The sequence below is a fragment of the Neophocaena asiaeorientalis genome, unplaced genomic scaffold (genome assembly GCF_003031525.2).
Source record: "Neophocaena asiaeorientalis asiaeorientalis breed wild unplaced genomic scaffold, Neophocaena_asiaeorientalis_V1.1 scaffold22, whole genome shotgun sequence".
Lineage (NCBI taxonomy): Eukaryota > Metazoa > Chordata > Mammalia > Artiodactyla > Phocoenidae > Neophocaena > Neophocaena asiaeorientalis.
The window spans coordinates 312,900-440,267 of NW_020174422.1; the positions used below are offsets into that span (position 1 = coordinate 312,900).

The following is a 127,368-nucleotide window of genomic DNA, read 5'->3' on the forward strand; positions in this document are numbered from 1 at the left end:
CGAGGAGTGAGCACGCCGCAGTGTCGGTCAGGAAAGGGGAGTGAGGAGGCGGGGGGCACACATCCGCATCAGGTTAAAGTTCCTTTTGTTTCTCTTTCCCTCTGCTACAGGAGTTGGGATTTACTAGTTTTATTCGAACACTCCGGGAGGGAGACCATGAGAGACTAGGAAAGAAGAAGGAGGAGTTGTAATTTCTGCCTCAGAGAAAGCTTTTCCATTACACTGTGAAGGATACCTGTTTTGCTGTTGTTTCTGAATTTCAACGTGTTCTGAAGATGAAGTTTTTTATAGCCGCTTACGGCCGTTTTGTACAATTTTGAAATAAAATTAAACCAGTTGTTTGGTGGTGTGGGTTATTTCCAGGGAGCCTGTTCTAACAGATAGATACCCGTGTTCTCCCTCCTTCCACGTCCTCTCCTGGGAGGTGGAGAGCCCCACGCCAGCCCAGAAGGGACTGGGGGGCAGAGGGATGAGGAGGGAGGCATGGGCTACGGGCCCCTGTCAGCCACTGGAGAGCAGGACAGCGGAATCAGACCACAAAATATCCTGTTGGAAAATGACTGATTTTGAGGGGAAACACGTTAAGATGATCAGGGAAAATGGGATTGTGAAGCTGACGGGAACCATTAGCTTTTTCTGGATCATTGCGGTTTCAGTTTTGGCGTTTTCCTGGAATGCATTTACATATTTCTCTTTCTTCGGCTATTTCTGTCTTCTCTTGCTCTCTCCATTCCCTCCCAGCTCTCCCTTTAAAGAAAAGTAAGTCTCCACTTAGGGATGAGTGCAGCTGTCAAGCCCAGGCTGGAAGGGGCATCTCAGGTGGACTGGGGGAGGGGCCTTTGTGCAGCTGCTTGCGCGGCACTGGCTGGAAGGGACGTGTGTGGGACGTGGTGGCCTCTTCTCCGTGTGCAGATGCCGGTCTGTAAACCAGCTCCCCTCGCCCCGCCACAGGAACCTCCACATCTTCGCACTGCATTCTCATGGATAGGCGCCACCGAGGCCTCGCTCTGTCTCTGCCACGTCTCTCTCCTGACTCTTTCCCACTAGGTCTGCTTTCTGCATCCCTGCATGACTAACACCGGGCCTGTGCCCAGTGATGCTGCCAGAGCCGTGGTCCTCCTCCATAGGGAGAAGAAGGGAGTAGAACAGCTTCACTCCCCTGTCTTGACTTCGTGGTAAGCGGCAGTCCTAGCCTTGGGCTCCTCGGGGAAGTTCAGAGGTGGCATTGCCAGAGCTGCAACACTGGGCAGCACACTTTGGTGGCCTTACAGGGGAGTTGGCCTGTGGGCACAGCCCTATTTCCTGGACCGGCCCGTCCCTTGCAGCCCCTGCCTTCTTTCTGATGTGTCCCCCAGGTGGGGGGTGAGAGCCGCAGAGTTCCCCATGGCGCCCTTGATGGAGTGCCACTGCACACAGCGCTGTTAAGTGAGATCAAAGGTTTTGAAAGCCCGTGTCCCAGCTTCCCTAAGGTCAGCCTTTTCTTTTCCCTAAGCACCCACTTTTTTAAGTGGCCCCTGGTCTCCCCCCAGGTTCATGGGTATGAAAGGAGCACACGTTTAAATGTCACATTTACTGAGCTCAGCTGGTGCCGTACGCTGTCAGAGCCATTTGATCCTGACGCTGAGTATCACGTACCCTCTCCTGCAAGGGGCTCATGAGGGAGTGTGTGTGCACGTGGGCACACTTAGTGGGCACTTGGAGTATTTCTGGAGGAACATATTTGTGCCTCCAAACACGTTGCTGTTTTTTAACTGCATCTTTAATACCTGACAAAATCCACTTCGGGCAGAGGACCATGGGCTCTCACATTCAAGGCACAGGGCTTTCTTTCCATCTGTTCCATAGCCTGGGTTGGCTTCTCTGTGAGGACTTGAAAGCATCAGGAAATGGCATCCTTTTCACTGTTGATATGCAGAACTTGTTAATTATGGGACCTTTGTCGGAAGGGCTAGTGTTTACCATTACTTTGGGCATGACCTGAGCAAGTTCTTCCCAGCTCTGGGCAGCTGCCTCTGCAGACAGAGCTCCCCTCCTCCACTCCCCCCGACCCCCACCCCTCAACCCTGTGCCCCAATTCTGGAGCTCTGCAGATTGGTTAGATCATGGCCCTTGGTTAGTTCCATTCCCGGTGACCTCGCTTGGTTCATTTGGGGCTCACTGATCTTCAGTGCAGACCCCGCCCTAGCCCTCACTCGAGGACCTGCCATTATCCCCTCGGTTCCCCTAGATCTTACCTCTGCAGGCTGATTTCTCTGCAAGAAGCAAGTGTAGAGTTAGGAGAGAACTGATTCCCAGTCTTCGTTCTGGTGGCTTTGGCATAACCTCAGTTTCCCCACTTTGGGTCGTTGCTTCTGTTTCCATTCCCCATGGGTCTCCCTTACTCTGCGTCCCGCATGCCTCTCGCCCACCAGTGATTCCCCATCACCACTAACCAGAGCTCCCGGAGCTGGCCCCCCAGCCCTTCTCCTCTTCCCCACATGGTGCCCTCCCTTTCTAGAGACGTTTGGTTCCAGAAGCTGCTCTGTGCCAGGCACAGAAAGGTGATGCTCTGGGTTCAGGAACTGATTTGCTCCACCAGTGTAAAAAGATGTGGAATCGCATCTGGAAAGCACTGGGCCCTCTTATGTATCAGAGGTGAAGCTTGTGGCTCACGTGACTTGCCCAAATCACACAGAATGGAGGAGGGGCCAGTCCTGTTCCCAGTTAGAGTGACTGGGCATTGCTGGTCACAACTGAGCTCCCTGCCGGTATGCTCTTACTGTTTACCATTACTGTATTATGTTAAGCCTGGAAAGATGAAACTGATATCCTTGGGCTACATGTGAAAATCAAATTACTGTTACGAGCCCACCAAATATACGCCTCCCTCCAAATCCTTTATCTTAGGCCTAGAATATCCAGCACAGTGGCCATTAGCCACAGGTGGTTATTAAGTATTTGAAATGTAGCTGCTGCCACTGAGGAGTGTGTGTGTGTGTGTGTGCGCGCGCGTGTGTGCCTTTTTGTGTTGTAAAACACACATAACATAAAATTTACCATTTTCAAGTGTATACAGTTCAGTGGCACTAAGTACGTTCATATTATTATACAACCATCATTAATATCCACCTCCAGGACTTCTTCGTCATCCCAAATTGAAACTCTGTATGCATTAAACAACAACTCCCCGTACCCCCGTCCTCCCTGCCTCTGGTAACCACCATTCTACTTGCTGTCTCTATAAATTTGCCTATCCTAGGTGCCTCATATAAGTGAAAGCATGTATTTACCCTTTTGTGTCTGGTTTATTTCACTTAGCATGATGAACAAGGTTCACGTTATAGCATGTGTCAGAATTTCCTTCCTTTTAAGACTGAATAATATTCCATTCGGATACACCACATTTTGTTTATCCTTTCATCCGTCAGTGGACATTTGGGCTGTTTTTGCCTTTTGGCTATTGTGAATAATGCAGCTGTGAACAAAATTGTGCAAATCATCTGTTCGAGTCCCTGCTTTCAATTCTTTTGAAAGTGGAATTGCTGGATCATATGATAATTCTATGTCTAGTTTTTTGAGGAATCATAATACTGGCTGCACCATTTTACATTCCTACCAGTAATGCACATGGGTTCTGATTTCTCTACATCCTTGCCAAAAGTTGTTTTCTGGGTGTGTGTGTGTGTTTTAATAATAGCCATCCTAATGGATGTGAAGTGGTATCTCATTGTGGTTTTGATTTGCATTTCCTTAATGATTAATGATGAGCATATTTTCATGTGCTTTTTAGCCATATGTATATCTCCTTTGGAGAAATGTGTATTCAAGTCCTTTGTCCATTTTTGAAATGGATTGTGTGGTTCTTTTGTTGTTGTTATTGGTCCCATGTAGGAGTTCTTTATGCGTTCTGGATATCAATCCCTTATCCGATATATGATATGCAAATATTTCCTTCCATTCTGTGGGTTGTCTTTTCACTTCCTTGATAGTGTCTTTTGACGCACAAAAGTTTTTAATTTTGATGAACTCTGATATTTCTATTTTTTTCTTTTGTCTCCCGTGCTTTGGGTGTGATTTCTAACAAATCATTGCTAAATCCAATGTTGGAAGTTTTTCTCCTATGTTTTCTTCTAAGAGTTTTATAGTTTTAGGTCTTACATTTAGGGCTGTGATCCAGTTTGAGTTAAGTATAAGGTAAGGGTTCAGCTTCATTGTTTTGCATGTGGATATCCAGTTTCCCCAACACCAATTGTAGAAAAGACTGTCTTTTCTTCATTGAACAGTCTTGGCACGCTAGTCAAAAATCATCAAGCTCAGTTCCCAAAGATTTTCTTCTGTTTTTTTCCTAAAGTTTTACATTTAAATATATCCGTTTTGAATTAATTTTTATATAAGATGTGAGACTCAAGTCAGGGTTCATATTTTGACCTGTCAATGTCCAATAGCTCCAGACCATTTGTTGAAGACTGTCTTTCCTCCACTGCATTGCTTTTATATTTTTGTCAAAAATCAGTTGGCTGTACTTACAGAGGTCTATTTTGGGGTTCTCTGTTCTATTCCATTGATCTATATCTATCCCTCCACCAACACCATACAATCTTAATTACTTGTATCTATATAGTAAGCCTTGAAATCAAGTAGACTGATTTCTCCCACTACCTTTCTTTTTCAGAATTGTTTTAGCTATTGGAGTTCCTTTGCCTTTCCACATAAATTTTAGAATACTCTTATCTATATATGAATTTTTCCTGGGATTTTAATATCCTTTCAAATGATTCAGAAAAAAATATATATGTGCAAACACACACATAGATAAGGCTAAAGAGACAAAATGTAAATAACTGGTGAATCTAGGTAAAGGGCATATGTGACTTTTTACATGGGAAATTACATCAAAATAAAAAGTGCTTCTCCCCAAACCCCCACACCCCCCCAAAAATTACACATGCCCTAAAAAGAGCATGCCCTAAATATATAAACTAAGTGACCCAATTTAGCAAAGTGGGCCTGACTTTTAACTCTCTAGGCAACCCTGCTTCCTGTCTGGCCAGGACTCAGAGTTCCTCTGTGCCCACACAGAGGGGTGCAGAAATGGGCTGATAATCTAGGTAATGTGCTTACCAGAAGCTGTCACCTCAGTGAGATCACAGGCTGACCTCGGGGGTCCACAGCACCAGCGGGAATGAGGTGGTGCCCCAGCCAGGTCTAGAGAAGGAAGGAAGTGCATGAGCTCAGGCTTTAGAAACAGACAGCAACAGAATACCCCAGAAGCAGGAGGACCCTGTGACCCTCAGCAGCCACCATGCCAGGTGCAGCCTTGAGCAGCAGGGGGCGCTAGGATCTGCAGGGCCTGGTGTGAATCTAGGTCCCTCTGTCTGTCAGTGTCACTTTGTCCACACCTCGTGGAGAAGAGGGGCTTTGAAAGACTGGACCTTTACCTAGGGAGCCATCCTAGAGTTACCTAAAGAGAACTTTCAGTTTATTGGATCAGACTAAGGTAACCACTTCTACTAAATCAATTAATAGGAAAATACACACACACACACACACACACACACATACACACACACTTTTCTCTGTATAAATAGGCAGAGTGTAAATATACATCTTCTACATTCCTGATAAAATGTGATGGCCAGTCCTGAACATAAGAGTCCAGGTGAGACCTGGCCAGCACAAGGGGGAGAGGACCATGAATCACTCATTCCAGATCTTATAGGCTATATCTCCATTAATGTAGTCTAAGATTACAGGCTCACTGTCAGCAAAAACCATCAAAACTTTTTCACACTGCTCACAGAAAAGACCAATCCTTGATAATTAATTTTCATTGAATATTTTTCTTTACTTATTTTCAAGGTAATATATGTTATAAGAAACTTTGAAAAATGCAGAAAAGCATGCAAAAGAAAATTTAAATCATTCTTAGCCCTGCTACTCATCAATTACTATTGATTAGCGTATCATCTTCCAATTTTTAAAAATCACACACAAATAAAATCTCTTAGTATTTTATAACTTAAAAAATTTACAAAATGTATAAACACTCTCCCGTATCATTTCCTGTCATTATCCTTTCTCCACATAATTTTTAAGACCATACAGCAGAGTTTCTCAACTATTTCTGGGCCCTATTGACATTTTGGAACAGATAATTCTTTGTTGTGGGGAACTTTTCTACACACTATAGAATTTTTAGCAGTATCTCTGGTCTCTACCCGCTAAATGCCAGCAGCATCTCCCCTTCCCCACAGGTTGTGACAACCAAAAATATCTCCAGACTTTGCCAAATGTCCCATGGGAGCAAAATTATCCCCAGCTGAGAATCACTGCTTTATAGTACTTTATCCTATGTAAATACTATCCTTTACTTATAAATTCATACCATTAGATATATATGTTATATATAGTTATTCTCTATCATAAATAATGCTGGGATGGCCAGCTCTGGTTTTGTTATTTTATGCATCTTACACATTTTCAAAAGTGGCTTTCTGGGTCAAAGAATATACTTGTTTTTAAGGCCTGTTTTTTTAAGGCCAATGATATATATTGTCAATTTTCCTTCATCAGTGTACCTATTTATACTCTTACCAAGAGTTTATGAAGTAACCTGTTTTCCTAACCCTTGCTAGCTCTGGGATGTATATTTTTGTAAAGATCTTGGCACATTTTATTTTTGATATACAGTTGACCCTTTGACAACACGGATTTGAACTTTGCACGTCCACTTATATCTGGATTTTTTTCAGTAGTAAATACTATAATACTACACAATTGATCCACGGTTCCTTGAATCCATGGCTACAGAACCATGGATACAGAGGATTGGAGAATGTGGGGGGCCAATTCTACGTTACACGCTATTTTCAACCATGCAAAAGATCGGTGCCCCTAACCCCCAAGTAATTATAAAACACAGTTATTCTAGTTACCTTTTATCTTGAAAATTCTTTGTTTTAGCCTGCCAGGATGTTTTAGATTGGGTTTCTGTCTCTGACAAGTTTTCCGTCTTTAACTTCATGTCCCTTGCAAATTTAATGAGAATTAAAACATTGCAAAAGATAGAGTGTAACCTAGACTCCTGTATCAGGCCAATAGAAATTTCCTGTCAGTCTACTAGTTCAGCTTCCCTAGGCACAGTCATTCCACAAGTTCCTCACTTGTCCCAGCATCTAACTCATATTTTCCAGCCTTTCCTAAAAGATACAGTGGAAGATATTGTCAGATGTTTTGTTGAGGTCTGGATATACTGTGTCTACCACATTCCTCTGATGAACCAATCTAATAACCCTGTGAAAAAATAATAATCCTTTACCTGTGCACAGCCCCTTACAGTTGGGAATCATTTCTAGGACCCTTTCATACAATGCTCACACAACTCCATGATGTTGCGATGAGGAGGCCAAGGCTCTGGGAGTTTAGGTAACTCATGAAAGTTGACAGAGGTGGTAAGTAGCGGAGCTCAGATGCAATGCAGTTTTCCTTCCTTACTTCCAAGACCAACAAAACTTTCTGTTGGTGATGCTTGCTTCTAGTAATTATTGCTTCCTTTCCAAGCCCCACTAGTCAGTATTGAGCTACCCAGCATAATGCCAGCTCAGTAAGTCTTCCCTTTCCTGGCCTATGACTTAGACATGTCTCACATTCTTTCAGGACCCTGAGGGGAGATTTGTCTGGGTCAAAAAAATCTGAAATTATTGAGAGCATGCAAGTGCTTTTCTTCAAACTGTTAACCAGTGTTGATTTTTTACAGTTTTTAAAATTCTATATATCTTCTCTATAAAACTAAATAAACTAATACCTAAATACATATTAAATATATATTATATATTTCTATTATATATAAAATATGTATTTAGTTATTAACTTAGTGTATATATATCTACATCTACATGTGTATCTTTCTCTATATATATAGAGAGAGAGAATATAAATGGAGAGAGAGGAGAGAGAAACTGTCTCACCTTATTGCCCTCCAGTTTCATGCCCCAGAAATAACTTCTGTTAAGTGTCGTGTGTATCCTGCCAAGCATTTTGTCTGATTTTTTTAATATATATTTATTTGGCTGTGCCGGGTCTTTGTTGCGGCACGTGGGATTTTTGGTGCCGAATACAGGATTTTTAGTTGCGGCATGCAGGACCTTTAGTTGCAGCATGAAGGATCTAGTTCCCTGACCAAGGATGGAATCCGGGTCCCCTGCCTTGGGAGCGTGGAGTCTTAACCACTGGGCCACCGGGAAAGTCCCTGTAGTGTGCTTTTTATGTGTGTGTATGTATGTGTGTACATGTATATGTGTATGTGTATATAGATATATAGATTCAGAAAATTCTTTTCTACTCCAAGATCATATATATATATATATATATTTACTGGTACTTTTCTGGTATCTAAAAATATACCTCTAATTTATTTTGTTATAAGGAGTGAGGTAGGAATCCAGCGTTTTGTTTTTCAAAATAGCTAACCACTTGCCCCATCATCATTTTGATTAATTTACCTTTTCCCCACTGAAATGCCACTTTTATCATATGGTAAATTTCAAAATGTGTTCAGATGCCTTACTTTTCTGCCCTGTTCCACTAATCTATCTATTCCTATTTTATTTTATTTTTAAACCCCATTTTAATTACTTACTTTTTAAATAGAATTTTCTTAGCTGTTTTGGCTTTTTTTTTTCTTTTCAGTTAAAATTTCTATCTTGGATCTCAGTTCTTTCTAACCAAAGAGCATCCTATTTTATTCAGTGATCATGTTCTTTGACAGAGTAAACAGAAATAAAAAGTTGTGGAGTTTCACTTTCTTTTCTCATCCATCAAAATTATGCAGTTGGCTCCAAACAGTGAGCCCAGATGTCCCTCCCTGAACCTCTTACTCTAGACTTAATTAAAACAGCCCTTTCTGTTGTCATAGCTTTTTTTTTTTTTAACATCTTTATTGGAATATAATTGCTTTACAATGGTGTGTTAGTTTCTGCTTTATAACAAAGTGAATCAGCTGTACATATACGTATATCCCCATATCTCCTCCATGTTGCGTCTCCCTCCCTCCCACCCTCCCTATCCCACCCCTCTAGGTGGTCACAAAGCACGGAGCTGATCTCCCTGTGCCATGCGGCTGCTTCCCACTAGCTATCTAACTTACGTTTGGTAGTGTATATACGTCCATGCCTCTCTCGCACTTTGTCATAGCTTTTTGTTGCGAGCCTCAGTAGCTAGGCTTTCCAGGAACTCTCCTCAAGGCCTCTTACTGGTGCCCTCCTTGCTCCCTACGCTTTGTGATCTGTGCTCCTCCGCCACTGGATTCTTTTATGTAGATCCTCCTTTTCACTGAACCACTTCCAGCAATAAAGTCGCAGTCCCTGTGAGAATGTCCTCATCCTCTTGGCCCACATCTCTGACTCTGAGTATTTAGCTGAGAGGGAGGGCATCCTTTCTATGACAGTTAGCTTCACAGCCTGAGCTGAGAGTGGTGCCCCACAGACCCCAGATACCCTCCTATGTCAAGCCCTAAGTACCTCATGATGAGGAAGAGGAAGGAACAGGTGACATCAGCATGTTGTCACTGGAAACTGGTAACCCCAGGGGCTGAGTTCCCTGCAGTCACCAGTATTGTCTGCTACTTTGCTCCTTGGGAGCAGGAGAGATCACATTCCTGCCCATCTTTTTCCAGGTGCAACGGTTCTCAATCCTGGCTCCGTGATTAACCACCTGGGGAACTTGACAAGCTATCAGAGCCAGCGCCCCGCCCCCAAAAGAACTGAACCTGAGTGTCTGGGGATGGGGTCCTGGCACTGATATGTTTCAAAAGATCTCCAGGTTGTTCTGAACTGCAGCCGGAGTTCAGAAACAGTGGGCTGAGTACGGCAGGCTTCACCAGAGTGCGGTGCTTACTTGTATATATGGAACCAAGGCTGGGAAAATGGAAAAATGAAGGGAAAGACGTTTTTCCAACAACATTATCCTCCGAAAGGTTGGTAATTTTGCATTATGATTAAGTAATTAAGTTGCTTTTCATCTATTGCTACCTTTAACTCTCCTGAAAATTGTTTCTAAAAATCATTCGCTAGGGAGCTGTATATGTAAATCCATCCACATTATCGTTGCAATACAGGATCTATGCAGCTGAAATAATCTTGGCTCTAATACTCAAAAGGCAGCAAAGTAAGTGACAGTAATAATACCCCCCTCTACTTTTCCAGACCACAGAATAAGCAGCACGTGTGGAACATGGCATTTCAAACGCTGCCACATCACTGGGTGTTCTGCGTGGCATCCAGGGTGGGAGCGTGCTGAGCAAATGTCTCCTCTTACAGGACGTTAGAACCTCAGCAGACACAGACTTTAATTCCTTCATCATCTGACTGCTTTAAAACCTTCCACTTTCTGCAGCGTGGAAACAAATTGGTCTGGGTTTCAAAATTCTTCTGTCAAGAAATAAACGAACCCGTGAAGGCATAGAGGGGCTTATCTGAGTGCAAGCAGACCCTGGGTTTTCAGAAGACTTTGACATGTTAAAAAAAAAAAAAAAAAAAAAAGAGGTGTCTGAAGAAGGTAAATTGCTGATAGCAATAGCTCAGAGAATGAACTGGAGTAAACCAAGCTCCATCAGCCAGGGTGATACATGAGGTGGCGGTAGAATCTGGGCACATAACTTTTGCTATATGTGTATTCAACCCATCCTCTTGTTTCCAGCATCACTTTCAGATGTACTTGGGGCTCCAAATCCTTTTTGCCACGCCCCTGCAGCTAGTGGGATCTTTGTTCCCTAACCAGGGATCGAACCCGGGCCATGGCAGTGAAAGTGCCGTGTCCTAACCACTGGACTTCCAGGGAATTCCTGACCCAAATCTTAAACCTGCCCAGAATTATGTAACGTGAATCTGCTTCTGGGCTTTTCCACTGTCAGATTGGGCTTCTGATCTGCTGAACCAGTGACCACCCATCAGTATGGTGGAGTCTAAGGACTGACACTCAACATCATTCTCCCTTTAAGAGTTATGTCTGCCAGCCCCCATCGCAGAGAGCACTGTCAGCCACAGATTTGCGATTTGTGAGCACTGATGCCTATTCTATTTAGGGGCCCTCTTTAAGAAAAAGAATACAAAATTTGGGATAAAGGCAGACATTTATTTAGAATGGAAAGGAGAGGGACTTCCCTGGCGGTCCAGTGGTTGAGACTTCGCCTTCCAATGCAGGGGGTGCATGTTCGATCCTTGGTCGGGGAGCTAAGATCCCACATGCCTCATGGGCCAAAAACCAAAACACAAAGCAGAAGCAATATTATAACACATTCAATAAAGACTTTAAAAATGGTCCACGTCAAAAAATCTTTTTAAAACAAAGGATAAAAAGGAGAAATTTCAAGTTAAACACTTAAGCGGAAATCCACTACAAACAACACAAAATCCAGAAAAAATATATTGTATTTTTAATATTTTTTAAATTTGTTTCTTTAGATGTCTGCTCAGTTATCATCTCCTTGGGCGCCCCTCCTTCTCTCACCACCCCATACAAAGGAGCCAACACCCTTTACATTGTTCTCCATCCCCTCGCTCTGCTTTCTTTTTCTCTAGCACCTGTCCCTCAGGATGTCATATCTCTTCTTATTTGTTTGCTTATTGTCTTTCTTCCTCACTAGAAAGTAAGCTGTATGAAAGTGAAGGCATTTTCCGTCTCCTTCTCTATATTTCCCAACACCCAGAACTTACTAAGTGCTCGATGATTGTTTGTTGAGGAAATGTTGAAAATTTTTACACAAAATTCAATATTTTATAAAATATATGTAGAGTATGATCCAGCTTTTGTAACAATATGCATAGGAATAAAGACCAGAAATAAACAGATCAAAATGTTAAAAGTGATTATCTCTGGGTGATTTTCATTTTCTTCATCTTGCTTTTATAGATATTCCAATTTCTTTTCAATGAGGTATTACACATCTTAGATAAATTAGAGGTGAAATGCTTGTGATGAAATATGAAGTGAGAAAAGTTAGATACAAAATGTATCTAATAAGATCCTGATTTAAGTTTTTTTTTTTGCGGTACACGGGCCTCTCACTGTTGTGGCCTCTCCCGCTGCGGAGCACAGGCTCCGAACACGCAGGCCCAGCGGCCGTGGCTCACCGGCCCAGCCGCTCCGCGGCATGTGGGATCTTCCCGGACCAGGGCACGAACCCGTGTCCCCTGCATCGGCAGGTGGACTCTCAACCACTGCGCCACCAGGGAAGCCCTGTTTTGTTTTTTTTTAATGAAAAGAAGACAAAAGACATACCGGAATGAGTTAATAGTAGTTACCTCTTGGAATAACTGGTGGTTTTCAATTCTTCCTACAGTTTCTGTTTTTGCAGTCTTTGTAATGGGCATGAATTACTGTGATACTCTATGAAAATTAGGACAACAAATATTAATATAAAAAAGAATAGGAGTTATGAAAAATGAGATAACTAGAGACACAGCTAGATATTTGGTGGTGTTCAAAGAAAGGGCAGGGCAAGACAAAAGGAGGGGCACCCAGAAGGAGGGAATAAAGTGGGAATAAGGACCTGGATTAGATAAAGTTAAAAGAGTAATAGGGAAAGAAAGAAGGAACCAACCACAGGGAGGGATGAAAATAACAATGGAGGAGGAGAAGTGGAACAGAAAAATGCCCTCGTTTTGATTCAAATAAGTGCCCACCCTCAGAGCTTCCTACATTTCTAAAAAATCCAAAGTTAAGTGGTAAGTAAATGGATATCATTTTGTAAAAATTTTTTTTTAATTTCTTTTTGGCTGCATTGGGTCTTTGTTGCTGCCCACAGGCTTTCTCTAGTTGCTATGAGTGGGGGCTTCTCGTTGCTGTGGCTTCTCGTTGCGGAGCACAGGTTCTAGGCACGCAGGCTTCAGTAGTTGTGGCACAAGGGCTCAGTAGTTGTGGCTCGCAGGCTCTAGAGCACAGGCTCAGCAGTTGTGGCACGAGGGCTCAGTAGTTGTGGCTCTCAGGCTCTAGAGCGCAGGCTCAGTTGTGGCACACGGGTTTAGTTGCTCTGCCGCATGTGGGATCTTTCTGGACCAGGGCTCGAACCCGCGTCCCCTGCATTGGCAGGCGGATTCTTAACCACTGTGCCACGATGGAAGCCCCATTTTGTAAACTTTTGATAGGCTCTTTTAAAAAGCAGTGAAGAAAAAATGTGTTCTGAAATTGCCAAAATGCCTTCTTAACTTCGTTTTTTCAAGATAGACATCTGAATCCGGATATTCATGACTTGACTTAATTGTGCATTAATTTCAGGTGGCAATGATTGACCGTAACTGCAAGTAACTGGACAAATTCTTGTGGTCTCCAAGGACTACCTGAGTAATGGAATCATAATGATAATTAGGATGTGGTGAATCCACCTTCTCGCTAAGAAATAGAATGCCAAATAGAAGTAGTTAGTATACATTGAAAGCAGTGTGTGAATAATCAGATAAAAGTACTTAGTGAAGGCACAAAAACACTTAGTGAAAATCCTTTAACATTTATTCTGTAGCACAATACACAATAAAATAAAATGTGGGTTAATTTTTAAATTCATAGCTCATCTAAAGGAACTCCTTGGGACTTATTGGCTATATTTAAAATTACTTTAAAGAGAGAAATAGAGGCCATATTACAAAATGGAAAGAATCCAAAGCTCCTTTTTACTAGAATACACATTGATATGTAAAAGTGCTTTTAATTGGAGATAATTAAAATAATAAGCTATATTTAAAATAATACATACTAAAAGATGTCTACAAAATGATGGGAACTTGGCTATAAAATTTTAACATGAGCAATATCAAGATATAATAATACCTTATCTAAATGAATATTTTTTTTTACTAATTTATCTTTTCACCCCACTTGCCCTTCTGCTTAGGGGAAAAAAAAAGTCTCACTAATATATAACCCTGATTCAACAAGTACAGAAGAAATTTACTAGAATTATATCTCTTTGGCAAAGTTATAAACATAAATTTACCATTGAAATAAAACTTGAAAGTAGTGCATCCCCTGAAATATATATTCGTATTCATATATCTATAAATATAGATAGCTACATATTTAATATATTACAGGCTTAACTGTGTTCCTCGCATTAAAAATTAACTTAAAAGGAAATGAAACCAGAACATCCCATCTATGTGGGCTGTTTAAGGAGTAATAAAATGAAATGCAAATTAAAACAAGAAGCTTTTTTAAAAGCTTAAATTAACAAAGTATTTTAAAAATGATAGTACCCAAAGCATCATCATCAATCATCATCAATAGCATTTCAGAGTGATTCAAATCTTTTGGAAAGTAATCAAGCAATATAATATTGAGAGACATGAAAAAAATTATAACTTTCAATTTAGCAATTCCAGTTCTAGGAATGTATCTTAAGGAAATAATCCCAAGCATGGAAACAGTTATAAGCAATAAAACATTAATCTATGCATTACTCATAATAGGAAAAAAGAAAAAAAGGAAGAGGGAGAGGTTCCAGAAAAAATGCCAAATATCTAATAAAAGAATAGTTATGTAAATTATAGTACATTCATTTGATATATTCTACAGCTGGTAAAAATGATAGTTATGAAAACTAGGGAGAAACATGGAAGAAATCTTACGGTGTGTTAAATTTTAACAGCAGAATGCAAATTTGTATATACTGTATGATTGCAATTCTTCAAAGATATGCTTAAAAAAAAAAGTCCCAGAAGAAAATACATTAAAATGACAATGATGGGGCTGTTATGGTGATGAGATTATGGGTATTTTTGTTTTCTCTTCTTTCTACATTTTTGTAATGTAATTATATTACTTTAAAAATGAATGTTATTAAATTTTTGGATTGGAGATTTGATTTGCTAGTTTGGGATTTTTTTTTTTTGCAATGTTTTCCAGCATCTTCTCCAATCCCACTATATCTCTGAAGCCTTGATAAAACTAAATAGCATAACCTTAAAGTAAAATTGGGGGGAAATTTTTTAGGTAAATTACAGGTGAAAATGCATATGATGAAATATGAGGCGAAAAAAATCTAGATACAAAATGTTTCATCTAATATGATTCTGGTTTGTTTAAAAATATTTTTATTAAAAATAAGGCATGACCTTCTTATATATGACATCAAAAGCACAAGCAACCAAAGAAAAAAAATTAATTGGACTTAATGGAAATTTAAAACTTCTGTTCTTCAAAGGATACCATTAAGAAAGTGAAAAAACAACCACAGAATGGGAGAAAAATATTTACAAATCAGATATCTGATAAGAGATTTGTATCCAGAATATTCGAGGAACTCTTATAACTCAACAATAAAAGAAAGAATCCAATTTTAAAAATAGACAAGGGATTTAAATAGACTTCTTCTCCAAAGAAGATATGAAAAGGTGCTCAACCTTACTAATTATTAGGGAAATGCAAATCAAAACCACAGTGAGCTACAACGTCACTCTCAGTAGGTTGGCTATAATCAAAAGACAGACAACAACTAGCATTGGAGAGGATGTGGAGCGATTAGAACTCTCATTCATTGTGGTGGGAGTGTAAAATGGTGTACCTGCTTTGAAACATAGTTTGGAAGTTCCTCAAAAGATTAAACATAGAGTTACCTTATAAGCCAAAAATTCCATTCCTAGGAGAAATGAAAATGTATGCCCACACAAAACACCTATACATGGATGTTCAAAGCAGCATTGCTAATAATAGCCAAAAAGTACAAACAACCCAAATGTCCACAACAGATGACTAGAGAAACAAAATGTGGTATATGCATACCGTGGAATATTATCCAATGAAATGAGGTTCTGATACATGCTATCCAATGAAATGAGGCTCTGATACATGTTCAGAAACATCATGCTAAGTGAAAGAAGCCAGTCACAAAGGACCACATATTGTGTGATTCCATTTATATGAAATGTCCAGAATAGGCAAATCAATAGGGACAGAAAGTAGATTAGTGGTTGCCAGAGCTGGGAGGTAGGAGGGTGGGGGAATGGATGCCGAGCATTTTTTGGAGACAAAAATAATCTAAAATTAGATGGTGGTAATGATTGTACAACTCTGTGCAGGTACTAAACCCACTGAATCTATAGGCTTTAAATGGGTGAATTATGTGGTATGTGAATTATATTTCAACAAAGCAGTTAAACAGAAAAAAGAATGACACCTTTATTTTGACCCAAAGCTGTTTTAAAAATGGTTGAAGGAAATAGAGCAATAAATTAGTAGCCATTACCTCTTGATAGTAGGATGACAGGTTGATTTTCATTTGCTTCCTATTTTTTGGTGTTAACCAGTATTCATAATGAGCATTGTCTTATAAAGTATATCAGTAATAACTGTTATGTAATATGAGAGGTCCAGCGAGGCAGTGCTGTTAAGAGCTTAAGGAAGCTCTGGAGCAGACAGACCTGGGTCACAGTCCTTGCTCCAGGCTGCTGATGACTAGTTACGCAACCTTGGGCAAGTCACCTGGACCTCTCTGTGCCTTAGTTTCTTCTTCTGCACAAAGGACATCATGATGATTTCTCCATACTGGGTTGTGCTGAGCATTAACATAGAAGAGTTTGTGTAAGTGCAGAACAGAGCGCGTGGCATGTGGCAATCTCAATAAATGCAAGTTAGGGATAGGAGTCGTAATAGTAGTGGTATTAGTACTAGTGGTGGTAGTACTAAGGGATCCACAATGCCGAAAAGGGTTAAGAACCACCACCCTCAGTGGCAAGGCCCTCTGTCTGCCAGTTGGTCATTCGTTGTTAAGTGAGGAGGACAAGGAGGGTACCTCCCTGACTCACAGAGCTTTTGCAGATTATGTTGAGAAAAGCATTCTTTTGGTGTCCTGGACATTTTGAATTCCTAATACTGGTTATTTTTTTCTGTGAGCTTTGTGGAATCCAAAGGGAGGCCAGGCAATGGTATTTTTTTCAGTTTTGCTGCTACGCACAATTAATTTGCTCCTTTTCTTTCTTTTTAAAATTCACATCCAAATAAATGGTTGAATTTTGAATTTTTTCAACTAAATAAAATTACCTTGTTGGGTTCAAGACTACACTTCAAGAGATACAGAGTAATGAACCTTAATGAAATACAGGTTTATTTACTTCTATCAGATCTGTCTCAACAGGAGCACCATAAATTCTACCATTTTACTGAGCTTCTGCACAACTAGGGGAAAATTGGGCTGGATTTTTGCTCTTTTTATTCTGAGACTTGCTGTCCAGATCAACCTGAAAAATTGGGATTAGTGTTTTTAATGACTAGCATTTTGTGTCTATAAATAAGTGGTCACATATTGTGTATTGTCACAAGCATCAGAAAGTAGCAATTTCTGGTTCCTTCAATAATTTTCCTGATACCAATTGTCTGGTAGAGGCAACACAGGGCGTTCCTCATTCTGTTTGTTCTTGGATGCTGGGGAGCAGGGGGTTCTGCATTTCCCAGCTTTCCTTATAATTATGCTGTGGGGTCTATGACTGGCTTCTCTGCAGTGAAATGCAGGGGGTGCAGTGGAAACAACCTTCAGTCTGACTCTTAAAACATCCTGTAATGATCCTCCAGCTCTCTCTTCCCTTGGATGCCATGTGTTCTAGATGAAGGAACCAAGATCCCTGGGTCCCCCTTTGGAGAAGAGCTGCTAAGGGAGCAGCCCAAGACACTGGACCATGACATGAGTGATACGTAAAACTTTATTGTGTTGAGCCTACCCTGTCTTATCTAAAACAAACCTGCATTTTAACACAGAAACTCCCGAATTCTCCCATTAGACGGTTGGTGTCATATCACAGTAACTGTGAATAATTTTGGTTTATATATTCTGCTTTAGTAATGTAACTAGGATCAGATGTTCACACAGTCTGCATCCTTACATGTTATGTGTAGCATCACTTGGATATTTGCCTTTACATTCTTTTCACTCCAAAACAAAAGAGGGGCTCCTGTTTACCCATGCCAGGGCTGTAACATCTTTCACCAGGCTCACTGTTCTCCCTATGGCTTCTCTCTAACCTGTGTGCCTTAGTTCTTCACTTGTAGCCAAATGTGACAGTTCAAAAGAGATGAATGCATGAAGAATGGTATAAACTATGAGATATCTTCCACTGAACGCATTATGATAGCCTTTCCCCCTTTTTGGAAAAAAAGTTTTGGTAACCAAATTACTAATGCATTAGGGTAACTCATTAAGTGAAAGATTACTGTACTATTTCTTTTCTTTTTTTTTTTTTTTTTTTTTTTTTGCGGTACGCAGGCCTCTCACTGTTGTGGCCTCTCCCGTAGCGGAGCACAGGCTCCGGACGCGCAGGCTCAGCGGCCATGGCTCACGGGCCCAGCCGCTCCGTGGCATGTGGGATCTTCCCGGACCGGGACACGAACCCGCGTCCCCTGCATCTGCAGGCGGACTCTCAACCACTGCGCCACCAGGGAAGCCCTACTGTACTATTTCTTTGGCTAAGAATCCAGAAGTTCTTAGCACCTTACAAGCTATCACATTTATATTACAAAATCATTTTTCCTCTAATTTATAAGCACCTTAAGATCAAGGGACGGTCCAGGTTGTTTTGTTTTTTTGTATTTTGAATTTTTTTGTAATCTCAAGTGCTGAGAGCTGGATTAATCTTATTCTTCAATTCATAGCAAATTATTGTCAGTCCATATAAGGTCCCTTTCTAGTTTTATATAATTTTATTTTTACCTATTCATCTCTACTCTCCCCCAGATAGTCATCCACCAATGCACCTGATATATGTTTTTTAAATATGCATGTATCCTTATGAAGTATGTGTTGTATTGTGTTGTGTGTGTGTGTGTGTGTGTGTGTGTGTGTGTGTAAAATCTTTGTTTCTTCTCCATGGGTATTAAATGACATTGTACAAAGTCTGATGCAAAAGTCTAGGCTAGTTTCTAGAATGTCAAATAGGCCACTTTCTCCACAGACTCTCAGATAATATGCTGATAATTAGACTGGGCAACTTTATTACATTTATATGCTTTTCATTGCCCTTTGAAATGTGATTAGTTCTTTTAAGGATCAGGGACCCATATGACACTTAGCTTATAAATAATTAAATCCAATTAATATTCCAGACTGAACCAAACCTAATTTATTTCAAGTTCTGGTTCTTAGCTAAGGAGACCTTGGTTCACTACTTTTGAAATAATTTCATCTTCCCTTCAATTCATATGAGTAGAAAAATACAGGTGACAAGAAAGGGGAAGTTATGCATGTACAATTTATATTAAAATATGGTATTTTCTAATATGTCTTAAAATAATGGTACATTTCCTTGGATTAAAAAAAGTGTGGGGCTTCCCTGGTGGGGCAGTGGTTGTGAGTCCACCTGCCGATGCAGGGGACATGGGTTCTTGCCCTGGCTGGGAAGATCCCACATGCCATGGAGTGGCTGGGCCCGTGAGCCATGGCCACTGAGCCTGTGCGTCCGGAGCCTGTGCTCCGCAACGGGAGAGGCCACAACAGTGAGAGGCCTGCGTACTGCAAAAAATAATAATAATAATAATAATTAAAAAAAAGAAAACAGAGGGACATTTTACAAAGTAACTTTCTGTTATTTTTCAAAAGTATCAAGGTCATGAAAAACAAGAAAAGATTGAGGAAATGTCACAGATGGAGGAGACTAAGGAGATATGGTTACTAAATGTAATGTGGGATGCTAGGTTGAATCCCAAGACAAAAAGACATTTTTGGGAAAACTTGTAAAATTCTCCGTAAGTCTATAGTTTTTTAGTTATTGCATCAATGTTAAATTCTGTGTTTTGATAATTATACTGTAGTGATGTAATTTGTTACCAGTAGAGGAAGCTGAGTGAGGGTTATGCAGGAACTCTCTGTACTATTTTTACAACTTTTCTGTAGTCCATGATTATTTCAAAATAAAAAGTTTAAAAAGTCTAGGCCCCATGCCTTGTGGGGGGTCAATTTTTGATTATTGACACAATTTTTGAAATTAGCTATTGGTCTATCTAGGATTTATATTCCTTCTCTAGACAATCTTGGTATTTTTTTCTGAAAAATTTTCCATTTCAAGGGTGTTTTCAGGATTATTGATAGGATATTAATTTGTATTATTCCCCAATGTGTTTTGAAATCTCTATTGGGTTTATATTTATGTCACCCTTTCCATTAATTCATTATGACAATATTCATTTGTGATTTTTCTTATCCTGTTTTCCTCTTTGAACAGGATGGCAAGAGTTCTGTCTTTTATTCACCTTTCAAAGAATCTGTTTTGGTTTTGTCGATCATTCTATTGTATGTTTACTATTTTCATTAATTTCTGGTTTTATCTTAATTTTTTTCTTCCTTCCATTTTTTTGGTGTTCATTCTATTACCCTTTTTCTCACTTCTTGAATTGAACGCTTTGCTCATTAACTTACCACCCCTCTTTTTTTCCCAGCATAAACCATCAGACAGTATAGTATTTCTTCTAGTTCTATTTGACTGCCTCACTCAAGTTTTCATAAGGAGTGTTTTCATTGTTGTACAATTTTAATGGTCATAACTTAGGTTATAATTTTTCCTTTAACCTATGGATTATTTATAAGTTGCCTTTTAGCTTGAAATATATGAAATAATAATTATTACTAATACTTAGTTTATCTTATTAAAACATAGGCATTCTTGTAGTCTAATATCACTGTCATTTGCCACAAGGCTCACAATTTTAATAAATACTGTCCATCTGCTGTTCGTCTTCCCTTCAAAACATAAATTGGTTGATTGAAATTAGGAAATAATGTTTCAAAATAACAAAACCAATAATTTTTCAAAATAGAGTATATATAACTGACTGACCTAAAATTTCCAATGGGCTCACCCTCCCCACACCTTTCCGACAATTTTGTATACTCACAAAGAGCAAAACACACCTTTAGCTTGATTTGTGATTCAGTTCATCATCCTCAAACAAATGATAGCCAATAAAAGTTTTCAAATTAGCATCTCCTCTCTGGCACTTGCAGGTATCAATGACATTTGTGTGTGGTTAGAGGTGATGGAGATTTGTGATGGTGCCAAAGAATATACGTCCAGAATCAGTACTTCTTACTGCTGGTGTTAAAGTATGACAAGCAATATCCTGGTGAATTTATATATTCCCACTGTTAGAAACACTGAGCTAAGCTGGAATCTGAAGGCAAGGTCAGTAAGTCACTCTCTAATATGGAACCTAATGAGGTTTAATATATAAGAGAAGGGAGTTTTTGTAACATATCCTATTTTGTGGTTTCGAGTGCTCTTTTCTATGAGCCCAAGATGTTAGAAGTAATGCCCCTAACTCATACAGACTAAAAAGGGAATCTAGCAGTGGTATCCATCACTGCCTGTGTTACTCAGGGTTGTCCAGAGATACAGAACCAATAGGAGAGATAGATGGGTGGATGGATGGATAGATAGATATATAGATAGATAAAGATAAGTCTGTAGGGTGGGCTGGCAGGCTGGAGACCCAAGAAAGAGCCAATTCTGTATGTAGTTCAAGTCTGAAGGCTGTCTGCTGGCAGAATTCCTTTTTGCTCAGAGAAGGTCAGTCTTTGTTCTATTTAAACCTTCCAGTAACTGGATGAGGCCCACCCACATCATGGAGGACAACCTGCTTTTCTCAGAGCCCATAGATTTCAAAGTAAATCTCATGCAAAAAACACCATCATAGAATAATGTTTGACCAACCACCAAACACTGTGGCCTAGCTAAGTTGACACATAACATTAGCCATCATACTGCCCCAAGAGGACAGGGCTGTCATGGGTGGCTGCTAGTATTTTGGTCCCTGGGAGATAGGGTGCCCAAAAGGAAAATTGCCTTGACGGAGACTTAATTGCAAGAAATAACTTATCCTCATTGGGAACCTTAAAATGAGTTACCTGCCCCATCTCTCTGAGCAGATATAGTCTTGTTCACTTCTCTTGGGCTTCCTTTGCTATGTTCTAAATGTCTGCTCCCCTGTGGCACTTCATAGACTCTCTGGCCCACCCTCTAAAAGACCTTGCAGCTAGCTCGATGCACGTGGCATCTGACCAACCCATTCTTTGTGTTTATTAGGTCAACTTCAGAGAGTCTGATTGATTGCTAGGTAGCCCCTTTGGCCACATGGTCCAATCAGCTGTGGCTAAGTGGGAATGAATCATGTAATTGACAGACTAATCCTTCCAGGAATATGAGTCCAAAACTTAAGCTGAAAGGGAAAGTTGAGAGTAACTACAACTTAGTCTCTAGTATGGTTTCCTAGCTGGGTCAGTCAACGCACCTCAAAGAGCTGTGCCTGCCTTCTGTTTCTGTATCCTCAGCTCAGTTTGCCTTCAACTCACAGCAGGCCTCCAGACTTGCACAGGCTGCCTTCTGCCCAAGTGAGAGAAGCCAAGGCTCCCATAGGCCTTTCTGCCCCTGGCTGCCATTTGTCTGGCCACTGGAAAAGCTTATCCACTACATTATGTGTCTCCCGATAGACTGCTATGATCTCTGGCATGGACTGGACATCTCTTGTCCTGCTTTTGTATCCCTGTCTCCAGTCTCAGTGGCTTCCCTGGTCATTGCCTCCTCTTCCCTCTACAGACCTGCAGATTTTGAGTGTATTCACACTCCCCTTGCGTGATCTTAGATTTCTTCCCTCGGGATGCTCGTGGCTCAGTGGTTTACTCCACTCCAGGGTGAACCAACACATAGATAACATTGGCTTTCTGAACTTGCAGAGCTGAGAGGCAAACCCTGACATGGCTGGATCCCCAAGACATGTGAAGTGTCCTAAGATGACAGGCCTAGCACAGCTCGTCTGTCTTCCCTGTTACAGAACTACCAGCTGCAAGTGGCAGCAAAGCATCACAGTGAAAAGAACCAGCATGGGAGTCAGCAAGCCTGGATTTGAATCCTGGCCCTTACATTCACTAACTGTGGGACCTTGGCCAAGTTTTCTGAGACTTACTCCTGTAAAATAATAATAATTATAATATTCAACGCACAGGTTTGCTAGAAAAACTAAATGAGATGGGTGCAAAGTAATTAGCACACAATAAAGGAATGGTGATAGTTATTTTTAATCATATTATCAGTGTTAATAGAACATTTCCTAGTCCCCAGGAAATGGTTAAAGGGGAGGGATTACTATAGCGCACAGGCAACTCCTCATTTCTGAAATAGGTTTTTCCCTCCACTCCGTCTATCCTACAAGGTCACTGCCCTATGGGGGCGGTGAAGAAATGACAGATGTATTTATAGCAGTTAGGGAAACGGTATTTTGGATTTTGAGAACTTCCCCCACCTAAAACCCTCTCCTGTGATAAAAGTTCAAAGTCCTCTCCTTGCAGCTTATTTTTTTTCTTAAACCTCAGCAGCAATGTCACATTGAGGTCTCTCTCTCTGAGCAATTACCGCTGTACTAAAACATATTTCGTACTGAATTTTGGCTGGAGTGAAAATTATTTCTAATTTCTATTATTTCATTTTCCCCTTTAGCCAAGAAGTATACATTAATTAAAACACTATACATAAACAAGAACAAGAAATAATTTATAACTTATGTGCAATCATTTCATTCTCTCATGAACTTACATATTTATGTATTTGAATAAAACCTATGAATACTAACTGCCTCTTTATTCCTGCAAACGAGACTGATGGGGAGTGAACTGAAGAAGGAAAATGTGGGGCATGTAATTGAAAAATAAGATGGAATGATGAACTTGAGATGCATGTCTGCCACTGAATCATTTTGTGACTCTAAATACTACACTTCGTGCTCTGAGTCTCCACCTGGAAGATTATGGTAATATACCTATCTGGAAAGTATGAGGTAAGAGTCTATTTTTTATAAACATAGAACATCAAAAAGATTTTTGGACTTTTGGATCCAAACAGGCAAACATTCAAAACAAGAGTCTGGGAAATTAGAATCCTTGTTTAACCTGAAACATTTTATCCTTGGTTAACAGAGTTTGTAATATTTGAAGATGCTGCTTTAAAGCTAGGGTTTCAACAGACTAATAGTACTCACACTTTGTTCAGCCAAAGAAACAGATGAATGGGCAACTTACAAAAGACGAAACACATTTGGCCAAGAAACACATAAAACAATTACCATCTCCACTAATAATATAAAAACTGCGAGCTAAACAACGATGTAGCTTTTTTTCACTTTCAAATAGGAAAAAAATTAAACAGTCTGATGATACAAATCCAGCTTTGGTGAGTATTGGGGAAATGCACACAGTACTGGTGAGAGTATAAGTTAGTATAGGATTTTTGACAGCAATCTGGTAGTAATTTTAAATCCACATGCCCTTTGACCAGGAAATTCCACTTCAAGGAATCTGTCCTACCTAAATACATATGACAGTCTTTACGATATCAATGTTTGTAATGGCCTGAAAAGGGAACCTAAACATCCATTAGTAGAAAGTGATTCAATCATTTACAGTAATCCATATTACCATCTGCCACTGTGAAAAAGAATGAAGTAAGTCCACAGATACTGACCGGGGTAGAAAGAGGGACTGTGCATGAAATATTGTCATAAAAACAAGTTATAGAACAATATGTAGAATATCTCATTTTTTGAAAAAGCTTTGTATGGAAGACACTAAAACAGTAAGAAGAAGACTGTATGCCACTGTGAAAAAGAATGAAGTAAGTCCACAGATACTGACCGGGGTAGAAAGAGTGACTTCTTTTTTTACTTTATATACACTATAATTTTTTAAACAAGTATAAATTACATTTTTTGTTAAAATAGTTTACAATAGCATGTAATTTTACATGGATAGGCTCTTACAGCTATTTCTTCCTCCATCTCCCGCATTGCACTGGGCCAATCTCTTTACTGGATTTTCTCTTCTTGTTTTGGGAGGCATTTTTTTAAAAATAAATTAATTTATTTATTTTTTGCTGCATTGGGTCTTCGCTGCTGCACATGGGCTTTCTCTAGTTGCAGCGAGCAGGTTTCTCATTGCAGTGACTTCTCTTCTTGTGGAGCATGGGCTCTAGGCGCACGGGCTTCAGTAGTTGTGGCACGCGGGCTTCAGTAGTTGCGGCTCATTGGCTCTAGAGTGCAGCCTCAGTAGTTGTGGTGCATGGGCTTTCTTGCTCCGCGGCATGTGGGATCTTCCCAGACCAGGGCTCGAACTCGTGTCCCCTGCATTGGCAGGTCGATTCTTAACCACTGCGCTACCAGGGAAGCCCTGGAAGGCATTTTTAATATACACAAGTTTTCCCTCTAATTATAATAAAAGAATGTCTATTTATTGGAGAAAATTTGCAAAATTCAGAAGTCTGTCAAATAAAATAAAACAACACTAATCTCACTGTCTAGAAATAAACTGTGCCTATTTTTCTGTATTGTCTTCCAGTCTTTTTAAAATAAATCCTTAATAATTAGAATTATAGATACGATATCATACAGTGATTTCTTTCTTTCTTTCTTTCTTTTTTTTGCGTTACGCGGGCCTCTCGCTGTTGTGGCCTCTCCTGTTGCAGAGCACAGGCTCCTGACGCGCAGGCTCAGCGGCCACGGCTCACGGGCCCAGCCGCTCCGCAGCATGTGAGATCTTCCCGGACCAGGGCTCGAACCCGTGTCCCCTGCATTGGCAGGCAGACTCTCAACCACTGCACCACCAAGGAAGCCCTTATTAACCACTTTTGACATAAGTATAATAGTTACATAATATACCATGTTGTAGATATACCATCAGTTATTTCATAGTGAACATTTGATAGTTTCTAATTTTTTACCATGGTAAAGAATATGTATATATATGTATATAAAGTATATATTCCATTATATCTCTTGATTGTTTCTTCAAGATAAATTTCTTAAAAAAGGAGGAGGAGTGCAATATTGGCATGAGTATTTTAAAGACTCAATACATATTGCCAAATTCACTCCCAGAAAGGCTGAATTAATTTGCTCTTTTACCAGAAGGGGATCAAAGTGAATGAAACTTCAACCATCCTACTCTGACCAGTGGCTTAATTTCTAATTTAAATAAAATATAAAAAGAAACCAAAATAATAAGAAGAAATCTATTTAACAGGTAAAAATGTTTTTCCTTTTTAAAATTTGTTTTTACTTATTGGTGTAGCTGAAAAAATTTAAGTATATTTTTTACTTCAGTTTGTAGTTTAAAAAAGAACTTCCCTCCATAGTAAAAAATTATCATAATAATTTCTTAATATTATACGAATATTTATTTGATAGTTAAATTGCACCAGTTGTCTCAAAAATGTCTTTGCTGGTTTGTTTAAAACAAAATCCAACCCAAGACCATGCATTCAACTTGATTATTATGTCTCTTAAGATTCTTTTAATCTACAGTTCCTTTATTTCTCTTTCTTTTTCCCTCACATTTCTTCCTTCCTCCCTTCCTTCCTTCCTTCCTTCCTTCCTTCCTTGCATCCTTCTTTCTTTTCTCCTCTCTCTCTCTTTTCATGTAGTGACTCTTGAAGAGATTGGGTCAGTTGTCTGTAGAATGTTTTATTTTTCCAGATTTGTCTTGTTTCCCTGCAGTGCAGTTCACTTTGATCCTCTATTCCCTGTATTTTCCGTAAATGAGGAGCTAGCTCTAAAGGCATGAGATTCAAGCTAAACATTTTTGGAAAGAATACATCACAGGTGTTGTGTATTTCTCATTGCATCATATCAGGGGTCTAACCTGTAACATCTTGTGGTCAGTCATTAGGAATGTTAAGGTTGACCCCTGATGACAGTGGTGACAACCTTCTCCCTCCATTGCACAAGTGGGTTTTCCCCTTTGCAACTGCTCAGTAATCTGTGTGGTGCACTTTTGCACCGGAAGAATGTCCTTTGTGTATCCACCATTCACCTACAGACTTTACCACCAATTGTTAATTTCTGCTTAAATCAGTGTTTTCATCTGGGTGGAAAATGATGATTTTATAATTCTATCATTCCTTCTGTTACATTTACTTCCTATTATTCTATTAAATAGAGCTTTCTCTCATCAACTGGGACCACTTGTTTACTCTGAAATACAACTCCTACTAGAAAGGTAAGATATTTATTCTTTTCTCTTTAATTACCACTTAAATATTTGTTGGCCACTTACAGCTCTTTTGTGAATTATCTTTTTAGTCCCTTGGCTATTTGCAGTGAAAATGTTCCTAATTCTCTTGGCATATACTTCCCTCAATTTGTTGTCTGGTTCTTAATTTTTCATGTACACATTTTATATTTTTATTTTATTTATTTTTTTTGCGGTACACGGGCCTCTCACTGCCGTGGCCTCTCCGGCCGCGGAGCACAGGCTCCGGACGCACAGGCTCAGCGGCCATGGCCCACGGGCCCAGCCGCCCCGCGGCATGCGGGATCCTCCCAGACCGGGGCACAAACCCGCGTCCCCTGCACTGGCAGGCGGACTCCCAACCACTGCGCCACCAGGGAAGCCCTATATTTTTATTTAATCTCGTTCCCTAATCTTTTTCTTTGTGGTTTCTTCATTGCTTTCATGCTTAGAAATCCTTCTTTATCCAAAGCCATATCCAACTTTATCTTCCTATAGCTGTTTTAATGGTTGAATTTTTTTTTAAACTATAGAACATGCTTATTTTTTAAAGCACCATTTTTTTTTTTTTTACAATTATAGAATACACTTATTTACCATTCCTCTGCTTAAAATCCTTTGAAGTTTGCAGGATAAAAGTCAAACTTGGCAGCTTGGCATATCAGCTCTTTGGAGTCTGGCCTTTCTTTTGGCTTCATCTCCCATCTACACTCCAGCAACCAGAGGCCACTTGCAGTTCCCTGAATTGTTAATGCTGTTCCATGTGTCTATGTCTTTACAAATATGGAGTCCCTTCTCCATGACTCACCACAGCTTGCCTGATTGACTTTCCTTCTTCCTCTTTATCACCTCTTTTTGTAAAAAGTTTTCTGTTTCTCTGCAGCTTAGTTACCCCTTTGTGATCCCCCTAGAGCCTTCTGGTCATATTTTTATTGACATTTATCTTATTGGATTATCATTGTCTTTATACATGTTTCTCTCCGCATCTCTCCATTTAATGCCTTAAAGGGGAGGACCATATCATGTTTACCATTGCCACTGCCAGCACACATAGGGCACACAATTTGTTGAATTTGTGAAAGGTTAATGAAAATATAGTTTTGGACAAAAAACCAAGATAACAATTTGCAAAAGCCTTTGCAGAGTGGTGGAAATGTCATTTCAGAATTTTCAAGATACAAATAAGAAGCTTTTCCCCTCCATTTCTAAGGTATATGGCTGTCAAAAACAGCGCTAACCTGAAAGAAAAATAACATCATATAAATATGACACCTATGTGTTAAGGATGGCTTTTTTTTGTTTGTTTTTTTGCGGTACGCGGGCCTCTCACTGTTGTGGCCTCTCCTGTTGCGGAGCACAGGCTCCGGATGCACAGGCTCAGTGGCCATGGCTGACAGGCCCAGCCACTCCGCAGCATGTGGAATCTTCCCAGACTGGGGCACGAACCCATGTCCCCTGCATCGGCAGGCGGACTCTTAACCACTGCGCCACCAGGGAAGCCCAAAACACTCATGATTCTTGATCACAAGTATCATGATTCCTTGTATCCCTAGTAGGAAAAATACATGAGTCTTGGTACCAAGGGGTAGAAGCAGATTGGCATCTCTTATTATGACTCTTAAAGACTAATAGAGGGACTTCATATTTCTTGTCTCCACAACCCTGGGCTCTGAGGGGTTTGAGTTCCTGGTCACCAAAAGTGCCACACATTTGGCAGGTGATACAAGAATCCCATTGGATTATGAGCTATGGCTGCTGCCTGAGCACTTTGGGCTCCTGTGTCCAGGGACCAGGCAAGAAGAGTGTCACTGTCTTGCCAGGGGTTATGGAGCATCAGGAAGAGGTTGGGCTGCTTTTACACAATTGGGGCAGGGAGGAACACGTATGGAATGCAGATGACCCACTTGGGAGCCTCAATCCCCTGCCCAATTGTGACTGTAAAAAATCAGGAACAGTAACCACAGCTGGAGCAGGGCATGTTGACCAGGGGATGGGAGTCTGGGTCATGCCACTGATTAGGCACTGAGGCCAGCAGTGCTGGAAATTGAAGATGAGGGCAACTAGAACGGATAGGAAGGAGGGGGATGATGATTACATCAATGGTAGCCTTGAGACCAATGGCATCAGCTGTAGCTCATCTCCCTCCCTTCCTTCCTCTAAGTTTTCCCTCCGGAAGAGGTCCACCATATTCCTGGAGAAGTGGGTCTAAGCAACACAGGCATTGGCTGTGGTAGACATGGAGCTAAGCTGCCTAGACCTCCCCTCCCCTCCCCCACCCTGCCAGTGAAGAAATTGCTGCCCAGCTTCAATGCGTGAAGACCCTTCAGGGTCCGTATCAGCTGCAGAGTACTGCCTCATCTGGGGTCACACCCTTCCCAGGGCAGCCTGCATCTGGTCACTGAATGAGGTGGGACTATAAAAGACTGGTCATTTTGTCCCACATAGGACACAATACTCACTCCAGAGCGCCCACTGGATCAGGGAAAGCTTTGTCAGGTCTGAATTGCAGTTTGAACTCTTCTCAATCCTGTTTCCACCCCATTTCCCTTCATAGGTGTTAATCACTAATACGCATTTTGCACTCCGAACTCTGCCTCCAGAGAACTCAATCTGTGACAGTGTCCTTTTCAGTGCATCACATTATGAAACACATAAAGTCAGTTTGTTCTATTTATTTATTTGTTTGTTTATTTTTGGCTGCGTTGGGTCTTCCGTTGCTTCGCGTGGACTTTCTCTAGTTGCGGCGAGCGGGGGCTACTGTTTGTTGCAGTGCACAGGCTTCTCCTTGCGGTTGTTTTTCTCGTGGAGCTTGGGCTTCAGTAATTGTGGCTCGCAGGTTTTAGAGCGTGGGCTCAGTAGTTGTGGCGCACGGGCTTAGTTGTTCCACGGCATGTGGGATCTTCCTGGACCAGGGCTCAAACCCGTGTCCCCTGCACTGGCAGGCGGATTCTTAACCACTGCACCACCAGGGAAGTCCTAGTCAGTTTGTTCTAAAATAGCGACATTAACCTTGGTGACTTGGTGGTGTCTGCCAGGCTTCTCCACTGTAAAGTTCCTGATTTTCCCTTTGTTTAGTAGGCAATTTGGGGAGATGTTTTGAGAATATATAAATACCCTGTCCCTTATTATACTTTTGTCTAGTTATGTTGGCATTGGCATCCATTAATAATTTTCTAAGTCCATCATTCTTCCTGTATTTATTACTTGGCATTCTACGTTAAGGAAAAGCTTTTCCTCCTCATCTATCTATCTACCTATTTATCTATCTATCTTTTAAATTTATATCAGTATGGACTCATGAATTATTTGTTTCACTCATTTTTATTCCATTCAAGGGGGGTTATAAAAAATTACAATTATTGTTTAGTTTGATACTGTGATAATGTCACAGGTTGGATCAGTGGGAATTCCTTCAAGCTAGCTCTTATGTTCTTTGGCACGTCTTTGCTTTCTGGCATAAGATGGCCCAGGCTCCTATTGTTCTTTCTGTGCCCCAGGCCTGAGGTCAACCTTTTTTCCAAAGATTTCTGGTCCCTTTTCTTGGAAGTGGCATTTTGCTCTCTTATTTTCAGATAACTCCTTATTTTTAACTCTCTTCCCTGACTTGAGAAACCTGTCTTCCATCATTCTCAGTGTATGGGCTTCTTTGCTCAAACCTAGAAAACAGAGAAATAGTTTCAGAATTGCTAATTAGTCTTTAATATTTGCATGACACTTTTTTCTCTTGAGGTAAAATTTACATACAATGAAATATAAAAATCTTAAGTGTACCATTGAAAGAGTTCTGAAAAATTGACACACCTGTGAAACCCAAACCCCTATCAAGATGACACAACATTATCACCACCCTAAAAATGTCCCTCATGCCCCTTTCTAGTCAACCCAACCACTAGAGGCAACCATTTTTATGATTTTCTTTTTCACTACAGATTAGTTTTACTTGTTTAGACTTTCATTTAAATGGAAAAATACAGAATGTACTTTTTAGTGTCTGGTTTCTTTTACTCCACGTAATATTTTTAAAATTATTTTCATGGCCCAGGATATGGTGTAGCTTAGTGAATATCACATGTGCACTTGAAAGGAAGGTATATCTTGCTGTTGTTTGCCTTTATTTCACCTTCATACTTCAAAAGAATTTTTGCTGGATATAAAGTTCTAGATTGACAGAACTTTTTCCTTCAGGTTTTACTTCATTGAATTCTGGCTTACTTTATTTCTGATGTGGAGTCAGTAGTACTTCTTGTCTTTGTTCTCTGTATACAACGTGGCTTTTTCTCTGGTTGTTTCTAATATTTTCTCTAATTATTGGTTTTCAGCAGTTTTGGGGTAATGTGCCTTGGTGAGGATTCTTTGTGTTTATCCTGTTTGGGGTTGGTTTGATTTCTTGTTATCTGTAGATTTATATTTTTCCTTAAATTTAGAAAAGTTTTGGCTATTATGCCTTCAAATATTTAAAAATCATCACTCCGCTCTTTCTGGGTCTCTGTTTATACAGGTGATATGTAACTTAGTATTGTCCTTCAGGTCACTATGGCTCTGTTCATTTTCTTTTTTTTTTTTTTTTTTTTTTTGCCACACTGCATGCTTGTTGGATCTTAGTTCCCCGACCAGGGATCAAATCCATGCTCCCTGCAGTGGAAGCACAGAACCCTAACCACTGGACTGCCAGGGAATTCCTCTTCATTTTCTTTTCAACTTTTCTGCTACTTGTGCTTTGGTGTAGATAATTCTTTTGTACTGTTTCCTCATTCTCAGATCTTTTCTTCTGTATTGTCTAAGCTGCTTTTATGCCCATCCAATGAAGTTTTCATTTCAGATATTGTATTTTTCTGCTCTAGAAGTTCTGCTTGGTTATTTTTATAGTTTTCATTTCTTTCACGTTTTCTTTTAGATTCTTGACCACACTTTTAACAGCTGCTTTAAGTCCTCTGATAATTTCATCATCACTGTCATTTCTGGGTCCATTGACTAATTTTTCTCCTGTTCATGGTTCTCCTGCTTCTTCACGTATATAATAATTTTTATTGGATACTGGACATTGTGGGTGTTACATTGTTTAGTGCCTGGATTTTCTCTTTAAAGACTGTTAAGTTTCGGGCTTCCCTGGTGGTGCAGTGGTTGGGAGTCCGCCTGCTGATGCAGGGGATACAGGTTTGTGCCCCGGCCCAGGAGGATCCCACATGCCGCAGAGCAGCTGGGCCCGTGAGCCATGGCCGCTGAGCCTGCGCGTCCGGAGCCTGTGCTCCGCAACGGGAGAGGCCATGGCGGTGGGAGGCCCACATACCGGAAAAAAAAAAAAAGATTGTTAAGTTTCATTCAAGGAAGCAGTTAATTTACTTGCAGATAAGCTTTTTTGGCTTTGTTTGAGTGAATCTAGAATAGCCTTTACTCTTGGGCTAGTTTAGCCTTATCTCTAAAGTGTGGCCTTTCTGAGGTCTTTTTACCAAATTCCCCAACTGTTTAATAGGGTTTTTCCATTCCAGTTGGTCAGAACTTGAATGTTTCCAAACTTTATTTAAGATCTAGTAGTTGTTCAGCTTACACTTCCCACAGTAGTTGTTATTTAACCAGCCTCCTGGAGTTTCATTAAACCTACACCAAAGATTCAAGGAGACTCATGCATATTTCTGGAGCTCTTCATCTGGTTCTCTGCCCTGCAAATTTCAGTTGCCTCCATCTCTCATATTTCCAATTTCTCTCTCCTCAGTTAGTGAGAGTACTGTATTCTGCTTAGCTTTCCTCTATCCTGTGCTTTGGCAAATATCGCCAGAAAGAAATCTGGGGAAAACCTTGGACTCATCTTAATTGTTTTTCTTCTTTCCTGGATCACAGTTCCACTGTGCCTATTGTCCAATGTCTGAAGACACTTGTTTCATAGATTTGGTTCAGTTTTCTATTGTTTGTGGTAGGAAGGTTAGTCTGGTACCAGTTATTTATTCATGGCTGGATCACCATAACATTTTTAAAATGTAAACTTTCTACTGAATAATAAAATGCATACTGAAAAATTGCATATATCTTAAATGTACAACCTGTTGAATTTTCTTTTCTTTTTTTTCCTTTTCTTTTTTTTTGTCTGCCCTGTGAGGCATGTGGGATCTTCGTTCCCTTACCAAAGGGATTGAACCTGTGCCTTCTGCAGTAGAAGCATGGAGTCTTAACCACTGGATAGCCAGGGAATTCCCAACTTGGTTAATTTTCATTAATTGAACACATGTGTAATCAACACCCAGATCAAACATTATTAGAGCTCCATAAGCCCCCTAGGTGCCCTTTCCAAACATTAATACTACCTAAGGATAACCAATAGTCTGATTTCTATTACCATATATTACTTTTGTATGTTTTTGAACATTATATAAGTGGAATCAAGTAATACACAATTTTTGTGTCTGGCTTATACCAGTCGATTTTACGATTGTGAGATTCATTCATGTTTTGCATGTAGTTGTTGATTGTTCATTCTCTTTCCTGAAAACTAGTCCACTATGTGGATAGTCTAAAATTTATTTATCCTATGAACATTCTTATATATGTCTTGTAGCAAACATACGAATACATTTCTGTTGCATATATACCTAGGAGTGGAATTGCTGGGTTAACCCACTCCAAAAAACACCAAATTTATATAGTTAGTCCAGACTTACATATCCATATCTGTTTGACACCTCCATTTATAAGCATCTCAAACTTAACATATACAAAACCATTTTCTCCTCCTTCTAGGTTGGCTTAATTCATCTAGTTACTAACGGACTCATCCTTAATGCCTGTATTTTCTTTATCCTTCTTGGCAAATCAATCCATTATTAAGTCCCTTGGATTCAACCTCTGATTTATATATGTCTCAAAATTATCCAAATCTTTCTGTCTCTACTGTCATTACCTTAGTTGAAGCCACCATCATCTCTGGCCTTGACTAATGTAACTGTCTCCAGACTGGAGACAAACTATCCTCTTCCAAACTATTCCCCACAAACAGCTTAAGTGAGCCTTTAAATATGTAAATCTGATCCTACTTAACACTCTATTAGCTACCCATTGACCTTAAGATACATTCCAAAATACAGTCCAAAATCTATAATGTGGCCAGTAAGAGCCTGCATAGTCTGGCCTCTCTGCCTCACCTCAGCTCAAGTTGCTCCCTACACCGCAACCACACTGACTTCCTTTCAGTTCCTAGAACACATCAATTTCTTTCATGCCCCAGCAACCTCAAACATAATGTTCCCTTGGCCTGCAACATTCTTTAAGGCTCTTTCATATGCCTGGAGCTTAAAAGGCACTTCTTCAAAGAGCTCTTCCCTGATAATCCTGGTTAATCTATCATCGCATCCACTAATTTTCCTTCGTAGAACTGATTACGATTTATAATTATGTAATGATTTATGCTTTAACATCTCTTGCTCCTATCACACTTTAGATCCATCGAGTGTTATGTTCACTCCTGTAACCCATTGCCTAACACTGTGCTTGGCACATAGTATGCAGTCAGTAAGTCCTTGTTTAATAATGCGTGATCGATACAAAAGCTGGAAGCGGCTGCAGGAACAGCATCTGGCATTCCTTTGCCAAGGATAGATGCCTCCCAGTGTGTAGTGGTAGGTGGGGCCGGTCTTTTTGTTCACTCAGAGGGGGCTTTTCCCCCTGCTTGTTCGATAAGTGTTTGCTGTAGGGCCGCGTAAGAAACAAACTGCCTCCAGATACAGGCGGCAGGCGGGAGAGATCAGCCTTATGTGCGAAAGACAGCGTAATCTGTCACCCGAGGATTTTGCACTCTCTTGACGTACAAGAGGGAAAAGCTGCCAACTCCCTTGGAGGGGGCGAGTCGGTGTGTCTTTCCCCGAGAACCGGATTGGCCCGGACGAGCCGAGGGAACGGGGGCGGAGCTTGATCTCGCCGGGCGCCAGCCACGTCTCACGTCGGGCTGCCCGGCAGAACAGCCACTCCCCGGCCCCACAATGCACTGCGGGCCGCGTCACTCGTAGCGGCGGGTTCTGGCTAGACAGGTATGGCTCGGCCCCTCACAGTGCTCGTTCGTCCCTTCTCCGCGTCGTTCGAACCCCTGGCTGGCAGCTTCCCTCGCTCGCCACGGCCTCCGACTCTCGCCGTCGGGACCACAGACCTACCTACCCCGGGCGGGAACTAAGCTCGTGGCGTGGGGGCGGGAGCGGGGAGTCGTCGGAGTCGCGGAGCTTTGGAGGGGTGGGATTACGGGGACTTCGTCCCCGACGACTTGAGGGGTCTCTGGGCCGCGCGAACGGCGGTTGCCCTTCAGCTGACCTGCCCTGATATGGGGCAACTCGTAGGGCGGTTGTAGGGGGCCCGAGGAGGAGGACAGTCGCTCTGGGCTGCCAGCGGTGGGGCAGCATTTCCTGGCGCCCAGGTGTCAGAAACACGGTGATCGTCCTAGGCTGTTTAGGTGGCCCAGAGAGCTTGACGTGGCACTTCCTATTTTTTAGGTAGGGTTACTTAGCCTTTTGTGGGGTTGAATGAGCATTGAACCCAGAGTTTTGCCCCCGTTGGCTCACGGAAACCTCTTAAGGCCTTGTTAATGGCACTTTGGGAACGATGTGGTGTAAAGGAGACCTGAGCAATTAGCTCGACAGGTGGAAGAAGGTTTCGAAATAGGAGGCTGAGCCCCAGCTGGCTTAAATCTCTCTGAAAGTGAAAACAGCTTTGGCTTTTTCTCCTATTTAGTTTCCTGGATCATCCACCTGAGGCAGTGGGAGAGCTTGAGATCCAGTTCCTCCTATGCCTCTTCAGCCAAGGCAAAGCCCAGAGCTACAGTGGCAGCCACCAGGCGGGAGATGTTGGGATCTCAGCTAACAGGTGGAACAGCCACTTTTTGAAACTCTCTGAATCCCATTTTGGGTTACTGGCATTTGCTCACGTTCTAAGATAATAAGGAATTAAGCAATACCTTAAATAGTACCTACAGTTTCTGGTGTATGAAGGTTGTAGTTCAGTATTTGAATATGACATCTGTGACCATGCCCTAACTTAAGGGACATCTGGGCATTTCCTGTGTTGAGAACCATGATCAGTTTAGTGCTTGTGTGTATGAATGATTCTTAAAAATCTAAGTATATTTTATACTGGTGTGTGAACAGAGCCTAGGTCTTTTCAAAGGGGTGCCTGTGACCTTCCTGTCCAGGTAGTTGAGTAAGAAGCTTGAATATGTTGAGAGGCAATGTCTCATAGGGTGGTTAGAATTAGGCTTGACTTTAAATCTGTCACTTGATAGTTTAGGGATTGAATAAATTACTTTTCTGGGCTTGAATTTCCTCAAAGGTAAAATGGAACTGATAATACCTACCTCACAGGTTATTGGAAGGCTTAAATGAGGTAATGTGTATAAAGTGTCCGGTAAATAGAGGGCAGTCAATAAATAATAATAGCAAACGCTTAATATTGCACTTTCAGTCTGCAAGGCGATGTTTCGGGTTCCTTACATGTTCCTACAAGGTAGATACCATTAGCGTTTTAAAAATAACCCTATGAGATAGATACTGTTGGTAGCCACAATTGACAGATGAGGATATTGAGCATAAAAAGACAAAGCTTGCCCAAGTTTACCCAGTTACTACATGGTGGAGCCAGTTTTTGAACCAAGGCAATCTGGTTCCAGAGTTCATCCCGTTATCTGTAATACTATACTGCCTCTTAAAGAAAACATAAGCTGTTGTTTAAAATTGTTATTATCTCAAAATGAGTAGCTAGATAGTTTGTGTGTCACTGGGTTCTTGCCCCTTGTTGGTTATAGGAGGAGCACAGTGATGTAGAGATACAAGAGACTTAGGTTTAAGCACTGTCATATATTAGCAGTGGGACATTGAGAAAGGGCGCCTCAGTTTCCTCATCTGTAAAATGGTTCACTCTTTGTGAACCATGAGGTGTTATGCAAATGACTGATGTATTTGTGTATGTGTTGGAGGCCCTCTTCGTAGATATAGGTATAATCTACTCTGGAACTCGAGGTCTTGTACATACTGTGCAGTACAAGCACCTGTAATAGGAATATGAAAGGCAGCTGGTAAGGTGGGGAGCGCAGGCCAAGCTGCAAAATAAACTCTGGTTGTTCTTGGTACCCTTTCCCCCTCTTTTCAAGCTCTGTCTCCCTAGTGACTTCCTGCTAACCTGTGGCTCTATAAAATCCTTCCCTTTTCACTCAATCTTGCCCCAATGCTGTGCATCACAATTAGTGTAGCTTTCTCCACAAGTAACTCCCCAGTCCCAGATCTCAGCTAGCACTTTTATAAAATAGTATGTACCAAGGTAGTGTTTCCCAAACTTTGGTAACATCAGATAGGTAATATAATTTGAATGATAAGCAGATGAACTTAAAAAACATTCTCCAAAAATTTACACACACATTTGAATGAAACAAAAGTTCTTTATATGTTTTAATTTAAATTAGGAGAAGAACCTAACACCTCTAAACTGATTTCACAGATACTATTACTAAACATAGGGCAAAAAAATAAATCAATTGAAAGACCTGTATTAGGTAAAAAATAGTACAGGTGAGATGCAGATATGGTAAGACTTCTGAAAGTGGTACTTGGGTGACTGAAGTTTGGGAAATAATGGACTAAAATAAAATATGAGTGATTAAGCTATTATGAAATGTTTTTTATCTTAAAAGAGGCATTTATGAAAGCATCTTGCTGGAAAGTAGATATAAAATGTACTTATATGTTGGGTTTTGTTTATTACTTTTTGAGTGATTACCTTCCTGGAACCTTGGGCCTACAGTCATCACCCCACAAGGTTCTGAAGAAGACAGGTCAGCATCTTGTTATCTTGGGTCTAAAAGGCTCGTAACCACTGCTGTAGGTGTTTGGTGTTGTGGAAGTTTATTTTCCTCAGCCTTTATGTAAATGTTTACCCAGACCTACCTAGATTCTGCTTTGGGCTTTTTCCTCTAGCAGTTGCTATTGGGCAAACAATATATTAGCCAGCACTCAGATTTCCCTGTGAGTTTGCTGCTGCTGTCTAAAGGCATATGTTATATATTTTTTCTGTTAAAGGTGAGGGAAAATGGACCAGTGGCCTAAAAATGTATCTGTGGCCCCAATAAAACTACGACTGTTCTTGAATCTTCCCATGCAAGTGTTTTAACCTCTTCCTTTCCTCAATTCCTACTGGCTCTTCCTTGGTTTTTCCAGCCACCACCTTGCCTACTCTCTAAGGGTATCCTAACCCTAGCTTGGCCTTGATGTTGACAGATTCCTTTTTCTACTACCACAGTCCAGATAAGATTGGAGTGTGTGTTTGTTTTTTTAAGGAACTGTATTAAGAATTCGAGGTAAAAAGAAAAAAAGGGGGGTATATTTATTGAGTTGATAAAAGAGAGATTGCTTATCCTAAGGTGATTGAAGTAGTCAAGCCTCACATTGTTCATTGGACAGTCATCCCAGTTTCTTTTGTTAGTTCACTGGTTTGGATGCTAGGTTAAATGACTCGGGAAGGAAGAGATTTAATTTTTTCTCCTCAGAAAAATCCTATCTACTGATAAATACAAGCAATTCTCTGAAAACCTTTCAAGAATTTAGGAAGGGAATATCACTGCTGTGTTGTGCTTTCCATGACAAGCCTAAAAGTGTGTATTAGGAATATCTGAAAGGCAAGTTTGTCTAACTATAGTTTTCCAGTTAAAGCGGTGGGCAACATAGCTTGTGTTGTATTTGCTCTTTACATCTGAATTTCTTTAATTCTGGACTGATGCTTCTCGGTGGTAGGAACTATCTATTCCTAATGTCTGAAATAGCCCCTGGCATACAGTATGTACTCAGTAAATATTTGTTAAATGAATTGAACTTAACCAGGTTGTTATTCTGTTTTCAGTATATGTTTTAGGAAGTATGAATCATATCTTTCTGTCTTTTAAGTCATAAAAAAGAGCAACTTTGAAGATTACATGAAAGTTGGCACCCTATAATAAAGATTATTCCTAATATTTCTGTTGGGATCCTAGAAAGATCAGGCATAAGGAATGCAGTCTGCTTTTAAATACTACTAAGAATATGGATGTTTGGAAACTACAAGACACAACCCTGCTCTCATGTTAATTCCCAGAGTGATCATTGTGTTGCAGTATACTTCTGGAAAGACAAAGTTTTATATTTAAATCATAAATTTGTAAGGGTATGAATTAAGACATTTTCCTAATTTGTTACACTTAGGCTAAATGTTCAGTTGTGGTTTAATAAATAAAGAAGTGTGATAACAATTTTTAAAAGAGATTTATAGTATAGACCTTATCCCTTGAGGGATCTCTGCTTTCTTTTGCTACTGCTTTTAGAAGAAAAAAGAAACTGGTTGAATAGGAAAAAAAATGATTTGGATATGTCATGTTGGAACTTTCGTTCGAAGGTTCCATTATGGTAAAGGCTAATTTAATTCCTGCTGGGTTTTTTTCCTTTTAAATAAATGGAGGAGAAAAATATTAAAGGGTAATGACATATTAATACCTAGCTTTTCCTCAGAGGAAAAGGGGGAAGTAAATTTAAAGCATTAGCTTTATTATTTGGATTGATTTTAATGTCAGTCAGTTACCATCATGAATGGGCACTCAGATTTTAACTTGACATAGCAACAAAAGCTAGGGACCACTGGTTTCCAAAATTGGTAGCAGTTGATTTTCTTTGTCATTTTTTTGATATATTACTAAGTTTTTCATTTTTGGAGTGAGATAATATTGACCTAGCTGAGCTGGGCAGGTAAGGATTAATTTAGTCTCTGAGATACAATATCTTGAAAAAAGCCTATGAAATTGTTACCAGATTTTTCAGTTTTTTACCAGTTGTGCCTCCTGTTAGTGAAGGAGAAGTATTTAGTGGCATTGTGCTCTTTCCTGCCTGGCAGGAAAGAGTTATCACTTAATTTCAGACTGTGAACATGTTTTAATTCAGTGTTTATCAAAGTATGATCCTTAGATAATAAGCATAGTAATTACTTAGGGAATTTGCTGAAAATGGAAAATTCTCAAGCCCCACCCCATAGTCAATGGATCAGAATTTTGGGGGGACGGTGGACCCAGAAATCTGCATTTCTAATCAAAATTCCAATGGTTTTTACACAGGGGACCACTGTGTGTGTGTCTGTGTGAGTATTTTATCAAAGTTTGACTATTTACCTGATTTCTTTCAGAACTGCATAGGCCTATGCAGTCCTTTTATCTATTTTTGTAAAGCATGATTAGAATATAATAAAAAAGGTAATTATGATTTGCTTCCTGATAAAAAGATTGAGAACAACATTAAAAGTAGTATTCCTTTAGGACTTCCCTAGTGGTCCAGTGGTTAAGACTCTGTGCTCCCAATGCAGGGGGCACGGTTTTTTTGTTTGTTTGTTTTTTTGCGGTATGCGGGCCTCTTACTGCTGTGCCCTCTCCCGCTGCGGAGCACAGGCTCTGGACGCGCAGGCTCAGCGGCCATGGCTCACGGGCCCAGCAGCTCTGCGGCATGTGGGATCCTCCCGGACCGGGGCACGAATCTGCATCCCCTACATTGGCAGGACTCTCAACCACTGCGCCACCAGGGAAGCCCCAGGGGGCACGGTTTTGATCCCTGGTGGGGGAAGATCCTGTGTGCCTCAAGGCATGGCCAAAAACAAAAAAAAAAAGTAGTATTCCTTTAGCTTTAAAATTTATTTTAAATAAAAACATTTGTTCTGATTATAAAAGTAATATGTGCTCATTGTGAAAAGTAATATGTGTTCACTGTGGAACATTACAGAAATTTAGGAAATTATAAAATGATAACAGTAACCCATAATACTATTTTCTGGAGATAAGCATTCTAATTTTGTCATGTTTCCTTCCAATATCTATTTCTCTATTTATCCCTCCCTTCTTCCTCCTCTGTGTCTTTATGGAAAACAGCATATGCAGTTTTGATCCTGCTTTTTTCTACCTAACATATAAGCATTTTACCACATTACTAAATTATTTTTAACAAACATAACTTTTTGTTGCATCATATTCCATCATAGCGGTGTACCATAATTTGTTTCACCATCTCCCTATTGTTGAACGTTTAGGTTGTTTTCGGTTATTTCTATGAGAAGAATGTCTTTCTGTTTAAAATCTTGTCTAATTCTTATTATTTTCTTTAAGATAGGGTTATGTATATAAATTTATTGTGGTCAGGGCTTCCCTGGTGGCGCAGTGGTTGAGAATCCGCCTGCTGATGCAGGGGACGCGGGTTCGTGCCCTGGTCCGGGAAGATCCCACATGCCGCGGAGCGGCTGGGCCTGTGAGCCGTGGCCGCTGAGCCTGTACGTCCGGAGCCTGTGCTCCACAACGGGAGAGGCCACAACAGTGAGAGGCCCACATACTGCAAAAAAAAAAAAAAATTTATTGTGGTCAAAGGGCATAAATATTTTTAAACTCTTGTTGAATATCAACACATTGTTTTGAGAATGGTTTTTATTCCAATATGTACTTCCACATATACTTATGGAAATACCAGAAAGAAGTATTTTTTTAACAGCTAATTTGTGAAGGAAAGTATGATATATCATTGCTTTAATTAATATGTCTTTGATTATTAGTGAGTTGCACATTTTTGCACTGTGTTTATCAGCTTTGGCTTTTAATTTCTTACCTAACCCAAATTGTTCATTTTGTTTCAGGTCTTCTCTGTCACTTGAAATGTCTATGATTTTATCTGCCTCAGTCATTCGTGTCAGAGATGGTCTGCCACTTTCTGCTTCTACTGACTATGAACAAGGCACAGGCATGCAGGAGTGCAGAAAGTATTTTAAAATGCTCTCGAGAAAACTGGCTCAGCTTCCTGATAGATGTACACTGAAAACTGGACATTATAACATTAAGTAAGACATCGGTTTGCTCCATTAGAATCATTTGCTTAGTGGTTGTCATTTTAATGAAATTTAAGTGGTCTAAATAGAAATTAGTGTTTGATTAGGAGAACTTTTCAAGTCAAGAATCATGTGGTTCTGAACTTATACTAAATAGTATTCATCACGTAATCACCCTTCTTATAGTTTCTCTGTGTTTATGTCTGGCTTTAGAAAATTTTATAGTTTTGCAGATTACAGATATTGTATCTTATAATTGATCATTAGATATTTATTGGTGTTCTTACATGCCCAGGAAAACTGTCATGGGAAATATAAAAAATCATACCTGATATCTGCCCTCAATGAACTTAAGAAGTTTACATCCTAGTGAGAGGGGATAGTGCTCATCACTATTTATTGTATGTAAAGAAAGTAAAACCGGGCAATGGAATAGTGACTTCATGGTGGTCAAGGGCCTCTCTGAGAGGGTTACATTTGAACAGAGACCTAAAAGATGTGAAAGACGGCAGTCTTAAGAATGCAGTGGATGAAGATCAAGGCAGAGCTGATAGCCAGTGCAGAAAGCCTTCACTACAGATCAAGGGATGGAAGGAAAACCAAGACAGTGAAGCAATACGGACACTTAATAGAGTGGTGGAAGGTGAGGTTAGAAAGGTAGGAATGGGACAGGTTACGTAGGGCCTTCTAGGCTATGATAAGGAGTTTGGATTGAGTTTAATGTAATAGGAAGCCATTGGAGAGTTTTAAGCTGGAGAGTTATATAAATCTAATTTTGGCTTTGGGTAGATCATCCTGACTGCTATATGAAGAATGGGCTCTAAGAGAGGAAGCAGAGAGGTCATTTGGGAGACTCTTAGAGAATTTCAGGTAGAGGTGATGCTTATAACTTGAATAAGAGTGATAAGGGGGCTTCCCTGGTGGCGCAGTGGTTGAGAGTCCGCCTACCGATACAGGGGACACGGGTTCATGCCCGGTCCGGGAAGATCCCCCATGCCGCGGAGCAGCTGGGCCCGTGAGCCACAGCCTCTGAGCCTGCGCGTCCGGAGCCTGTGCTCCGCAATGGGAGAGGCCACAACGGTAAGAGGCCCGCGTACTGCAAAAAAAAAAAAAAAAAGAATGATAAGGATGAGAAGGGGTTGGATTTGGGCTGTATTTTGGGAGCAGTACCAACAAATCTTCCTAATGGATTGAAGTGGAATGTGAGGGAAAGAGAATAATCAGAGTTACCTCTAGATTTTTGGCCTAAACAATGTCCATAATTACTTGGATAATGGGACTGAAATGAGCAAGACTGGAGGATATGTGTTTCAGTGGTAAAAATCAAGAGTTCTGTTTGGACTGTTGAGTCTGAGATGTCCTTTAAACATCCAAATGGGACTTCAGGTAGGCAGTTGGATGTATAAGTCTTAAGTTTAGTGAAGAGAAGGACAAGTGTGGAGATTTAGATTTGGAAGTTAGCTTACAGTTTATAATTAAAACCATGGGAATAGATGAGACCAAGTGGGAGAGCATACACATGAAACAATTAGAGAACAATTAACTCGAGCAATTTAATACTGATTGTGTATACAGTGGGAAATCAGATAAGAACAAAGTCCATATGTGATAAAATAAGGAGAGGGCTTCGTTACTGAGATGAGACATGAGCCATGTCCTGGAGAATTAGTAAGATTTGGCTAAGGCAGAGAGGAGGGCAATTCCAGGTGTAGAGAGGAGGCAGAAAAAGTAAAGACTGTGACTTAGCATGGTAGGTGCATTAACCTGCTTGGCCTGGTGTAGTGAATGGTGATTTAGGGATAGTTATGGGAAATGTGAGATACTTAGCGTGGGGCCAGATCCTGGATTTCCCTGCAAGTTCAGGTTGAGGGATGTCACTTTGATGGTGTAATAGGTTATAGGAAACTCCTACTGCAGGATTGAGGGAAATGACTTGATAAAAAACAATGCTGAGACAGTGAAACAGAGGGTGAAATGGAAAGTCTGAGGAGAGGAGAGGCGTCAGCTTATAATTAGGGCCGGAACTAGTAACATACAAGTGCAAATGAAAAAGAAAATGCCAACCAGAAAGACACTTCAGAAGAAGAAACGGTTGAGCCTGATAAGATAGAATACCAGAGATGAAGAGAAGGAAGGGACAGAGATGACTTGGAATTGGAATTGGACAGAATGAGATCTTTGGAAAAGGTTGCTTATGGGGTGAGGGAGAAGAGGAAGACAGTGAAGCTCCATTTTGAGCATTTTAATTGAGGTTATGACAAGGTGTCCAGTTGAGGTGGGATAGAGATTTTGGAATCATTCACATAGAAATTGAAACTGTGAGGGTAGAAATGACCACTGAGTTTCAGAGAGGCCCAGAATAGAACCTTAGAGAAGGTCCATATTTACTTGGATTACCTGGGATAATGAGGTATTATCTTTAATTGGGTTTTCTGAGAGTTTTAACTAGAAAATGTGGTGGTGGTCATGGTAGTTAAAATACGTCTAAAACGATGTCTTAGTGTACTTCTATTTTTTGAAGAAAAAGCTTGAAGCATTCTAATATTTAATAGGCTCTTTTAGTGCTCTGGGTGTAGTGTTCTGAGTTTCAGTTATTGTATAGTGTTGTAGACAGATACCAGCATTACAGAAGATTGGCTTGAATGTGTATTAATTCTGGCAGATATCCTGGACTTTAAAAAAAAAACAAAAAACTTCTTTGCAAATGTTTTTTGTTCCTCTACCTATTGTCTTAAAAGTAGAGTAGAATGTAGTAAAATGTTAACACCCCTCCAGTGCCCAATGCTGTTTAATTGTTGTGAATTCTAGATTTTGTATTATTTATTTGCACCCCATGTTATTCCACAAAGGATGTGAGGCAATTAAAAAAAAATTCAAGAGTACAGGTAAGAGAATCATATGAGCGAAAAAATAAACATAGAATAATAAACTGAAATAACATTTTTTTCTGGAGATGCAAACTATGTAGTTTGTTCATTTTTTAGAAAAGGGCTACAAACATTGTTCTGAACTTCCTTGGGGCCAAAACAAAGGGGGATAATAGATCATTTATAGGATTCACAGTAACCATTGGATAAAAATGTTGCTTTTCATGTTACTGAAACCTGATATACATAAAGAGAGACAGAATTTGGGTAGCATTCTTCCAGGAACCATAACAATGAGCTTTTTATGATTTTTCTTATAATATTCCTTAGTGTAAACAAATAGCATGATGCAAAAAGCAATTTATTAGGGAGTTTAGGAGTGTGGTGAATCAGCAGAGGTCTAATCAGCCTGATTTAAGAATACAATTTAGAAATGTCTAAAGGATTAAATAGATTACATGGCCCCCAGAACCACACATAGAAAAGCCTCTGTGTATTTTTGTAGACAAGTGTTTTTTTTGTTTTGTTTTTTTTTGCGGTACACAGGCCTCTCACTGCTGTGGCCTCTCCTGCCGTGGAGCACAGGCTCCGGATGCACAGGCCCAGCGGTCATGGCTCACGGGCCCAGCCACTCCATGGCATGTGGGATCCTCCTGGACCAGGGCACGAACCCACGTCCCCTGCATTGGCAGACGGACTCTCAACCACTGTGCCACCAGGGAAGCCCTGTAGACAAGTTTTAAAAAAGGATCAAATAACAGAATTTTCAGTTCTAGTTCCTGACAAGAACCTGGATTTCATATATTTTCTGTTATTGATTGGAAGGCTTGTTAATTGGTTTCTAGGTTATTGAGGTTTTTATGCTATATGACAATAAATTTAGCCTGAAATATATAAAATTGGGAATTTATGTGTTACCTGACTTATTTAAAATTCTCATAGGACACCTCTTTTTTTAACCACCATGAGTTTGCCAGATAAAACTCACAGATCTGCAGTAGTTGTTGTAGCACAGCATGAAGCTGGCACCAGTCTACTTTCTCAGCCATGTTTCTAAATGCTTCTCTTTCTTTCAAAGCCCAGCTTATAGCTTGTGTCTTTTGAATCACCTTCTGCCTCATTACTACTATTTATTGGGTTGGCCAAAAAGTGCCTTCAGTTTTTTAAGTAAAAATAAAAGACTCATTTTCACCAAGAACTTTATTGAACAACGTATTCACCCTTTTGTTCCACTACCTTCTGCCATTTTTCAGGCAACTTCATAATTCCATCTTCACAAAGCTTTTTATCTTTTTGAGCAAAGAACTGTTCCAGGTGCCTTTTACAGCCTTCCAGGGAATTGACATTTTTTCCATTAAGGGAATTTTGTAAAGACCTAAATAAATGGAAATCCGAAGATGCAACGTCTGGTGACTACGGCGGATGAATCAGAACTTCCCAGCCAAGCCATAACAGTTTTTGCCTGGTCATCAAAGAAACATGCAGCCTTGCATTATCCTGATGGAAGGTTATGCGTTTTCTGTTGACTAATTCTGGACGCTTTTTGTGGAGTGCTGCTTACCGTTGGTCTAACTGGGAGCAGTACTTGTTGGAATAGTTTGGTTTTCCAGAAAGAGCTCGTGATAGAGGACTCCCTTCCAATCCCACCATATATATACAACATTACCTTCTTTGGATGAAGACTGGCCTTTGGTGTGGTTGGTGGCAGTTCATTTCACTTGCCCTACGATCTGTTCCATTCCACATTATTGTACAGTATCCACTTTTCATCACCCATCACAATTTGTTTTCAAAACAGAACATTTTCATTATGTTTAAGAAGAGAATTGTATGCAGAAATACAGTCAAGAAGTTTTTTTCACTTAACTGTTGTGGAACCCAAACATCAAAGTGGTGAACATAACCAAGCTGGTGCAAATGCTTTTCAGCACTTGATTTGGATATTTTGAGTCTGTCGGCTACCTCCTGCATGGTATAACATTGATTGTTCTCAATTAGTGTGTCAATTTGATTGCTATCAACTTCAACTGGTCTACCTGACCGTGGAGCATCGTCCAGTGAGAAGTCTCCAGCACAAAACTTCACAAACTACTTTTGATGTGTTTGATCGGTCACAGCACCTTTTCTATACATTGCACAAATCTTCTTTTGCATTTCGGTTGCGTTATTACCCTTCTTGAAATAATAAAGCAAAATATGCTGAAAATGTTGCTTTTTTATCTTCCATCTTCAATATTAAAATGGCTACACAAAAATTCACCAACTTTGGGCTTCCCTGTTTGGCGCAGTGGTTGAGAGTCTGCCTGCCGATGCAGGGGACACGGGTTCATGCCCCGGTCCGGGAAGATCCCACATGCCACGGAGCGGCTGGGCCCGTGAGCCATGGCCGCTGAGCCTGTGTGTCTGGAGCCTGTGCTCTGCAACGGGAGAGGCCACAACGGTGATAGGCCTGCATATCGCAAAAAAAAAAAAAAAAATTCACCAACTTTGATAAGTCTTTTTTTAAATGTACGCTGATATGACAGCTGTCACATACAGCCTAACAAAATTGTTTCGAATGAAGTTAAAGACAACTAAGTGCTACTAGAGCCATCTTATGGAAAAAACCGAATCGACCTTTTGGCCAACCCAATGATTTCTTTAGTGATCTTACTCCCTTCACAGATTGCCTGTAGAACTTGTTGACTGACATTTTCATCATTTTTTTCTTAATAATATTTTTTAAAATTTCTATATCCACTCTCTACAACTAGGTTGTAACTCATTGAGATAGTTGATGTGCCCTGGCTTTTATTATTTTTGATTCCTCATCTCTTAGCATTGTGGTTTTCAAATTTTTACAGAAATTTAAGTGCTCTTTGCAGAATACCTCTGAGAAGCAAAGCTAAGTGTCTAATTATGTGCTAAATCAGATGGTACCTCACATTAGATTCTAGTTGAATAGGTAAAGGAAGTCCAAAGTTTTAAGGAAAAGAAATAGGTAACATTTAAAATAGTGAAAATTCCTTTAATTTTCTACCCCTATGTATTGGGAAAAAGATGAATTTCATCAGATTGTAGTAGCTGAATAATTCAGTTCAGCTAATGGAGCACATTCTGTGGAGCCTGGCTTGTGCTGGCACAATGCCTTGCATATATCATAGTAGCTGTTACATGAGGGATGGTTGTTTGTGGGGTATGGCAGGATTCTGAGTGCAATGGAGTTAAAGTTAAGTCTTCATTTCCTCCAGTATTCTTCAACTTGACTCATTGATTGGGGGTGGGGGTGGGTCGGTAATCCAGGTTTGTGATTTCTTTTCACATTACATAGTGATATTATAATTCTTTGTATAAAATTTTAAGGAATTCATCTGTTTTATTAGTTGAAGGATACTTAAATTGTAATAAATGTTTAATAGATAAACTTATGTTACTACTTAGGAAACAACAGTGACTGAAGCAATAATTATGAACCATATGAAAATTAAGTTGTGTCTTATGAGACCTTAAAACTTTGAGATTGGTTTTAGGTGCTTAAAAATCATAGTTGTACATTTTGATAAACGTTGAGACACTGATCTTATGAAAAGACAAACACTTTGGGAGGTCAGTCATACTCTGTTGAGAGTTTTAGTGCAAGAAGTGAAATTCCTTAGTTCTTTCACAGTAAATTCATTTGAAGTCTGATAATGGCTGTGAACTTCATAGGTTCTCTCCTTACCTGAGGAATTGCTTTCTTCATATTTGTCTCCAGACTGCTACCTGCAGCCAGGAATGCTGTTTTAGACTTACCTGCCTTTTGGTTTTTGTTTCTGGCTTTCCTTTCACTCTTTGGTGGTATTTTCTGATTACGGGAGTAACAGCTTCAACAAGGACCCAGTTATTAAGTACCTGCAATTGCCAGGCAATTTAGTTACTTTTCATTAAATTTTGCAACAGCTCTGTGAATGGCTTTTAAATAGAGCTTTTCCCCATTGCCAAGGGCAAAAACACAACTCACAGGAGCTTAAGCAAAAAAAAGGGTATTGTGAAGGATAAGCAAGTTACCTAGTTGGCTGGAGCCAGGGAATCAGATGTTATCAGGAATCTTTGTCTCATTTCTCCAGTCTTTCCTTTTGCAGACAGATATTCTGCACATATTGGAAAACACTGCACAGGTAGCTCCAGGCTTACTTCATTCCAGCTGGCAACCCCACTGCCTCCATGTTTCAAGAAAAGGACTTCAATTGGCCTTGCTGTGTGATGGCCCATTTCTGGACTAACATTGTGGTTGGAGGGCTAAGGTACTCTTAGTTGGCCTGGCCTGGATTACATGCCCACCCGTTTGATGGGCAGCTTGGTCAAAGCCGTATAGAGTAGTGGTGGGGCTGGAAATAGTTCTCCAGAGGGAAGGGGAGAAGGGATGCTGGGCAGATAGCCATTATAGTACTACCAACCCTATTTTCAGAAGAGGGAACTGAGACTTAGGGATGTAAAGAAACTTGTTCAAAGTCACAAAGCTAATAAATGGTATATCTGACATGCAGTCTTTTTTTTTTTTTAATAAATATATTTATTTATTTATTTATGGCTGCGTTGGGTCTTCGTTGCTGTGTGCAGGCTTTCTCTAGTTGCGCTGAGCAGGGGCTACTCTCCGTTGCGGTGCGTGGGCTTCTCATTGCAGTGGCTTTTCTTGTTGCAGAGCACGGGTTCTAGGCATGTGGGCTTCAGTAGTTGTGGCACGCAGGCTCAGTAGTTGTGGCTGATGGGCTCTAGAGTGCAGGCTCAGTAGTGTGGCTCACGGGCTTAGTTGCTCTGCAGCATGTGGGATCTTCCCAGACCAGGGCTCCAACCCACGTCCCCTGTATTGGCAGGCGGATTCTTAACCACCGTGCCAGCAGGGAAGCCCCATACAGTCTTTTTGCTTCAGCAATCACATTATTCTCTGGTAAAAGATGGAGTTATCTCCTTTTACCCTTAACCTCTTTCTTGACAGGGTGCATTTCTAATTCTCCTAATCCTTTTCACTTTATGGACAGTGAAATTAACCAGGGAAGAGAATTAAGTGAAACTACTCCCCACGCCTTTTTGGTTGAGTAATGATGAGGAACAGAGTATATGTGAAGTCTGAAATTGATGAGATAGCATTGTCTCATTGAAGACAAGGTGTTTGGTGGGGAGGGGGTGTGACAGGGGAATGCAACCCACCAGTAGCTACCAGACCACTTGGGGGGAGAATGTAACCTGTGTTTTGTCTCATTATTAGCATCATAGCACTTTTCTACCGTTTAAAATTATGGTAAAATCCACAGCTTTTCAGCACCACATATGTTAAATAGGCTCTTATGAACTGGTCTAGGAATCTAATTACTCTTACAGTACAGTTTCTGTAGGTGCAGTAAACTTCTGGAATACAACTAACAGGCAAATGAGGGACTATCTACGATTGGTTATCTGAAAAAAGTCAGGATCTTTATTCTCTGGTGTGTGAAAGTGTGAAGGTACTAGGGTTAGTGGGAAAGGGTGAATCAGGAGATTAACTCTGCAGAAAAAGAAAAGGATGTCAAAGGCAAATTTTGTATCCAAGGTTTTGATGGTGTAATCACCTTTGGCTGCTTAAAATCATCTGATTCTCCTTTAGCTTACTGTTATAAGTTGCTATCACCTGGCATATTACATATTAATACATATTTTCTTATTTAATGAGGTTTAAATTAGTGACTAAAATGAGTCTTTTATTTATGGGATAATGTATTTAGCTCTTCACCATTGGAGGGTAATTGAAGGTTGGCTACCTAAGAGAGGAATAAGTGAGAAAATACGAAGTTCCTGGTAGAATGCTGCTCATGGCAGACAGTGTTACTGAGTTCTCTTTCTGGTTCTTATCACCGTACTGTCCTACTGATGACGAAGTCTTGTTTTCACCTTGTTTCTCATCAGATGTATTTGGTGATAATAAATTCATAATGTATACTGACTTTCATAACATCAAACCCTTTTTTATATTTAAAAGTGTAAACGCTTTATTTTAGGGAATGGAGTTCAGTATGGAAGGTTCTCTTTCGAAAATAAAATTTTTCTTATGCTTAGCAATTTTAAGAGTAGATTAGAGATTTCATGTCCTACTGCAGAACTTTTCTTCACCCAGGGAAGCTATTTACTGGGTAAATATGACTACAAAGGATAAGCAGATTTCCTGTGTGCAATGATACAATAGCAGTATGAAAACTATATGTAATACAAATATTATTGCTGTTTCAATTTATAAATAGTTTGCTATATACTTTGTCATTTGGCATGCTAAAAAATTCAGTGTTGTTTCTTTAATCTTGTTTTGTATATCGTTTTAAGTGTATTCCCAGTACCTGATTGCAGGCGCCTGGCGGGCAGGGACTTGGTCTTTGACATCAAAGCCTATAGAGTAGAATGCTGGACATACGCTAGGTGCTCTATTATTTGCTGTGAGGAAAATCATCGTTTTCACTTATTATTTAGTTTGGTACAGCAAGTCCTAATAATGTCGGTGTTTAATTGGTGATGTCTAAAAATTTTTTGACATTTCATAAATAAAATTAGATACCAGGAAAAGTTTAATGTCTAAAACCACTTATTCGTTTTGTTGGACTTTAGGAATCGCTTGAAGTATGGCCTGCTTGGATACATGATAAAATTAGCTTTTAAACAAAGTGATTGAAAGGGGTAAATCCTTCTACCTAGAGTTTGAACTTCCACCAGCCTTACCTGTTCAAGACACACTTGATCTTGGAAGGCCCCAAAGAAGTTCCTAGTGTGTGTGCTGTGGAGAGGAACCAAAGATGTAATGAGGTTGGATAAATTCCTTGGCCAGAAGAAAGGCAGTAGCTATAGAGATCAAATCCCATTGGTCCCAAAGCACAGAAGTGGAAGGAAATAAAAAAGAAAAAGGAAATTAGAGAAAAGTAGGAAGAAAACAGTGGCAATTTAAGAATTGTGCTCAAGGTGGAGAAAAGAAGACGTTGTGTTGTTGTGAGATTAGTTAATGACAGTGATAAAAGGAAAGCAGACATACTTGTTAGACCTTTATAACCATCTGGAGGTACTCACTGCAGAGGTGAGTGATTCTACATGGTCCCTGAGAACAGCCCTGTGTTTTAAGTAGGGGGATGTTGAAGACTCAGTGATCTGAACTGAAGCCTTCTGGTAACACTGGCCTGGAAGAGCAGGTGAAGTTCTGCTCCCTTCTGTCATTTGTCAAGTATTTATTGACCACCTTCTTTGTGTAGATACCACTGAGCTGTGCAATTATCTGTGCACAATATACTAAACAAATTAGGTATAATGATGCCATCTATGCACTCATTTATTTACTAATTTACTGAGCACTTATTGTGTACTAGACATAATATTCTAGATGCTAAGAATACAGTGGTGAACCATAAAGAAATCATCCCTGCTCTCATGCAGCATAGATATTAGTGAGAGACATTACAACAAACATACAAATATATAAGTACGAGCTGGGTTAGTTACATGAAGAAAATTAACAGGTGCTTTGTTTACAATAAAGTAAGAATGAAATTAGATAAAATATGTAATATATTTAGCAAAGGGCCTAGTTCACACTAAGTGGTCAGTAAACCGTAGCTGCTACTGCTACTACTATTACTACTACTTTTCTCCCTCCTCATCAAGGCAGAAGGATAACAGCCAGATTGTCTATAACAAGTGAGCTAAATGAACCTGATGGACGGGCTAAAGGCTGCACAAACTGGCATGCCTCTAGTGACGTTAGACTGTTTCATGTGAGTAGTCCTCAGTGCGATGGTAGGAGTCTTTCAGTTTGTACCAGTGATATGAAAAAGCAGAACTTTTGATAACAAAGGTAAATCAACAGAGCTGTATGTACTTTTGGAAAACTGGCTTTGCATTTCAAATAAAGACAGCATTGTAAAGGTAAATTCACTATGAAAAGTCATAATATTATAGAATATAGCGTTTTCAGAGAATATCATGCATTTATAGAAAATAAAGACTTTGGGATAAAGACTCTGAAAACGTTAACATACAATCTTGAAAACATAGGTTATTTTATTTTTTTAATTTCACAAAAAATTCTCCAGTTAGATTGAGCTCAAGCAAGAAAAACCATTTGGGATAAACTCACGTAGGTGTCTGTGGTTCACTTATTAATATGGAAGTACAGTAAAACCCTGTTATAGAACAAGAAATAGAGTCTAAAAGCTTCAGTCGTCTTATTGAAGGATAGTGAAATAACTCCTATCTAGCCACTTGCAAGTTCCAAGTGTGTAGAAGCCAATCACCAATTGTGTTTTATCCCAATTCAAGTTATTGTAAGATATATTTGAATGCTAATGACATGTCAAAGAATTTTGATAACGGCAGGGAAGATTATTTTGGAAAGGGAAAAGTACTTGGGAAAATCATACCTTGATTTTTGATTTAGTTGTCAATTTTGTAGGAAAATACAGTATGTTATGACTAAACTTTTTTGACTGTGACCCATAAGAAGAGATGCATTTTACTTTGTGACCATTACTTAACATACAAATAGGATAAACAAAAGTTTTATGAAACAACATTCGGGTATTTTCTGTTATATTCTACTTCCATTTTTAAGAAAATGCTGTGTGTAATTCACTGAACTAATTTTATGATCCGCTAGTGGGTCACAACTTGCAGTTTGAAAAACGTTGCATGAAATGACTATGTGTTAAGTGGAACTTCAGAAAGGAATTCCAGGTTATTCCAGAAGCATAAGATCAGCACAATTTCACTAGTAGTATATCCCACACCGTTAATAATAGACGATTAATAGGTGCGAACCCCACATCATTTGGCTGCCTTGGATGGTCTTTTAAGAAAGAAAGATATATGTACATTTGCTTGCATATGCATAAACTCTCACAGGAAGGATACATACGAAATTAATAACATGAGTTGCTAGAGGGACAGATAACTGGCTATCTGAGCAGAGGTGGGAATAAGACTTCAAGTATAGTATTTCCTTTCATTTTTCATTCTTTAAAAATTTGAGTCGTGAATATATTTATTTTAAAAGTTAAATTAAAAATAATAAATAAATTCTGCTACTACAGTATTAGAGAAAAGAGGGGAGAGGGGGACTCCAACATGGATCAGGGTTTGGCAGTAAAAATTGCTTTGATAGATCAGCAGTGTCTGGCATGGGAGTGGGAGTTACAGCCTGTATGCTCTGTTTGCTCCCCTTGATCTAGACCAGAGCTATGTTGATAGTACCATGAAAGAATGTTTAAGTGACTCATTAAAAAGGGTTAATTTTTGTCCCATACTCTGCTTGTTACAGGGGAGTGTATACTTTATTTTAGAAAGTTTTTTTTTCAATAGAAGATGGTTAATTTAAACATTTTTGTTTTTAATTTTTAACTTGTTATTTAGAAATACTTTCAAACTTTCAGAAAAGTAGTACGAATAAGAAAATTACAAATAATACTTGTTCCCAGACTCACCTTTTGTTAACATTTTACCCCATTTGCTTTATTGTTTTATCTGTCTGATTTATTTTTGTCTGAACCATTTGAGAGAAACTTACAAATACCATGCCCCTTTATTCCTAACTACTTCAAAGTGTATTTTCTAAGATTAGGGATATTCTCTTACTTAACTATAGTACTGTTATCAGGTCTATTAAATTTAATATTGATACCATACTTCACTTAAACTACTGTACTGCCTGTTTTCCGTTTTTGTCAGTTGACCCAGGAATATCCTTTACAGCATTTTTCCCCCTCTCTGGCACAGGATCCAGACTAGGGTTAGGCATTACATTTAGTTGTGTCTCTTTAGCCTCCTGTGATCAGAAACATTTCCAAAGCCTTTATTTCTTTGTTTACAACATTGAGGTTTTTAAAGAATACAGCACCCCCATCCCTCTTTAAAGAAAATAGAATGTTGATTATTCTCATGTTCCTTCATGATTAGATTCAGGTTATGCATTCTTAGCCAGAATACTACATAGCTGACATGTCTTAATGAGGCACAGGAAGCCCATCTTCCCCTCATTAGTGATTTTAGAGTACTTGGTCAAGGTATTGTCTAGTTTCTACTGTATAATAAATACAGTAGAATTCCCTTGCAGCCAATAAACAATCCATGGGAAGACATTTTAAAGCCATGCAAAATTTCCTGTTCCTCACCAAAATATCCACCTAGATTTAGCATCCATTGATTATACTTGCTTGATCCAGTTTTTGCTCTGTGGGTTGCAAAATGCTGATTTTTCCAGTTCTAACACTATCTCCACATTTACCAGGTGTCACTCAGCATTCTGCTGTGAACTAGTCTTCCTTTCTTCCCTTTTGTTTGTTGTTATGAACTCATAAATTCTCTTCTTTCCCCCTAATGATTCATAATTCATTATTATGTGAGTAGAGGATTTGATGCTGGGGTCAGTGGATGACTTTAGGAGGTCAGTAATCACCTGACCTTGAAATTGTGTGCCAGGTTCTGGGTTGTTTCTGGGGAGAGTGTCCATAACTTTCATCAGAACCTCTAAAAAGTTCTTGATTCAAACAGTGTTAGGTTCCACTAGGTTGAAGGGTTGAAATGTTAAGCTGTTACCCTTATCTGTTTGAATAGTCTTTCCTGATTTCTACCCCAAGTGATAAGTAACTGAAGTGTTAGAATCATAATATATGTCCCTCTCTAGATACATTTCACTTTTTTTAAAATTAATTTTTATTGGAATATAGTTGATTTACAATGTTGTGTTAGTTTCTGCTGTACAGCAAAGTGAATACATTCCACTTTGTTGTCTACTGTTTTTAAATTACAACTGAAACTAGTATCATATTTTGGTTCCTTTAATTTTTTTTGCTGAAATATGTAATAAATGTTAATATTGTCATTGCCTCTGTAGCAGCAGTTTATGGTGTATAGAGCCAGTCTTCTGAAGTAACGAATTACCTTGATTTAATTTGAAATTTTAAATCCAATGTTTTTTACACTGTAGTTTTATTAGCTCTATGGGAGTGAGCTACATGATGTTGTGCACTGAAAATTACCCAAATGTTCTGGCCTTCTCTTTCCTGGATGAGCTTCAGAAGGAGTTCATTACTACTTATAACATGATGAAGACAAATACTGCTGTCAGACCATACTGTTTCATTGAATTTGGTAAGGGCCTGATTTTTTTTTTCTTTTTCATTATCCTGTCTCCATTCAGTCGTAAATGATTTTTCATCTAATACTGAGGGGCAGAGGGAAAACTCAGAAAATTCTGCTAGCTTGCTTTTGACAGAATAATTTGACAAATGGTCTATAAATTATGGCAACTTCTTCATTTAGGTGCCTCTTAAAAAAATTCTGTTTGAGCTGTGTAGAGGATCCTGATTATTGGTTCAAAGAATTAATTCCAGAGGTTAATTTTTCAGTGAGAACTTTATAAGCTAGAGGTTCAGAGTTTTGTCTTTATGTGGTAGTATATTTAGGCTGCTTAATGTAGAACAGAGGTTGGCAAACATTTGTTGGAAAGGACCAGATAGTACAATTTTAGGCTTTAAGGATCATTTGGTCACTGTCACAGCTACTCAGCCCTTGCTATTATAGCTTGAAAACAGCCATAGGCAATACATAAATGAATGAATATAGTTATATTCTAATAACATTTTATTCACACACAAAAAAATCAGGCTAGATTTGGCCTATGAACATTAGTTTGCTTGACTCCTGATGTAGAAGAGGGAAAAAAAGTGAATTCAAGGTGTAAATAGTGAAAATAAAATTGGAAGAAATTTAGGAAATGTCTTTTATTGTTTTCATTAAATTTTTTCTTTAAAACATCTGTTCTAATGGTGTAAGCAATAAATAAGAAAACAGATTTATATGAACATGCGATTTACAGTGTATGTTTTAATGTAATTACAACTGGTAAATACTGACAGACTTAATATTTTATGAGATCTAAATCCCTATAAAAATGAAGACTTTGGTTTAAGTTTAAAGGGAGCTGTTTTTGGTTTTCTTGTAGAAGCTCAAAGTAATTCCTTGAAGTGGATATAATAGTAGAAATATTCTCACAGTCATGTAATATTAAATCCTTAGTATATTTATAATTATTAATTTGAGTATAATTTCTAGTGAGAAAAACTGATGATGCCATGATATATTAACCATAAACACAAATAATATTAGGACATTCATGACAGATTGAACAGTTTGGGATAGCAAATTAAACAGTTTATTGCAAAATTTACTGTCCATAAACATCACACTTTCAAATGGTTTAATTAACAAATGACTGCAAGGAAATTTATTTTTTATTTTACATAGATAACTTCATTCAGAGGACCAAGCAGCGATATAATAATCCCAGGTCTCTTTCAACAAAGATAAATCTGTCTGACATGCAGATGGAAATCAAGCTGAGGCCCCCTTATCAAATTTCCATGGGTGAACTGGGGTCAGCCAATGGAGTCACATCTGCATTTTCTGTTGACTATAAAGGTGCTGGTAAGATTTCTTCTGGTGAGTTCTGGATCTCAATTACTTCATTTAAAAAATATTTTCTAAGAACCGAGGAACTCTTAAAAATGAATTAATTTAGTCTAAAACTTTAAAGTAAGTACATGAGAGAATGTAGAAGTTCAAAGTAATCGTTTCTCCCAGTGTTTTATATAGTCATCTCTCAGATATGTGACTAATCAGCAATCTCAATTGCTTTTCAACAGCAATCTCAAAGGAACTCTTTGCTAGGGAGACACTCAAGAAGATTTCTTGGTACACATTCTTCTAGAAAAGAGTAATTTGTTTGTAATATATACCTATAGGCATGTAAAGTGCTTTGCATTATGTAAAAATGACTACATTCAAGGTTGGGGTTCTTGACTGTCACAGCACATGTGATCATCTACTCAGACATCCCCTCCCAAACAAGGAATACAGTTCTCAACAGTTGGGACATGTTGAAAACTTCTGCTTAAAAGTGGAAATCCTTGTTATTTTATAAGGTAGCATATGCCGTTGTTGAATTGCTTATTTTAAAAATTCTTTCGTGTATTTTGAGCTAAAATCTGTTCCCTATAATGCTAACATTTGTCTAAGTTCTGTGACTTATCCCTCCCTGACTTCAGCTGTACCAGAACTTTGATGTCAGCAACTCTGTGTCCTTTCTATCCTTTTAGTCTGATTGACTTCATATAAAATATCCCCAGTTTCCTTAGCCTTTGGTAATTTGAAACCCTCCTCATCCTGGAAGATTCCTCTTTATATGCTTTTGTTTGTTGGTATTCTTTAAAAGTGGCATTTAAGGCTGAACAGAACACTTCATATTTGGTTTGATTAATACAAATTATGGGAGAAAAGGGGAAGCAGATTTCACTAAAATGATCCAGCTAGTCAGGAAACAAGTAAACAAGCAAATAGCAGTAACAAGCCCTGGGGGAGAGGAGGTGGATCAGTACTTAGAGTTGTTAAAATATGTTATCTAAAATGTCCAGTTTTCAATTAAAAAAAATTACAAGACACGCAGAAGAAAAGGAAAGTATAATTCATACACTGGGGACGGGGTATGGTGGGGAAGGCAGGCATTAGAAACTGCCTGAGAGAGTGATCTGATGTCAGATTTAACAGACAAAGAGTTCAAAGTAGCCATTATAATTTTCTTCAAAGAAGTAAAGAAAACCATGATTAAAGAAGTAAGGAAGGTATGATGGTGATGTCATATTAAATAGGCAGTATTAATAAAAGATAGAAATTATAAAGAAAAAGAACCAGATTCTGGAATTGAAATTGAAATTCTGGAATTGAAAAATACAACTGAAATAAAAAATTAACTAGTTGGGCTCAACAGTAGATTTGAACCGGCAGAAGAAAGAGTTAGTAAACTTGAAGATAGATTGAGAGAGATTATCCAAGTCAAAGAGCAGAGAAAGATGAAGAAAAATGAATAGAACTGCAGAAAAATATGGGGCACTATTAAACACACTAACATATGCATGATGAGAGAAGCAGAAGGAAAGAAGAAGAGAGGGGAGCAGAAAAAGTATTTGAAGAAATAATGGCTGAAAAGTTTCCATTTACTCAAAAAATGTTAATCTATTCCAGGAAGCTCAAAGAATTCCAAATAGGATACATGCAAGAGATCCACAAATAGATGAATCATACTAAAAATCCTGAAAGACAAAGACAAGGAGAAAATCTTTAAAGCAGCAAGAGAAAAACAGCTTGTCATTTACAAGGTTTACCACAATTAACAACTGGCTTCTCAACAGAAACAATGGAGACAAGAAGGCGGTGGGATAACATGTTCAAAATACTCAAAGGAAGAAAAAAAACCTCAACCAAGAACCTTGTATTCAGCAAAGCTATCTTTCAAAAATGAAGGTAAAATAAAGATATTTGCAGATAAGCAGAAGATGAGAGAATTTGTTGCTGGCAGACTCATCTTAAAAAAATACTGACAGTAGTTCTTCATATTTGAAAGCCAGACCTAGACAATAATTTGAATCCATACCAAAAAAAAAAAAAAAGAAAAAGAGCAATGGTAAAGGTAATTATAAAAGACAGGAAGAATGCATTTTCTTCCTTCTGCTAAGTGATTTAAAAAGCAGTCATATAAAACAGTGTATATATATCATCTCAATAGATTCAGAAAAAGCTTTGGACAAAGTTCAACACTCACTTATGATAAAAACTCTCCAGAAAGTGGGCTTAGAGGGAACCTACCTCAACATAGTAAAGGCCACATTCAACAGACCTACAGCTAACATCATACTCAGTGGTGAAAAGCTGAAAGCATTTCCTCTAAGATCAGGAACAAGACAAGGATATCCACTCAACACTTTTATTCAACATAGTTTTGGAAGCCCTGGCCATGGCTATCAGAGAAGAAGATAAAAGGAATCAAAATCAGAAAAGAAGAAGTAAAACTGTCACTGTTTGCAGATGACATGATACTATACATAGAAAATCCTAATAATGCTAATAGAAAACTGCTAGAGCTCATCAATGAATTTGGTAAAGTTGCAGGATACAAAATTAATAAACAGAAATCTCTTGCATTCCTATACACTAACAGTGAAAGATCAAAAGAGATTAAGGAAACAGTCCCATTTACCATCACATTGAAAAGAATAAAATACCTAGGAATACCTAAGGAGGCAAATACCTAAGGAGGCAAAAGACTTGTACTCAGAAAGCTATAAGATACTGATGAAAGAAATCAAAGATGACACAAACAGATGGAGAGATATACCATGTTCTTGGATTGGAAGAATCGATATTGTGAACATGACTGTACTACCCACAGCAATCTACAGATTCAATGCAATTTCTATCAAATTACCAATTGCATTTTTCACAGAATTAGAACAAAAAATTTTACAATTTGTATGGAAGCACAAAAGACCCTGAATAGCTAAAGCAATTGTGAGAAAGAAGAACAGAGCTGGAGGAATCAGGCTCCCTGACTTCAGACTATACTACAAAGCTATAGTAATCAAAACAGTATGGTACTGGCACAAAAACAGAAATATAGATCAATGGAACAGGATAGAAAGTCCAAAGATAAACCTATGCCTCTATGGCCACCAAATCTATGACATAGGAGGCAAGAATATACAATGGAGAAAAGACAGCCTCTTCAGTAATTGGTGCTGGGAAAACTGGAAAACTACAATGTAAAAGAATGAAATTAGAACACTCCCTAACACCATACACAAAAATAACCTCAAAAGGGATTAAAGACCTAAATGTAAGGCCAGATACTATAAAAAACTCTTAGAGGAAAATATAAGCAGAATGCTCTCTGACATAAGTCACAGCAAGATCTTTTTCGATCTACCTCCTAGAGTAATGAAAATAAAAACAAAAATAAACAAATGAGACCTAATTAAAGCTTTTGCACAGCAAAGGAAACCATAAACAAGACGAAAAGGCAGCCCTCAGAATGGGAGAAAATATTTGCAAACAAAGCAAGTGACAAGGGATTAATCTCCAAAATATACAAACAGCTCATGCACCTCAGTATAAAAGAAACCAACCCAACCAATCAAAAAATGGGCAGAATATCTAAATAGACATTTCTCCAAAGAAGACATACAGATGGTCAACAAACAAAAAGATGCTCAACATCACTAATTATTAGAGCAATGCAAATCAAAACTACAATGAGGTATCGTCTTGCACCAGTCAGAATGGCCATCATCAAAAATTCTACGAACAATAAATGCTGGAAAGGGTGTGGAGAAAAGGGAACCCTCCTACACTGTTGGTGGGATTGTAAATTGGTACAGCCACTATGGAGAACAGTATGGAGGTTCCTTAAAAAACTAAAAATAGGGCTATCATATGACCCAGCAATCCCACTCCTGGGCATATATCCAGAGAAAACCATAATTTGAAAGGATGCATGCACCCCGATGTTCATTGCAGCGCTGTTTACAATAGCCAGGACATGGAAGCAGCCTAAATGTCCATTGACAGAGGAATGGATAAAGAAGATGTGGTAACATATATACAGTGGAATATTATTCAGCCACAAAAAGGAACAAAATAATGGCATTTGCAGAGACATGGATGGACCTAGAGATTGTCATACAGAGTGAAGTAAGTCTGAAAGAGAAAAATATATAATATCGCTTATGTGTGGAATGTAGAAAAATGGTAGCAACGGACTTATTTGCAAAACAGAAATAGAGTCACAGATGTAGAGAACAAACTTACAGTTACCAAAGGGGGAAGGGGGGTGGGATGAATTGGGAGATTGGGACTGACATATATACACTACTATGTATAAAATAGATAACTAATGAGAACCTACTGTTTAGCATAGGGAACTCTACTGAATGCTCTGTGGTGACCTAAATGGGAAGGAAGTCTTAAGAGTGGATATATGTATACATATGACTGATGCACTTTTCTGTACAGCAAGAAACTAACACAATGTTGTAAAGCAACTATATTCCAATGAAAATTAAAATAGCAATGTATATAGTGTATTTTGGTGCCTATGACATATAGAAATGTAATACATTTTCTAACAACAGTACAAAGGAGGTGGATGGTAGCAAAGCTGCATTGGGTTAAAGAAATGACTCCATACAGTAATTTGATTCCACAGGAACAAATGAAGAAAGCCAGAAATGATAAGAATTCATATTAACAAAACCTACAAAAATATAATTGTCCTTTTTTCTCTTAGTTTCTTTAAAAGACATAAAATTATATAAAGTAATAATTATAACAATGTATTTTAGGGTTTATAATATTTATAAATGTAATATATATATATATCACACATATATTCAGCAATGCCACAAATATGGGAGAAAGGAAATAGAGCTATATAAGAGTAATGTGTCTATAGCTCACTTGAGTTAAGTTAGTATAAATCTGAATCTGTTTCTGATAAATTAAGATGTATCGATAGATGGTAAGTCCTAGAGCAGCCACTAAGCAAATAACTCAAAAAATAGTGAAAAATCATTAAAGAAAAATACTTCAGTATGAAATAGTCACTTATTGCAATTATAGCAGTAAAGGAGGAATAGAGCAAAAAGGCATGAGAGATATCAAAATAAGTAAGAATGTCAGATATAAATCTACTGTCTCAAAAATCACATCATATGTGAATGGATTTTAAAAATGTGAATGGATGAAACATTCTAGTCAAAAGTTAGAGATTTTTAAAGTGGATTAAGAAAAAACAAAGATACAGATAGATTGAAAGTAAAAGGAAGAAAAAAGTTATATAATGCAAACAGCAACCAAAAGAGAGCCTGAGTGGCTATTTTGATATCAGACAAAATGGACTTTAAGACAAAAATTCCTACTAGAGACAGTGGACATTTTATAATGATAAAAGAATCAAGGGGCTTCCCTGGTGGCACAGTGGTTGAGAGTCTGCCTGCCGATGCAGGGGACACGGGTTCGTGCCCCGGTCCGGGAGGATCCCACATGCGGCAGAGCGGCTGGGCCCGTGAGCCATGGCCACTGAGCCTGCGCATCCGGAGCCTGTCCTCCGCAACGGGAGAGGCCACAACAGTGAGAGGCCCGCGTACCAAAAAAAAAAAAAAAAAAAAAAAAAAAAGAATCAATATATTAAGGTATAACAATTATAAGTATATATGCATTTATCAACAGAGCCCCAAAATACAGGAAGTAAAACCTGTCAGAAATAAGAGCACAATGGGCAATTAAGCAGTAATAGTTGAAGACTTAAATACCTAACTTTCAGTAATGGGTATAAATGGGTAGAAGATAAACAATGAAATAGAAGACTTAACACCATAAACCAGCTAGATTTAACAAACATCAATAGAACACTCCATTCATTATTAGAAAATACATTTTTCTCAAGTACACATGGAGCATTCTCCTTACGCTAAGCCATTAAAACAAGACACTTCATAAATTTTTTTTTTTTTTTTTTGCGGTACACGGGCCTCTCACTGTTGTGGCCTCTCCTGCTGCAGAGCACAGGCTCCGGACGCCCAGGCTCAGCGGCCATGGCTCATGGGCCCAGCTGCTGCACGGCACATGGGATCCTCCTGGACCGGGGCACAAACCTGTGTCCCCTGTATCGGCAGGTGGACTCCCAACCACTGCACCACCAGGGAAGCCCCACTTCATAAATGTAACAGGATAGAAATAACACAAAGTTCTTTATCCACAATGAAAAGAAATTAGAAATTAACAGGGAAAAAAATTGGGAAGCCTCACAAATATGTGGAAATTAAACAATACACTCCTAAATAAATATACATTCCTCTAATAATAATAATACACTTCTTTTTCTTCAAAGAAGAAATCAGGGGACATCCCCGGTGGCGCAGTGGTTAAGAATCCGCCTGCCAATGCAGGGGACATGGGTTCAATCCCTGGTCTGGGAAGATCCCACATGCCGTGGAGCAGCTAAGCCTGTGCACCACAACTACTGAGCTTGCACTCTAGAGCCCACGAGCCACAATGGCTGAGCCCGTGTGCCACAACTACTGAAGCCCACATGCCTAGAGCCCGTGCTCCGCAACAAGAGAAGCCACTGCAATGAGAAGCCCGCACACCACCATGAAGAGTAGCCCCTGCTCACCAAAATTAGAGAAAGCATGTGCACAGCAACAAAGACCCAACACAGTCAAAAATAAATAAATAATTTTAAAAATGAAATAAAATATTCATCACATTAAAAAAAAAAATCAGAAGGGGAATTTAGACTTTGAGATGAGTGAAGATGAAGAGACATCATACCAAAACTTATGAGATGCAGCTCAAGCTGCGCTTAGAAGAAAATTTTTAGCTATAAATATCAATATTAAAAAAGAAGATCTCAAATGAATAACTTAACCTTCCACCTAAAGACACTGGAAAAAGAAAAGCAAATTAAACCTAAAGCAATCAAAAAGAAGGGAATAGTAAAATTTGAAGCAGAAATAAATGAAAATGAAATAGGAAGCAAAAACAATAGAGAAAAATCAATGAAATCAAAAACTGGTTCTTTGAAAAGATTAACAAAATTGACAAACCTTTAGTTAGACTGACCAAGAAAAAGAGAAATTTACTAGATACAGACATGAAAGAGGGGCCATTTCTACTGACCTTACAGAATAAAGGATTTTAAAGGAAAACTATGAAAAACTGTATGCAAATGAGTTAGGCAACTTTGATGAAATGGACAAATTCTTAGAAATATGCAAACTACAGAAACTGACTCAAGAAGAAATAGATAATCTTAATAGATCTATAACAAGAATAGAGATTAAATTAGTAATAAAAAACTATTCACAAATTCCAGACCCAAGTGGTTCTACTGGTGAATTTTATCAGTTAAAGAGTTAACCAATTCTTTACAAAATGTTCCAAAAAATAGAAGAGAGAGAATACTTTTCACCTCATTTTATGAGGCCAGTATTATTCTAATACCAAAACCAGATTAACACATCACAAGAAAAGAAAACTACAGACCAATATCTTTTGTGAACACAGATACCAAAATCCTCAATATAGTACTAGCAAACCAAATACAGCAGCATATAAAAACCATTATACACCACGACCAAGTGGGATTTATTCCAGTGCTGCAAGATTGGTTTAACTTCTGAAAACCAATTATTGTAATACATGATATCAATAAAGTAAAAAATAAAAACCACATGATCATTTCAATAGATGAAGAAAAAGAATTTGGCAAATTCAGCAGCCTTTAACGATAAAAACACTCAACAAACTAGGAATAGAAAGGTGCTTTCTCAACTTGATGAAAAGTATCCACGAAAACCCACAGCTAACCTCATACTTAATGACAAAAGACCAGATGCTCTCCTATAAGATCAGGAACAAGACAAGGATGTCTGCTTTCACTACTTCTATTCAGCACTGTACTGAAGGTTCTAGACAGTGCAGTTAAGCAAGGAAAAGAAAAGTCATCTGGATTGCAAAAGGAGAAAGAAAATAGCTGTGTTCACATATGATATGGTCTTGTATATGGAAAATCCTAAAGAATCAACTAAAAAACTATTAAACTAATGCATCCAGTAAGGTTGTAGGATACAAGATCAAAATATAAAAATCAGTCATATTCTACTATCAGTGGACAATCTGAAAATGAAATTAAGAAAATCCTAGCAACTACTGGCCAAAACAAGACATTATGCTTTCTGTTGTTTGCAACTAAAAAGAAAGAAAATCTCATACGCTGAAAACTACAAAACATAGGAACAAATTAAAGACCTAAATTAATGGAAAGTAAAGTAGTCCTGTGTTCATGGATTAGAAGACAGTATTGTTATGATAGCTATACTCCTAAGTTGATACACAGATACAATGAAACTCTGAAAAGTCCAGCGCTATTTTTTTGTGCAGAAATTGACAAGTTGATCCTAAAATTCATATGGAAATGCAAGGAACCAAGAATAGTCAAAATAATCTTGAAAAAGAACAAAGTTGGAGGACTCACACTTCCAAACTTGCTACCAGGCTAGGTAATCAAGACTATGTAGTTCTGGTGTAAGGATAGACATATAGGTCAACAGAATAGAGCTGAGAATACAGAAAGAAAGACTTACATTATGGTCAATTCATTTTTAAGAAGAATGCCAAGACACTGAAAGAATAATCTTTTCAACAAATGATGCTGGGACAAGTGGATATCTACATGCAAAAGAATGAAGTTAGGCCCCTACTTTATAAAATGTGTTAAAACTAACTCAGAATGAATCAAAGATCTAAATTTAACAGCTAAAACTATAAGATTCTTAGGAGAAAACTTAGGTGTAAATCTTTGCGATTTTGTATTAAGCATTTTTTTTTTTTTAGATTTGGCACCAAAAACACAATGTAAAAAAAAGTAGACAAGGTAGACCTCATCAAAATTAGAAATTTTGTTCTTCAAAAGACACTCAAGAATTTGAAAAGAGAATTCACAGACACGGAGAAAATATTTGCAAATCATATATCTTCTAAGGCACTTGTGTCCAGAATATACAAGTAACACAACTCAAGTAACAATGCAACAATTCAATATTAAAATGAGAAAAGAATTTGAATACACATTTCTACAAAGAAAATGTGTGACTAGCACATGAAAAGATGCTGAACATTATTGGTCATTAGTAAAATGCAAAGCAAAGTGATAAGGAGATACCACTTCACACCCGCTGGGATGACTGTAATAAAAAAGACAGACAATAACAAGTGTTGACAAGGATGTGGAGAAATTGGAACCTTCTTACGTTGGTGATGGGGTTGTAAAGTGGTGCAGCTGCTTTGGAAAACAGTTTGGAAGTTCTCAAAAGGGTAAACATAGTGTTACCATATGACCCAGCAATTCTGCTTCTGGGTGCATACCCCAGAAATTGAAAATGTATGTCTAAACAAAAATGGGTACACGAATATTCATAGCAGCTAAAAAGTAGAAGTAACCCAAATGTACATCAACTGATGAATGAATAAACAAAATATGACATATTCAAGCAATGGAATATTACTAAGCAATAAAAAAGGAATGAAGTATTGATACATGGTACAACATGGGTGAAATTAAAAACATGAAAGAAGTGAAAGAAGCCAGATACAAAAGGTCACATATTTATAATTCATTTATACAAAATGTCCAGAATAGGCAAATCCATAGAGACAGAAAGTATATTAGCAGTTGATGGGAGCTTGAGGGAAATAGGCAGTGATAACTGTTAATGGTTATGAGGTTTCTTTTTAAGGTAATAAAAATGTTACGGAATTAGATGACGATTGTACAAGTCTGTGAATATACTAAAAACTTCTGAATTGTACACTTTAAAAGGGTGAATTTTATTGTATTTGGATTATATTTCAGTTTTTAAAATCAGTAATAAATGAAGGGGTTATTACTTTGAAGACTTCCAGTAATGATGGAATAGGTAATTCAGACCAACAGTCCTGCTAAATACATGTAGGAAAGCTAAATGGAATGTATATATTATATAGAATATATAGGTCTAATATAATATAGAATTAATCTAAAATATAATCTTCCTGAAGTCTTTGGAGATCCAACAAGATTACTAAGAATTACTAGGATACAGGGGAGAATGGAGGCTCAGGGAGATGAGCCCAATGTTTGGAGCTACTTTTCTTTTTGGAGCCTTTACCAGTTCTGAAGGGAACTGCTGATGGCCTCTCAAGCCTTGGGAGACAGGGATTAGAGCAGAGCCCACCAAAGTGGTGAACCTCATGAGCAACCCTTCAGCTTTGGGTTACGATTTTGCATGTTTGCACTCTAGGAGTATGGGTAGACAGGAATATGAAGTAGGCTTTTATCAGGACTACAACTTAGTTTTGAATCATATTGGTCTCTAAGATCGGATTGAGCTGATTACACAGTGCTTTGTTCCAGAGATCCTGGCAGAAGCAAACAAATAAATTTCCTGTAAGAAATAGTCTCACAAGCTTCAAATTATGTCTATAACAAGATTTTGAAAATAGAATGGCAAACAATCATAAATAACCAGGCTCCTGAAGAGACTAGACTGTGAATGCAAACTATTAGGAACACATATGCATGCGTGTGCACACACACATGGTCTCAGGAACCATGGAAGCCAGAAGACAATGATGTCTTCTAAAGGATAAAAGAAAATAACTGCAAATGTAGAATTCTGTGCCTAACAAAAATATCCTGAAAGAATGAAGTAGCAAGAATGGATATTCTTGCATTGTTCCTGATTTTGATGTTACCAGGGAAAGCTCAGTCTTAAAGAGTTAAATATAATATGATGTTAACTTAGGGTTTATACTGATGCCTTTTTACCAGGTTGAGAAAATTCCCTTATATTCCCAGTTTGATGAATTCGGTTTTTATCAGGAACCGAAGTTAAATTCTGTCAAATGCTTTGTCAGCATGTTTTTTGTCTGCATTTATTGAGATGATTGTATGCTTTTTCTTTTTAAAGTCTATGTGGTAAATTACATTGTTAGCTTTTCAAATGTTAAATAAACCTTGCAGTTCTGTGATAAACCCCAGTGGGTCATGATGTATTATCCTGTTTATATATCATCAGATCCAATTTGCTGAAATTTTGTTAAGATATTGTATCTGTATTCATGAGGGAATTGGTTTGTAGCTTTCCTCTTTTGTGTTTTTTGTCTGGTTTTGCTATCAGGAAAAAACTGGACTCATAGAATAAATTGGGAGGTATTCCCTCTACTTCAAAATTTGAGAAACGTTTCTGTAGATTTTTTATTTCTTCTTCTTTAGGTGTTTAGTAAGTGAAGCCTTTTGAGCTTTTGGTTTTCTTTGTGATAAGGATTTTAACCGCAAATCAGTTTCTTTGGTGAATGTAGGGTTATTCAAGTTATCTGTTTCTTCTTGATTTTTAGTAGTTTGTTTCTTTTAAGGATTCTGTCTGTTTCACCTAAGTTATTGAATTTTTTGGCATAAAGTTTGGCATCAGTCTTACTAGAGTTTATAATTTTTATTGATTTTCTTAAAGAACCAGCTTTTGCTTTCTTTGACATTTTATTGTTTTTGTTTTCTGTTTCATGATTTATGTTCTGATGTTTATTATTTCCTGTCTTTTGCTTCCTTAGGGTTTAGTTTGCTTTTCTTTTTCTAGGTTATGAAGGTAGAAGTTGAGGTCATTAACTTCAGAACTTTCTTTTCTAATACAGGCATTTAGTAGTATGTATTTCCCTCTAAATATTGTTTTAGCTAAATTTCATACATTTAAATGCATTGTATTTTCACTTTCAGAATGCTTTTTAATTTCCCTTTTGACTTCTTTTGCTATCCATGGATTTATTAGGAATGTGTTGCACAGCTTTAAATATTTAGAGATTTTCCAGATGTCTTTCTGTTAGCTGATTTCAAATTTAGTTTCATTGTGGCCAGATACCAAATTTTGTATGATTTTAATCCTTTTACATTTATTGAGGCTTGGTTTATTCTCTCAGAGTATAGTCTATCTGAGTCATTTTTCTGCGTTCATTTGAAAAGAATGTGTATTCTACTGTTATTGGGTAGCTGATCACCCAATATAATATCAGTGATTAATATCATTTAGACCAGGTTGGTTGATGATGTTCAAGTCTTTTATATCTTTCTGATTTTTCTGTCCACTTCATTAATTATTGAGAAAGGGGTGTTGAAATTTCTGACTATATTTGTGAATTTATATTTTTCTCCTTTTAGGTCTATTGTTTTTATTTTGTATATTTTAAATCTTGTTAAATATTTAGTATTGTTTTGTTCTCTTGGTGCATGCACACCTTTGTCACTTTGAAATTACTTTCTTCATACCTAGTAGTATTCTTAGCTCTGCAGTCTACTTTATTAATATAGCCATGGTATCTTCTTTTATTAAATTAATGTTGGAATGGTATGTCTTTACCATCTTCTTTCTTTTAACATTTTTGTGCTTTATATATATATATATTAAATTTATTCTATTGAAGTATAGTTGATTTACAATGTTGTGTTAATTTCTACTGTACAGCAAAGTGATTGAGTTTTTTATACACACACACACACACACACACACACACACACACATTGTTTTTCAGATTCTTTTCCATTAAGGTTTATCACAGGATGTTGAATATACTTCCCTGTGCTATACAGTAGGGCCTTGTTGTTTATCCATTCTATGTATAATAGTTTGCATCTACTAATCCCAAACTCCCAGTCCATCCCTCCCCCACCCTCCTTCCACCTTGGCTACCACAAGTCTGTTCTCTATGTCTGTGGGTCTGTTTCTGTTTCGTAGATATGTTCATTTGTGTCATATTTTAGAATCAACATATAAGTGATATCATACGGTATTTGTCTTTCTCTTTCTGACTTACTTCACTTAGTATGGTAATTGCTGTAAATGGCATTATTTCATTCATTTTATAACTGAGTATTCCATTGTGTATATTATGTACCACATCTTCTTTATCCATTCATCTGTCAGTGGATATTTAAGTTGCTTCCATGTCTTGCCTATTGTAAATAGCGCTGCAGTGAATGTTGGGGTGCATGTATCTTTTTGAATTATAGTTTTGTCCGGATATATGCCCAGGAGTGGGATTGCTGGATCATATGGCAACTCTATTTTTAGTTTTCTGAGGAACCTCCATACTGTTCTCCAATTTACATTGGTGCATACTGCACCAATTTACATTCCCACCAACAGTGTAGGAGGGTTCCCTTTACTCCATACCCTTTCCAGCATTTGTTACTTGTAGACTTTTTAATGATGGCCATCCTGACCCATGTGAGGTGGTACGTCATTGTAGTTTTGATTTGCATTTCTCTAATAATTAGCGATGTTGAGCATCTTTTCACGTGCCTGTTGACCATCTGTATGTCTCTTTGGAGAAATGTCTATTTAGGTCTTCTGTCCATTTTTTGATTGGGTTGTTTGTTTTTTGTTATTCAGTTGTATGAGCTGTTTGTATATTTTGGAAATTAAGCCTTTGTTGGTCGCGTCATTTGCAAATACTTTCTCCCAGTCCATAGGTTGTCTATTTTTTCATTTATGGTTTCCTTTGCTGTACAAAAGCTTGTAAGTTTGGTTAGGTCCCATTTGTTTATTTTTGCTTTTACTTCTGTTGCCTTGGGAGACTGTTGTGTCTTTATATTTAAAGAGGTTTCTTTTAGGTATCAGATAGTTGGGTCTTTTGAAAAAAAAATCCAATTTGACAATATCTACCTTTTTATTTAGGTGTTTAGATCATTTATATTTAATGTGATTATTGATATGGTTGGGTTGAAACCCACCATCTTGGCTATTTGTTTTCTTTTTGTCCTTCCTGGTTTTGATCACTTTTCTCTTTTCCTGCCTCTTTTTTTTTTTTTTGCGGTACGTGGGCCTCTCACTGTTGTGGCCTCTCCCGTTGCGGAGCACAGGCTCCGGACGCGCAGGCTCAGCGGCCATAGCTCACGGGCCCTGCCGCTCCGCGCCATGTGGGATCTTCCCAGACTGGGGCACGAACCCGTGTCCCCTGCATCGGCAGGAGGACTCTCAACCACTGCGCCACCAGGGAAGCCCCTTCCTGCCTCTTTTTGTATTGGTTACTTTTGATCTGTTTTCTGTTCTTTGTTGGCTTACTTTACCTCCTTATTTCATTTGTTTGTTTTTGTGGTTGCTTTGGGTTTTATCGTATATATCTAATATTTTGTGGTAGGGCCACTAGGTTCTGCCATGGCTAACAAGCAAGCCAAGAATTAGTTCTCAAAATGAAAACAGGTTTTGCCTAAGGGCCGTGTCATTGCTTCAGAATACCTGGAGCCTCTTTTATGATTCTTCTTTCCAGGTTTGCAGCAGGCTCAAAACATCATCCCTGTTTTCCACGGATATTTTGAGCACCATTGGATCCATGGGTCATAAGCGCTGAGTGGCAGAACATCCTCTATTGAAGCCTGGATCCTTCTGTTGCTCTGGGCCCTCCTCAACCATTGTCATTTAGTAAATAAGTTGGAACATCATACTGAAATCTAGAAAGGCATATGTTTCTAGAAGTATGTTTTCTTAGTGGTATGGGTTGAAAGGTGCAACTTGATCTTTACTTTCAGTGTACTCTAGACCTTTAACTACCTGAAACTTGACTGAGGTTGTAGACTTTTCTAATTTTGTGATTTTTTTTTTTTTTTTTTTTTTTTGTGGTACGCGGGCCTCTCGCTGTTGTGGCCTCTCCCGTTGCGGAGCACAGGCTCCGGACGCGCAGGCTCAGCAGCCATGGCTCACGGGCCTAGCTGCTCCATGGCATGTTGGATTTTCCCGGACCGGGGCACGAACCCGTGTCCCCTGCATCGGCAGGAGGACTCTCAACCACTGCACCACCAGGGAAGCCCTGGATTATTTTTTACCCTCTGGCATATACATGTCATCCCAAGGTATCTAATCTAAGGCATATACTGTCTGTTCTTCAGGTACTATCAGCATGAGGTCATCAGTAAAGTAGATTAATATAATGTCCTATGAGGTGTTAAGATGTTAGGTCCTTTGTAAACCAAGAGTTAGCAAACTATTTTGTAAAAGGCCAGGTAGTAAAGGTTTTACAGGCCATATGGTCTTTCAACTACTCAACTCTGCTGGTGTAGTATGAAAACAACCATATACAGTATGGAAAAGAATAGGTGGAGCTGTGTTGCAGTAAAACTTTATTTACAGAAATTTGTGCTAGGCAGGATCTGGCCTATGGGTCGTGTCTGGCAACCCCTGCTATCGACTAATCAGTGGCACATAGTTGATATAACCTGGTGGCAATATCATAAATGTACTGATATCTCTACTAAGTAAAAGTAAAATGCTTCTGATTTTCTCTGTTTGTTAGGATAGAGAAAAAAAAAAGTGTTCAAAAATTAGTACCTATGTGCCAGGGAATTAATTGATTTGTTCCACATGGAGACCACATCTGGTAAAGCATGTGCAATTGGAACCTACAGTAATCTGTTGTCATCCTCTAAGATGCACCCATTTTGGAGACAAACTAGAGAGTTAAAAGTTTTTGAGTATAATAGGAATCACCATACATGTGTCTTTTTAAACAAGCCTTGGATGGTGGCACTGATCTCTGCAGTTACCCTAGGGATTAATGTTTTTATGATATTTGGGTTGGGGGAGCTCCAAGACTTCCATTGGCCTTTCTTTCTCAAATATTTTTAATTCCATAGGCTTGGCAGTTGCTAAGAATGTATGTCCATTAACATACACACTCAGGATCCAGGAGAATTACCTTAATTTGGGGTAGGGGTCCAACTTGACCTACTAGGAGGCAGACTCTACTAGAAACTCCTTGTATTACTTGACATCCGTAAGTCTCCACTCTGACCTGTAGACTGCAGTGGTATCTTGGATAACCAAATAGGAGATACTTGAAAAATGGGGAGAATCTGGGATTTGTTATGATTTTAAGAAAGAGAAAGAGAGAAAAGTCTAAAGAAAAGTTTTTAAAGTAATTCACAATAGAAATTATTTTAATATTAACTTTAAAATTTGTTTTTAATTCAGACCAGGCCTCCATAATATTTTCTGTAGTCTTCCAGTTTAAATATACTTTCCTGTTTTACAATTTTCTTTCCTAAATAAATTTACTTTATTTTGGAATCTGGTTAATAGGTATTTGATAAACCTTATTTTGCAGACCTTTTTCTCTGTTACAATATCTTACTTTTGATTTCTTTTTCTTGTATTTCTTGACTTTTTTTCTTTCCTCTTCCTAACCTTGTGACCTGTCTCTCCACAGTCAGGCATAAATTTTTTTTTTTTTTTTTTTGCCATATTATTATTTTCTGAAGTCTACAGATGTTCTCCTGGGGTCAATATGTTGAATAGTATGTCCTCTTTTACTTGTTCTCTTTTTAAAACATTTTATTATAGAAAAATTTAAACATATATCAAGTAAATAGAATATTATAACTAACACATCACCCAACTATAATAACTATATCAACATTTTGACATTCTTGTTTTATCTATACCTCCATTCACTCCCCACTTATCCACTTGATAATTTCTACAGTTCTTTCTCTTTTTCTTTTTTAATTAATTTTTTATACAATTTATAAAGGTTACTTTCCATTTGCAGTTATTACAAAATATTGGCTATATTCCCCATGTTGTATAATACATCATTGAGCCTGTCTTACACCCAATAGTTTGTACCTCCCACAGTTCTTTTTTAAGGGAAATTTGCACATATTGAAATGTATAAATATTTGCTATATGGTTTCAATAAATGGATACAGTTGTATAAACCACACTGTTTCAAAATGTAGATTTTACTGTTATTCAAGTATGGCAAGGCCAACAGATTAGGAGGCAACAGCTGTTGAAAAGATAGTTCTCATGGATCCCAAGAGAAGGGAGCACAGCACCAGCAGCCACATGGGGAAGTGCCAGTGAGGGTCAGGAGGCAAAGGAGCAGGAGGGAAATGTGGGCAAGAGCCTTTAGTGTGATTTCCCCAGGAAGGAACTGGAGAGGCAGAGTAAGCAAGTTTAGGATTGGCTAGTTTGAATACTTTTATTGAGCTGTGGGACATAGGGCTCTTTGTCTGATACCTGACCCTGCCGTGATTTGGGCAGGGGAATAGTGGCCCTGAGTGTGAGAACCCCATAGAGCAGATAGTTAGGAATGTCGGCTCCAGATTAGGGGTTTGCTTATGAAAGGCACTCTTGCAGGCGAGTTGTTTGCTATCTCTAGGAATTAGATAGTCCTGGGACGGGCAGTCCTCTAATGTCAGCAAGGCCCCAAGATGTCAAAGTACCAAAAATACAGAGTAAAAAACCATGATTAGTACATTCCCCTATCACAATGTAGACCATTTCCATCTCCCCAAAAGTTCCTTTGTGTCCCTTCCCAGTCAGTCTCTGCCCGACTCCAGACAACCAGTGTTCAGATTTTTTACTTTAAATTAGTTTTATTTGTTCTAGAACCTGACATAAACAGGATTATATCATGTAATTCTTGTGTTCCCCTTCTTTTGCTCAACACGTCATATGTATGTGTTGCTTGTCTCTTTAATTTGTTGCTCTTTATTGCTGAGTAGTAGTCACTGTGTGAACATACCACAGTTTGTTTATCCAGAGTGGATAAACATTGGACATTAGCTTGTTTCCAGTTTTTGGTTATTGTAAATAAACCTGTTATAAACATTCATCTTTTGTTGACATATGTTTTCATTTCTCTTGAGTAAGTATTAGGAGTGGAATTGCTAGGTCAAGGGTTAGGTGCATGTTTAACTTTTTATGAAACTGCCAGTTTTTTGAAATAGTTGTGCCATTTTACATTCCCACAAGCAATGTATGAGAGTTTTGATTGCCCTGTATCCTCACCAACAATTTAATGTTGTTATTCTTTTAAATTTAATATCCTTTAAAATTAAAAAAAACACTTCCTGAAACCCTAAACTTAATACCCTTTTCTCAGTTTCTTTGACACCTCTATTTTTAAGATAAATACTTGGTTAATCAGCCTTTTTTTCAATCTATACAATTTTCTAGACAGTTTGTCAATTGCCTGAAAATGCTGCTGTATTTGGCTGGTACCCCACAAGGCAAGTAGATTTCTCAATCTCTTTCTCTTACACATACACACACACACCCCTCACAATCTAACAAGTATTTATTGCTTTATTTTCTCCAAAGTATTATGCTAAATATTGTAGGGCATTTTATAAAGATAATAAGCACATTATCTGCTTTCAAGATGGGAAAAGCAAATAAAAGTCAATAAGTAAAATACAAGGTAGAATGCAATACATGCTCTAAAAGAGAGAAAAAGGAAGTAACACTTTTAGACCTTGGAGCCTTGAAGGACATGCAGGTTTTGACAGGTGGTGATGACAAGAAAGGGCCTCATAGTGAAAAGAATAGTATGTTTTTGAACCATACAATTAGTCTCATTTAGTCATAATTTAGTAATAAATTATGCTCATTTAGATAGAACTGACTTGAAATCTCTCTCTAATGTTCGAAAACCTTTTTCTCCAGATATTTTGGGCATCACTGAATAACTGCACCTTCTGAACTTTATCTTTGACTCAGAACATAGACACGTATTAGGATGAGGTTTGAGGGTTAGAATGGTACCATCTTTTTGAATCCTCATTATGACTGTTCTGGTACTCTGTTTCACCAATTATTTTTCCTTTCTCTTGATTATTGTACTTCATCTTCACTGAATTTTGTTGTTACACCTATAAATGTATTAAAATCTCCCTCCTCCACCCCATTACAGGGGGAAAATAACTCTTTTTCAATCCTATTGTATCTGTCAAGCTATCATCCTGTTTTCCTCTCCTGTAACTGCAGAAGTGTTCACTTACTGCTTCTATCTCTTACCTTCACCAGTTATTTAACCTTTTGCTGTCTGAATTTTGCCTTCAGCCTCTCTTCTGAAACTATTTTATGAAGGGTCGAAACCATCTCTTAGTCAATAAATCTAATCTTTTTTTTTTCTTTTTCAGTTCAGATTGTCTTTGGCCTGTCTGCAGGCTTTGTAAGTCATATCTTTCTTCTTGATGGTCTCCCCTTCCTAGGCTTCTGTGGCTCTTTCCTTTTCTGGTTGTTCTACATCTGTCTTCCCCCCTTTAAAGGTAGTGTTTACCAAGGATTTGCCCTTGGCCCACTTCTTTCATTGGTAATCTCATCTGAACCCGTCCCATCATATGCAGACCTCATCTGTTTCTCCAGCTCACTGCTTTTACATTCTTCAGTTGCTTATTAAACATGCCTCACCATCACTTCAAGTTTGATATGTTTAAAATATCTCCATACTCGATCAAACCTGAGTTTCTTCCACTGGGTCTGTTAATAGCACCCTTATCTTTCCAATCACCCACACTTCAAACCTTGGCATTTTCCTTGATTTTTTTCTCTTTTGTTTCCCACATCTAGTTAGTTGCCGAGCCTAATAATTTTAGCCTCTGTGATCTCTCTCCCCTCTTTCTTCTTCTCTACTTCTACTGTCACTATCCTAATTTAGGTCCTCATTTCAGTAAGTCTTTTGCAATGACTCCCTCATGAACTTCCTAATACAGAATTGTAGAAAGAGCATGGGCTTTTCAAACCCAAGTGCTAATTGTGAAGATGGCACTTACTAGCTGTCTGGCTTAGAGCAAATTATTTAACCTCAATTTATAGATGAGAAGATTCAGACACAGAGAAGTTAGTCATTCTTAACCTCATGAAGTACGCTGTTTCGAAGGATAAATGGGACAGTGTATACCTAGTGAGAAGGCACTAAAAAAATATTACTTATCTCTCCCTACTTTTAATCTCTTTACAACCCATTAACAGATTAATATTCTTTTTTTTTTGTTTGTTTGTTTTTTTGTGGTACGTGGGCCTCTAACTGTTGTGGCCTCTCCCGTTGTGGAGCACAGGCTCCAGACACGCAGGCTCAGCGGTCATGGCTCACGGGCCCAGCCGCTCCGCGGCATGTGGGGTCCTCCCGGACCGGGGCACGAACCCGTGTCCCCTGCATCAGCAGGCAGACTCTCAACCACTGCGCCACCAGGGAAGCCCCAGATTAATATTCTTTAAGCAGAGCTTTAATCGTCAATCTCTTGCTCTTCCGTGTTTCCCCATTGTCTAATTTGCCCATAATTTTTAGCCTAGTGTTTCACTCTTAATTTGCTTCAGCCTCCCTTTCTGACCTTATTTCTTCCTACTCTTATAAACATCTTTTTGAGCAAAACAAAACCAGTAGCAATGCCCCATAGCAAAGTGGTTAAGAGCATGAGTTCTAGAGTCAGGCTACCAAGATTTAAATCCCAGTTCCTTTACCCAATTTGGGCAAATTTCTCAATCTCCCTAAACCTTAGTCTCCTGTCTGAAAAAAATAGGATAACTATACTGCCTACTGCATTGGGTTCTTGGAAGGATAAAATGAGATTATGTATATAAAGCAGTTGGTGCCTGGCACATTGAAAGCAGCCACTTTTAGAAGGATTAGTAGAAGGAGTAGCAGTAATAGTTTTTGTTGATGCTGTTATTATTTGCTTCTCCCATTTCCATCTCCAGGCTCTTCATATTCTTTTCTCTGCATGGAATGCAGTTCTTCCCATTTGTACCTGTCTAAATTTTAACCATCTTTAAAGATCTCCCTTGGTTCTTGTGTCACCACCTTTCCCCTAGTTATCTTTCCTTTTCAGAATTCTCTCTTTTAGTTTAGAATACTTATTACTTTCATGTGCTTATCAGTCCATTTCCCTTTAAAAGACTAGAAGTGCCTTGAGGGCAGATTGTGTAATTCATTTCTTTTATCCTCTAAAACACACCATCTTACACAGAATCATGACAAAAAGTATTTGCTTAATAAATATATTAATTCACTATAACCAATAGCCCTTTTGTTCCAAAGGATTTACTCTTATTTCTTTAGGAATTTTTGTAAACTCTCCATTAATCATTGGTACATGAAAATTTTAATTTTGTCATGCAAATGAAATTATTGGCCTCAAGGAGACTAATTAAAGAAAAAGCATTGTAGCAGAAGACAATAATAGCAAAACAAAACAAAAACTGACCAGGTGACACTGTTTTGAATTCAACAAAATTATTTTTTTCTACATCGCCTCTTATTTCTTCATTTCTTACTGTTCCAAATCTGCTCTGTACCTAATAGTACCTATCGTGGTGCCAGATTGAGGTGTGAAGTAAGCATTTGTGGATAACAACTGATATAAAATCTGTTTTATGAAATAAAGAATATCATATAACATAATACATTAAAATGTGATTAAATATCTCGTTCAATTTGTTAAAATGAGAAAGTGTCACCCTCACATTCTGTGCAGATGGAGTTTTCTCTTAGTAAGCATTCCCACAGTTCTTAGGAAGGGGGTAGGGTGGGAGTGGGGGAATCTCCACTTGAGAATTTCCTTTCTCACGGTGATTTGGCACTTCTCCAGCCTATCCTTCAGCATAATGTGTGCCTTGTCCTTGTTAAAGGAGGCTTGTCATTTGCTTTCATGTCTTTAAAAATATTTCTGGTCATTTGAAATAATTTATAAATGGTATACTATCATTATAAAGAGAGTGCTCCAAGGGCAAGAGGCAAGTGTTAGCAACTGAGTAAATATTTAATTTGTATAGACATTTATTTCTTAAATAGGTATTGATCAACACATTAAAATGGTAATATTTTTCTGTTCAAGAATGGCTGTTCCTTACTTGACCACAAAAGGCTATGGTTCTTCAAATGTAAAATGGATAGCTAGTGGGAAGCAGGCGCATAGCACAGGGAGATCAGCTCGGTGCTTTGTGACCACCTAGAGAGGTGGGATAGGGAGGGTGGGAGGGAGGGAGATGCAAGAGGGAAGAGATATGGGGACATATGTATATGTATAACTGATTCACTTTGTTATAGAGCAGAAACTGACACACCATTGTAAAGCAATTATACTCTAATAAAGATGTTAAAAAACAAAAAACAAAACAAAAATTATAATTATGTGACATGATAGAGGTGTTAGCTAACACTATGATGGTCATATTGTAATATACAAATGTATCAAATCAACACATCATACACCTTAAACTACAGTGTTATATGTTATTCATATCTCAGTTTTTGGTATGAAAAAATTTTTGATTGAAACTTTATTGTAGCTTTATTGTAATAGTGTTTTACATCTTGATGTATATCTGTTCAGTTTTTTGTCTGTTTCTATGTATGCATGTATGTGTGTTTATATACATATAAAAGTGACATTATACCATACACACAAATATATATACTATAAATAAGTATGTTTTTTAAAAAAAACTCATGATAACTGCATTAATTGTAATGAAAATGTAAATTAAAACTATGGTTAACTTCCAAGTTATATTAAAAAGAACGATAAGGATGGAGTGCTATCTGAATTCTCATTAAAAAAATTTTTTTTAAAAAGCTATGGTTCTTAATTACAGTACAGAATATTGTTTGGCTTTTTTGTAAGGTAAACTTGCTTTGTATACTTTAGAAATATTATTTCTATAATCTATTTAGTTATCAGGTGTCTTTATGCTTGAGGCCCTTGTTAAGGATCTCTTTTTTACTTAGAGCCCAGTTCCCCCTTACTACTCAGAGGGAGTGGGGAAGCATGGAGGGAGGGATGTAAAACATGACTAATTGATAGACCAACTGGATAGATTTTCAAATTGCGAGATTTTTTTCTGTAGTGATAGAAAATTTGGTATCAGTACTTTACAAAGGCATTTAGTTTTTTGTTTTCATATTAAAATCTCAAGGAAATTGATTAGGAGACCAAGCAGTCAGCTCGGGCACAGAAGAAATTTAAGAAAACTCATCCTGTATTAGGTGGATTTTCTGCTGAACCTGGGGAATAAATACTTTTTTGCGACATGTGGGTTTTCGTGTTTTTATGAATTGTTTAGGGAAGCTTTTCTGCTGTAATGGCTGAATATAAGTTGCAAAGATTTAAGCCCTTCCTTATATTAATGTCCCACCTCATTAACTTCATTGTTAGGGCTTTTACACTTCAGTGATTTAAATAAAATGATCTAAATGTAGTTCTGTTGTCCTCTCTTTCTCCCTTTTGAGGTCTAGATGATTATGTATTTAGTTTTGTGTTTTCATTTAGACTCTATAGTTAATTCTGTTAACTGCAAGATGATGAAGGGAAGCTATTGTATTTCTAAGTATCTTATGCTGCAACTTCTTCAACTGTTGTTTTAGCTTTTTTACTTTCAAATGGTCTTCAGAGACCAGGAACCTCATAACTATAAGAATCCATTCTACTGTAGAGTCCAGATGGGTGATTATAGATGAGCTTTCACATATATCCTGTGGTATTTATAGAGCTGGAACCCAGATAAGGAAAAGCTTTGCTTAAAAGCAAGCTATGTTTGTCCTTAAAACTGTTTTCTAAGCATTTTCAGAAAAAGTTGGAATTATGTAGTGAATTTCTGAGCAGACTCACCTTTGCAAATATTTGCAGCTACTTGTAAATGGTAGACATATTTAGGCATAAGGGTTTTTCCTGTATGATTTACTGCCAGATATGAGGACACCTTAGCACTGTATACCCCAAATGCAAATTAGGTGTCTTTGTTAAAAGTGTAGAGAAAAAGAAGTTAATTTGAGTTCAGGGGAATTAAGCTGTCATGTCAGATATTTTGCATTTTAAAAAATATTTAATTTCTAAGGTGCATTATTAAATAATTTTATGAAGATTCATCTGTATTTGACCCCTTTAAATTGAGCATTGAATTTCATTTTACATACCTGTAGGTATTGACGTGAGATATTGATGTTTATTCCTAATCACTTCTTTTATTTTCCAGCTCACCAGCGACTGGAACCAGCAACTCTGTCAGGGATTGTGGCATTTATCCTTAGTCTTTTATGCGCAGCTCTGAATTTAATTCGAGGCTTTCATGCCATAGAAAGTCTCCTGCAGGTACTGTGCTATTTTTGCAATTTCAGGTGACTATGCCTTTTGATTTTACTTGTTACACAATTGATTTAAATTGATTTGGGTATTAGTACAACTTAAAATGCATGCTCAGATTTTGTATTCTTTATACCTACTCTAGTTTCCCCTTCCTCTAAAAACACTGATTTCTAGTTGACTTCTTTGACCTAATTAACACATATTTATTTATTATCTACTCTCCCAGGAGGTACTGTTTAGAGGTATTCTGGGGACACCAAGATACGTGTGACGAGGGCCCTGCAGTCTCAGACCCTAGAGTTGAATTGGGGAGGCAAAGAAGTCCACAAACAAATGCCAAGTACAGAAAGTTTGGAAGAGGAGTGGTCAGTGTGAGTCAGGATAGGAGAAGGAAGCTCTGTGGTGAGGGAAACTCTGGGAGGGGTGAGCGGGACCTAGAAGGATCTGAGTGGACAGAGAGGAGTAGAAGAGGGCATTCATGGCCAGGTTTTTGTCCTACCGCTGGGTATTCCTACCTAGTTATCTGCTCCTTTTCCTTTTTTACTGGTGGCTGCCTGTGAAATCACTAATTTCTTGAGATATTGCCAACTATTTTGTTATCCAGAGGAGTTTCTTCCAGAGAGTAAAGCTATCAGAGTATACTTTTTCTCTTATTCTTTTTGTAAACTTTTGAAACTCCCTTTCTTAAAGTTAAGCACATCTCAGCCTTCCTTTCCGTGTTTCTAATCACTTTCCCTGAAGATTTTTTTGACACTCCCATGTTGTAAATTAGTTCTCTTTTTTTGGCCAGTATTAAGCCAAGAATATCATTTGTAAAAACCCAATCAAGACACCTTCTATTCTGTTTTTAAATAGCTGTTAGTTTGGGGGAATACTCAAGAGAGTGCCATTTTGAGTACCCTCTGAACATCCTCAGCCATATGAAGCCAATAGCTGAGGACATCACAGGTTCCAGGCAGCTGAGCTTTGCCTGCAGGGGGGTTGGGGGTCTTTTCATGACTTCCAAATTCCTCTCCCGAACATCCTGGGCATGCAGGTAAAGCCCCTCTTCCCTTTCAGGCACAGGACAGCTGGCTATTGTCTCTTGTCATTCCTGCCCCTGTTCCTTAGCCAGTTAGCTTTATTCCAGCAGGATTTCAATTTCGAGCTTGTTAAACAACCTGCCAAAAAGAAACAAAGGCAATTTGGAGACTGCTGACTCAAAATACTAATAAATAAGATCCTCTCTTGCCTTTTTTTTTTTAACTTGATGTAGTGGAAAGAACAGTAGCATAGGAGTGTGAAGAGTTGATTTTTGTTTGTGGAAGAAAGAGAGCGAGAGAGAGGGTTGGCTCCAGCTGAGCTACTGATTAGCTCGGTGACCTTGAGTAGCTCACCTTACTTTCTGGTCCTCAGTTTTATTGCTTATAAAATGAAGGAGAAAGGTGGATTTGATGAGTATTTCTCTAAGTAAAGGACACATTTACACCTGGTTACACAATAGATGACTTTAGGTGGTAGAGAGAGAAACATTTTTAATTTTAAGAGTTATGTATTTAATGTATATTAATGTATAGTGTCTGTGTTTGGTAAGGGATACTAGTTTCTGTTAATGGTAGAGATATGAAAATTTCCTTTTAAAAGAAATTAATTTTAATAAAAGTCACCTTTATGACATATCTTAATAAATAATGGTATAATTAGTATTTAGAGTTGTCAAAAATTATGAAGGTGGTTCTGTGAGGTTAAAATTTCATTGTTAAAATAATTCTCTGGTTGTTTGAAATTGGCAAACTAATAAAGGGAGGGAGCAGGCCTGGGTAGAGGAAAGGAGAGCTTTACCATCCCTGACTTAGAAGACAGTACATAAGTTGCAGAACCTGGCGTTTAGTCTGCATGATTTTTAAGTTAAAATTCAGGCAAGGCTGTCATATCTCACAATTTTTTCAGGCACTCACATCCTATCCTTCCTTTTCCTGGACTGATTCTTTCCTCTGATTCACAACTTCAAAACTAAGCAAGTAGTATAGAACGGATGAACAACAAGGTCCTACTGTATAGCACAGGGAACTATATTCAATATCCTGTGATAAACCATAGTGGGAAATAATATTTTTTAAATGTATGTATATGTATATCTGAATCACTTAGCTGTACAGCAGAAATTAATGCAACATTGTAAATCAACTATACTTCAGTAAAATAAATTTTTTAAAAAACTAAGCAAGTAGTATAAACTACAGCTTTTCATGGCTTTTGAGCTGTTATCCCTGACTAATGCCTGCCTTGATTCCTAAGTGTTTCATGTTCTCCCTCTGATCAGTAATGTCTTTGCCTCATCACAGTTGAGGTTTTCAGAAGAATAGTAATATGATTAAACTACTGCTTATGTGTAACTAACTGATAGCTCTGAGACTTCTCAGCCTACTTATATTTTAAAAAGACAACATTACAAACCGGTATCTCTCATGAACATAGAAGCAAAAGCCCTCAACAAAATATTAGCACATTGAATCCAACAGTGTATTAAAAGTATTATACACTACAACCAAGTGGGTTTTATTCCAGTTTTGCAAGGCTGACTCAACATTTGAAAATCAGTTAATACAATCTATCACATCAACAGCTAAAGAAGAAAAATCATATGGTCATATCATGCTTTTTTGTCAGAAAAAGCATTTGGGGGCTTCCCTGGTGGCACAGTGGTTAAGTATCTGCCTGCCAATGCAGGGGACACGGGTTTGGGCCTTGGTCTGGGAGGATTCCCACATGCCGCAGAGCAACTAAGTCCGTGCACCACAACTACTGAGCCTGTGCTCTGGAGTCCGCATGCTACAGCTGCTGAGGCCCGCGCTCCTGGAGCCCGTGCTCCGCAGCAAGAGAGGCTGCCACAGTGAGAGGGCTGTGCACCACAGCGAGGAGTGGCCCCCGCTCACTGCAACTGGAGAAGGCCCGCGCGCAGCAACGAAGACCCAATGCAGCCCAAAATAAATAAATTAAATTAAATTAATTAACAAAAAGAAAAAGCATTTGACAAAATCATGATAAAACTCACAGCAAACTAGGAATAAAGGGGAACTTCCTTAACTTGATAAGGAATATCTACAGAAACCCTACAGCTAACATCATGAATGATGAGAAAGTACATGTTGTCTTCCTAAGATCAGGAACAAGACAAGGATGTCCCCTATCACCACTCCTATTCAACATTGGAAGACCTAGTGAATGCAATAAGACAAAGAAAACGAAAAGTATACAGTTTGGGAAGGAGGAAATACAGCTGCCTTTATTCATAGATGGCATGATTATTTATATAGAAAATCCCAAAGAATCAACAAACTCCTAGAACTAATAAGTGATTGTAGCAAGGCCACAGGATCCAAAGTTAATGCATAAATGTCAATTGCTTTCTTATATATCAGCAAGGAACAATTGAAATTTGAAATTAAAATTACAATTCCATTTATATTGCCCCCCCCCCCAAATGAGACACTTAAGAATAAATCTAGCAAAATACATAGAAGATCTATATGGGGAAACCATAAAACTCTGATAAAAGAAGGGCTACCATGTTCATGGATAGGAAGACTGAAAATTGTTAGGATGTTGGTTCTTCTCAACTTGATCTGTAGATTCAACACAATCCCAATCAAAATCCCAGCAATTTATTTTGTAGATATTGGCAAAGTGATTTTAAAGTTTATATGGAAAGGCAGAAGACCCAGAATAACCAACACAATACTGAAGAAAACAAAGAGAACTGATGCTATCCAATCTCAAGACTTACTGTTAAGCTATAATTAAGACAGTGTGCTACTGGCAAAAGAACAGACAAATAATTTAGTCAATGGAACAGAATAGAGAGCCTAGAAATAGACCCACACAAATATAATCAACTGATCTTTGACAAAGCAACTAAAGCAATTCAGTGGAGAAAATTTTCTTTTCAATGAATGCTGCTGGACAGCTGCACATCCACATGCACAAAAAAAAAAAGCTTGACACGGATCTTACACCTTGGACAAAAAAGTTAACTCAAAATGGATCACAGACCTAAATATAAAACAAAACTATAAAACTTATAAAAGGTAACAGGAGAAAACCTAGGTGACCATGGGTGTGGTGATGAATTTTTAGATCAATAACAAAAGCTTGATCCATGAGAGAAAAAATTGGTAAGTTGGACTCAATTTTAAAACTGCAAAGGACATTTTTAAGGGAATGAAAAAGATAAGCCATAAGCTAGAAGAAAGTATTAAAATATTTGCAAAACACATCTGGCAAGGACTTGTATCTAAAATATACAAAGAACTCTAAAACTGAAGAAAGCAAACAACCCAATTAAAAAATGGGCTAAAGAACTGAACAGACACCTTAACAAAGTAGATATACAAGAGGCAAATAAGCATATACAGAGATGCTCAACATCATATGTCATTAAGAAAATGAACATTGAAACAGCAGTAACATACCACTAAACATCTATTAGAATGGCAAAATCCAAAAAACTGACAATACCAAATGCTGATGAGGAAATGGAACAATAGGAAGTCTCACTCATTGCTGATGGGAAATCAAAATGGTACAGTTACTTTGGAAGACAGTTTGGCTATTTCACACAAAGCTGAACATAGACTTATTGTATGATCTAGCAGTCATGCTTCTAGGTATTATATACCCAAATGAGTAGAAAACTTACATCCACACAAAAACTTGTGCATGAATGTTTGTATCAGCTTTATTTGTAATTTCAAAAAGCTGGATGCAGTTAAGATGCCTTTCAAAAGGTGAATGGATAGGGACTTCCCTGATGGTACAGTGGTTAAGACTGTGCTTCCAATGTAGGGGGCATGGGTTCAATCCCTGGTCGGGGAACTAAGGTCCCACATGCCGTGTGGCGTGGCCAAAAGAAAAAAAAAAACCAGAATACACCCAAATAAATCCATCATTAAAAAAAGTGAATGGATAAACAAACTTCAGCAATCCATACAATGGAATATTATTCAGTAATATATAAAAAGTGAGCTATCAAGCCAGAAAAAGACATGGCTAAACCTTAAGTTCATATTGCTTAATGAAAGAAGCCAGTTTGAAAAAACTATATACTATATGATTCCAACTGTATGACATTTTGAAAAAGGCAAAACTCTAAAGACAGTAAATGAAAAGATTTGGAGGGAGAGAGGAAGGGATAAATAGTAGGAGCGTGAGATTTTTAGGGCAGTGAATCTGTTCTGTACCTTACTGTAATAGTGGTTATGTCATTATACATTTGTCAAAACCGATAGAATGTACAACACAAACAGTGGGCCCTAATGTAAACCATGGACTTTAATAATAGTATGTCACTATTGGCTCATCAGTTGTACCCCCTTAATGCAAGATGTTAATGATAGAGGAAACTGGGTAGGGGAAAAATGGTTATATGGGAACTCTACTATCTGCTTCATTTTCTGTAAACCTAAAACTGCCCTAAAGATAGCAGTCTATTCACACGTACATACACACACACACACACACAAACACACACACACACACATACACACATATATACACTTGCTTCTTGCCTCTGTCTTAGAGTCTACAATTTCTGTAGAAGCTTCAAGGGTTTTTTTGTTTGTTTTAAGTAGTTCCTTAAAACTGTGGTGGTAGGGTGTGAAAGCAGCATGGGGTACATTTTGGATGGAGAAAAGGTTAGAGTGGTCTTTTTCATAGTAAAAGTAGTAGATCATTTATAATTTGGGCACTCTCTGGATGCTTGTATCTTTGAAGATGTGTCTTTCTGATGGTTGATACGGAATTCTTTCTTTTTCACTGTCGTCCTAGACTAAATTCACTCCAACAGCACTGCTTTCTCACTTGACCCAGGGAACTGTAAATTGGTCCAGATGGGATTTTTAGCTATCTGGGAACTAGGGACACCTGCTTATTCTGTTCTCTTAGCATTGTTTCAAATCTTTGTTCTGCCATAACCCACATACATTCATCAACTCATCAACAGTTGAGGTTCCTAAAACAGTGATGCTTTAAGAGAGCAGTGAGGAAACAAGAGTGCAAAGTTGGGGGAATGTAGTCCACAGGTACTTTGTCACTCATAGGTAATTTTAAGGTATTTTCCAGCAAGTTCTGATCCTCACCTAAATGAGAAATACTGCTTTTGGAAATTCACTGGACCAAAAGTAGGGACCCCATTGTTCCAGTTATTGGGGATTTTACATCTGCATAGAGATAATGTTCTGGTAAGTGACTGGTGCTTGGAGATATGCTTCCTTGTCTTGTTATGAGAATAATGAGGGAGTACTATGTAGTGTTGGATTCCGTGTCCTAAAAGATGGAATGGACCATAGGCAAACAAATGGAGATGAATGTCAGAATGCAGAGGGCACTGTGATAAACTTAGACCTCTTAGCAGGATAGGATTAGGGGTGCAAGCTAGATTAATTTCAGTGAGTACATCCTTTATAGCTTGAATTAACCTGAAAAAAAATATACACGAAATTAGGGGCCTGAGTTCTCTCCCTTTTAATTTTCCCGCATTAGCACCTATTTTATCATTGTTCATGACTTGTACTGGTTAAAAGGTCCTTTTTATTCTCACTAAAGACATTGAACTTAAGACATACTCTTAGCCTTCTCTCTGGTTCATCATTGTACTTTGTGTTAGGAATAATCTCTAGAGTCGCTGGTTAATTTTTGGTCAGTAAAGTAGATCTTTTTGAGGTAGTCTGCTGTGTAGACTTGAATGCAAAATCCAGGACATGGGGCTTAAACTTTTATCTGTTCTGAAGTTACCTGTATTGGTGTTAACTCAGATAGATCATGGTGGTGATAGAGGAGGTGGAAAGACAGTACCTAAATTAAGTGGCCTCAACATTTCTTTAATACTTGATTTAAGAGCAAAGGATTTATTTGGGGATCATATTTTTAGATCTAAATGAAAGTGTGTAGTGTATTTCCTGAGTGTGAGCAATATATCAATATTAATTTAAAGTTTGCTTTCTTGGGGCTTCCCTGGTGGAGCAGTGGTTGAGAGTCCACCTGCCAATGCAGGGGACGCGGGTTCGTGCCCCAGTCCGGGAAGATCCCACATGCCGCGAAGCGGCTGGGCCCGTGAGCCATGGCTGCTGAGCCTGCGCGTCCAGAGGCTGTGCTCCGCAACGGGAGAGGCCACAACAGTGAGAGGCCCGCATACCGCAAAAAAAAAAAAAAAAATTAAAGTTTGCTTTCTTAAGGCTGTGAATTCTAAATACTCTTCTTGAATGCTAAAAATGATTGCCACGTTTATCTTCTAGTATGTAGCCTGGTGCCTGAGGCATGTTTAAATTTCAGAACCCACATGAACCAACATACCTGTATAACGCTGTTTGAAGCTTCAGCACAGTTTGTTTCTTCTAGATTAATAACTGCCTCTTAGGGTGACAAGGAGGGATTTATTAAAATGTGTAGTACTGAAGTTTTTCTTTGGTATCTTGAGTTCAGACTGAGGAGGTTTAGGGTGAATACAGTTTCTTTTTATTAAGTTGGTGAATTTGATTTGGTGTTCACAGTAATGTGTAAATTAGATTATTTTCACTCATTTCCATACTTTGTTCTGAGTTTAGAGATGTTAATAAGTTTATTGTGAATTGACACCTCACAAATGTATGAGCTTTTATCACACTGGGTTTCTTTTTCCTGTGTTCCTTTAAGGATCAACCTTGAAGCAATGATCTTAATTAAGCTGATGCCAACCTAGAAGTAATTCGCACATGGTACATTAGGAAAAAATATGAGTATTCTGATATAGCAGTAGAAATGCTGACCTGGAAGTCAGAATACCTGGCTGGATCCCCTCTGCCAGTTAACTAACTTTGTGACCTTGGGTTGGTTATTTTACCTTCTTGGAGCTCATTTTCCTATTCTGCAAGAGGAAAGTTTTAGACTACATAGGCTCAAGGACCACTTCAGTACTAAGGTGCTAACTCTCTGATTCTAAAATTGTTTGTAATGGATACTACAACTAAAAGTAATCAACTTGCTTTTATTCCTTCAGTTCTTTATTTCCAGTAGATTTGTTACTACCTTTTAAAGAAATTACATACCTATTAAAGCTCACTGAAAGTTTGGATTTATTTAGTAGCGTAATATCTATGCTAAGATGCATTGCTTGCTTTCTTCTAAAAAAATAAATGTATTTTTCCTGAGTTTTATGCTCATTGTTAAAGAATTGGGGGAAAATGTATAAAGAAGAAGAGAAAAATCCCAAATTTTCTTGTTTTATTAATATATACCATATATATACGTATCATATCCATTATGTAACTTTGTGTCCTTTTTTTCACCTAAGATTAAAAAGTGAATTTTTCCCAATTATTACAAACATTTAAATAGTATCATTCTAATACATTTGTATGGCTATTATATGAAGCTTCTGCTTACCTCTTTATCATCACCTTAAAAAAAAATTCTTTCCCTTTATTTGTTATTTTTCAAGCAATGTTGGTAATCTAGCGTCCTCTGAAGGTGAATGTGATTTTTAAAAATTTGAACTCCTTACCTTAGCCCTTCCTTCCCCACCCCACCTTTATCCCTTCTTGTGTCGACCCTGCCCCCCCCCCACTCCCACTTCTGTCCATTCTCTAAATCTCTGCCCCATGTTTCCCCAACCTCTAGCTATTCATCTGTTTTTCATCTGCTTCCTCTCTACTGGCTCTGTTCTCTCAGCTCATAAATATGTTATAGCCTGCTGATCTTTAAAAAATGAACAAAAAACCCTAAAAAAAACCTCCTGATGCATGTTCCCTTCTAATATTTTGAAAGCATAGACTATGCCTGTTGCCCCCGTTCCCTTACCTCTGTTCTCTTAGTTTACTGTGATCTCTTTCCGCCCTCATAATTCTTTCAAACATCGACCATTAAGTTCACCAGTGTCTTTCTGGTTGCCAAATATTGCAGCCACTCTTGAGGCCTTGTTTGATGTTTCCTCTCTGTCTCATCTCACACACTGTTCAGTTCTTCCTTTTGAAAATAACTCATTGTTTAAATTCAAAAATAATGTTTATTTTAGAAAACTTAGAAGCAAGTGAAACAGCTCACTATTAATAGTTTGATGTGTTACTTTATTCTTCTTGACATTATCTCATTCCTTCCGTTCTGTGAAACAATTTTCTCCTGTTGTATTTTTTTCCTATCTCTTCTTGTTCCTCAGTTTATTTGGTAAACTTTCTTCCTCCACCTCTCCTTTAAAGAGTAGCGTTTGTGTCATGTCCTGAGCTTTATATTCTTCTAACTCTATACCTTCTCTTTGGATATTTTCATAACTTAAAGAGTTAATACATGTGTATCCACAAATATCCACAGTCACGCATACACACAGTAAAATGTGTAGATGGTAAATTTCAAAGCCTTTAATTTTCACAGTAAGTAATTCTCTTCCCATTTCTCCTCCCCAGAGTCAACCACTGGTGTATCCTTCTAGAGCGATTATGTGCATATGCTAATACATATGTATTTCTATATTTACTTATATAATTATTCTTTTAAAATTATTCCTTTATAAATGGCAGTATACTGTTCATAGTGATTTGCATCTTTTTCCACCTGACAATGTGTAGATCATTTCATAGCAGTATATAGAGATTCTTTTTAGTGACTGCATAGCATTTTTATTTTCATTTGTATCCCTGTTTTCCCCCACCACACAACATTTTATTTTGAAAGAATTTAAACCTACAGAAAGTTTTTAAAAAAACAATACAATTAACATCTACCTGTATACATACCTACCTTTCTTTCTTCTTTTATCTCTTTATTTTCTTTTTTTTCTGAATCATTGGAAAGTAAAATTGTAGGTATTATGACATTATATCCCAAAATTATTCACTATGTCTGTCTTAAGGACTAGGACATTCTCCTGCATAATCACAATACCATTCTTACACCAAAGACATTGAAGATCAGTGCAGTATTAGCTAATGTAAAATCTATATTCAAGTTGCACAATCAAAATTGACCCCGAATATCCTTTATATATACTTTTTTCTCTCTCCAGTCTATCAGCCAATCAAGAATTAAGCTTTGCATTCGGTTGTCATAGTCCTTTATTTCATTTAACTACTATTTAAATATATGACAACTAAACTAGAGCTCTAGGTTAAACTGTTCCCTGAAGCTGACTTAAATGTCTACTAAACATAATTATTTGGATGTGTCACTAGCAACTCCAAAATACCTTGTCCAAAATGAACTCAAGTTTTTTCTGCTCTCAGACCTACTTTTCCTCCTGTATCCCCAACTTGGTGAATGGTATCATTTAAATGTTGCCTGAATAGGAGACCTTGGAGTCATCCTAGCCTCTTCCTTCTTGAAACTGCACAAGCTACTCCCTTTGCCTGGAATTCTCTTCCTACCTTGTCTACTAGTCCATCCTTCAAAATGCAAATTAAGCTTTATTTTCTGTGCCAAACCTTCCCTGATCCTTTTTTTCTCCAGGTAGAATTAAATGTGTCTCCAGTAGGCTCCCGTAGTACCCTGTACACACTCCTATCCCATCAGTTACCACTTCAGGCGGGAATTGTTGCTCTTTGTATCTGCCTTCCTGTTTAGAGTTGAGCTTCTTGAGTTGCTGTTGACTTGTTTTCTGTCCTTGGTCTAGTAACACAGTACTTGGCCCATAAGTGTTCAATGAATGACTATTTATTGAATGGAAGAATATGTTTATAGATATTCTCTTTAGCAAGGGGAAATAAAGATTTTTCAAAGCTGAACTCAATTTGGCATGCATTTGTTGAATTCCTACTATGTGCACAGTTTCATGCAAGTAGTAAGATTTAGTTTCTGCCCTGAAGGAAGGTTAGGATCTCATTGAGAAGACAAGGCCAGTACATTAGAGATTTAAACAATATTGAAAGGTAATCCTAATTATCTGATGAATGATGCAGACAGTAACCTCTGGGAAAGAGAAGTTAGAGAATGTTTTTGAATACTTACTGTGTGTCAGTTACTGTTCTATATTTTTGCCAATGTTATTTCATTGAATCTCTACAACTTTTCAGAAAAGGGAATTGAAGTTAAATAAATAGTCCATGATCATACAGCTAATAAGTAAAGATTTGAACCCAGATCTGATTGTCCAGAAACATGCTTTTAAGTGTTCCAAAGGCAATTAAGAGAGTTATAAAGTGATAGTGTAAATTTAGGGAAAATACAGTATTCAATTGTAAGACAGTAATTAAATTATTATATAGTCCCACAATTAAAGGTTATATAATTATTACAAATTAAGTAGTTGAGAAATATTTAGTATCTTGAGAACATGTTTATGATATAGTGTGAAGTACTAGAAAGCAGTATGTAAAAGTATGATTCCATTTTTTTAACGTACATATATTTTTGTACAGAAAGGATTGGAAGGAAGTACCTAAATGGTTAATAGTAATTCTCCCAAAGTTGTAATATTATGGACCATACGAGTTTCTTCTTTGTAACATTCTGTTTCAGATTCTCTACAATGAACATGAACTTTTATAATCAAAAAAGATCATTTAATGGACTGAAGAAAAAACAATCAAGCAGAACTTATTTAAAAGTCTTAGAATTATTAAAGTAGAAGGGTTTTGTGTTGACCTTCCCTGCCTCTGGGATTGAACTGGCCTAACCATCCCAGACAGATCAATGGTTTCTATTTTAAGATCCTCTCACTAGGATAAGCCCCTTTCCCTCTGCCTTACAGGCACTTCTGTTGTCCAATAGCAAATGGAAAAGCAATTTTCTCTTTATATTATTTCCTGAAGACATGGTCGTGAGAGACACTCCCATGTCTTCTGGAAATTTTTATTGTATAAAGAGATTTTTTTTCTAAAGGGCCAAATTTAATGTTTCTACCTAGAAGAAAGAAATTTGATGCTCCTGCCTGGGCTTTATGTTCTACTTCATAAAAACATTGAAAGAAATGATAAATATAGATATTTAAGAGGAATCAGAAAGGAATAGAAAAAAAGGGTTTGTTACATGTCTCTATTAGTTTTCTTTTAAAAGAAATATTCTATGAATAATCTATCTCTGTTTTTTCTCTGGGTGCTTTTTTTTCTAGCATATCATGTACGACTGAATTTCCTCATTGGGATATAGCACACTCTAGTGGACAGTAGCTTTTCAGTTTGGGTTGTCTTTTTTTTTTTTTTTTAAAATCATGCCAGAGACTTTATTGGACAGTTCAGTAATGTGCTTACTAGATGGTAAAGTTTGTCAATATTTATTTGAGCCAAATAGTAATCCTATCAAGCAGGCTTAACTTTATAGGCCACTGGGGTGTTGTACTTTTTTTTTTTTAAATTAATTTATTTATTTATTTTTGTCTGTGTTGGGTCTCCGTTGCTGCATGCAGGCTTTCTCTAGCTGTGGCGAGCGGGGACTACTCTTCATTGTGGTGCATGGGCTTCTCATTGCAGTGGCTTCTCTTGTTGCGGAGCACGGGCTATAGGCACGCGGGCTTCAGTAGTTGTGGCACGTGGGCTCAATAGTTGTGGCTCACAGGCTCTTAGAGCGCAGGCTCAGTAGTTGTGGCACATGGGCTTAGTTGCTCCTCAGCATGTGGGATCTTCCCGGACCAGGGATCAAACCCATGTCCCCTGCACTGGCAGGAGGATTCTTAAACCACTGTGCCACCAGGGAAGTCCCTGGGGTGTTATACATTTTTATTTGGTTTCTTTAGTAGCAAGAAGAGAGGCTTTCTACGTTACATGGAAATTTGTTTCCATTGGCTTTCATCTTCTCTTGGATAAGATATAGTTGATGGGGAGGCCCAGACATAGAGGAAGACTGGTAGCCTTCCTCTACCTCACACTCCCTGGTTCTTATAATGTATTTTATGTTTCTATTTCAGGACTCTTGAGAATTTTTATATGCCACTTTTGAAAATTTTGACCATTTGTGCGTAAATGTTGTCATATCCTATCCCAATGGATTGTTTTTGGAAATGGGCTTGCACCAGAAAAAAAAAAAGTAATTTTTATTTTGCTTTTGCAGAGTGATGGCGAGGATTTTAATTACATTGTTGCATTTTTCCTTGGGACAGCAGCCTGCCTTTACCAGGTAGGTTCTCTCTGATTTTAAGAAACACTTTCCCATTATTGCTTGTTTCAGGTATCAATTCTAAAAATTTCTTGTGCACTTTAAATAAATAAAAATAATGTCTGAGTTTTTGCCCCTTTTTTAAATTTGAGCCTCTGTTAGCTTTGTGACCCTTCTGAATGGACATAGATCCCAGTGAACTCAGTGTTAGCCCTCTCCTGTACTGGGGCTTCATTGGCGGCAGGTCCTCAGCCTATGGCAGTAAAGACTATACTTCTAGATATTCTGGTGACTTATTATTCAGCTTCAAAGCTCTGCTTTTATTCCAGGTTGAGGATTTTGTACTTTGGGGAAAGTCTTTGAAGAGGGAACAGTAAAAGCAGGATTTTAGGATATTTAATTTAGCACTGATGAGTAGGATGGATTGTCAGAACAGAGAGACTAGAAGCAAGGAAATGAGTTGAGAGGCAGAATGTAATGAAAGCCTAAGTTAATGGTAATGGCAGTAGGGATAGGAAAAGGAAGGACGCTGAGAAGGAAGACTCACTAGGACTCAAAGACAGAATAGATCTGAGACTTTAGGAGGGAGGAGGTTTTGTACCTGAGAGATAGGGAGATACGTACTCCCATTTCTAAGAACAGAGGAAGCACAGATGTGTTAGGGAAGGGAGAGGTAACCATGCCAATTACCCAGATTCAAGAATGTCTTTGCTGGGCTTCCCTGGTGGCGCAGTGGTTGAGAGTCCGCCTGCCGATGCAGGGTACACGAGTTCGTGCCCCGGTCCGGGAAGATCCCACATGCCGTGGAGCGGCTGTGCCCGTGAGTCATGGCCACTGAGCCTGCGCATCCGGAGGCTGTTGCTCCGCAACGAGAGAGGCCACAACAGTGAGAGGCCTGCGTACTGCAAAAAAAAAAAAAAGAATGTCTTTGCTAAAACACGTTAGAGCAAGCAAGGCATTTTGACCTAACTTTTCTAAGTGGCACATTTCTCTGTCTTGCATAGAAAAACATTAGAAAGGTTCAGGACTGCAAATAAAAGACTACCTAAAACTCGGTAGAAGCCTTTAGGGAAATAAATATACATATATATATATATATATATATATATATAAATATATAAAGTACATGTACACTTTTTTTTGACCGCGCTGTGCGGCATGCAGGATCTTACTTTCCCGACCAGGGATTGAACCCGTGGCCCCTGCATTGGGAGCACAGAGTCTTAACCACAAGGGAAGTCCCAGGAAATATTTTAAATATATGCATTTGACTTTTATGTAAAAACATATTAGAAATTTCAGTTTCAGTGGCCGCATTTAAAAATGTATTTATTTATTTGGCTGCTCCAGGTCTTAGTTGTGGCACGCAGGATCTTTAAAGTTGCAGCATGCTGTCTCTTAGTTGTGGCATGTGGGATCTAGTTCCCTGACCAAGGATCGAACCTGGGCCCCCTGCATTGGGAGCGCAGAGTCTTAACCACTGGGCCGCCGGAGAAGTCCCAGCACCATTTTTTTTTCAATCCCCTAATTTTTCTTAATCATTTATATTAGCTTCAGAAATTTTTCCTGTAAAATTTGGCAGATTGAATTTAATTAATGACATTTCATGCAGGAAATGTAAAAGCTTGTATTCGTTGATGTCACAAGTACTTTAATTTTATGAAATATTCTTATGTAGATTTTCTACTTTAATCTCTACAGTCCTATCACACAGGGTATATATCCTCATTTTTGAAAAGGAAAAATCTGAGACAGTTTCAGTACTATCCTGAGGTCACATAGCCAGTAAGTGGTAGAGTCAGAACTCTGAGTCTTCTGATTTTCAGTGTCATATTCATTCCACTATATCATGCTGTCTCTAAGCAAAATTCCTATATTTACATGATTTTTATAATGCTATAAAGTTACAATTTAATAACTTTTATAGGCATTATTTCATATGATTCTAAAACAGTGTGAGGTAAATATTAACTTTAAAATAATTTCCTGAATGATTGTTCTTATAAAATATACTTTTAGCTGTTTTGCCTTAGTGAAATAATTTTAAATTCTAATAATAATGCAAAAATATGTTGAGCTCTTGCTTTGTGCTAAGCTCTTTGCTTTCCTTGTACCACTAAATCCTCAAAGGAAGCCCCACACTAATCCTATTATTATCACCATTTTTCACTGAGGCCCAGACAGTTCTTACAGCCAGTCAGTGACTTGAACCCAGGCGACTCCAGAACCAGTGCTCTTGCCTATAGATAGACACACCTGTTACCTTTCTCAGAACACCTAAAAGTAGTTTTTAGAGTTGCCTCATGGTGGAGCAGTGTCACCCAGGTGATCTTTTAACTTGAGAAAAATAAACAAATTCATGCTTTAAAAAAGAAAATCAAAAAACCAATTTCCTTCATATTGACAGGCATGAAACTGCATGCTTTCCAAATTTGCTGAGCAGAGTGATAATAATGTTTTTCCCACAGTAAAAACTAAGTGATTACATTTTACCATATAACATGCTCTATCTCCAATTGTCAGGATATTTTTTCATCTCCGTCAGATCAGACCTCAAAGGCCACTACTACATGGTTTGTTGCCTTTTCCTCCAGGCCATGGGTACTTAGGGAATCACAGCGTTCAGCCAGATAGAGATAGTCTTGATATGGAGCATTTAAAATAGGAAATCAGGGAATTCCCTGGTGGTCCAGTGGTTAGGACTCCACGCTTCCACTGCAGGGGGCACAGATTTGATCCCTGGTCGGGAAACTAGCATCCTGCAAGTCACGTGGCATGACCTGAAAAAAAAGATAAAATAGGAAATCAGAGGAAGTCTGAAGAAACTAGAGACTATTTTCCTTCAGTGTTTTGTTTTGAAAACCTTCAGACTTACAGAAAAGTTGAGAAACTGGTACACCTAGAATCACCAGTTGTTAGCATTTTGCAGCACTTGCTTTATCTCATTCTCTCTTTGTATGTTTGTGCGTATAGTGTGTATATTTGTTGTTTATAATGTAAGTTGCAGATAAAATGAATGTATAAATTTGTTTTTCTTATTAAACTTTTTATTTTGAGATAATTAGATTCATGTGGAGTCATAAGAGAGCGCCTGTATAATGTTTACCTGCTTCCCCGCAATGTTCCATCTTGCAAAGCTATAATACAGTATCCCAACAGGATATGGATATTGATGCAGTTAAGATATATAACAGTCCTATCACCATAAAGACTCCTCATGTTGCCTTTTATAGTTCCCTCCTGCCCTAACCCCTCCTTAATCTCTGGCAACAACTAGTGTGTTCTCCATTAATATAATTTTCTCATTTTGAGTATGTTATATGAATGGAATCATATAGTATGTAACCTTTTGTGATTGGCATTTTTTACTCAGCATAATTCTCTGGAGATTTACCCAAGTTGTTGGATGTATCAATTGTTTGTTCCTTTTTATTGCTGAATTATATTCCATGGTATGGCTGTACCACAGTTTGATCAGTCACTCATTTGAAGGACATCTGAGTTGTTTCTAGTTTTTGGCTGTTATAAATAAAGCTGCTATAAACCTTCATGTACAGGCTTTTGTGTGAACAAAAAAGTCTTCATTTCTCTGAGGTAAATGCCCAGGAGTGCAATTGCTGGGTCATGTGGTAGTACATAGTAGTTGCATGCTTATTAAGAGACAAACTGTTTTCCAGAATAGTGTACCATTTTACATTCCCACCAGCATTGTGTGAGTGATCCAGTTTTTCTGCATCCTTATTGGCATTTGGTGTCGTCTCTATTGTTTTATTAATACTTTATCCATTCTGATAGATGTGTAATGATATCTCATTGTGGTTTTAATTTGCAGTTTCCTAGTGGCTAATGATGTTGGAAATAATTTTATGTGCTTATTTGTCATCTTTGTATCATCTTGGGTGAAATGTCTATTCATGTCTTTTGCCTATTTTCTAATGAGATTGTTTGTCTTAAACTGTTGAGTTGGAGAGTTCTTTATATATTCCAGATATTAGTCCTTTGTCAGATACGTAGTTTGCAAATATCTTCTCCCAGTCTTAGCTTGTCTTTTCATCCTCTTAACAGAGTCTTCTGCAGATCAAGCATTTAAAATTTTTATGAAGTTTAATTTTTCACTTTTCCCTTTTTTTTTTTTTTCTGTACTGAATTGCTTTTGCATTAAAAAAAATCGGTTGGGCATGTTTATGTGGATCTTTTTCTGGGCTGTGTATCTGTTCCATTGATCTATGTGTCTGTCCCTCTGCCAGTACCATATAGTTTTGATTACTTCAGCTATTTAATAAGTCTTAAATTCAATTTTCTTAATAGTTATAGAGATATTCAAATAATGTTTTATACTGGGTGAATTATGGTGGTTTGTGTTTTATGAAGAAGTGGTCCATTTCACTTAGGTTATGAAATTTGTGTGTCGAATGGTTATAGTATTCCCTTACTATCCTTTTGATGTCTGTAGGCTGTGCAGTGATATTTCCTGTTTCAGTCATCATATTGATCATTTGTATCTTCTCTTTTTCTTTATCAGTCTTTCTTGTTAATTTCATTGATCTTTTCACAGAGCCTGCTCTTTGTTTTGTTGTTTTTTTCCTATTTTCTATTTTATTTTATTATTTCTTTCCTCATGCTTGCTTTGTCTATTTGGCTCTTTATCTAGGTTCTTGAGATGGGAGCTTTGATGATTTGATTTGAGATTTTTCTCTTTTGTAATGTATACATTTAGTGTTACAGATTTCCCTCTTAGCATTTCATTAGCTGTGTTCCATAAATTTTGAGCTGTTGTATTTTCATTTTCATTTAATTCAGTGTATTTAAAAAAATTTTCCCTGGGATTTCCTCTTTGGCCTATGGATTATTTAGAATTGTGTTGCTTAGTTTCCAAGTGTTTGGATATTTTCTGGTTTTCTTTCCATTATTGATTTCTAGTTTGATTCCATTGTAGTTTGAGAACATATTCTGTGTGATTTCAGTTATTTTACATTTGTTGAGGTTTGTTCTGTGGCGCAGAATATGGTCTGTCTTGGTATATGTTCCTTGGGCACTTGAACAGAATGTGTGTATTCTGCTGTTTTTGAGTGGGTGTTCTATAAATTTTGATTAGGTTCTGTTGGTTGATGGCTTTGTTCAGTTTTTATGTACCCTTGCTGATTTTCTGGCTAGTTCTATCAATTGTTGAGAGAGGAATATTTAATTTTTCAACTGTAATTGTGTATTTCTCATTTGAGTTCTATCAGTTTTTGCAGTTCTGTTGTTTGGTTCATACACATTTAGGATTGCTGTATCTTCTTGGTTGATTGATCCATTTATCATTTTTTTAACATCTTTATTGCAGTATAATTGCTTTACAATGGTGTGTTAGTTTCTGTTTTATAACAAAGTGACTCAGCTATATATATACATATATCCCCAGATCTCCTCCCTCTTGCGTCTCCCTCCCTTCCTCCCTATCCCACCCCTCTAGGTGGTCACAGAGCACCAAGCTGATCTCCTTGTACTATGCAGCTGCTTCCTACTAGCTATCTGTTTTACATTTGGTAGTGTATATATGTCCATGACACTCTCTCACTTAGTCCCAGCTTACCCTTCCCCCGCCCCGTGTCCTCAAGTCCATTCTTTGTGTCTGCATCTTTATTCCTGTCCTGCCCCTAGGTTCTTCATAACCATTTTTTTTGATTCCATATATATGTGTTAGCATACAGTATTTGTTTTTCTCTTTCTGACTTACTTCACTCTGTATGACAGACTCTAGGTCCATCCACCTCACTAAAAATAACGCAATTTCGTTTCTTTTTAAGGCTGAGTAATATTCCATTGTATATATGTGCTACATCTTCTTTATCCATTCATCTCTTGATGGACATTTAGGTTGCTTTCATGTCCTGGCTATTGTAAGTAGTGCTGCGATGAACATTGTGGTACATATATATCTTTTTGAATTATGGCTTTCTCAGGGTATATGCCCAGTAGTGGGATTGCTGGGTCATACGATAGTTCTATTTTTAGTTTTTTAAGGAACCTCCATACTGTTCTCCATAGTATATAGTATCATGTCATCTGCAAACAGTGACAGTTTTGCTTCTTCTTTTCTGATTTGGATTCCTTTTATTTCTTTTTCTTCTCTGATTGTTGTGGCTAAAACTTTTTGTTTTGTTTTGTTTTGTGGTACGCGGGCCTCTCACTGTTGTGGCCTCTCCCGTTGTGGAGCACAGGCTCCAGATGCGCAGGCTCAGTGGCCATGGCTCATGGGATCTTCCTGGACCGGGGCACGAACCCGTGTCCCCTGCATCGGCAGGTGGACTCTAAACCACTGCGCCACCAGGGAAGCCCTTTTTTTTTTACATCTTTATTGGAGTATAGCTAAAACTATGTTGAATAATAGTGGTGAGAGTGCACAACCTTGTCTTGTTCCTGATCTTAGAGGAAATGGTTTCATGTTTTCACCATTGGGAACGATGTTGGCTGTAGGTTTGTCATATATGGACTTTATTATGTTGAGGTAAGTTCCCTCTATGCTTACTTTCTGGAGGGTTTTTTAAATCATAAACGGGTCTTGAACTTTGTTGAAAGCTTTTTCTGCATCTATTGAGATGATCGTATGGTTTTTATCCTTCAATTTGTTAATAGTATATCACATTGATTGATTTGCATATATTGAAGAATCCTTGCATTCCTGGAATAAACCCCACTTGATCATGGTGTATGATTCTTTTAATGTACTGTTGGATTCTGTTTGCTAGTATTTTGTTTAGGATTTTTGCATCTGTGTTCATCAGTGATATTGGCCTGTAGTTTTCTTTCTTTGTGACATCTTTGTCTGGTTTTGGTATCAGGGTGATGGTGGCCTCGTAGAATGAGTTTGAGAGTGTTCCTCCCTCTGCTATATTTTGGAAGAGTTTGAGAAGGATAGGTGTTAGCTCTTCTCTAAGTGTTTGATAGAATTTACCTGTGAAGCCTCTGGTCCTGGGCTTTTGTTTGTTTGAAGATTTTTAATCACAGTCTCAATTTCAGTGCTTGTGATTGGTCTGTTTATATTTTCTATTTCTTCCTCATTCAGTCTCGGAAGGTTGTGCTTTTCTAAGAATGTGTCCATTTCTTCCAGGTTGTCCATTTTATTGGCATATAGTTGCTTGTAGTAATCTCTCATGATCCTTTGTATTTCTGCAGTGTCAGTTGCTACTTCTACTTTTTCATTTCTAATGATTTGAGTCTTCTCCCGTTTTTGTTTTTCTTTTTGCTTTTTTGCGGTATGCGGGCCTCTCACTGTTGTGGCCTCTCCCGTTGCAGAGCACAGGCTCCAGACGCGCAGGCTCAGTGGCCATGGCTCACGGGCCTAGCCGCTCCACGGCATGTGGGATCTTCCCGGACCGGGGCATGAACCTGCGTCCCCTGCATTGGCAGGCAGACTCTCAACCACTGCACCACCAGGGAAGCCCCCTCCCTTTTTTTCTTGATGAGTCTGGCTAATGGTTTATCAATTAATGTTTATCTTCTCAAGGAACTAGCTTTTAGTTTTATTGATCTTTGCTATTGTTTACTTCATTTCTTTTTCATTTATTTCTGATTGAGTTAATCTTTATGATTTCTTTCCTTCTGCTAACTTTGGGGGTTTTTTTGTTCTTCTTTCTCTGATTGCATATATGTCTTGGCATGTTTCTCCTTGGATTTATCCTGTATGGGACTCTCTGTGCTTCTTGGACTTGATGGACTATTTCCTTTCCCATGTTGGGGAAGTTTCCAACTTTAATCTCTTCAAATATTTTCTCAGTCCTTTTGTTTTCCTCCTCTTCTTCTTGGACCCCTATAATTCAAATATTGGTGTGTTTAATGTTGTCCCAGAGGTCTCTGAAACCGTCCTCAATTCTTTTCATTCTTTTTTCTTTATTCTGCTCTGTGGTCGTTATTTCCACTATTTTATCTTCCAGGTCACTTATCCGTTCTTCTGCTTCAGTTATTCTGCTACTGAATCCTTCTAGAGAATTTTTAATTTCAGCTATTGTGCTGTTCATCCTTGTTTGTTTGCTCTTTAGTTCTTTCTTCTAGGTCCTTGTTAAATGTTTCTTATATTTTCTCCATTCTATTTCCAAGATTTTGGATCATCTTTACTATCATTATTCTGAATCCTTTCTCACGTAGACTGCCTATTTCCTCTTCATTTGTTTGGTCTGGTGGGTTTTTGCGTTGCTCCTTCATCTGCTGTGTGTTTCTCTGTCTTCTCATTTTGCTTAACTTACTGTGTTTGGGGTCTCCTTTTCGCAGGCTGCAGGTACATAGTTCCCGTTGTTTTTGGTGTCTGCGCCCAGTGGGTAAGGTTGGTTCAGTGGGTTGTGTAGGCTTCCTGGTGGAGGTGACTGGTGCCTGTCTTCTGGTGAATGAGGCTTGATCTTGTCTTTCTGCTGGGCAGGACCATGTCCAGTGGTGTGTTTGGGGTGTCTGTGACCTTATTATGATTTTAGGCAGCCTCTCTGCTAATGGGGGTGGAATTGTGTTCCTGTCTTGCTAGTTGTTTGGCATAGGGTGTCCAGCCCTGTAGCTTGCTGGTCGCTGAGTGGAGCTGGGTCTTAGTGTTGAGATGGAGATCTCTGGGAGAGCTTTCGCCATTTGATATTACGTGGAGCCAGGAGGTCTTTGGTGGACCAGGGTCCTGAACTCGGCTCTCCCACCTCAAGAGACACAGGCCTGACACCTGGCCAAAGCACAAAGACCCTGTCAGCCACATGGTTCAGAAGAAAAGGGAGAAAAAAGAAAGAAAGAAAAAATTAAATTAAGTTATTAAAATTAAAAAGTTATTGAAAATTTAAAAAATTAAAATAATGCAAAGAGAAAGAAGAGAGCAACCAAACCAAAATACAAATCCGCCAATGATAACAAAGCACTAAAAACTATATTAAAATTTAAAAAAACGACAGACAGAACCCTAGGACAAATGGTAAAAGCAAAGCTATACAGACAGAATCACACAAAGAAGCATATACATACACACAAAAAGAGAAAAAGGTAAAAAGTATATATATCTATATATAAAAAAAAGGAAGAGAGCAACCAAATCAATAAACAAATCTACCAATTATCATAAACTCTAGATACTAAACTAAGATAAACGTAAGACCAGAAACAAATTAGATGCAAAAAGCAAACCCCAAGTCTATAGTTGCTCCCAAATTCCACTGCCTTGATTTTGTGATGACTCGTTGTCTATTCATGTATTCCACAGATGCAGGGTACATCAAGTTGATTGTGGAGCTTTAATCTGCTGCTCCTGAGGCTGCTGGGAGAGATTTCCCTTTCTCTTCTTTGTTCTCACAGCTCCCAGGGGCTCAGCTTTGGATTTGGCCCCGCCTCTGCATGTAGGTCGCTGGAGGGCATCTGTTCTTTCCTCAGACAGGACGGGGTTAAAGGAGCAGCTGATTCGGGGGCTCTGGCTCACTCAGGCCCGGGAGAGGGAGGGGTATGGAATGCAGGGCCAGCCTGCCGCAGCAGAGGCCAGCATGACATTGCAACAGCCTGAGGCGCACCATGTGTTCTCCCGGGGAAGTTGTCCCTGGATCCTGGGACCCTGGCAGTGGTGGGCTGCACAGGCTCCCAGGAGGGGTGGTGTGGATAGTGACCTGTGCTTGCACACAGGCTTCTTGGTGGCTGTAGCAGCAGCCTTAGTGTCTCATGCCCATCTCTGGGGTCCATGCTGATAGCCGCATCTCGCATCTGTCTCTGGAGCTCGTTTAGGCAGTGCTCTGACTCCCCTCTCCTCGCATACCCCAAAACAGTGGTCTCTTGACTCTTATGCAGTTCCAGACATTTTCCCGGACTCCCTCCTGGCTAGCTGTGGTGCACTAGCCCCCTTCAGGCTGTGTTCACGCAGCCAACCCCAGTCCTCTCCCTGGGCTCTGACTTCCGAAGCCCAAGCCTCAGCTCCCAGCCCCCACCTGTCCCGGTGGGTGAGCAGACAAGCCTCTCGGGCTGGTGAGTGCTGGTCAGCACCGATCCTCTGTACGGGAATCTCTCTGCTTTGCCCTCTGCACCCCTATTGCTGCACTCTTCTCCGTGGCTCTGAAGCTTCCCCCCCACCACCCCCCATCTCCGGGGGGTGAAGGGGCTTGCTAGTGTGTGGAAACTTTTCCTCCTTCACAGCTCCCTCCCATATGTGCAGGTCCTGTCCCTGTTCTTTTGTCTCTGTTTTTTCTTTTTTCTTTTGCCCTACCCAGGTACGTGGGGAGTTTCTTGCCTTTTGGGAGGTCTGAGGTCTTCTGCCAGCATTCAGTAGGTGTTCTGCAGGAGTTGTTCCACATGTAGAAGTATTTTTGATGTATTTGTGGCGGGGGGGAGGGTGATCTCCCCATCTTACTCCTCCACCATCTTGAAGGTCTCTCTCCGATCCATTTATCATTATATCCCTCTCTGTCCCTGGTTATTTTTACTTTCTTTGAAATATTTTTATTTATTTATTTATTTTAAGTTTTTATTTTTTGGTGGCGCCATGCAGCACATGGGATCTTAGTTCCCTGACCAGGGATAGAACCCGTGCCCCCTGCAGTGGAAACCTGGAGTCTTAACCACTGGACCACCAGGGAAGTCCCGAAATATTTTTATATTTATCTAATAGTAAGATAGCCACTCCTGCTTGCCTTTGATTAATGTTTGCATGCTATATCTTTTTCCATCCTTTTACTTTTAACTTGCCTATGTCATTTGGATTGTTTTTCTGGTAGACAACATGGAGTTCATTTATGTTTTTTAATATACCCTGCCAATCTCTCTCTTTTAATTGCTATATTTAAGCCATTTATATTCAGTATAATTATTGATATGTTCCAGCTTAAGTCTGCCATCTTATTTTTTGTTTTCAGTTTTTCATTTTTCTGTTTTCTTTTTCTTGTCTTCCTGTGGATTACTTGAACATTCTTTTAGAACTCCATTTTGGCTTATCTATAATGTTTTTGAGTATGTCTCTTTGTATAGCTTGAAATATTGCTCTAGGTATTGCATTTCACCTTCTTATCTCAGTTTTCTGGTGTTATCCTTTTACCAGTTCAGGTGAAGCATAGGAACTGTACCTCCCTTTATGTCCCTTTGTCCTCGTCTATTTATAATATAATTGCTTAAATATTTCCTCTACATATATTTAGAACCACATCAGGCAGTGTTAACAATTTTTACTTCAACCATCAAACATTTTAGAAAGTTCTTAAAAAGGCAAGCCTATTACATTAACCTGTATTTTTGCTGAGTTCCTTTTCTATTCATTATTCCAAGGTTCCTTCTTCTGTTGTTTCCTTTCTATCTAGAGAGCTTCCTTTAGCCATTCTTTTAGAGTACATTTGTTGGTGATAAATTCTCTTAGTCTTCTCTCATGTCTTTATTTTCCCTTCATTCCTAAAGGATATTTTTGTTGAGTATAGGATTCTGGATTGACAGCTCTTTTCTTTCAGCACTTGAAAAATGTTGTTCCACTCTTACCTGAACTTTATGGTTTCTGATGAGAAATCCATTGCCTTGCTAATGCCAAGTGGAGGTGAATGTCCAGAGTCCCACTTGGTCTCCACTGACACCACAGGGTGGGAGTCAAAGTTCTGGCTTCCCACTTGCCTTCTCTGAAGCCCTGGAATGTTAGAACATCTCCTTAGAGCATTATAGGCTCCCCACATAGGCTTTGATGGGGTGGGTGTGGGTGGTCACAGTTTTTTTGTGGGTTGCTTTGCTTTGTTTTGTTTTTGGTGGCTGGAGTAGAATAGTTATTATGTAAAAGTTCTCTGTCTCAGAAAGGTACCCCTCTCATGGTCTTTTGGCTAGAGAGAACAAGATTTTACTGAGTGTTTTTTTGTTTGTTTTGTTGGTGTGCATCCATTGGTGTTTCTAGTTGCCAGCTTCTTCAGCTCCAAGTTTGGGATATATGAGGCAAAAAAAAAAAAAAAGGTAGTTTACCACTGTGTCATTCCCTGGGTCTCAAGGTCCTTAGCCTATCTGCCTTCTTCTCTTCATCATCCAGAGTCATCTTTTGCTCAGTATATAGTGTCCAGGGTTTTTAGTTGTACGTAGTGGGAAGAATAGAGGAAAGTGCATCAACTCCATGATCCCAGAAGCAGAAGTTCCTGCACAGTTGTTTTTAAAATAAGTTACAAACATCAAGATATTTCACCTCTGAAAACTTGAACACCTGTCTTTTGAGAACAAAGACATCATTCTACATAGCCATGATACCTTTATCACACCCAAGAAATTTAACATTGATACAGTATTATCTAATAGAGGATTCATATTCAGATTATGTTGTCTCCAAAATGTTCTCTATAGCTCTTTTCCTCTGATTCCAGATTATGCAAACCTATTTCTTAAACCTATTTCCCTTTTAAATAGGGAGTATATTAAAGATACATTGAGTGTATTAAAGATATTACACTGTCTTATCCGTAGTTGAAAAATCCCCTTTTCCACTCTCATATTTTACCCTGTGACCTGTTACAGCTTTATAGTAGAAGCATCTATTTCTTTTCCTGTAACCCTAATCATCTTTCATTTTTATATTTTCAACAGTGTTATTTATTTGTCTACTACACCGGCTGGCGGAATGTCAAATCTTTTTTGACTTTTGGCTTAATCTGTCTATGCAACATGTATCTCTATGAACTGCGCAACCTCTGGCAGCTTTTCTTTCACGTGACTGTGGGAGCATTTGTTACACTCCAGATCTGGCTGAGGCAAGCCCAGGGCAAGGCTCCTGATTATGATGTCTGACACCATCCTTCAGACTTGTTGCCTTGGCTTCAGGGGAAAAAGGAGGGAGCATATCTTAACTACCACTGTGATGAAGAAACTGTTCACCACCAATGAGAAGCTCTGCTGTCTTTCTCTCCAGCTGTCCTTTTTGTTTTAAGTCAGCATGGCATGCCAATGAGCATGCCATACCTGCCACGCAAACTCCTCTCAGCAGAATGTTGGCCATGAGATTATCAATCAGAAGAAGATGAGGAGACCTCTCTGCAGGGCCATGGCAGTGGAAGAACAGTCAGATGCCATTGGAAGACTTGGCCAGCAGCCCTGGATCTTGGCTGGAGAATTCAGTCAAAAATTATGTGTGGTACTTGCTCTGAGAACTAAGCAGGAGCTCTACAACCTGGGTTTGCCTTTGTGAGGCATTAGTGTAGACCAAATAAAAAGATGCTGCAGTGAATTGGAAAGTTTATGTGTAAAACAAATTACTTGCTAAATATTAGATTTTGCACATTTATGGTACCATGAGTTTGTGAAGTCCAGATTGGTGTGCAATGGGTTCTTTTTCCTTTTATATTTTTGCTTGAATCTTAACCCTGGAAATCACCCGATGTAGGAGAAGGCTCTGGTGAGCTCATCCCTGGAGCATCACAAGTATTGAAAACACAGTGACACATGTTTCTTTCCTAGGCCATGTTTATACTTTCTTTTGAAATCACTTTTTAAAAATATTTGTTAGGCTATAGCCATTGTTTGCCAAACTTCACTCAGTTGAGTATTACATATGCTATTATTTACTTAATATTTATCTTTTAAATTTTAAAATGTTTAAAAAAGAAACTAACCTCTATTCCAAGTAGAAAACCAGCATCAGTTTGCCATAAAAAATGATAACTACAAAATAAATAAAAATAAAACAGATGTTATTAAATTCTAGCTGGATACTAATTCCTGGCAAGGCTCTGAATCCAAAAAGCCTGTTCTTTCTTTGTTGCAGTGAGAGAGATGTTACCCAGCACTAAAATGGAGCTCTGTCTGTGGAATTATCAGAAGTTTAAAAGAAAATTATAAAGGGAATGCCATTCTCACTGTGATTCAGCATTATTTAATTCTGTGTTGTGTATCACCTAAAATCATCTTGTATGCCACCAAGTGGCATGGGTCCTGCACTATGGAGACACTGAGCTGTTCTAAAAGAATCAGAAGGTGACTCTTCTCTCAGCACTTCTTATTATTCCTCTTATTATTTTATGGCTTTGAGGAGTTAAGCACCTGCTATCTTAGAGAACTTACTTCCTTTTTGATAACTTTATAAAGATTGTTTAAGCAGCTTTGAATTAATAATAGAGGAAGCATAGTTTGTTTCCATTAGCAAAAATCTACAGCTCTTCTGGTTTCGAAGTCATCTTCATGAGTGATTTTCTTGAGAAAAGATTCCAATTAAGGAATTCATAAGGTACTGAAATTCGATATCCAGAAAAACAGTGGACCCATTACATATAATTCATGTTCTGGGTATATTAATTTTCCAGAAGAAATTGTCCAGAGAGGTAAAGTCACTGAACTGCACTGTTTCCAGAACCAGTATACATAGGTATGTCTACAATGAGAAATCTTGCTTAATTAGAACCTTTTTGCTACACTCTTCTTTCAGGAGAATGAGACAAAAGAAGACAGTAAGCTTAACGATTTCGGGGATTTATTTAATGCAAGAAACTCCAGTTCCCTCCAATTTTCTGCCTCTAACAAAACTGCACAGAAATTATGAATATTCTGAGAGATATCCCAAGGTACCACATGATCCTAAATCATCAAAATAAAATTGATTTATGTTTGGCGTTTTGTAGTTACTGAGCAAGGAAAGTAAAGTGTTTCAATTTAGAAAGTTTTTTTTCTAAACTAATGGTTAAAGCAAGAGGTGTTTTCTTGTAAATAGTTGATTAACCAGGAGATTGGAGTATTCTGGTTCATTGTGATTTTGCTGTATATTGATATTTTATAGCTCTTTTACCAGTTTGGTTCTCCTAATTACTGAATTATAATATTTGGTATTTGGGTACATTGAGCAAGGACACTTGAAAACTCACCAGCTATCTTTAAAGGCTTAATTTGTTTTTTGTTTTTGTTTTGCTTTTTCACCAGCTATTTTGGATAAGGGGATGTTTACATTTTAATGTAAAAAATGAAAACAGGTATAAATAATGTTTTATGTATAGAAATGCTTTCTTTCATTATTTGGTGCCTGCATCTCTCAGTGTTCATACAACCTCCCTGCCTCTATCTATCATGATGTTGCCAAAGAAACTTAATTTGGAAAGATAAATTTTTGCCATGAATGTAAAGAAGTTTTTAAGCTCTTGAGAGAGAATCACTTAGGCTTCTAATGTGTATGATGGTAATACGTTGTGTTTATATTGCAATTTTACTTCTAAGAGCAAGTCCGCATTTACCTACCTAATCATAATGGGTTTTGTAGTGTCAGGGAATAGTATTTGCTCTCCTATTAGGAAGGAGGACACTAAGGTAATCAGATGGTAATGACTTACCTAGGGTCAAGAGCAAAACACACACAGTTTCTAATCTCTTAGCCCAGGGTTTTTCCACTAGAGTGGAAAGTAATGAAGATAACTAAGATTATATTCAGGGAATATGTCCTTGATAAAATTGAGGTACTGGGGACTTCTTAAAATAATGAGATTTAGCCAGCTACTGTCAAATCTAGGTGTATATTTTCTTCCTTAAGGTAATTCTGAAATACTGCTTTTGATTGAGGTATGCTATGAGGGCAAAGATACTCCTTTTATATCCTAAAAGTAATTTGCAATAGTTGCTTGCTTTTTTTGGTCTGTATTCGAAGTGTATTTATACCTGGGCTCTTTCCCCAAAGAATTCGAAGCAGCATACCCAGAAAAAACATACCAAATAATGTTAACAAAATATGAACTTTAAGGGGGGAAAAGCAAGACCAATGAAACTGGAAGGAAGGGTGAACAAATTGCTGTTAGTATAAAATTTGATTCTTGAACTTCTTGGAAGTCAAGGCTAGAAGAAGGAAAACAAGTTTTGCCTTGATCTATATTCCATAAGTCAAAGCGTGTTTCTCAGAGGAGACATCTTTCTGATGAATTCAGGTAAAAATGTTTGCTCTTGGGGGTCCTGTGAAATGCTAAAATGAACAAAATCCTCAATTGTTTTACACACATTTCTGTGTTACGATTGTGCCTTGGATCCTCAACTTTGTACCAGCTTTCAAAGGCTTTCATTTCAAGGTTTTTTTTGTGTGGTTAATAGAGGATTTTGTTCCCATGAGGATTCTGCTCCTAAGCTAAAGACAAGTATCTGTGTTAAAGCTTGAAAATCCATTCAAGACAAATGCCTTGAGACATGGAAAACCTTTACCCAATTTTATAATTTTATAACTTATGTAAAATGAATCTGCTGTCCCTGGGTTAGCACATTTATTTGGTATTAAATATGGTCTTTTTCATAGTGGAATGCAGTCTGGAGAAACACATAGCTCCATTTCTGTTGGGCTATGTCTGGAATCTCATTAGATTGCTGATTTGTCAAGGCTTCACAGCGACCAGCTTTGTCAGGTGAGTCTTTAACCCCCATATCACAAAAGGGCTTCCTCCTGGGGTTAGCTACCTACCAAAAAGGCAGTCGCTTGGCCTTTATTCCAGAAGGTTTACTGAGTAACCCAAGGACCCACTCCAGGCTGTTGGATTTCCAAGAGACACAGCAAAGTGTGTGTGTGTGTGTGTGTGTGTGTGTGTGTGTGTGTGTGTGTGTGTGTCTTCACTTTTTGTTATTTTAACAGACTTTCTGTTCACTTTAAAAGTTAGAGCTATAATAGTGTATGTGGTAAAAGAACAAATTATTTCAAAATCAGCCACCACTCAGGCCAAATTGAACACTTAGCTTTACCACACATTATGGGTCACTCTTCAGGGCTGCATTCTTTGTCTGTGGTCAATTTGTATTTTTCTGCTTTATTATCTCTAAGGAAATGGAGTCTTTCTACCTAAAAATACTGTGGTAAAATCAAACCTGATTTTTGGTTTAAATTGGCTTTAGGAATAGCCAAGCCTAAAGTTAATGGAAGAAACCCCTCCAACTCCAAGGGTTATGAATGAATTGTGTATAGAAGCCATGTCAGCTGAGGATTTTACTCTTCTAGTCTTACTGATTAGGAGTAGAGGTGTCTGCTCATCTTCATCAGTGTTCTAAGACTGCTGTTGAATGCTGGCAGCCTTCTGTTTGAGCATTGAGCTTTTCAAAGAGAAGTGGTATCTGTGGCTGCCACTCTTGTAACATCCCTTCCTTGGGTGGCCAACCTTTCTAGGTTTCTTTATTCAGCAGATGAAATCACAGTGTTGCAGCACTGCATGGTTGGAAGCCACATGGCTTGTATCCTCCTTGCTTGTTTACAGTGAGTGGCATTGACACGTGTGCACACGTTTTCTTCTGTATTGGTGGTGCTGGTGTGTAATGAATAGTCTAAGCACAGTGGAGTCCGTAGGAAACTCAAGGAGAGAACAGGCTTCATTCTCAGAGTTCTTGAAATCAGTACCGTAGCCTTATGAATTCTTCCTGATGTTTTCTTGGCAACAAACGGTATTTTCAGCCCAACCCCACCCACGGTTCACATTTGCCCTTTTCTCCTACATCCCACAGTACAGCAGCGCAGCATCGCCTGCAGAAGCACATTCAGGCTCCATCTAACAGTAGGAAAATAGGGCTCGTATGTTTTGTTTCCTGTCGGGTCCCAGCAGCCCCTTCCCAGCTCTGCCTCGGTCACCTGCCTCCTCTGGGCCAATGCTTTTCTTTAAGGCTGGGTTGTCAAGGGGACCTTGCCTGAAGGTGAACAAAGAATATTTTGCCCTTGCACTTTGAATTCCTCCGTACCTAGGACTAATGTAAGAAAGCTTGTTAGCACCTTTTGCGCTAGTGAGGACCTCCTACATAGTAGTTAATCCTTATGGCAGCCTACGGTGGCAGGGATGGGCACTATCTCATGTTCACTTGGGGAAACAGGCTCAGGTTCAAACCTGGGATTCAGGATTAAACGACTCGAAAATTGGTGCTCATTTTTCCATGCCAACAGAGCCTTTCAGAGAGAAAGTTCTTCGTGTGCTGACAACACTGGGCTCTTAACTGTTACAGCAGCAGAGAGAACAGATGAAGCCATCAGGGAGGGGAAGATAGCACTGTGTATGCTAAGCATCCTCACAGGAAGCTTTATGAAGGCTTCTGTTTTATAGATGAAGCGCCTGAGCCCTACAGAAGTTAAGTGACCTGAACACAGTCACAATCTAACCTATGTGGTGGCACCAGGATTTCAAGCCAGATCAGTCTTACTCAGAACTCAAACTCTTTAACCACCCTGTAAATATTAAGCTAGGAGATATGTTGAGATATATAAGGAATATATATATACACAACACACATTGCTCTTAAAAGAGATCAGGTCACTGCTAATTCCTGCAGTATAGATGTCCTAGACTGAATAAAATTGTTTCCTAAAACTCCTACATCTGTAACAGTCACATAGGACAGATGGCTGCCATAGGTATAGTGAACCTTAAGTGTGCCTTAGATTTTAGGGCAAGGAGGTATAAAGTTTAGTCTTTCTCATAAAACTAACACGAGTTAGTGATACCAGCTCTGCCTCGGTCACCTGCCTCCTCTGGGCCAATGCTTTTCTTTAAGGCTGGGTTGTCAAGGGGACCTTGCCTGAAGGTGAACAAAGAATATTTTGCCCTTGCACTTTGAATTCCTCCATACCTAGGACTAATGTTGTAAGAAAGCTTGTTAGCACCTTTTGCGCTAGTGAGGACCTCCTACATAGTAGTTAATCCTTATGGCAGCCTACGGTGGCAGGGATGGGCACTATCTCATGTTCACTTGGGGAAACAGGCTCAGGTTCAAACCTGGGATTCAGGATTAAACGACTCGAAAATTGGTGCTCATTTTTCCATGCCAACAGAGCCTTTCAGAGAGAAAGTTCTTCGTGTGCTGACAACACTGGGCTCTTAACTGTTACAGCAGCAGAGAGAACAGATGAAGCCATCAGGGAGGGGAAGATAGCACTGTGTATGCTAAGCATCCTCACAGGAAGCTTTATGAAGGCTTCTGTTTTATAGATGAAGCGCCTGAGCCCTACAGAAGTTAAGTGACCTGAACACAGTCACAATCTAACCTATGTGGTGGCACCAGGATTTCAAGCCAGATCAGTCTTACTCAGAACTCAAACTCTTTAACCACCCTGTAAATATTAAGCTAGGAGATATGTTGAGATATATAAGGAATATATATATACACAACACACATTGCTCTTAAAAGAGATCAGGTCACTGCTAATTCCTGCAGTATAGATGTCCTAGACTGAATAAAATTGTTTCCTAAAACTCCTACATCTGTAACAGTCACATAGGACAGATGGCTGCCATAGGTATAGTGAACCTTAAGTGTGCCTTAGATTTTAGGGCAAGGAGGTATAAAGTTTAGTCTTTCTCATAAAACTAACACGAGTTAGTGATTCTTTTTTTTTTTTTTTTTTTAGTGGACTCGCAATCACTGTGCCACCAGGGAAGCCCAAGTTAGTGATTCTTGATATAGAATGTTAAAGCTTCATTGGTGATTCATGTGTTACAAATATTTACCTTTTCTAGATGAAAGCCAGCATAGATTGGTTCTTTAATATGAAGTAATTTCATGGGAATTCTGCTTTAAGTAGTCCCTATATCTGAAAACATTAAACAAAAGATAGAAGGTAACTATTTGCTTTATCGAATAGTGATTATGAGTTTAGAGCCAGACCCCTGGCTCTCCCTGCCACTGGCATTGTGACCTCGACAAGTCATGTAACCTCTCTGCCTCAGTCTCCTCATCTTTGAAGTAGAGATAATAGTGCTTTGGGCAAAGTGTTGTGAGGATTGAATGAGTCAATAAATGTAAATCACCTAGAGCCTGGCGCAGCAAGTGCTAGGACAGCATTTGCTGCCTCGCTGTGGTCTCTCTGGTTGGTGTTACTATTACTTCCAAGATAATAGGAGTCTTTTAAATCACAAGTGCCCCCAAATATATCATTGCACATAGCTTTTTGGAAATTGTGAATTAAGAGAGGATCCTATTGAAATATTTAGTAGGCGGGTGCCCTGCCCTGGCAAGCTCTTGTGTGAAGATTTCTGGGCAGTGCACTGGGGATGCATTCAAAGACAGAGAAGGGAATTGAGGGATTGACATTTGCCAAATGCCTGCTGTACATCAGGTGTTTTACATACAGGCTTTATGTGAGCTTAACAAATTCCATTTGAGGTAAGTAAGCAGGATTAAGTTGTCACTTAATCCAGTGTCACTCAGCCTGGAAGAAGTAGACTGCTCTCCAGGACCCTGAAGTCTCCTAGGTACTGGAGCACTGCTGTCAAGTGGGGAAGGTACCTCTGGGAACCTCACCTTATACAGTGTGGCACCGGCACTATGGCCCCATCATCCTTTGCTTTGAACATCCAATTTCGGTCTATCGGGTATTCCTGGATGGCCGCCACCTAATATCCACTACTCTATAGGGCCCCCGTGGGTGTGTAGGTGCATGTGGTCTGTGTATGGATGAGAGAAAGGGGTGGGGAAGACAGCCAGCAGCCCTCAAGCGCAGTATGGAAATATACAGACGCTCAGGACGTGAGAGCTCAAGGCACTCTTAAAAAGCGCAAATGCAGTGTGGCTCTTGAGAGTAATCGGAAGAAAATGCCCCCCTCGCCCCTCCAAAAAAAAAAAAAAATCCCATGTGAGCCAGGGAAATGCCACTTTAGCTAACAAAGTCAAAGCAGAGAAGCAAATTTTGCAAAATTGGAAAATAGTCTAAGTTAGAATAACCAGAGATGCTGACAAACTAGAGATTACAGGCGGGTCTAAATTGGAAATTGGCTGGGAGGGAAAAAGTGAGGAGGCTCCCGATAGATTCTAGTGAAGTTTATTTTTTTGAATTTTATTTTTTTATACAGCAGGTTATTATCTATTTTATACATATTAATTATTTTATACATATTAGTGTATATATATCAATCTCAGTCTCCCAATTCATCCCACCACCACCACCACCCCCTGCTTTCCCCCCTTGGTGTCCATACGTTCTCTACATCTGTGCCAGTGAGACTTCTTTAAATTCACAGGCCTAATAGACCAGCAATATGAAAAGGGCGTTGGGGATGAATATGCACTCACCAAGGGAGAGGGTAGCTCAGCTCTGCTCACTAGAAACAGACGGTGAGGTTTGAGGCAGGCAAGCCAGTGGGGACAGGATGCCTACTTACCCCTCAGCCCCAAAGAATCCTTTTCCTTCTCTTTGTCTTCTCACCATCATCCTGCCTTTCTGGACCTCTGATTGCTCTGTGAACCTAGGTTGACCTCCATCACCTCTCCCCACTCCGTGGATCAGGGCTTTTGATAGAAAAGGGCATCCATCATGCATCACTGGTGCCACTGCTGGGTTGGCAGGAGGAGGATAGAACAAAGGCTGCTTCCAACTTTGGTTTGAAGGTGATCTTCCCACAGAGCCCCCTTGGCAACATGTTTTCATCCCATTTTTGTCTCTGCTGTTGACTCTAGCATCTTAAAATCCTAATTGGACTGTGTTTTATGTTTTCACCATCCATGTAGTCTGGCACATGAAGATAGGATAAAGAGTTGCACAAATATTTAGAGTTAGGGAATGCCAGAGGAGGAAGAAACCTTGGAGGTCAACCACTTTAATGGCCTCACTTGGCTTTGTTCTTGTGTCTGTCTTGTGAAGCAGTGACTTTGCCGGTAGGAAGGAAAGATAGGCTAGAGGAAGAGAGCAAATATATTTTTCCTCCCAAGACAGAGAGGAAAAAACCCACCATAGGGCCTTTTTGAAAGTTTGGAAAGATAAGAAAAGCTATATGGTACCACACAGTAATGGGATCTCATTTCACCTACTGTCAACCTTGAAGAGTGGCGAGCCCTCTGTTCCTGCCAAGATCATCGGTACTTAGCCAGGTGGGCCCAATGAACAGAAGTGCCCCTGGGCTAATGCCACAGCTTTTGTCCCCAAGTGTCCAAGCCACTGCAGGAGCTGCACCAATTTCTCCCACTGCCTCCTAGGCCTAGGGGGAAGCACAGTGAGAAACTGTACGTGAAAGCTCTTTATTCACTGTGAAGTTCATCCAAATGAGGGGACATGGTATTCTCTGGTCGTCTGTCCCCTCACCCCCCAGCCCCACAGATAACACCAGCGCTTCCAACTCTCCTCCTGACACCTGTGTTCCATGCTGCTTGCCACAGCCAACATGGCCCAGCCGTGTCACTCCTCCCTTCTGGACATGATGATCTGTACAGTATTCTCTTCATTGTGGAGTTGTTTCGATCTAGAAAAATTCAAAAGCTGTGGATTTTCATAGTGTGCTTGTCCCTACCTGTGCAGTTCTCTTGTTCAGGTGGCAGTGAGTCTGCTCAGCACTACTTTTGGGTGTGTACATCTTGTGCCTAAGAATGCTTTCTTGCCCTATGACAACATGAACTCAACGTCTCTTGCAGGCTCTGGGAAGCTCATTTTCTATCGATTAGCAACTCATGGCCAGATTGCATATGGAAACACCCATGTTTTATCTTGTAAAGACTACAGTTCTGAGCATGATTTATCTATGTGCCACTCAGGTGAAATTTGCTTTAGGAAAAGTTCTGTAAATGTATTTGAAAGTCTTAACGTAACATGGCTACCTGGTGAATATTTACCTTCAGCTTTCTCAGTACACCAAGGTTCACTGTGCCTTCCTGCTAACATTGCTACCTCCCTACCACCATCAAGTCATCCCCCTGTTGGGTGAAGTCAGATCATGGTTTTAGCAGTGTTTCCTTCTTTGCTGTCAGTGGGCATTAAAGTGGTGTTCAAAACTCACTCTACATAATAATGGTGCCCTTGCCAATTAACATTCTAGGTATGGATGTGCTTTTGAAAAAAAAAGTATAAACCTCTATGGGAGAAACGAACATGTTCTCTGAGATTAGCTCAATGGAGATGGGGATGGGAAGGTCTGAGATGTGTCCTTTGTTGTCGTGGTGTGCCCTGGGTGTGCACATGCCTGCGTGCATGGTTTCATGGGCCTGCCTGAGGCTTGGTCTCCACTACCCACAGCAGGGCGGGAGTGTTAACTGAACCAGGTTAATTTTGCTGGATGTGCAGCAAGACAAAATGCTGTGATGCTGAGGTTTGCAGCAAAGACAGGGTTTATTCGCAAAGCAAACAAGGAAACTACAGAACAAATCTCAAATCTGCCTCCCCCAAAGCAAGGGACTTGGGGTATTTATGGGATAAATAAAGAAGCAGGGCGGACTGTGGCATGGGGAGTGTGGGGAAAGATGATTGGAAAAAGGTGTGGTAATTGACGTTTTGTGCAGGCATAACTAGGCTATAGTCCTCTGCGTTTTCTGAAGATGGAGTTTTCAGCCCTCTGATGTCAAAAGGTCACTGAGAGGAGGCTTGCACATGCCCAGTTGAAGGATTGGTGGTCCTACCTAGTCTTAACCAGCTCAGCTTGAACTGGACACAGCTAACTCTTGGCTAAGCTGAACTAGACACAGCTGCAAACATCTTGTTTTTTAGGCTCTGTGCCCCTTGGAAGGCATGCAAGTCTTAAAACTACCTTGATTAGTGAAAGCAGGTGAAATGGATTTAACCCATGGTTTCAGTTCCCCCTAGCTTTTGATCATTCCTCAGTCATGGGGGAAGAGGGGCTGTTACTGAACAGAACTTAGGTCTGCTAGCCACAGCACAGCAAAGCCAATATACTGACACCTGGCTGTGGTGGATAGTACAGTGTTTATTGAAGGGTGCCCCGTAAGGAGAACAGGCATCTTGTGCTCAAATGACCCAAACTCCCTGGTGGCTTTCAGGGAAAGGTTTTGAAAGGCAACATTTGGGGTAAGGGTTGCAAGGGGCATGACCTTCTTCTGATTGGTTGGTGGTGAGGTAACAGGGTAGTGTTTCAGGAATTTTAATCATCAACCTTCTGGTTCCAACCAGTCTGGGTTCTACTGCTTGTGGTCAGCATGTAGTCACTATCCTCAACCTAGGTGGGGATCTTAGTTTCTACAGAACTCAGAGATATGCATCAGATCGTTATATATATATGTCCCTTGAGGAGGAACTAGGACTGTTTTGTTTAAGCTATCATTACTTGCTTGACTGCTTTTCTTTGGTTTCTGCATTCTCTCACTTCCCTAATTAGTAACTGCTTGAGTCTGCTCTTTGGAACTCAGGGAAGGCCTAGGAGACTAAAACCTTTTTTCTACAAACAGGAAACAGGGAACACAAAGGGCCTTTTGTACCTGGAATGGCCCTGCAAGGTCCTGCTCAGTTTCAGTCCCCCCTTTTCTTTGGTACTCCTCAATCCTGAAGGGAACAGGGGAGGGATAAGAAAGGGAATACAGTTTGGGATAGAGAGGTTAATCATAATCTTGGCAAAGGAACTTGGTTTTAGGGGAGCCCTGTTTCAGGGCAGTGACCATTCTGGCTACATCCTGCTGATAAGGGATGTAGACTAGACCTCATGAGGGCTTAAGGAATGAGTCTGTTTAGCACTCATTTGAAAATATTCTCTTGTTCCCTGCTTCAAGTTAACATTTTGACCCTGTTAACTGAGGAAAAGCACACCACCTAAAAGTTGTGAGTTAAGTTTAATTTGGGGACCTTACTGAGAACTATAGCCTAGAAGACAGTCTCTCAGGTATCTCTGATGAGCTGCTCTGAAGAGGTAAGGGAGGAGCCAGTATATATAGGATTTTTTGCTGGAAAAAAAAGTGTAGTTAACCATCAAAACATTACTCCTATTCACAAAAAAACCCAGACATCTCAAGTTAATGATTTTAGTCTTTTTCTGTGTATGGGAAGATGCAAGAGTCTGGGCTCATTGAAATTATTCCTTTGATATGCATCTTAATTATATAGGGCCAGTATTCAAAATACAGAATGCTTCCTGTATTGCTCCCTAATGGATTCCCCTCAGGGTGCACCAGCAGGGGGCAGCAGTGGCTGTTGGCTTGATCCTTGTAGAACTGGAATGGCAGGCAACATTCCCTTTCCACAGGGCCCCCTCTTGGTCATAAATTTGACCAAGGTTTGGAAGGCATTTCATGACTTATTTATCCCATGGTGCCAAGAATTTTCATTCCTAGGACAGATGAGGATTTGGTTGATAGTCCATGCAATGTGTTATTTTTGTTTTGCCTTTTCAACTTTTTTTAAATTTATTTTTAAATTTTTTATGTAAAGGTTACATTTCTATTTACAGTTATTACAAAATATTAGCTATATTCCCTGGGTTATACATCCTTGTAGCCTATCTTACAATAGTTTATACCTTCCACTGCCCCACCCCTACAGTGCCCCTCCTCCCCCCCCAACTGGTAACCACTAGTTTGTTCTCTATATCTGTGAGTCTGCTCCTTTTTTGTGATATTCACTAGTTTGTTGTATTGTTTAGGTTCCACATATAAGTGAAACCATACAGTATTTATCTTTCTCTGTCTGACTTATTTCACTTAGCATAATGTCCTCCAGGTCCATCCACATTGCTGCAAATGGCAAAATTTTGTTCTTTTTTATGGCTGAGTAGTATTCCATTGTGTAGATATACCACATCTTCTTTATCCATTCATCCGTTGATGGACACTTAGGTTGCTTCCATATCTTGGCTATTGTAAATAATGCTGCTGTAAACATTGTATCTTTTCAAATTAGTGTTTTTGGTTTTTTTGGATACATACCCAGGAGTGGAATTTTGGGGTCATATGGTAGTTCTGTTTTTGTTATTTGAGGAACCTCACTCCTGTTTTCCACAGCGGCTGCACCAATTTAGATTCCCACCAACAGTATACCAGGGTTCCCTTTTCTCCACATCCTTGCCAACATTTGTTATTTGTGTTCTTTTTGAGGATAGCTGTTCTGACAGGTGTGAGGTGATATCTCATTGTGGTTTTGACTTGCACTTCCCTGATGATTAGCAATGTTGAGCATCTTTTCATGTGCCTGTTGACCATCTGCATTTCCTCTTTGGAAAAATGTCTAATCAGTTCTTCATGGCATGTGGGATCTTCCCGGACCAGGGCACGAACCCGTGTCCCCTGCATCAGCAGGCAGACGCTCAACCACTGCACCACCAGGGAAGCCCTCTGCTCATTTTTTAATCAGGTTTTTCTTTTTTTGATATTGCATTGTATGAGCTGTTTATATGTGTTAGAAATTAGTCCCTTATCGGATTATCATTTGCAAATATTTTCTTCCATTCAGTAGGTTATCTTCTCATTTTCTCAAAGGTTTCCTTTGCTGTGCAAAAGGTTTTTAAGTTTAATTAGCTCCTCTTTGTTATTTTGCTTTTATTTCCTTTACTTTAGGAGACAGATCCAAAAAACAACATTACTGCAATTTGTAAAGAGTGTTCTGCCTATGTTCTCCTCTAGGAGTTTTATAGTGTCCGGCCTTACATTTAGGTCTTTAACACATTTTGATTTTATTTTTGTATATGATGTTAGAGAATGTTCTAATTTCATTGTTTTACATGTAGCTGTCCAGTTTTCCCAGCACCACTTATTGAAGAGGCTGTCTTTTCTCCTTGTATATTCTTGTCTCCTTTCTCATTGATTAATTGGCCATAAGTGCATGATTTACTTTTAGGCTTTCTGTTCTGTTCCATTGATCCATGTGTCTGTTTTTGTGCCAGTACCAAACTTTTTGATTACTGTAGCTTTGTAGTGTAGTCTAAAGTCAGGGAGCCTGATTCCTCCAGCTCAATTCTTCTTTCTCAAGATTGTTTTGGCTATTCAGGGTCTTTTGTGTTTCCATACAAATTTTTTAAATTTTTGTTCTAGTACTGTGAAAAATGCCATTGGTATTTTGATAGGGATTGCATTGAACCTGTAGATTGCCTTGGGTAGTCTAGTGTGGTCATTTTAACAATACTGATTCTTCCAATCCAAGAACACAGTGTATCTTTCTGTTTGTGTCATCTTCCATTTCTTTCATCAATCTCTTACAGTTTTTGGAGCACAGGTCTTTTGCTTCCTTAGGTAGGTTTATTCCTAGGTATTTTATTCTTTTTGATGTGATGGTAAATGGGATTGTTTCCTTAATTTATCCTTCTGATAGTTCATTGTTAGTGTATAGAAATGCAACAGATTTCTGTGTATTAATTTTGTATCCTGCAACTTTACCACATTCATTGATGAGCTCTAGTAGTTTTCTGGTGTTATCTTTAGGATTTTATATGTTTAGTATCGTGTCATCTGCAAACAATGACAGTTTTACTTCTTTTCCAACTTAGATTCCTTTTATTTCTTTTTCTTCTGTAATTGCCATGGCTAGAACTTCCAAAACTATGTTGAATAAAAGTGGTGAGAGTGGACATCCTTGTCTTGTTCCTGATCATAGAGGAAACGCTTTCAGCTTTTCATTGTTGAATATGATGTTAGCTGTGGATTTGTCATATATGGTCTTTATTATGTTGAGGTATGTTCCCTCTATGCCTGCTTTCTGGAGAGTTTTTATCAGAAAAGGACGTTGAATTTTAGTGAAAGTTTTTTCTGCATCTATTGAGATGATCATATGGTTTTGATTTTTCAGTTTGTTAATATGGTGTATCACATTGATGGATTTGCGGATACTGCGTCTTTGGGATAAACCCCACTTGATCATGGTGTATGATCCTTTTAATGTATTGTTAGATTCAGTTTGCTAGTATTTTGTTGAGGATTTTTGCAACTATGTTCATCAGTGATATTGGCCTGTAATTTTCTTGATTTTTGATATCTTTGTCAGGGTGATGGTGGCCATATAGAATGAGTTGGGAAGTGTTCCCAATTCTTTGGAATAGTTTGAGACGGATAGGTTTTAACTCTTCTCTAAATGTTTTGTATCATACACCTGTGAAGCAATCTGGTCATGAACTTTTGTGTATTGGGAGTTTTTAAATTACTGATTAAATTTCATTACTGGTAATTAGTCTCTTCATATTTTCTGTTTCTTCCTAGTTCAGTTTTAGAAGATTGTACCTTTCTATGAATTTTTCTATTTCTTCTAAGTTGTCCATTTTATTGGCATGTAGTTGTTCATAGTAGTCTGTTATGATCTTTTCTATTTCTGTAGTGTTGGTTGTAACTTTTTCATTTCTGATTTTATTGATTTGAGCCCTCTCCCTTTATCAATTTTGTTTATCTTTTCAAAGAACCAGCTTTTAGTTTAATTGATCTTTTCTATTGTATTTTTAGTCTCTATTTTATTTATTTCTGCTCTGATCTTTATGATCTTTTTCCTTCTACTAACTTTGGGTTGTGTTTGTTCTTCTTTCTCTAGTTGCTTTTAGGTGTAAAGTTAGGTTGTTGACTGGAGATTTTTCTTGTTTCCTGAGGTAAGATTGTATCACTATAAGCTTCCCTCTTAAAACTGTTTTTGCTGCCTCCCATAGGTTTTGGATCATCATGTTTTCATTTTCATTTATCTCTAGGTACTTTTTAATTTCCTCTTTGATTTCTTCAGTGATTCATTAGTTGTTTAGTAGCATATTTGTTTAGGCTCCATGTGTTTGTGTTTTCTTACAATTTTTTTCTTGTAGTTGATTTCTAGTCTCATAGCATTGTGTTTGAAAAAGATGTTTGATATGATTTCAGTTTTCTTAAATTTACTGAGTCTTGTTTTGTGGCCTAGCATGTGATCTATCCTGGAGAACGTTCCATGTGCCCTTGAAAAGAATGTGTATTCTGTTGCTTTCAGATGGACTGCTCTATAAATATCAATTAAGTCCATTTGGTCTAATGTGTTATTTATGGCCTGTGTTTCTTTATTGATTTTCTGTCTGGATGATCTGTCCATTGATGTAAGTGGGATGTTAAGAGTCCCCCACTATTATTGTGTTACTGTCAATTTCTCCTTTTATGTCTGTTAATATTTGCCTTATATATTGTGGTGTTCCTATGTTGGGTGCATATATATTTATAGCTTCTTGGATTTGTTACAGCTTCTTCTTGGATTGATCACTTGATCATCTTGTAGTGTGCTTTGATTCTTATAACAGTCTTTATTTTAGAGTCTATTTTGTCTGATGTAAGTATTCCTACTCTAGCTTTGATTTCCATTTGCATGGAAAACATTTTGCTATCCCCTCACTTTCAGTCTGTATGTGTCTCTAGGTCTGAAGTGAGTCTCTTGTAGGCAGCATATATACAGGTCTTGTTTTTGTATCCATTCAGCCACTCTTTGTCTTTTGAGTTGGAGCATTTAGTCCGTTTACATCTAAGGTAATTATCATTATGTATGTTACTATTGCCATTTTAATCGTTTTGGATTTGTTTTTCTAGGTCTTTTCTCCCCCTTTTTCTTTTTTTCTTTTCTCTTATGATTTGATGACTATCTTTAGTGTTATGTTTGGATTGCTTTTTCTTTGTTGTGTGTATATATATTATAGATTTTTGGTAGGAAGTATCTGTATAGCTGTCTATATATATATGTGTGTGTGTGTGTGTGTGTGTGTGTATGTATATATGATTGTTTTAAGTTGCTGATCTCTTAATTTCAAATGCATTTAAAAATCCCTTTGATATATTTTACATCTAATTGTGTTGTGTATCCCTTCTTATTGAGGAGATAGATGATTTTTACTATTTTTGTCTTTTAACCTCCCTATTAGCTTTGTATATTGATGATTTCCTAACTTTATGTTTGCCTTTACTGGTGAGCTTTTTCATTTCATAATTTTCTTCTTTCTAGTTGTGGCATTTTCTTTTTCACCTAGAGAAGTTCCTTTAACATTTGTTGTAAAGCTGGTTTGGTGGTGAACTCTTAGCTTTTGCTTGTCTGTAAAGATTTTGATCTCTCCATCAAATCTGAACAAGAGCTTTGCTGGGTAGAATATTCTTGGATGTAGGTTTTTCCCTTTCATCATGTTAAATAATCATGCCACTCCCTTCTGGCCTGCAGAGTTTCTGCTAAAAAAAATCAGCTGATAGCATTATGGGCATTTCCTGTATGTTATTTGTTGCTTTTCCCTTGCTGCTTTTAATATTCTCTTAATCTTTAATTTTTGTCATTTAAATTACATGTTGTGGTGTGTTCCTCTTTGGGTTCATCCTGTATGGGACTCTCTGCTTCATGAGCTTGGGTGACTGTTTCCTTTCCCAGGTTAGGGATGTTTTCAGCTATTATGTCTTCAAATATTTTCTTAGGTCTTTTCTCTCATATCCTTTTGGAACAGCTATAATGCAAATATTAGTGCGCTTGATGTTGTCCCAGAGATCTCTTAAACTGTCCACATTTCTTTTCATTCTTTTTTCTGTTTGATGACAGCGATTTCCAGTACTGTTTTCCAGCTCACTGATCTGTTCCTTTGTATCATTAATCTATTATTGATTCCTTCTAGTGTATTTTTCATTTCAGTTATTGTATTCATCTCTGGCTGGTTGCTCTTTATATTTTCTAACTCTTTATTGATAATTTCTAACTTACTGCTCTGTGCATTCATTATTTCCCAAGTTCTTTGATCATCTTTATGATCATTACTCTGAACTCCTTCTTGGGTAGATTGTCTGTCTCCCCTTCACTTTGTTTTTCTGGGGTTTTAGCTTGTTCTTTTGTCTGGAACATGTTCCTCTGCCACCTCATTTTGCCTAAGTTGCTATTTGTATTTTTATGTATGTGTAGGTTAGTTATGTGCCTCAACCTTGGAGAAGTGGCATTCTGTAGGAGACGTCCTATGAGCCCCAGCAGTGCACACCCCTCTCGTCACCCAAGGTATATGCTCTAGGGGTTCCCCGTAAGAGGGCTGTGTGGGTCCTTCTGTTTTGGCAGGTGACTAGCTGGGCATTCTGGTAGGCTTGGTTGGCCCTTAGCCTGGTTGGTTGCCAGTCCCTTCTTTGGGTGGATGCTGCTGCTTAGCAGGACCTGGTCACAAGGCAGCTGGCTGCAGAACCCTAGGGGGCCCTGGGGCTAGTGCTGGCTCAGTGGTTGGCAGAGTCAGAGTCTGGAAGACTCGGGCTGTTGTCCACCCACTGGCAGGTGAAGCCAGATCCTGGGGTTAGTGCTGGACTGCTGGCAGGTAGAGCTGGTTCTTGGAATCTGGCTGCAGGGCCCAGGGATCCCAGAGCTCATTTCAGATTGTTGGGGTGGTGGATACTGTTAGGGCAATTTCTAACACAGTTGAGTGTGGGGTCTGGGGTGTCCTGAAGCTTGCATTGGTCTGCTAGTGGACAGGGCCCAGATGGTCACAGAGTAGGGTCTGGCCTGCTGTGGGTAGCTGGGTCTACAGGCTGCTGGATTGTAATTTTCCTGTGTCTGGTGTCTGACCCCTGGTGGGTGAGGCTCATTTAGAGGCTAGTGAAGGCTTCCTCGAGAGTAGGGCTGGTGCCTGCCCAATAGTGGGTGGAGCTGGGTCTTGGCCCTCTGGTGGGCAGGGCTGTGTCTATGGATGTGTCTAGAGGTGGCTATGGGCTCAGGAAGCCTTTAGGCAGCCTTACTGCTGATGGGTGGGACTGTGTCCCTGCCCAATTGGTTGTTTGGCCTGAGGCATCACAACACTGGTGCTTACAAGTTGTTGGGTGGGGTTGTTTTCTCCACATTCTTGCTAGCATTTGTTGTTTGTGTTCTTTTTGAGGAGAGCCATTCTGACAGGTGTGAGGTGATATCTCATTGTGTTTTTGATTTGCATTTTCCTAGTGGTTAGCGATGTTGAGCATCTTTTCATATGCCTGTGGGCCATCTGTATATCTTTTTTGGAACAATGTCTATTCAGGTCTTCTGCCTATTTTTTAATTGGTTTTTTTTATCTTGAGTTGTATAAACTATTCATATCTTTTAGATATTAACCCCTTATTGGACATATCATTTACAGGTATTTTTCTTGCATTCAGTAGGATCTTCTTTTCATTAATGGTTTCCTTTGCTGTGCAAAAGCTTTAATTAGGTCCCATTAATTTTTGCTCTTGTGTCTTTTGCCTTATAAGACAAATTGTAGCAAAATTTTTTCCGGATCTATGTTAGAGTGTTCTACCTATGTTCTCTTTTAGAAGTTCTATGGTTTCAGGTCTTACATTTAGGTATTAATCTATTTTGAGTTTTTGTAGATGGTTTGAGAAAATGCTTTCATTTCTCTTACATGTAGCTGTCCAGTTTTCCCAGTACCACTTGTTGAAGAGGCTCTTTTCCAGTATGTATGCTTGCTTCTTTTGTTGTAGATTAATTGACCATAAGTACGTGGGTTTATTTCTGGGCTGTCTATTCTGTTCCATTTATCTGTGTGTCTGTTTTTGTGCTAGTACCATACTGTTTTGATTGCTGTAGCTTTGTTGTATAGTCTGAAGTCAGGAAGTGTGATTTGAGTTCTTTAAAAATTGTTTTGGATGGATTGGTTCAAGATGGTGGAGTAGAAGGACATGCTCTTACTCCCTCTTGTGAGAGCACCAGAATCACAATGAACTGCTGAACAATCATCAACAGGAAGACACTACCTCACTAAAAAAGATACCCCACATCCAAAGACAAAGGAGAAGCCACAATGAGATGGTAGGAGGGGTGCAATCACAAAACTACTGGGTGGTGACTCACAAAATGTAGAACACTTTTATACCACAGAAGTCCACCCACTGGAGTGAAGGTTCTGAGCCCCACGTCAGGCTGCCCAACCTGGGGATCTGGCAACAGGAGGAGGAAATCCTAGAGAGTCAGACTTTGAAGGCAATCAGGATTTCATTGCAGGACATCAACAGGACTGGGGGAAACAGAGACTCCACTCGTGGAGGGCACACACACAATAATGTGCGCATCAGGACCCAGGGGAAGGAGCAGTGACCCCATAAGAGACTGAACCAGACCTACCTGCTAGTGTTGGATGGTCTCCTGCAGAGGCGGGGGGTGGCTATGACTCATCGTGAGGACAAGGACACTGGCAGCAGGAGTTCTGGGAAGTACCCCTTGGCATGAGCCCTCCCAGAGTCTGCCATTAGCCCCAACAAAGAGCCCATGTAGGCTCCAGTGTTGGGTCACCTCAGACGAAACAACCAGCATGGAGGGAACCCAGCCCCACCCATCAGCAGACAAGCAGATTACAGTTTTACTGAGCTCTGCCCACCAGAGCAACAGCCAGCTCTACCCACCACCAGTCCCTCCCATCAGGAGACTTGCACAGGCCTCTTAGAAACATTTAACAAGGACCTAGAAGAACTAAAGATGAAACAAACAACGATGAACAACACAATAAATGAAATGAAAAATACTCTAGATGGGATCAATAGCAGAGTAACTGAGGCAGAAGAACGGATAAGTGACCTGGAAGATAAAATAGTGGAAATAACTACTGCAGAGCAGAATATAGAAAAAAGAATGAAAAGAACTGAGGACAGTCTCAGAGACCTCTGGGACAACATTAAACGCACCAACATTTGAATTATAGGGGTTCCAGAAAAAGAAGAGAAAAAGAAAGGGACTGAGAAAATATTGGAAGAGATTATAGTTGACAACGTCCCTAATATGGGAAAGGAAATAGTTAATCAAGTCCAGGAAGCACAGAGAGTCCCATACAGGATAAATCCAAGGAGAAATACACCAAGACACATATTAATCAAACTGTCAAAAATTAAATACAAAGAAA

At 38.7% G+C, this 127,368-nt stretch overlaps 2 protein-coding genes across 5 annotated transcripts in view; both read left to right on the top strand.

Annotated features, from left to right (window-relative positions):
• The window catches only part of PDIA5 (protein disulfide isomerase family A member 5), a 93,137-nt gene extending 92,798 nt beyond the window's left edge, over positions 1-339 (top strand). Inside the window, exon 17 of the mRNA XM_024756500.1 lies at positions 111-339. Coding sequence (XP_024612268.1) covers positions 111-191 — 81 coding nt within the window. The 3' untranslated portion in view covers positions 192-339. The remainder of the gene's footprint in view (positions 1-110) is intronic.
• Positions 340-34,983: 34,644 nt separating this feature from the next.
• SEC22A (SEC22 homolog A, vesicle trafficking protein) lies at positions 34,984-107,649 on the top strand. 4 transcript variants are annotated; one of them, XM_024756513.1, is made up of 7 exons: positions 34,984-35,010; positions 41,642-41,842; positions 55,643-55,806; positions 56,962-57,156; positions 80,886-81,001; positions 93,980-94,045; positions 106,544-107,649. In XM_024756513.1, exons 2-7 carry the CDS (start codon positions 41,661-41,663, stop codon positions 106,742-106,744), a joined length of 924 nt encoding a protein of 307 aa, XP_024612281.1. In that variant the 5' UTR covers positions 34,984-35,010; positions 41,642-41,660; the 3' UTR covers positions 106,745-107,649. The 4 variants fall into 4 exon arrangements, with proteins under 4 accessions (XP_024612281.1, XP_024612282.1, XP_024612283.1 ...); XM_024756514.1 differs by having other exon boundaries at positions 56,962-57,141; positions 106,544-107,180; XM_024756516.1 differs by lacking the exon at positions 34,984-35,010 and adding an exon at positions 35,785-35,833.
• The last annotated feature ends 19,719 nt before the right edge of the window (positions 107,650-127,368 follow it).

Coding starts and splice junctions, on each gene's coding strand:
- SEC22A (XM_024756513.1), top strand. CDS start 41,661: ATGTCTATGATTTTATCTGCCTCAGTCATTCGTGTCAGAGATGGTCTG. Junction 41,843..55,642: donor ACTGGACATTATAACATTAA/GTAAGACATCGG, acceptor TTTACACTGTAG/TTTTATTAGCTCTATGGGAG. Junction 81,002..93,979: donor CCATAGAAAGTCTCCTGCAG/GTACTGTGCTAT, acceptor TTGCTTTTGCAG/AGTGATGGCGAGGATTTTAA.